General features: G+C 33.9%; 6 protein-coding genes across 9 annotated transcripts in view; 1 reads left to right on the top strand and 5 right to left on the bottom strand.

The window, feature by feature from the left end:
* Positions 1 to 18,293, bottom strand: part of LOC135842799 (uncharacterized) — an 18,600-nt gene extending 307 nt beyond the window's left edge. Inside the window, exon 1 of the mRNA XM_065360435.1 lies at positions 1 to 18,293. This exon is cut by the window's left edge and continues 307 nt beyond it. Within this exon, the coding sequence (XP_065216507.1) occupies positions 1 to 3,316 (3,316 nt within the window). The 5' untranslated portion in view covers positions 3,317 to 18,293.
* Positions 18,294 to 25,534: 7,241 nt separating this feature from the next.
* LOC135843469 (uncharacterized) lies at positions 25,535 to 82,125 on the bottom strand. Its single transcript, XM_065361379.1, has 2 exons — positions 81,265 to 82,125; positions 25,535 to 28,308 (listed from the first exon to the last, which is right to left on the bottom strand). The coding sequence occupies exon 2, from the start codon at positions 28,210 to 28,212 to the stop codon at positions 26,164 to 26,166; it is 2,049 nt and encodes a 682-aa protein (XP_065217451.1). The 5' UTR covers positions 28,213 to 28,308; positions 81,265 to 82,125; the 3' UTR covers positions 25,535 to 26,163.
* LOC135843472 (UNC93-like protein MFSD11) lies at positions 28,874 to 44,029 on the bottom strand. 2 transcript variants are annotated; one of them, XM_065361385.1, is made up of 10 exons: positions 43,018 to 44,029; positions 41,279 to 41,434; positions 37,186 to 37,396; positions 36,915 to 37,084; positions 36,582 to 36,758; positions 36,055 to 36,320; positions 34,166 to 34,291; positions 33,864 to 34,038; positions 33,495 to 33,630; positions 28,874 to 33,323 (listed from the first exon to the last, which is right to left on the bottom strand). In XM_065361385.1, exons 3-10 carry the CDS (start codon positions 37,285 to 37,287, stop codon positions 33,105 to 33,107), a joined length of 1,371 nt encoding a protein of 456 aa, XP_065217457.1. In that variant the 5' UTR covers positions 37,288 to 37,396; positions 41,279 to 41,434; positions 43,018 to 44,029; the 3' UTR covers positions 28,874 to 33,104. The 2 variants fall into 2 exon arrangements, with proteins under 2 accessions (XP_065217457.1, XP_065217458.1); XM_065361386.1 differs by lacking the exon at positions 41,279 to 41,434 and having other exon boundaries at positions 43,018 to 44,028.
* Positions 45,143 to 84,476, bottom strand: LOC135843470 (uncharacterized). Of its 3 annotated transcripts, none has more exons than XM_065361382.1 (2): positions 83,544 to 84,476; positions 45,143 to 47,197 (listed from the first exon to the last, which is right to left on the bottom strand). In XM_065361382.1, exon 2 carries the CDS (start codon positions 47,116 to 47,118, stop codon positions 45,769 to 45,771), a length of 1,350 nt encoding a protein of 449 aa, XP_065217454.1. In that variant the 5' UTR covers positions 47,119 to 47,197; positions 83,544 to 84,476; the 3' UTR covers positions 45,143 to 45,768. The 3 variants fall into 3 exon arrangements, with proteins under 3 accessions (XP_065217454.1, XP_065217452.1, XP_065217453.1); XM_065361380.1 differs by lacking the exon at positions 45,143 to 47,197 and adding an exon at positions 68,017 to 70,234 and having other exon boundaries at positions 83,544 to 84,141; XM_065361381.1 differs by lacking the exon at positions 45,143 to 47,197 and adding an exon at positions 73,848 to 76,187 and having other exon boundaries at positions 83,544 to 84,129.
* Positions 84,477 to 90,286: 5,810 nt separating this feature from the next.
* On the bottom strand, positions 90,287 to 98,303 carry LOC135843044 (uncharacterized). The gene is made up of 2 exons (XM_065360778.1): positions 97,808 to 98,303; positions 90,287 to 93,841 (listed from the first exon to the last, which is right to left on the bottom strand). The coding sequence occupies exon 2, from the start codon at positions 93,787 to 93,789 to the stop codon at positions 91,687 to 91,689; it is 2,103 nt and encodes a 700-aa protein (XP_065216850.1). The 5' UTR covers positions 93,790 to 93,841; positions 97,808 to 98,303; the 3' UTR covers positions 90,287 to 91,686.
* Positions 98,304 to 126,389: 28,086 nt separating this feature from the next.
* On the top strand, positions 126,390 to 128,918 carry LOC135843787 (uncharacterized). Its single transcript, XM_065361800.1, has 2 exons — positions 126,390 to 126,588; positions 127,778 to 128,918. Exon 2 carries the CDS (start codon positions 127,783 to 127,785, stop codon positions 128,488 to 128,490), a length of 708 nt encoding a protein of 235 aa, XP_065217872.1. The 5' UTR covers positions 126,390 to 126,588; positions 127,778 to 127,782; the 3' UTR covers positions 128,491 to 128,918.
* The last annotated feature ends 15,261 nt before the right edge of the window (positions 128,919 to 144,179 follow it).

Raw genomic sequence — 144,179 nt, 5'->3', positions numbered from 1 at the left:
TATTCTCTAAACAATTCTTAAAATCATCCAATGTCACATCATTTTCTACCACATTTTTTTTAACTCCCTTAATTTTTTTAACAATTTTTTGTATTTTTAATTCATCTTCAACACCATAACAATACGACTTAGCTTTAGTACCTAAAAACAGTAATACTAATTTACCCTTACATTCATCTTTGAACATACCAACCACTTTTTTATTGACTTGTGGTAAACCATAACGATTATTGATCGGATATTCACTTGTATCAAATCTTGCATCAATGTCGTCTTTTATATCAGTGTAAAAATCATTTGTGGTGATTTCATAAATTAATGAATCAGTATCCGTGTACAGGAGCTCAACACGGGTATCATACTTTGGTATGATATATTCATAATGGAAATCGTACATTAAATATTTGGCCAAGTCTAAAACACAAAATCCTATATAAATAGGCTTATCATATACCACCTTTACTTTGTTCATCTGCACAGCTACTAGGTTTTCATTAAAAATACTGCTACTATGAAAGTTTGGAAAGCTTATATAATGCTGTGCACCCCACTTCCTTCCACGATTCTCCCAGTGTGTTAACAACCTCACATCGACTCGTTTGTCAACATTCTCCATAGTTTTCCCAAAAACAGCATTGTTCATAAGTTTATAGAAATCTTTTTCAAATTCATTTGATGCTTGGGCACGCATTGATGTATTAAGGTCGATGTAAGTTTTTAACCAAGGTGATTGATTGAATTCCAAGATTCGATGGATTTTGACAAGTTTCAGACCATGTTTTAAACACTGCTTCAGGTTACGGTAATGAATAACATACTTCGATTTATTTTGAACATTTGCAATAAGCTTGGGATGTTTCGAAGTTTTGTTGGGGGGAATGATATTTTCAGGACAAAATGGATAGCCTTTGTGGGAATTGTGTAAATTTTCTGGATAAATCAGATCTACTTCAAGAATGTAACCTACACAAGAATCGTCTGATTTTGTAGATAAATTGAAGTACTCCACTTCATAACTTTTCAGCCACCTAAAATTATTGGTAGGTAATGGTTGAGACATTGCCCATCCATACAAATTGTTTGCATCTAAATACACAAGATAACTGGAGGGTTGGGAAGGATCGTAATTGGACATATATTTATTATTAGCGGATGCCATTCGTTTTGAGCATTGAGATAATCCCCCTCTAATACCTTGTTTTATGAAATAGAACATATCTACATCGCTAAATAATTGCAAAGAAATTTTTGTTTGCTTCAACATCGCATCCCAGCTAAGTCCAGGCGCTGTATAGTACTGTGCAGGATCTAAACCATAAGTTTTCAAACAAATATTTCGGAAATTTTCAAAAACATCAGTGAGTAACAGAACATCAGTTTTCAAATACAAATCTGAATATTCACCTAAATTTTTGCATTTAAATTCTTGCCAAACCTTTGCAGCCTGTTTATATTGCATTTCTGAAATATTAGAACCTACTAATTTTGAATAAAACTGATCATGTGATGGAAGAGAATCAAGAGCCAATTTATCCTCACAATCAACAAACTCATAAGGGAAGACACCTTTCTCCTTTAATAATTCAAATTTATATGGCTCGTTTGGGAAGCAAGTCCTGAGGGTTTCCAATTGATCTGATTGTAAATTTTTTGCAAGCTTATCTAAACTACATGCCATGAACCTGCAAGAGTCTATGAACCTAATTTTCAAGTTTTTTACATATGTCGTACCTGCACCGATCTCATCATCTTCATCATCATTGTGATCATATGCCTGCACGCTTTTTGAAAACGAAATATATTTTTCTTTCGTACAAGGTATTAGATCAACTTTTTCATCATTATAACCAATTTCAGGAATAAGAAAATGGGCATCATAGTTACTCAAATTATGTATCACAATTGGGATGAAACAAGGACGTTTGAGTTGTTGGTTGCAGACAGAGTGAGCAGGGCCTCGATAGCATCCTGTGTAGTGATCATGATCGTGAACTTTGACATCGTTAATAGAAAATGACATGTTACAAATATAGCAGCAAGAGGCGTTTTCAAAACTCTCCTTTTGTTCAGGTGTTAACGAATTCATCGGCTTACTAGTCAGCATATGGGGTCGTATCCATTCTACCTCCTTTTGAATTTCTTCCCAAAATTTTTTCACACAATCACTACCACGATATAAATTGAATTTATCTAAACTGGGATCGAATGAACATTTGATATAATAGCCAAAACTAAATGGTTGATGAATTGAAATTTTCTCAGTGAATGATTTTGATAGATCATTAAAGCACGAGGAAAACGGTTTCAAAAATGCTTCAAAATCTGTGTAAATAACAAACGGGACTCTTAACATTTTAGAAATATTTTTGAATTTGATAAAAGATCGTTCCCCAAATGGCATAAATGTTCTAACGTGATTACAATCATTTTTCTTGTGTTCCTCTAATTTTCTCCAGTCATAAAACCATAAAAGACATCCATCACAAAATTTTTTTTCATGACCTTCCTGATTGATTTGCCTTGATATCAGGCGGCTCATGCTTCTAATCAAGCAATAATGACTATTACCAGAATCATTTTTCAAGTATAGTAAATTAATGTGATGACTTTTTTCAACTTGTCGGTAATAAAGTGGACCACAAACCGATTCATTTTCAACACCATAAACATTTACACTTATTTCAGGATTTAGAGCTTCAAATTTGGGAATATCAGTCAATTTCATTGGGAAAGTTAAACCTTGGAAATTAACACCAGGAAATGTTGAATAATGTGTGTAGGAAGTCTGGCGATTAGGTTGAGGAATTTGTTGTAAATTTGAGAGAGCAGCAACAATACACCAGGCAAAACATGCATTATCCACATTCCTGATATTGAGAACAGCTTTTCTTTTCTCCAACCATTGAGGTAATGGCATGAAGGAGGAGGCATTTAGGGGGTTAAATTTGTTGAAGTTGATTTCCAAAAACTGTACGTTTTTTAGCATCCACCCTGATCCTTTACCTTGGAATTCTTCACTTTTTGAATCAATTACATTTTGAAAGTCTGAATATTGCTCACAAAAATTTGATGTTGAGGAATTGAAAATCACATTTTTTGTGTTGAAGGATTTGATGTCTTCAATGTCTGGATGTTTCACATACTTAGCAAAAAGTTCTAAATTATATTTAAAATTTTCATGTGTTTGAGAAATTTCAGAACAAATTTTTGAAACGTATGAGGTGACAGCATTCATAAATTCCCTTATCCCTTCAATAAAATCAGCAGTAGGTCTAATTCTAAACGAGCATATTCTTCTTTTAAAAGCACTTTGCATTTCACTTCCTTCGATGTTGTTGGTGTTGTCTTCATTCTATTCACAGGGGTAGTGGTTGAAGCTCCAAGGCCAATACTGGTATCAGAATTATTGCTGGTATCGTTTGATGTCATTGGTGTTGCCTTCATTGCATTCACAGGGGTAGTAGTTGCAGCTCCTAGCCCAATAGTACACATTCGTTCACTTTTATCTTTGTGGGCTAGTGATTTCAAATGCCCCAAATATTTCTCTTTTTCTACTTCAACCTTACATATTGGGCACATTATCTTTGTTGGAGTAGAATTTTTGTTTTGAACATCCACTTTGATTTTTTTTGCTGGAGGGGGGTTTGGGTCACCAGTGGCTACTGCTTGAGCAGAAAATTGCGGAACTTCGGAGGATGAGCTTGATGGGTTCCCATTGGTATTGATTGGATTGCTCACTACTGGTATTGATGTGATCCCTGCAGAAAAAGTTGATGATTGAGCTAAGGGTACTGCAGATTTGTCAATTTTATCACGTTTATGCCATACTGCATGACATTTCAGTGCAAAATGACTTGAAAATTTTCGTTGACAAATTTCACATTCAACCTCATAAAGGAAGATAGACTTTTCTGGATGATGTTCACACATATGTTGATTAAATAAATCACTCCGCGAAAATGTTGAGCCACACAGTTCACAACATCTAGCAACTACTTTAACATCACTATGGACTGTTTTATTGTGTCTGTTTAAATTACTTTTGTTCGCGAAATTTTTATTACACTTTTCACAATTAAAAACCATTTTACAGATTGGTGACAAAATTTAACACTCAAGGTTTGAAATACTTGTTGAAAAAAATAGCAGATTATTGAAAAAATTTATCACTCAAGGTTCGAATTACTTGTTGAAAAAAAAAATCAGCACTTAAGGTTTGAACTACTACACCAACGATCAACTGAAATCACAACTCAACTAAAGCAGATATTCCTTTGGCTCGTCAGTTTATATAGATGTGTGAATGCATAGGTAGGTGAACTAGATTAATGATTTTTCTGACAAATGAAGGTGGCAAATGACTATCCCAGGTAAGTATACTATAGTGGCGCCTATCAGTTGACAAATGAATTTTTTAATCTTTTCTGGTGCTAATTTTTTTAATGACTTTCTCTCATGTGATCAGGTGCGATCAAGCGAGGGGGGGGGGGTTGTATGAAAATTACAAGTTCGGCGAATGCTAGTCAACTCTACTCTAGACTAGGTAGTCCACTCTACTCTGGACTAGGCAGTTCAGAGTAGGCTGGTGTAGTCTTATGGACTATTCAACTATAGTCTGAGGCCATAGTCCAGATTAGCATTCGCCGAAATCGTAATTTTCATGGAAAAATCGAAGTTTTTCGGAAAATTCCATGGAAAAATGCCGATTTTCACGCGAATTTCACGTATGGACTATGGTCCATAGGGTAATGGACTACTGGTCCTAGGGGGTCTGGAGTATAGTCCAGTGGACTAAGGGACTAACTAGTCCCGTCGTGGTATTGGTATATTCCTACTACTCAGGACATGCACTCCTCCAAGATATTAAATTAAAGTTTCTAGAAATTAATAACGATGTTTAACCACAACAGCAATGGAAATCGATCAAGATCCAGAGGAGGTAATTGAAATAATAGGGGACGTATGTCTTTACTTTCCGACAACGCGAGAGAAAAACATCAATGGAATCTGGAAGCGTTTATTTGTAAAAGTCGATTTACAGGGGACCATCGTTTCCTACAAGTATATTCCAATTCCGGAAGCGATGGAGATAGAGAAAAGACTAAAGGAAATCGGGCTGTAATCCATACGATCACCTATGTTGATAAATTGTAAATAGTAAATATCCAATACTCTCGATTATAGACAATAAGTGATAATGAATGAAACATGGATAGCTGAGGTATAACGTAATCACTTATACTTTGGTTACCATGTAACTTCAAAGAGGGAGATTAGATGCACAGAATCTTATTTAAAGTTTGCCAAAAGTTGAATTCAAGTTCTGAAGAAATGAAAGTGAGTTTGAAAATTAAAGTTTTGGGTATAGGTACATATAATTGTAGAAATTTTGCATTTTTTTTTTTGTTCGGGAAAATGAGCCAAAAACTCAAACCTGCCATTGAAAAAACCCTTCCAAAAAATTGATCCCTGAAGAAAACTGCCAACAAGGAAAATATTATTCGAAAACCAAAAAAAATATATCTATAAGTTGGGCAATGGCTAATTGTTATAGTGTAGAAAAAGAACCACCAGCACGTTACTTCATTGCACAGTTGTTAAGGGCACAAAATGGAAAATTGACAGGAAATTTTCTCAGGCCAGCATTCACCAAGATGCACTTTGGTTTCGTCTACAAATATCCTCAAGTGTCAGACAAGTACAAAAGCACTTTTTTAGATAAATATTGGCCAGTTTACCTGATCCTGTGAAACATGTTTGAGAGCTTATGGATTCTAATATTCTTGCAAACCATCTACATATATTCTATTTGAGTACTTGATGAAGACTACGTATATTTATTTGCGATTTAAACATAAAAAATACAAATTTTAATTTTGTTTTCATTTGTTCACAATTACCCCCAAGTTTCAGGGTAATGGTGAAAACGCCTGAGGCAATAGTGAACACACTGGTATTTTTCACTCAATCAATATTATGTAATTTTTCCAACGCCATAGGATAGCAGAACTTATAACTGATCCGATGGTATATACCTGATAATAATTAGAAATATTATACTACGTTTTTTTTTAATTTTTAAATGCCCACTTTGAAAAATGTTGAAAAATGTTCACCATTACCCCGCTTGGCCTTACTTGTTCTCTTTTTGTATTTCCATTAAAAAATACTGTAAATTTAGCGCAAATGTGTCGTCAACTTCTTCCCTACCCCAAATACCACGAAAATAGGTTGCATTTTATCCAACATTTAGCAAATAGTTGAATATTTCAGTAAGCAGAATTTTCATTTTCCGTGCGATAACGATAACTAAATATTGATATTCGCAATAAAGAATAAGAACTTGGACAACTGAAAAAGAAATTAGCATAATACTGCGATAAAATGTTTTCTATATACCCTAATAAATGTTCTTTTAAACTAAAACGTTTAAAAAACAGAAAAATTTACAAATTCCAAATATTGTTAATAGTGAAAATAAGACCCAATGAAAAATGGAAGTGGCCAATAGACGTAAATGTAGAGGGAAAAGTACCACACTTGACGTTGATGTCAATGACAACGACAACGGTGGCATGGTCTGTGGCGAAAAGGATTAAGAAATAATCATCACGATTTCACTTGGATCTTAGCCTCCGAATTTTTGTAACTATTTGTAAATTACATATGTAAGCAAACTAATGTTTTCATGTTATTGTAGGTTAATATGTAAGTATTCTTATATAATAAATCATTCTAATAAATGGCCAAAGAAATTCATAATTGTTCAACTTCTTCAACAGCAGATAGAAAGAATATGTGTTTAAAGCAACGGGCATTTACGTACTTTGAAAACATTTTTGCAATTTCTGATACAAAACGCTGAGAAAGAATGTACTAGAATAAGTCGATCGAAGCACATAATCTGTAGTATACTTAAATGAAAATGAAATCAAAATTTTTGTAAGACTAGGAGGATTCCATACAATATCATCTTTTCTTGCAGCAATTGGATTTATTATGGCTGGAAGTGGCTTGAAAGAAGCGCTATGTGAAATTTTTGCTCTCAACTCTGTAGAAAAACTACTTACTGGACACTCTTACAGTAGAGCAGTAAGAGCGCATTTTCTCATGTATCAAGCTCTAGGAAGCATCATTATGAAAGAATTGAATGCCATTGAAAAAGAGCTTAAATAAGTATATGAACTTATTTTTACTAGTTCCTTAATTTTTACAGATTCGCTCACAATTGCAGAAAAGGAGACTTACGATATGTAAAATTTCATACAAAGTTTTGTGAGCAAATTGCAAAGATTAAAACTCAAGGAAAAACTGCCCAACTAAGGGCTCAATACTTCTCTGTGGCATCTTCGATGAAAACATTCATAATGGCTGAAAGATCTGGGAACTGAGCACACCACTTGGAATGTATGGCTTCAGTGGTCATTTCTTTTATGCTAAATCAGCACATTTGTATCTGTACAGATGCTTCAGAATTGGAACCAGAATTTACCAATTTCATGAAGAAATATTTCACAATTGGCCAGTCTTAAAAAATTTAGGGTGGGATACCAACAGATATGACAATAGAGCAAACCTTGATGAAAACCATGAAAACTGTTGGAGGGTTAACGCATGGTCGCGGTGTGAAAGATGATGTATTTGTCGCGGAAACCTGCTAAAAGGGAACACGAAGGACGATATTTCGAGAAATATATCTTCGGGGTTACCAGTTACGATGCCGACAAGCAAAGGTACACATTGGAATTCCTACATTACGAAAAATATTACATAAAGGTACCTTTGTCATTGTTGACGTGCCAGTACGTTCACACGCTGTTCAACAAAAACAAAAAATCGCCTCAACTGGCAGCGGTTGCAAAACTTGCGATACTTAATGATACATTTTTGAAAATTCGACAACTGTAAGTACTTGAATAATTATGAGTATTATATAAAATTTACTAAGTGTGTATTTTTAGGTTAATTTTATTATAAACAGTATGTTTTTGAAACCGATTTTTCGTAAGTATACTAAATGAAATATGTAACACTAAATTTATTTCTAATGAATTACGAAAATCGGCTGTTTAAATTTTCTTTCTTATCTGGCGTAATAAACTGTGAATCGTACAAACATTCAATTTTGCGATGAAACATTTACCAGCTATGACAGTTCCAGATTGTACATAGACGAATCCTGTTCATCTGGGTACATAGATACTGCAGGCGGATTTCGTATCTTATGCATTCTCTCCTAGAAACATGGTCGAAAATTTCGTGTGGTCAGTTTTGACCACATTGTAAAACTTTTTCGCGATATTTTGTACCTACGAGTACAATGGAAAATGAAAACGGTGCAACGTAAATTGTATCTAAGTAAGTATGTTTAATTTTTCATTTCAAACTTCACATATATCGATAGTAGATAGATATCTATTTGAACATGTATTTTAGTATCACATATGTATTTGATTTTATTAAATTTGATTTTCATGAAAAAATTTTCAAGTTGGAATTTGTTTCTAAAAAAAATTACCTATATAATAAAAACGATGAAAAAAATTGTTCACAATATTTCGAAAACGCCATCCAGAATTGAGCATCCATGCACCAGAAAAGTCCAGCTAAAGCTTGAACTTTGATAGGTACAGTTTACGCGTATGCTATGCCATATCGCTCTTACCTACTTATTTTAGTCGTAGGTACTACATAGGTAGTAAGTAATCGCAGTACTAAAAAGTCGCGCAATCGCAAGTTTGCGTTGTGTATTTTCATAATGTTCAAAATTTTATTCGATTTTTATAACTGTTAGTGTAATTATAATGCAACATTTGTATGCAGAGAGACACTGCGGATTCGAAACTTATCGAAAGTTGAGTCTTATTCCTATTTTTATTCAACATTAATTAATTTTTCAGCGAAAATGCTGAAAATGACCAATACCTTTTGTTGGGAAAACCTACAAAAAAATTTGTTGTCGTCTCAGAACTTGCGCTGTACTCAGAAAAAAGTGACAAGAGGAAAGTGCCTCATGTCATTCCTATCAACTGGATGGAATACGATGAAGAACATGATTTGAAATTTTGGTGGCCTCCCACAAAGGTTTGAGGAGGAATGACTATTTCTGATCTCGTGGAAAAGTGCGTTGACCCCGATAAAAGATAATCGTAAGCTAATGCCATCAAGCTGGGAAACAAAAAAATGCGCAACACATTCATGTAAGTAAACCTCATAGGTAAGGTGAATTTAAACATCGAATCAATAGAAACATATCAATGAAAGCTGCTGTACTTGTAAAGCAAATACTGCGCAAGTATACTGTAGCATTTCTGCTGAAGTCAATGGAGTGAGCTCTTACTATTATAATCTTTGGTAAGATTTAATATTTTCAAGCTTGTATTAGTTTCCTTCGCAAGGTCTAAAACTTGGAAGACATTTTGAGTAGAACTGACGTAATTCAAAGCTGGGGAAAATATTCGACCAAATGTCTTGAAGTACATCAGTCAAAACGTACTGCAGACATGGCCTGCTGTTACAAACAAAAATCAGGTTCCAGATTACCTCGCGATGCGCATTTGCATGAAAATGTGGATTTTTGTGTTCAAGATAACTGAATTATATCTGCAAACCATAAATTGGTATATGCAAATTCAAGGAAACTGTACCTATGTGACTAAGGAAAAAATTTGTTTGATCTCAATTTGGACCCCAAAAGGCCTGAAAATTGCTACCATAAGATAACCTTACAGTCCTGAGTTTTTAAAAAAATTTTTACTGATATTAAACGAAGACAATCGAACTCTGTGGTTCAAATCCGCCAAACACGAACAGTTTCATCACCTAGAAAAACGTTCGTTAAATTTACACCATGGAAAAGGGAATTGGAATTGCTTATACCTTCGGTAGCGGAAATGGAAAAATCCAATACGAAACTAAGTGATGCAGATTATTTCGCTCAATTGGTAAGATTTTATCATGTTTGTGTGAATATCAGTGCAGGAAAATCGTTTTCGCTCACATGCGATCAAGTTTAAAAGTGGGGAAGGGAAAGCCATGTTGTAGCTTACGCGATCTTTCCTTTTTTTTTTTATACACAGTATTTCTATTTTTCACGGTCTTTTTTTGAAAAAACCAAAAATTGACCAAAAATTTGTGGCTTTTACCATCTTTTTATTTTTTCTATACATTTTTTTCTTGATAACGTTCTTCTGCGTATATTTCTTTTCGATGAAGCCAAAAATTAACTGAATGTTGTGGCTTCTGCCATCTTTTATTGTTTTTACACTCAAATTTTTCAGTATTTATTTTTATGCTTTTGAAAAAGCCAAAAATTTACGAAGTGTTTGTGGATTTTGTCATTTTTACATTTTTTCCAAGAATCCAAAAACTGACCAAATGTTGTGGCTTCTACCATCTTTTCTTTTTCTATATTTTCATTATTTACATTTTTAAATTGTATTCAACTTACCTATACATCGATTTATTTATTTATTTATTTATTTTTATTGAAAAAGTCAAAAATTGACCAAATTTTTTCCCTTTTTCTTTCATTTTCATTTTTTACGATCTTTTAAAAAAGAAACAAAAATCGGCCGAAAATTTGTGACTTTTGCCATCTTTTCAATATTTTCATTTTTTACTTTTTTTCATTCAATTTACCTATTTACCTATTTATCGACTTATTCATTTATTTTTATTAAAAAGGCCAAAAATTGACCAACTGTTTTCTTTCTTTTTTTCATTTCCATTTTTCACGGTCTTTTAAAAAAGAAACAGAAATCGGCTAGAAATTTGTGACTTTTGCCATATTTTCATTTTTTCTACGCATTTTTTCTTTTTTTATATTTTTATTTTTTACATTTTTTCATTCTATTTACCTGTTTGTCGATTTATTCATTTATTTTTATTAAAAAGGCCAAAAATTAACCAAATGTTTTTGTTCTTTTTTTTCATTTCAATAATTCACGGTCTTTTGAAAAAGAAACAAAAATCGGGCAAAAATTTGTGATTTTTGCCATTTTTTCTAAGCGTTTTTACTTTAATGACGTTCTTCTACATTTCTTTTTTAAAAAGCCAAAAATTAACTGAATGATGTGGCTTCTGCCATCTTCTATTTTTTTTTATACTTTCATTTTTATTTTTTCCAAAAATTCAATAATTGACCAAATGTTGTGGCTTCTACCATCTTTTCTTTTTTTTTATATTTTCATTTTTTACATTTTTTTCATTCTATTTACCTATTTATCCATTTATTTATTTATTTATTTATTTTTATTTGAAAAAAAAATAAACAAACAAAAATTGACCAAATGTTGTGGCTTTTGCCATCTTTCTTTTTTTTTCATCTTCATTTTTTACGGTCTTAAAAAAATCGGCCAAAAATTTGTGGCTTTTGCCATCTTTTTATTTTTTTAAAACACTTTCTTCGTTATAACGTTCTTCTACATTTTCTTATTGAAAAAGCCAAAAACTGACTGAACGTTGTGGCTTTCGCCATCTTTTCTATTTTTTTTTTTTCAAATTACTCGAAAATGTGTATCCGTCAAAGATTGGAGCTGCTGTCATCCTTTTCTTATTCGTCTTTCTTGCATTTTATTATTTTCAACTCTTCCTCGTTTGTTCGTCTGATTAGTTGCTTATCAAAAGGAAAAATTAACATGAAGAAAGCCGGAAAAAATGGCAAAAGCCACTGTAGGGTATACAGTGACTTTTCCATTTTTTCCTGCTTTTTCATTTTCAATTTTTCCTTCTGAAAAAATCTGTTTCACTGCAACACCAAAAATTCATCTTTTTTCAAAATATTTTTTACGCCCAGTTTACTTTTTTTTTTCAACCCAGATAATGTCCCGCAAATATCAAAATAGAATTTCGGACGAAGCCGTCAATTTTATTTTCATTTTCTCTTTAGCTTAAAATATTGGCGGGATTAAAAAAATCAGGATTTTTAATATAATGTTTTCCATTGCATTTGTTTGATAAATTCAATTCCTAATTTTTTTTATATTTCTACTACCTAACATCATTTTTACTTTAAATTTTTCTTTCTGATTTAAGTATTAATATTTTTTTTATTTTCAAAATAAATAATAATACAACATTTTTTTTATAAATTTAATAAAAAATTGATTTAATTTATTTAATTAAATAAATTTACTTTAAAATTTTAATAAAACAATTAATTCTAATTAATTAAATTTAATCTTAAGTATTGGTAATGCGGCTAAATGCATTTCTTTTTTTTTCAAGAAAATAGTTATAACCGAAGTTGCAGTTTTTTTGCGAGGGGGAGGGGGAGATCATAATTTGCAAAGATGGCTGTTGTTTACAACCCGAGAAGGATAAACGTATTATTGTCTGGCAATTCTGCTCGTATTTTTTTCTTCTCAAGTTATGAACGTGAATTGATGCAGTGATGGTTTTTGTAGTGCTCGAAGCTCGTATTATTAAGTACATATAACGAATTCAGTCAAGATTACCTGAGTAACTTGAAACTTCATCGTATAATTGTGTTACAACTGTTTATATATCGAATATAATCATGTTGCTGTGATCAACATGTACCATCTGGTTCATCGATATCGTTTCTACGATGACTACGCTAATGTTTTTAAGCACTGATTATTGGTTAATACATATCTCCAATTTCAGTGTCCACAATGTTCTCAAAGGCGATTGCCTAAAACAAAGGTAACGCAACACAGACAATTTGTCATTATTCTCACTGTTGTGCAATCTTGAAATGCTGCCTACTATGTGAAAAGGCAGATTGATGACTACACAAGTAAAATGAGCGAAAACTCTTGACTGATGAATAAGGTATTCGTTTTAAATGCTTCGAGACCACAGAAACCCTGCTAATATTCTCTATTCAACTTTCAAAATACGAGTAGAAACATGAGAATTCACTGAGAAAAAAATGTAAGAAGTCTAGGAAATAATTGCGATTATTCATTTACGTCCTCGAGCGGATGTAATTGAGTAGGTAATTTTTTTTTTTTTTTTTGGTGTTTATTGAGCTGGAGAGAAAAATGAAAAAAAATTGTTGGCGAATCGAATCACGATTTCGATATTTTGAAGGGAAATGTAACAAATGTCAGAATAATATATACAATACATTTACCCTATTATATTAATTCCATACGAAGTAATTTATAATTCAAATTATTTTTCATGAAATTTATTCGACCATCTTACTCCAGTGCATTAAAACTGATCAGAAGCTTGGCCCCTTTATTCAAGACATATTATCCAGTGAAAAGACGAAAAGAATGAGGATGGTCACCTAATTTTTAACTTTGTAATAGAAAGAAATCGATCTATTCCTAGTGAAATGAGAGAAAAAAGAGAATGAATACACCTCATGATGACAAAAACATTAATATTCTCGATTTTTTTCGCAGAAGAGTAACAAAAAATACTTATACTTTCATTTTTGAAATGCTTGACTGGTACTGAGACCTACCTTGTTATTTCAAGGCACTACATAAAAGGGGTACGAAAATATGAAAAGATGGTAAAAGCCACAAACCCTTGTACACTAGTATATAAGCTTGTAGACTTAGTTATTTTGTTCAATAGTGATTTAAGCCTGATGATGAACACTTCGTGTTTGAAAAGCTTTGCACTAATAAATAGTAAAAACTGAGAAGCAAGAGTTATTTTTTCCTAATACGACAATTTGAGTAAATCTGATTGATTATTAATGATTCTTCTTCTTCTTTTTTTTAAAAAAGAATTATACTCGTACATATATCGATGTACATATTTTTAAAAAATGAAGTCGAAGACAACTTTGAAAACTTGGTCAATGTTGTTGAAATCAAGTGTCCCATCAGTGTTTCAGAAATGACTGCAAGAGAATCAAGTGTCCCATCAGTGTTTCAGAAATGACTGCAAGAGAAACTGTACTGAACCGAAAAACAAAATTTTTGCGAAAAAAATGGCACTGTCGATACCTTGGAGCTTTACTGTTACCAACTGCAGGGACAGATCCATGTTGGTGTGAAGAAGGGCATATTCTGTGTTCGGACTAAAAAAGGCCTTATTTATGAAATGATTGAGCGTGATGAGTATAATGCAGTCAACTGCACAAACATCGATTCCAAAACAAGAGTCAAGTAGGAGGGCCAAATACATTTTTCTGCTGTGAACTTGCGAAACTTGAGAAAAAAAAAACAGCGAATAATTTACCCTTTTTTTTGTCCGGGAAATTTTCATTAAATAATTGGTGAAACTTTCGTTCAACAGTTCGTGGTATACAATCGTGCTTTGATCGCTTACTGTCTTTTTAATATTTTGTTAATGTGAAAAATATTCGATAGCGTTATTGCAATTCGCGTCTTCGGTTCAAGAAAAGATGGTTTCTACGCAGGACATTTTCTACGCCTGAACCGGAACAGTATCTAAAGAAAAGTGATAAATTTTTTGATATTAATTAATTTACTAAATAGAATTCCAATTTTTTATTGTATTTTTACTAATATCATTTTTACTTTAAATTTTTCCATTTGATTCACTCAACAATTTCCTCATTTTTAATTTGAATATTATTTTTTTTTTTATAAACCTTATCTCTCGATGAAGAGGATCGGTTTATTCTTCCAAAGCGTAGAAGAATTTTTTGATCAAGTACCTATTTTATTTGTTAACTACATTTTATTATTGTTATTATCTACCTACTTCATTTGTTATGATTGTATATCGTTTACCTTTTTTGAATTCGCAGTCAACTCACTCAATGTGAACGTCGGGCCCCGGTCGTGACATTTAATAAAAAACAAGACGTGTCATCGTAGAAATTTCAACGACATCTAGCATAGGGAACTAGATAACTAGTTCACATCAAAAAGCCAAAACGTCAACAAACATCTACCGCCCTTCTTCACTCTTTTCAAACAATTGAAAAAATCCACGCCAATGGAGTTGATCGAAGAAACTGATGCCATTGCGCTAGGAAATAAAGACATCTGCATCAATGTGGCTCAAAAATAATTTTGTTCCGGTAAGGTGAATTTAAACATCGAATCAATAGAAACATATCAATGAAAAAGCTTGTAAAGCAAATACAGCGCAAGAATACTGTAGCATTTCTACTGAAGTCAATGAAGTGAACTCCTACTAAACAAGACGTGTCAATTGTCATCGTAGAAATTTCAACGACATCTTAACATAGGGAGCTAGATAACTAGTTCACATCAAAAAGCCAAAACGTCAACAAACATCTGGAATATTTTCCAAATACGACAAATTATTTTTTATCAGAAAGATACGGCAAGAGGAAATTGACCAACAAGAAGAAAGAATGGAGGTAGATGAGGACTAATCCTCCGAATCGAATGACATTGCCGTGTACTCTTTTGTATTGTTAAGCATACCTTGTATATTTTTTCTTATTTTTAGCAATGTAAAAGCATACACATCGACAAAGAGGACATTGATCTAGGTGCGAAAGACACATACATTAAATTAAGAAGACGTAAATAATCAAGCAAAATGAATTAACGTAATCTATTGTTTCATAAGACTATTTCGTCACGATGTATTTTTCATTCGAGCTGCAGAATATTAATGTGACTCCCAACGGCGATAAAATTTAGACGGTTCAGGTGTCTGAGGTGTCGAATACGCCAGCCGCGCAGATTCCGGAGAAAATCTACGTAAGAATACTCGAAATCTTCGCATTGGACTAACGTTTTGATGAGCCTTAAAATGGAAATTATCGGTAGGACGTATTTATTGAAGTAACATCAAAGTAAGTAAGAAGATTAAGGAACCACAATAAATTATAAAATAATAGGTGTCGACTTACGGCATACATTTTTACTCTTGGCAAAGATACGAGTATACAACACAAAGTAAGTTGTATACCTACTGAAATTACTGTCTCGTAAAGAACCTTACTGATTTCCTTTGAAACTGACAAAAGGAAAAAATATACAACGTTTAACTAATCCAAGTGATATCGGATATCCGATACGCTTCGTGTAGAGGAAGCTAAAAACCAAATTATTAAGGAGCTAATTAATTTACCGACCCCAAAAAGGCCGGAAAAATTAAAAAATAAATTTTCAGGCTTCAGATTTCTTACCGTTGGATGAATAAATATGACCTGACGACCCTACGGCGTCAGTCATTCGAAGAATACAACCAACAGAGGAGGCTATACGAAGAAAATTATGAGCTTGAAGAGCCGATGGATGGATGGAATTAGATTAATCGACGATCCCCTCATCCTATTTTTTTTACTATTATTTTATTATTATTAGATTCATTTATTTGCTACCTTTATTTCTGATTTCATGAATATAAATTTTTTTTTTGCAGGAATCAGCAAAACCATATCAACGTTGGTCTACAAATGACGCCCAAAACAACCATGGAAGGCACCATGTACGTACGAGTAAGTATTCCATTGTGGACCATCCACAACATCATTTTTTTAAAAAATTGATTACTTTTTTCAAAAAAAAATTGAAATTTGAAAACATTTTTGGAAAATTAATTTTAAGCTGTTTCTACACCAAAAAAAGCAACAAAGCAACCCTTAAACAGAAGAATGATCGTCAGACGTTAGAAAACATCACGTAAGTGTTTCGTTTCAGAACAATTTCATAAGTTTCACATCAGTACGGTATTTATTTCTATATACGAATGTCTGTATTTTCTTATAGGATTCTTCCCTAGGTAATTGATGCAGGAAACGGAGCAATATCTACTTGATATTTTTCAGTCACCCGATGTTTCTAGTTTTTCAAATATTCGCTTATATAATCCATCTTACCTCCTCCCCTCAAATGCTATTCCTCTAGTAAGTAAATTTATTTTTGTTTTGTTTTTATATAATTTTATAATTACGTTCTGTGTTTCTTCTTTTTTTATTAATATTAGGTATCAAGATTTAAAACCGATTTGTATGATTACCTCAATCCTGAGAGTTTTTATAATTGTAAGTTTACAATTTGTGCATGTAATTTATATAATTTTAAGTGATTAGGGCATGCAATTAATTTCTTTTAATAATAAAATCTTTCTATTTTTGGACCACCCCCCCCCCTACCAGGAGAGCGAGAATTTTTGACACGTATATGGGTACATTTCTCGGATTGAGATGAGTCTATGACAAACGTCAGCTCATGCTGTGAAAACCATAGGCCTTTCCTTATACACGAGGCTCCGAGGGCCATGTATGAGAGATACGGAAGCCTTCTAGTACAGATGATGTGTTTTCCGCAAAACAGGCTCAATTCATGTACTTGAAACATGGGTTTGAGTAGTAAGTACGGGAGTTTGGAAGAATTTTTGCCAAATTCATTCTTCCAAACTCCCGTAAAACATTCGATCTTTACTAAATTTGTGTCATTTGATCAGGCATCGAAATAGAATTTTGAAAATAAAAAAGGACTTTAAGGACCTTTTTTCACCAAAAAAATGACTAAAAAATGACCTTTAAATTACCGATTTCTAGACGTTTAGACCCAATATCAACCAACACAATTCATTTTATTTGCTATGAACTGATAAAATTTCAATCTAAAAATGTATGCGGCAAAAAACTTTGAAATTATTTTTCTATTTGAAATATTTTCATGAAACTAACAACTAATAGTAACATCCAGACCTTTTTTTGTATTTCTTTTCTGAGGGGGACGCTAAATTGAAGTTGCAAGTCCCTAATTTTCATCCCCCCTGTACATAATTTGAATTTTTGAAAAATAAAATCGAAGTACCCACACCAAATTATTTTCGAAACCCCTTCTTAATAATTTATTATTTGATCGAAACAAAGGCAAAATTACTGCTCGAGCGGAGAATGAGCAAAAAATTTGTTGAAAAAATTGGTCCAAAAAACGAAAAAACTACTATTTTGTAAGTACGAATGTTTTCATTTTACATTTTCACCTGAGCATAATAGGATCAAAAACTTTGAAAAGTTGGTGGTTCTGTTCAGAAAAAATGAAAAATTCGCATTTTTCAAACAGTTTGGGTATTACGAGTATTTTTGGAATTTTCCTACTCGATTTTTGAATTCTTAAAACAGTTGAAAGTAGCATTTTGAACAGCCCGAGCGAAGCGAGGGCATAAGCTTTAGAAAATTTGTAATTTGAAATGTAGAACAACATCAATTTTAATGAAAGGATTCGATTTTTCTGATCAACACTTTTCAAAATTGGTGGAATAACTTCAATTTTTCAGAGATTTTTTGGATTCTTTGAAAATTTTTGTTTTTCAAAGGAATTCCTATACTATTTTTTTGCTTTCTTTCTTGCCACTCATGTCAATTTCTCGCCTTTTTCTTGGTTTCTTGCTATTTTCTTGCCAGTAAACACTCACACTGAGGTAAAAACTTGAATGCTAAATTTTAGATTTAGAGCAATTTCCAAATTTTCATCATAATTCTGATCTCGGTTTCGCTTTTGAAAAAGTTACCAAAATCTATTAATTTTGTCATTTTTTAAAATTCGTTCATTTGTTTAATTGTTATGAAAATTTTTCGATATTTTCGAACTTTTCTTTGGGGGGGGGGACGCCGTCACCCTGCGTCCCCCCACAAAAAAGCCCTGGTAACATCAATTTCCATTAAAGTATAAAAATAGAAAAAAAAATGATGAAATATTAGGAATATTTTTTATGAAACTAACAACTAATAGTAACACCAATTTAAACAGGTTAGGCAACCAACTCACTCAGTCAGGCAGAGCAGCCCCATCAAACAATGCAAAACATCGCTATTCTACTGCATTTTTTTTCAACTTTTACAATTCTCTTTTTTATGTGTATAATTATAATTTTTTGTTTTTAAGACGAGGGAAAACCATGAAAATAAGGACCTAAAAAGGACTTCCTTGAAAAAAAGGACTTTTAAGGACCAAAATTGGGAAAAATGACAAAGTCATTATAAAAATGACCACTTGCGATGCCTGTTTGATAGACAATTTTATCGTCTTTCGAATGATGATAACATTTTTTCAATTCGGAAAAGTCTTCATTGCAAAAATTACGATTTTCCGAATTAAAACGTGGAATTTTCAGCACAACAAATGTGACTCAGACCATTAATTCTAGAAATCCACGGCTGTTTTTACCGCGGTTGTCCACACTGTTTTCGAGAACGCACATCCGAATATTCGAACTCATACGTGAGAATTAATATTAGATGACTTTACAGTACATGTGGAACCAGCCGAAAACTGCAATTTACCAGTCAAAATCAAAGCAGATACGTTCATTTCCCATGCGATATGGATACCGATTGCATTGAGAATGCTGCGGAAGATGAGACGCTGAGTGTAACGTGACAAGAAACTGTAAATAATTATACAATAATTCCAAGAAACCCAAGGGTATCACTATGGATACACGCTATCAAAATACTATGTCAAAAAAGCATTCTCTCAGATGTCTCAAAGAAAACCCTGTAATCATAGAGAAGTGGGAGTATCAAATTTATGCCGAATAATGTACCGCTGATGCTGATTTGAGAAGACATAAGACTGATGATAGCTTGGTTGTGTACATAGAAGATAATCGGGAAGCATTTTATGTTGGCTGTACCGAAAATTGCTACAGGTAATGTAACAAAACAAACATGTCTCAAATAATCATTTGAAAAAAAAATTACTTTCAATGTTTTGTTCTCTATATTTACAGATATTACAAGGTGAAACCTGATGAAAAAATCCGATGTATGTTTATACCCCTTTGTAAATAAATATGGAAAGTACCCTGTAAACCATCCTAAGATTCTCCTAGACAATGATATTCCTGTTAATCTTACAGGACTAACAGGGATTTCGAAGTGTCGTGTTTTACCGCCAAAGGATCTGTATTTACCTGTTTTACCAATCCGGACAAATAAGTTGGTTTTTGCCTTACATATGCCGAGTCTGTGCAGAAATGGAGAGCTGTATAGAATGTTGTCATCAAGATTCTGAACGTGAATTCGTAGGCACGTACACAATTCTCGAACTAAATAAAGCCTTAGAAAAAGGGTATTTATTGAGAGAGGTGTACGAAGTGTGGAGCTATGAAACCTTCCAATATGTAAAAGGCCTAGATAAAGGTTATTTCTCGGAATATAGGTATAGACCTTTTCATACTTTTGGCTAACATCGTGCAAAATTTCTAGGAAAATTAAAACATATAAATAGAAAACCAATAGATTTTTTTTTACCTTTGATTACAGTTCAAGTGCTTCCAATATACCAAACGTTACTCGACGGCAATTACTATATTATTGTAGCAATGAATTTTGGAGACACGAAAATGAAGCAGAAATCGTCAGGATATCCATAATTAACATAATTATTGGGAGAATTGGAATAATCCAGAAGTAAGTTGGCATTGGCTGGAGCCTATTCATAATTTCATCACAATGCATGAGGACGGACGGTGCATCAACAGAGCAGAAATATTATTTCACAACACCCAATTGAATATTTTTGGGATATAGCGAACTCAACAGAAAGCGTTCATGTATTCGGCTTGCTGCGTGCCGGGTACCTCAGGAGAAAGTAGTTGTTTCATAATTTTTTTCATATTGTAATAAAGTAAACTTATGTAAAAATTTTAATTTTCATCATCTTTTTCAATCAAATTTCATTCACGTTCGCATTCAATCGCGTACGTGTTCAAAAACATTCATAAAGTTGCTGCGATAATGGGTGTAAAAATACATACAGTCCTTCAACACGGATTCTTTTGCAAATGCAAAAAGAAATGATTGAATGTAATGATGTGAAGTTATCGATATACATCGATTTAACGTGATTTCGATGTGCATCGATGTAACGTTTCAATTATTGATGTAGGTACATCAGAATGAAAAAAATTGAGAAAAAAATGATGCTGCTAAGAATTAGTTATTTTGAAGTCAGAAACAATGATAAAAAATTAAAATTACGATTTTTCCGCCCCTTTTCGATTTTCAAAGTTTGTATTTTCCCCTCTAAATTTGTCATTTCATTTGTCACACTTTCAGTCACTTTGCAAGTTTTCATTTTTTTAAAGTTTGATTTTCGAAAACGAGATGGCTGCTAATACAATCAGTAGGTACGTAATACGTTTTCTACATGTGGAAATTTTGCAACGCCAAAACACTCGCGCCTCATAGGTGTTTGCTGAATAATATGGGATGACGTTGATAACCAATTATTCAAGATGTTACACATCAATTAAATTTTCCAACTTGTAATTTAAGATAAATCAGGGTGTCTAACAAAATCTGAAAACTAAAAAGAAGGACTTTTGAAGGACCTTGGAAGGACCTTTTGGAAGGACATTTTTAAAATTAAAAATGCACCTACTGACCCCCCCCCCCCCCCTCATTCATTTTTACAAAATTGCCAAAAAAAACTTCTAAAATTTATAATTTTTAAAAGAAACAAAAAAATTAAAAATACATATGTATTCAAAATAGACCTGATAAATTTTTTGTCTAATGACTACCAAATACAAAAAACAATATTTCGTACTTTTTTCCTATTTTTTTCATTTTTTTTTTTCATACGACATATTTTCAAGTTATACTTTGTCACGCCTCACGTACCCTCGCTTACTTTGTAGACAACAAAATTGAGTAAGGGAAACTACTTTGATGAACAATTTTAATAATATCAGGGATGGTACTCAAATTTTTCTCAAAAAATAACTTTAGTAACCAAAAAGTGATCAAAAAAGTGACTAAAAAAATTTTTAATGAAATATAAAGGAGTTGAGCAAAAAACTTTTCACACAAAACATTACATTTTATTTTCAGAGGCGTGACGAAACGATGCGTGGTGGGAGATGGAGAGGGGGTGAGACTGAGACATTCTTTCAATTTTTCTTGCTAGATTTTCCCAATTTTTTACTCCAGATGTGGTTCGAACCATTTTTTAAAAAGGGAAGTTGGAAACAAAAATGTCGAATAAAAAATTTATTTGAATTTTTCATTGATTGGATTATGTTGTTGGAATTTCTCAAGTTGATTTTTCCATTCTAGGAAATGTTTGAAAATTGTTGTGGCAGAATTGCAATCTGGCCGAGCGAAGCGAGGGTGAAATCTGTGAAAAATTGATAATTCAAAACGTAAAACATCATTTTTTATGCAAAAAGTTGATTTTCATAGCTTCAAAATTTACAAAGTTCAAAAGTTTTCAGAAAATATAGGTATTTAGCATAGGTAAAAATATGAATAAACGCCCGAGCGAAGCGAGGGCAAAAGCTTTAGAAAATTCACAATTCCTGAGTAGTAAAACAGCATTATTTTTAATTTGAGGAGTCATAGGTATTTTTCTACCCTTTAACTTCGGTCAGAGAAAAGAAACGAAAAATTATCTAGCCCGAGCGAAGCGAGGGCGAAAGCTGTGGAAAATTGATACAATATGAGACGTAAAAGAACACCATTCCCAATTTTTATTAAATGACAGAATTATTAGAAAATTCGGAAAAAAGAAGGACCTTCGGGCAAAAAGAAGGACTTTTGAAGGACTTTTTGAAAAAGAAGGACCAATAGGCAAAAAGAAGGACTTTTACTGACCTGGAAGGACCGGAAGGACCGTTAGACACCCTGTAAATATTACCTAAATAAGCTTGTAGTTCTATTTTTCTCATTGCTCATATGAATCGTCAATACAATATTAAAAATATATTTTATTGATTACTCATATAAGGAACTAAAAAAAATGAGGTGGCAGGTTCAAAATTCATGCAAGTTCCAATTCTTTACTTATTCATTAATAAAATTTACGATTTTCTGAATGTTTTCTTGCTTGAGATGATAGCATACGTTTTGCGTGAAAAATAATTAATTTTATTTCATTGTACACCGATTAGGTATAATATCGATGTAGCAACTTCGATATATAAGCTCACATCCATAACTTTGCACCACTAATTGGATCTGTCACTAATGGAACACAGTTCAGATTTTGTTGACAATTTTTCTTTCATTAGCCACTTCTACAGACACTGTACCTGTGCCCTCCGGGAAAGACATTGAACTGCAGGCAACGGGGAAAAGGGACGGTAGTAAAATCTTGTGTCATGCCAATTTCTCCCGCTGGGTGCTCTTGGCTGCGCCGTACGTCATTTTTCTATGATTCCTTTAATATTTTCGTGTGTAATGTAAAGTGATGTGAATTTGAAATTTGAACTTGTGAAGTTTTAAACTTGCGTCTCTCATCTATTTTTAGTTTCTTCAAAACAATATTATGATTCGGTTAATATTTTCTGGTGTAAAATAAAGTCAGTGATGTGAATTTTATTTATAAATTTCGTGATTGTTTCTCGCGTAAGTGAGAAACCAGTATTAGCGATGGTCCACTTCCCTGTGCTGGTCGCAGGAAGTGCTCTATTAAGAGCAGAAAAAATTGTTTCGTCTCTGGATGTAAAAATAAGTGAGTTTTTCAAATAATTATAATCAATATCAAATTGCAATACCATTTGCATTTACTTTCAACGTATTTATAAAAATCTTGATTACAGGCCCACCAAAGAAATATCTTTTCATTCAATTCCAAAAAATGAGATCATCAGAGCTCAGTGGATTAGAATTTTGGGAATTGAAAATACCCCATCAAAAGATTCGCGCATATGCAGTATACATCGCAATTTTGTTGGTAAGTAATTGTGATTATGCTTGTGAAAAAATACATTCATTCAACTTATGAAATTTCTAATATTTCTGGAATTACTTATTGTCTCTTTTGTACCGTTTAGCGGCCTGTGCAATTGATAAAAAGAAAATCAAGGACCTGAGACTGAGGATTATGTTTATGTACTACGAAATTCGAAACCACAGCTTGCTACTGCCAGAGAAGCGCTACGAAGTATTGAAAAGTAAATTTACAAACATATCATTTCCTCAAGTGATTAATTTATTCTGTCTGTACCAATTCGATCCTCAATTTATGTGATTAGAATAAATTAAAAGTTTGAAAATAAATAAGAAATCATTTTCTTGTCAATTGACAATTACTTTTAAAAAAATTCAAAATCAAATAATTGTTTTCAAATTACTCAATGTCAATTTCATTCAATTCACTAATTCACTCAATTGAATAAAAAAAATAAAAAATGTATTCAAGAATTCGACACCAGCGCGGCGCAGCCAAGAGCACCCAGCGGGAGAAATTGACATGACACACATAACTCAGTCAAAATGACGGCTAGTTCGATGTCTTCCCCCAGGTAGAGAGTCTATAGCCACTTCTGCTGAAAAAAGAGGCAAACTAAAGATCACTGTAGGCAATAAAGAAAATTTTGAATTTTTCGAAGATACAACTAATCTCGAATAAGTGTTGGGAATTCCATAGATTAATTGTGTTGAAGGAGCCCTGCTAACAAAAATTCTGATCAAAATAACATCGCTCAACTAGAGCTTATTTTCTCTCATACTATGCAACGGCATCGGCAGTCTTATTTATTCACTCGAGTAGTAGGGTATATGGGGAACTACTTGTTTTACCTTATTATTAATACAAAACAACCAAATTATTGAATGAAATGTCAAATTCCTTTGAGGTGTGGTTGAATATTTTTTTGGACAATTTGTGGTTGAATTATCAAGTTGATATTGAGTTATCTTTTTAAAAAAATGAGTTGCTTCAGTAAAATTCTCTTCAATTCCATTTTTGGAATTTGTTTTCCACATATCTAATACATATGTACTACTCACATGCGATAGTAAATTGTTTTTCGTATAAATTATATTTACCTACTACTCACACGCGATAGTAAGTTTTTATTTAAAATTCAGCCTCTTTCAAAGGATAGATTCGAACACATTAAAGACGTAGTGGCACTAGAAATGTGTCACATGGCCAAATGGCAATTAGGGAGGTTGAGAAAGTCGAAAAAATGCTCCTTTTATCCAGAATCTAATAATAAAATAATTCCAAATTTCCGGAGACATCATACTCGATAAGATTCCAGGCTTCACACCAATATCGATCTTATGAATCGTTTACTCAGTATCATCAGATCTCTTCATATCTCCAATACGAAAAACTGTTACTAAGAAGAAGAAGAAGAAACCTTTGTCTGAAGAAATTTTGAATTTGCTAGCCCAAAATGAAGCAATCCAGATTGATTCTGATGACCTAGATGTGAAGAAAAGTGACGAGGAGGAAACCTCAGAAGAATTCGATATAGAATACTCGAATCAGTAGATTAGGTGTAAATTAGCTATAAATTACATTTAGAATACCCACTACGTAAATTCTGATTTTTCAAATAGAAATAACAATTTCTCGATTTGTAAGACACTTGCATGAAATTAGGGTTCATTTTCGAAAAGTTTGAAATTTATTCTCCTCCCCTGGGTTACTTTTCGATTATTTCGTAAAAATAACCTCGAAAACGTGTTCAGGAGGTTCAAAAACATGCATTTTGATACCTCACACGATTTTTTGAAATTTTCCCCCTCCCCGCAGCCCAATTTTAAGTTTTGGGCAAAATGGACTCCACTACGCCAGGAATTTTGGCCAGCTAGATTTTTTTTCAGACCACCGTGTGGCAGTTTCAACTCCACATTGTCGGCTACTGAGAGTTCTTAATGAAGCATACGCAGTAATAAAGTATAAAGAATTGCATTAATTATATTTTTTCATCGTTCAATTACTTTGGTAAAAATTACAACAGTAGATTATGATTGGCATGCGCCAACAGCATGACCGAATGAAATAACATTTTTCAAAATCCACCACACAATAAATAGGTAATTAAATAAATAAACAAACGTACAGAATCAAATATCATTAGATACCTACTAATATTTCACGCGAAGTGACACCAATTAAGCAGGGTATAGAATCACAAATTTAAATACAACTGTGATCAGAAACACATAACATTATTCATTTTGATCAGAATCTCATACAGAGAAAAAACCACACTTTCATTTCATGAAAATTCTCAATACATAATTTGCAGCTTCACAGAACACAAACTTCTCATGACTTATTGGTTAACAACACATCCCATCGTGGATGATGAATGATGACGAACAGACCAATTTTTCACACACTCGAATAGAAATTTACACACTAACGGATCAGCCAAACTCGAGTATTTTTCCCATTAAATTTCAGCACAGCCATCATTCTCTCAAATCACACACCATGAAGCGAAAATTCACGACAAAAGGAACCAAGAGAGAACAAAAAAAAAATGAGGAAAGAAAAACAACTAGACTCGTATCATTCACAGACGGCACAAAGATACATACGGATTAGGCCATCCTTCGAAAAACCAATCTTCCAAGATGATATAAGCGTCATCGCTCTCAGCTTCGAATTCCTTTCTGATTTTACCAAACCCTTTGTATTCTTTCACCTTGGTCATTTTGAAATCGAACGCAGCTTGCGCAGATTTAAAATACCATCTAAGAAAATCGCTCAATTCGTAAAAATCACATTTACCTAACGTGCCTCTCATGGAATTCTCTCGATTCGCACCTCGACAACCGTACTGTAGCAGATACCTCTGCCATTGAACGCATCTGACCAGAGCATTCGAAAATATCACGTCGATTGGTATCGATTCGACGAAATCTCTCGTACGATATCCTTCCGGGTCATCGTTGAAACACCATTCTAGAAATTTCTGCCATTTTGGAATCTCGAAATTGTACAACTTGCCTTCGATCAGATTACCTCGACAGACGTTTAAAAAAGTCGACTTCAACGAGTCCAAATCGTTGTTGGACGTTACGAAACAACAGAGTAAATCCTTAACGGCGAGTAGATCGAAATTCTCGATTTTTTTATACAAAGCGGCGAGGTTTTCGGGTAACATGATCACTTGATTTTTGATTTCGTTGGCGAGATCTTCGTCTTGCACGAGCTGCTCGATAAAATCATCGAAATCGATAACCGAGGCGGTATTATGGCAACTGAAAATCAAATAAATTTCGTTGTTTTTCGACAGAAGCAGATCGCGTCTGAAATTCGCTACCAATTGCTTATCGCCTCCTGTGCAAAAATTCAAGAAAGCGTTTAATTCGGAATGATAACGTTTCCTGATCAACAGATCGTAGTATTTTTTAGCATTCGTCTCGCTGATGAAATCTAACAACAGGGTTTGCTTGAATCGGGCCACTTGTTCGCCATTTTTCAAACACACTCTCATCAACTCGTCCAAATGCGAAAGTCTCGAACCGACAATTAAATCGCGCCAACATCTCATCCATAATTCGTTCTTAAAGGTAAAATCTTTATTCGACAAGAACTCCAATAGGAAATCCAAGCTACGTCTCAAATCTTTAACGAAGTACTCGTTAACTCTGCATAATTTAGTCACGATTCTATCGGAATTGTCAGAATTTAGCAAAAACTCTTTTATTTTACGAGGAGCTCGAGTCCAAATATTCAAGACTAACGTATCGATGTAGTCGTCTTCGTAATACCGATTATTCATATGCGATCTGTATTCCAATAAGGTGCCGATTACTTCGAAAAATTGCAAGCTAGAAGCGCGATTTTCTATAAAAAGCCACGTTTGATAAGCGTACTCGGAGTTTCGAGCACATTGAGCGAAAGTGCACACTATTTTCAAACTTTTCTCCTGCATTATTCGATTCAAAGCTTCGACTTTCATTCTAGGTAGTAAAAAAATCAAACTATACGGATTTTCGCGAAACGATCTACGAGCGTATGTCAGCTGATTCTCCACACTAAGAGTATCCCAATACAAAGCTACATTTTTACACTCTCCATCTTTACAAGATACTTTATCGATATACCAATTATTAATCTGAAGAATGGTATCGCCGAAAGGACAAAACGAAACGAGCGATCTGCTCATGAAATCACGTTCGTACCAAACGTGAGGTATTCTACGTTTCTCCTCGACTGTCAACTTTTTGCATTTCAATAACCGTTTGGCCGTTTCGTTGTGATCTATCGTGCAATTAGATTTGAAGCGCACCTCGTGAATACATCTTAAAATAGCCTCGCGATGATCGCGATCGAAAAATACACGAGCTAAATTATAATACATCCATTCCTTCAAGTCGGTTCGAAGTGCTTCGATTTGAGCATCGATGATACGACCGATGATTCGAGGCACGTGTACGAACTCTTCGGCACAGATGGTCTGCGCTGAGAACCATTGAAAGCACGGAGAACTATTCGAGTACCCTTTATCGATTTTCTGACACCAGAACTCCATGGCTAATTTAGTAGCAGCCATATCCTGCAGTTTACCCGCAGATGTGATGAAGACTAGACCATCTTGCGAGGCGGCAGCCATCTTTGCAGCTGACTGACAGATTGTTCAACGGTGTTGATTTTCTTTCACGTAGTACGTAAGACTTTCATTGTTTCATTTACGAGCAGACTGCAATTCCTGAAATGGAAATTACTGCATTAATAAGGGACGTAACTAACTACTTGTATGTTCATATTACCATACGCCAGCAATAATTTTTGAAGATTAAGAATAGTGGTGGAAAGATAAGGGTAGAAATGATATCATATATTATGAGATGCTTCACTATTATTCGACATCTGCGTTGTGGGTACGAATTTTAGGCATAAAAGCACGTCGAGGTAATACACCGCTAACAAAAGAGAAGAAATATTTTCTCAAACTTTTGGGTGAGAAATAAATTATTCTACTACAGTCATTATATCTATTTCTGCGAGGCATTGGCAGCCTAGAGGATCAGAGGAAGAATGTCATTCAGAAAAAAATTATTCTGTTTTCAAGTCCATTCAATTTTTGGACGTATATTGCCATACCCCTTCAACACTCGACCACCTACTAACAGTGGCAGTGTTGTTAACTTCAATTTTCAAAAATCCCTCATTTTCGTCAATTTTGATCAGAAACACATCCCAGAATTAAAAAAAATCCCAGATTTTTTTCACGTGTTCAAGTTCTATAAATGGTTTAGTGAATGAAAAAATCGTTTCTTCAAGCTTTTTAATTTATTTTAAAATTAAATTAATTCACAAGAAATTCGATATTATTCATTTTTTGATTTTTTTTTTCATTTTATTCACCTAGGTGGCTAGGTATGTATGTACTATGCACATTGTTACTTTTTCTTTTTTTTTTAAATTTTCATCAGTCTAGTACGGCGTTGTTTCCCTTCCTCCGACCTGTTCACGTTCAGTTTCATTAGATTTACAAAATCTGTGAGTTCTTATCAAAAATTTCTCCATTAATTAAAAATGTAGGAAAAAATCCAAATTTCTGCCGAATCGCTAAAAATGAATTAAAATTGAAATGAAAAATCGTAAAATGTAAGTAAGTAATTTTTTACGGTTTTATTCCAGGCTTTTATCGGTAAAAGGATAATGCGCAACCATAAAATAGGTGTTGAATTCGATAAACAATCAATTTTAAGATTATTTTTTCATAGGGCATATCAATTAATGCGATATAGTTGCGCTGACAAGAATATAGTATGGCGAACCTTGGGCGATTTATTTTTACGTGAACCAATTGAGATTCAGCACATGAGAGAAGCTATGTTATTCTTATTACGACACCAAGAACTTAACCGACAAGGTTAATTTTCATGTTATTAGCGAAAAAGATTCACTACTACTGATATTTTTACGTCTACAAAAAACAAAATGTATATTTCCACAAATTGACGAAAAGAAAACTCATAATAAATTGATATTCTCCGAAAATGAAGCAAAAACGTGTTTTTTAGAATTTACTGAGGAAAATTTGGACCATTTTTCGAATTTGTACATTGGTACATATGTTTAGTGGTATAACACCCGAAGTTCATTTTGATTTACTTGTTAGAAGCAGTTCAAATATGTATCTGCCTTCAACGACGGTTCAATTACCATTGCACTATATTCTGTCCCATGAAAACCAACACGACCACAAAAAGAAAACCCAACATATTTAGGTATCTTTTGGTCACATTACAGTACAAGTCAAAATTCAAGGGACGGATCTCACATGACCACGAGTGAAACAGAAGTCATCTGGATTACTATACACGTACCAATAGTCTGCATAGCAGTAATGGCACCTAATACTAACCTGAACTAACATTTTTAAACGATTTGCCATTGTAAATTGTACACAAATTTATATACTCCTATCTACGTTACCACAGCGCAAGTTGGAAATTATTTTCGATTATATGCATGCTTGATTGAAAAGATGGACATTCCATTCTCTTTTCCAACAAAAAAAACTGTTTGATGCAGTAAACCAAACGAATGGCGTACGGTTGAACTCGATCGCAATGTATGAATATGAAACCACCTCAACTTAGTAATTGGTAAGTTTCCTTTTTTCAACCATCATCATTGAGTTGAATATGAATATCTATAGATTCACCAACTTCTCAAAAACTGCACCTGCCATTTTATAGGTTCATGATGCAGAATTGAAAAAGTATTTACATCTCTGTGTTCCATTAACTTGAGTATGAATTCTTCATTATTACAGTTACACTCGGAAAATATTGAATCAATTTTCAAATTCAAGAATTAAAAAAATGGCTTTACAAGTTGAAAAAAGTGTTAATGAGTGTTTTGAACAGTTTCCAGATTTTATAGGTTCAATTACTCACTTCGTAGAGTCGGGAATCAGTGAACGTAAATAATTTGAACAATGATCTGTACGTCAAGGTACAAAATGATGTAAGTGAATACGTTACTTTTGAAATGAAGTCTTTTCAAAATGGACTATAAGTTCGGAAATTTCAATATCTGAAAATGATGATAATGAAACGGAAAATGATTTGCTGAATACAAGTTTCAAAAAAAGATTAATTATCTCGAACATCGCATTAAATCAATCAAAGTCCTGCCGATCTTTAGCTCACGACATTGAAACTTGTGTATGTACTTATTTGATAAAAAATATCATTATTCATATTCAATTATTCAGTATTATTTTCAATTCCTCAAGTTACAAAAGAACTGAAGTCAGATTCAGAATCTATGTACATAACATACATTTTTTCAACTTACTTTAAAAAATTTATCAGACCTCTATGGAAACTATACTTAAATCATTATCTGCTTTGTCTCAAAATCGAAATGTCTGACCTGTCTGATGCCAAACATTATCACGGAAAGTAACCATTCGATCCTCTTTTCAAATACATTTCGAAACTTGATGCTTCAAAAACTGACAAAACTATGTTCGAAACTTTCCATCATAAACTTCAAGCCATACAACAACAAATTCAGGATCGGACTTCCAAAAGAGAATATACTTCAGTAAATTTTATAATTAAATTATTCTATAACGACTTTTTAGAAGGCGATAAAAATGACTATATTAAAACTGCCAAATGGTATATTTACGAATTAATTTACGAAAGAGTCAAAAATCAAGGTAGATAACAGAAAAATGCCCCTTTTGTTGCGAACCATACACAGAGATAAATAAATACTTCATCATATTTATAGGTATGTAACCTTTGAACTTATTTTCGATCTAAATTCACCATAAAGACAGTTATTAATGAACACTAAATTGACAATCAAGGGAAATAACCAAAGTAAATCATCACCTGTGATGATAAGTAATAGCAATTTGGCATTATTTCAACTTTTCACTTATTTGATGTTTTTCCAGGAAACCAAAAGATTCGTTGTCGGCTTGGTGTCGTGCGGTGCTGAGGGAATTGATACAAAACGAGCACAGCGCGAGGTCAGATAATTTCTCATAATTAGTTATTCATTTGACAGACAGGAAAGGCTTCAATCTGCGGTGATTTTCAAATTTTCATCTCAAGATTTCGATTTATTTCTTATCGTTTTCATTTTATACATATTTTTATTTTATTGTTATTTCAATTTTACAATGACGATGACGATTTCGAAGATTTTACTCAAAAGTACATTTTTTGATTTGAAAATAATAATTTTTTTTCATCCAATTTATCAATTTTCCTCTATTTTCTCTGTCAAATCTCTATTTTAAAAAAATGTTTCTAAATGAAATACATTTTATCCTTTAATAAACGGTATAAATCAAAAAAAAGCAATACCGAGATCAACCCAGAAATCAACCCACGTACAGTAAGTAAATCCTCATCTTATTCAACATTTCGTGAGAATTTTAGAAAACTTTCGTAATTCTCACACTTTAATCAAATTTTTGTTGTCATAGATAGACAGCTCCTCGAGGTTGGAAGGCGGTGAATAATGTTATGGAATGAAGGTCATGGTGTTCCAAGGTGGGCCCAATGCGCAGCTTTCATAGCAGTGATGGTAGCACTCTGCTTTCGCATAATTAAATGGTAGTTAACAACGAATAAATTATTGTTGATTCCTTTCCCTCCTTTTTGTTCACTTTCTTCTTTTTTAAATCCGTCCCTGGAATTATCCTCCCTCTACATACATTTTTTCGGTTAGTTTGAAGAAAATATAAATATCCTAGTACATACATATTAGAAACCGAAAATTACAAGATTGAAAATGAAATTCCTCCCAACTTTCAGCCCTGTCTTTATTATGATCGCTTTGGACATGATCAGGGCTACATGGTGTACAGAAGAAAGCTCTACCTCTCCCAGAGAGTTTTTTGCTGACAGTCGAGTCAGCATCATTTCCAGATGTCAAGCAGAGTTACATGTAGAATGTAAGGTAATTGCGTTCATATATGTATTATAGCCTATAGAAATTACATACTGTCACTTTGTCGTTTGGTCGTTTGTTTATGACGAAGTCGTGGTGGTTTGTTGAAGTTGATTGTTCATTTTTTTTTACGTTTGTTGGTTTTTGGTATTTTGTTTTTTGTTTTTTTTTCTCCTTTATTTTCTCAGTTCAATACGTGAAATAGAGCGCACTGAGAATTACTTTTCAGCCGCCTCTTGTATAAATGAAAAAATAATGACACAGGTACAAACAGCGACAGGTATGTACTCGTAAAAAAATATTAAAAAATTTCGAAAATATCCGAATATCAAACCGACGACTACAAATAGAGAGCGAGAATAAGAGAATTATCGATAATAAGGAAAGCTCATTTAACAAACAATAATGGTAGAGATAACACTCGACGAAGGACATACCGAAGCATTTTTTTAAACGTATGTATGTCGTAAACGTCGAATAAAATCAAACGTTTTTTACTGTACAATACAATACAATAAAATAAACTTGATAATATAGATATAGTTTGGTTGATTCGTCAGTCGGCTGGCGAAATTACTCGGTTTTGGGTGCCGTAGCCATAATCCTATTAACCGAAGGTCCGGCAGGAATCTGAATATCTAATTCTTCCGGTTCGAAATGAGGAGTACGCGCTTCTACTTCGACTGGGAAGAAAGTAACCGCAGCGAGTATATCCATCACAGATAAAATTATCAGTAAATAATGAAGCGCTATATGTCTGAAATAAAGAAACGCGACGGCGGATCCTAGCGACTGAAAATCATACAAACGATAAATTGATACACCGTTTGCGCATTCTTCAACAACAACACTATCACCACCACCGGCTAATCTACTCTACACGAATAACACGCTAAAGATTTCCCTTCCGTGAAAACGTAGAAAAAGTGAAGTTTGAAACGTATCCATCAGTACAGCACTCACTTGGACGAGTTTAAACAGAGCGAAAGCAGGAGGGCTGTTCTCGCGATACCTAGTAGCCACAATCGAGTAGATTTGGGTATTAAAACAACTATCCCCGAAACCGAGTAGAAAACTACACAACACTGCCAGCCAAGCGCTGCAAAAAAAAAAAACGAATGAGTAATAAAAATTTAAAAACACTAACAATGCAACTTGGAGATTTTTACGCCTTTTCTACCCAGCTCCGTAGATGAAATAAGACGAGCCCCTCCCCCCACACACTATTACCAAAGAAAGAGACCCATTGAAATTTTGAAGAAACAAAAAATCGGATCCGGTGTAAAGCGTTTACAAAATCTACTCGAGTGATTATGCAAAATATAGACATACATGGGCGGATCGAAATAAGATATGGCCGTCGTATCGTGAAATTGCGCATCCGTCGGCAAATTCAAGTAGATCAAAACGTAACCCACCAGAAGCACCACAGCTCCCAAAATCACGATCGGGTTTCTTCCAAATTGGAATGTAGTAATGTCCGCTGCAACTCCAAAACACACACCGGCTGCAAAATCGAAACAAGTTTGATTTTACGATAGAAAATAAATACTCTAAAATAGAGGCACCTGCTACCTACAGTACAAGTATATACACTTGACATACGTACAAATTTGAATAAAAAATTAACCCACCAATTATTTCGCCGACTGCGAACACAATACCAGATAAACCGATTAACGACTTGGGATATCTGGTCAGCTTTGTCGTGAAGCCGATACAAGCACTGTAAATAGAGGCAGCGAACGCTAAATGGGTTCCTGTTTTAATCGTACACGTACAAATGAAAGAAAAACATTTTTAAAAAGTTTGTTTTAAGCAGGGCTGAAAGATTATTTCATGTTTGTAAATTACGACGCTATTTTACAGAAGGGTCATTCCACGTCAATTAGACTAAGAAGTGGTGGGGGGTTCGGCGATTTTTTTGAAATTTTTTCTGTGGAAAGACCTTCCGAAGGGATGACCAATGACGCAAATCGCAGCCCTCAAGCCCATTTTTAAAGGCAGCCAGGGAGTGTCAAAGTTTTCAGTGATCCTAAAATATCATCCATTTCAGCAGTGGATTACTCAATAACCTTGATACCTACCAAAATGGAACTTTTTCTCATAATTAGGGGTTTTGAAAGGCTTTTTGATGATATCATAAAAATCAGTGTTGCTACTTTTTTTCGTAGAAAAAATTAGCTCAAAAAGTTTCGAAACGTAGTTTTCATATCGTTCCAACTCTCAACAATTCTGAAAAAATAATTATATAATGCACAACTTTTCATGTTGAACAACATATTAAAAAATTGGGATGGTAACATGTTGCAAAGTCGATTTAAAAAATTTCGAGTTTTCAAAAAAATGCTATTATTTTGATTTCAAACTTTAAAAAAAGTTTTGATAGGCGAAGTTCACCCATGTGACCCCTATTTTTACGTATCTGTCGAAAAAGTTGAAAAAACACTTCACTTGATGAAATGACTTCCTCACAAAAAAAATCAAAATTCGAAAAGATTCAAAAAATGAACAAATTTTTATTTTTTTGTTGTGAGTGTAATTTTTTGTGAGGAAGTCATTTCATCGAGTGAAAGGGTTTTTTCAACTTTTTCGACAGATACGTAAAAATAGGGGTCAAATGGGCAAACTTCACCTATCAAAACTTTTTTTCAGGTTTTAAATCAAAAAATAGCATTTTTTCGCAAACTTAAAATTTTTTAAATCGACTATGCGACATGTTACCGTCCCAATTTTGTAATATGTTGTTCAGCATGAAAAGTTGTCCGTAATATAATTTTTTTAGAATTTTTGAGAGTCGGAACGATATGAAAACTACGTTTTGAAACTTTTTGAGCTAATTTTTTGTGTCTACGAAAAAAAGTGGCAACACTGATTTTTATGATATCACCGAAAAGCCTTTCAAAACCCCTAAATACGAGAGAAAGTTCCATTTTGGTAGGTATCGCGGTTATTGAGTAATCCACTGCTGAAAATGGATGATATTTTAGGATCACTGAAAACTTTGACACCCCCTGGCTGCCTTTAAAAATGGGCTTGAGGGCGGCGATTTGCGTCAATGGTCATCCCTTCGGAAGGTCTTTCCACAGGAAAAATTTCAAAAAAATCGCCGAACCCCCCCTACCACCTCTTGGTCCAATTGACGTGGAATGACCCAGAAAACGAGCCTTTTTGATTTTTTTTTTGTTTCCAATTCTATAGATATTTTTCAATTATGGGTACAATTTTTCCAACCAAGAGTCACATTTATTACAGCTAGAGATGACATATTTATGGAATTTATATTTTGGACACTCCATGGAAAAACTATTATTTCTTCAAAATGAGGTAGTCCAGACTTACATATTTCGAAAAAATGCCAGTTTGAAAATTTAATTCATCAGCTTACAACTAATAAATTTCCGATTATTTACAAACTTTTGAAAATTTCTTTTATTTTGAACAGTTTTACTCTAGGGGCAATAATAGATACTACGTAGTGGATAGGTATACGTAATAGGTAGATTAAATTGATTTATTTTACCGGTGAACCAAAATGAGATGAACAATAACAGCATATCTTTCGTGCCGATTATGGCGAGACTACTAATAAATGCTTTGGAAGGAGCGTTGCTGGTGTCAGATATCTGTTGTCCGCGCATGTTAAGCGGTGGACGTAGAAGCATTAGTATAAAAACTCCTAGCAGGCAAACACCCGATAAAACGCTATAAATGTAAACTCTCGTGTCGGCAGGAATGAAATCTTGTTGTAGAAATGTGAAATAAACAAAAACATTACCACAAAACGTACTGAAACAAAGACAATCCACGCTTACGCCAATTAGACCTTACAACGCCTACATAATATGTGCAAAGGCACCACGCCGGTGGTGGCAAATAATATTGATGAAATTGTAGCTCCAGTTTCGGTTCCGAATCCATAATCCGACATTTTATTCAAACGCGGCCAAAACGAAAATGATTCGAAAACCTTGACGGATAGCTAATCTACTCGTAGCACATATAGACACATAAAACACATACGTACGAGTAGTCGAGTACATTACATACCTCGATTGGAAAAACACCCAAAATAAGGCCGCATTACGAGCAATGGTATACGCGTCCGAATTGAGCGTCAAGTAGGTTCCCTGAGCAGTCCAGATTGTGGCCGCTCCGATTCCCAATATGACCGAAGCCACGTATATCGCCCAACCGTTTGTAATAAAAAACGAAATCATGTAAAGTCTGCAGAAATACAGAACAAAAAAAAATCAAGAGCATCAGTGGTGCACCTGCTCTGTGAGATACCGAACAACCATCAACCAAGCTACCCATTGGCCATATTGGCTACTACACCGACACCGTACAAGAGAAAAAGAGAAAAAAAGGCGAATTGCTTACGCGTAGCCGATGGAACCGATTACCATGGAAATACGCGTGCCTAGTACGCTGATTATCGGAGGAACCAGTAGATTGAAGAAGGCCAATACGAAGTAAACGATGGCCAGAGAGTAAAAAGCATCTCCAATGTAATCAGGTGTTTCGTGTTTTATACTATTAATCAGCGTAATCTGAAGATATGTAAAATATGGGTAAGAATACACTACGTAATACGTATCTATACCTACGAGTACGTACTGTGTACTGTGTACTCACAATCAGACTCACTCACCAGAATGTTGCTCATCGTCTGAAATGAAAAAAACACGCAGAAAAATCCACCACCAAGCATAAGGACATTGTACACCCGTTTATCGAATTCGCCTTCGGGCATTTTGACGGGCGCGGCGGTGTATGTGCTTATGCTAACAACTTGTCACTCAATGCGGTCTAGTACATATAACGAATACGCGTTGCTGATTTCGACACCGAAAATCCATCAGCTGAATTTTGAAAAATGAATAATTAATTATCTAATTCGTACCACCACGTCTTTGAGAACGCATTTTTCAAAATATTCTAACGCTAAACCAACCTACGATATCCAATTTTAAAATATGTAAGGTAGGCCTAACTGTTCATTCTTTACATTCCCAGGGTGTCTACTGGATATGAAAAATCGAATTCGTTGCTAGCTAATATTTCCTTGTTTTTTCATGCAATTTTCCTTGCTTCAAATTTGAGATTAAAAAAACAGCCCCCCCCCCCTTGTGTGTACTCGTTTTGCAGGAAATTTCTTGACTTTTTTCAATCAGTTCAATCCTTTTTTTTTCTTTTTTTTTGAAAATGAAAAGATTTTTTTTCAATTGTCACATACAAAAAAACGACCAGAAATTCTTCTCGGTACACTAAAATCAAAAATTAATACTTTTTTAGTTTTTTTTTTTTGGTGATTTATTCAGCTTTTGATCTTTGGAAATTGAATCTAAGACGAGAAGAGAATATTTTTGGCTCGGGCGAAGCGAGGTCGCAAAATTTTTCATTCTGTCTATGCGAAATGAGGGCGAAGATTACAATTTGTAAAATGCAGTAAAATCATTTTAATAAGAAGTTTCAACGCTAAAATGTCGTGCTTTTTGATGTTTTTGAAAGAAATTCCCCGCCTCTTTTTTCATTCTTCACTTTTAACTGTTTAATTAAAGATTTGTCAAACAAAATAATTTAGGTTCGCGAGGGCGAAAGCCTTTGAAAATTTATATTTCAAAAAGTAGAACGCAACAATTTTCAATGAGGAAAAAGTACCAGAAAAAAAAATGGAAAATGCATTTTTCTACAAGTTCAAAACATATTGACAATTCAAGACGAACTTTTTTGAAAAATCCTTGCTACCTCGAGTGAAATCCTTTTGCTATTTCCTTGTTTTCCTTGTTTTCTTTACCAGTAGACACTCTGATTCCATAATATAATAATACATATTATGTTGATGGAAAATACATTATAATGAATCAAAGTGTGAAAAAAAAGAAAAATCGCTTTAGATGCTATGTTATAGCTCTGATTTTATCGTCAAGGTTTACATTATGCCCAATTTCTATTTCGTTCTGCCCTAAAAAAATTGGGTTTTTTCAATTTTAATGAAGTTTTTTCGTTTCTGTTTCAATATACATTAATTTGAAATGCCATTTCGCTCAAGAATTATAACGTTTCAATTTTTCATTAAAACCTGATTTCAACTTTTGAGTAAAGCGGTTTCTGATGAGACAAGACACATTTAGTGAAGCGTTTTCTCGCAGTAGCGATTGTCGATTGAAGAGCTAACAAAAACAAGTAAAAGTTACATCGTACACTCAATGGATTAAGCACGACTATGATTCCTGTCAGCGAATTGAAGGTGGGTTGTCTTCGATTTATTAAAAAGAATTATGCCAATTGCAAGGATTTTGATAATATTAAATTGCAGACTGCACAATCCTACGTACTTTCATATGTAGAATAAAATATCAAAAAGCAGGCAATTTCAATAATTGTGATACGCGAGTTATGAAAGTTTAAAATCCGTTACGGAACGCAGTAGGAACTTGACAGAGGGTCGCCGCGCTAGTGTCGCCTTGTTTCTGATTGGCTGATGAAAGGTCCCCGAATAAACATTGGAATGTATTGTTGTGAAAATTGAAGGAAAATTGTTGAAAATTGCTGATAACAACGGGACCTTTCGTTAGTTCCGGTGTTTTTTACTACAATTTCCTAGAGCGCGACAGTTGTCTTGTCAAATCCCTGTTACCGATCAGTAATCATTTATTTAATTTCATGCGTTAACGCTCAAGTTATCCTGAGAAACAAACGGTTGCAGATGTCGGTATGTAAGGTAAATGGTAACATCAAGTTTGTTATGGTTCTATTTCGTTTTAATTGTGATTCTTCAAGGATGTATCATTAAGCAAGCCATAAACCATTCGTACTTGAAGCTGGAGACTTTTTCAAAGATGCAGAAATTGCTACCAGTGAATGGTTATATTATTGGAGCATGTTTTAGAAACTTTGACACCATGCAAAACTGCCACTGTTGATCTTCAAAGTGAAATGCTATGTTATGTTATGCCATATGTGAACTTTTATATAATCTGGATGAGTGGATGACTTGTATTATTGTAATGAAGAGTAAATGTAGGTGTGATATGTAGTGAATTTTGATTATTTCGTTGGCTTAATTTCATTTGTTTTTTTTTCGTCAAATTTCATAATGAATATCCTAAGGCATTTCTTATGAAAACGTAATATTATTTACATATGTTTATGTACAGGGTGTTCCAGAATAACCTTTCACATTTGTTTTTCTTATTACTCTGAGAGAAAAATGTTTACAAAAATTCTTTTACAACCAAAATGAAGTAGAAACATGCCGTTTTTAGACCGTATATTTGAGTTTCCATTAAAAATTAAGTTTTAGAAATTTTTCCATCGAGATATTTTCCATCATTTTTGACACATTCAACCAAACATTTTTTCGAATTATTGAACACTTCTCTTCCAATCAGTCTCGACTCACGATTAATATTACCTAGAAGATGTTTTAGAGTCCTAGATTCATCCTGATACACTTTTGACTTGAGGTAACTCCATAAAAAAAATCATAGGCGGAAAAATCAGGGGATCGAGGTGGCCTTTAAATTTCTGTGTTCAACAAAATTATTCAATGACCAAAGTGCTCACGCGCTAAACATATTGTGATGGTCTCTGAATGATAGGTAGCTCCAACATGTTGAAACCAAGTAAGTAACTCTATATTATCGTCTGCCTTTCAGTTCAGGAACAACAAACTTGTTCAACATTTTGCCTTACCCCTCACCGTTACTGTTTCATTAAACACACATGGTCCCACTACACCAACTTTAGCCACGCCCAACCAAACAGTCAACTTGACGGAGTGTAGAGGTTTCTCGAGTAGTAACAACTGATTCTCTGTACACTTGAAGCGCACATTCTGTATATTCACTTCACTGTTTAGATAAAAATGAGCTTTGTTACTGATGAGTAAAGAGTAAAGGGGTCCAGGAGTCTTTATTTTTAAAAAAGACCTTCACAGTAAAAGTATACTGTACAGCCATCTACTTCTCCAGGGCAAAAAATAACTTTTGAAACATAATTCGGCATGCTTTGGCTACCTAGAACCGCCTTTACCATTCCCCTAGCTCCACTTGAACACAGATCAGTGGTTACCAAAATGTGAAAGGTTATTCTGGAACACCCTGTATTACAGGTTCAAAGATGCAAAAATAAGAAATGTTTCAATGTAGCAATTTATTTAAAACACTCGTTAATTTTATTTATTTCACAGAGTTCAGTTTGGCAAAAGAACTTAGGAATTTGAGAAATCGCCTCACACACATGATGGGAAAATTTTACCATGAAAATTCATTATTGGATCCCAGATACAAACAAATTTATTCTGCACCAGTATCTCAATACAAAAAGGAAGAATGTTTGAATATTATAATATTCAAATTTGAACTCAATTACTGTATATATGTAACAGCAGAAAACGAAGGTAATATCAGTACATACTGTTACCACTTGGCTTTCTCACTGATTAAAAGTGTCATTTTAATAAAAATCGATGAATTTGATTTCAAAAAAGGAGACACAAGCCCAAAATTCTCAGATGGTAGATGATCATACACCACAACATGATGCTGACTGAAATGGATTCATTTTGTATTTTTATAAATTCGTCATATCCTGAGCCATCTAAATCTGAGATTAAGCAAGATTTAGCATCCGAAATAAAAAATTAAAATTAAAAAATTGTTGCTAATTCGAAGGGGAAGTTCGAGACAGAGATGCTGAGAAGAAAAATGAATCGATACAATCAGCTTCAAAGAAGTTACCTGTTGGAACTGAAGTCTTGATAAAACGAAATTTCAAACGAAAGAAATGCGAGCCAAAATTCGAGTCAGTAACTGGACTAGTCCGAAATGAAAATGGTCCAGTAGTCCAAGTCGAATTAGCCTATGGTCGAATCCAAGAAAAGCATAAAAATCAAGCTGAAAAATACGAGCGATGAAACGTTATGATACTTGATTTGTTCTATAATTTTTTTTTCTATTCTATTGTTTATTCCTTATTTGGTGCAATCAGCTATTATTGTATTACAAATTGTATTTCAACTTGAAAAGATTATATCCGAGCCCTATCAGCCTAAAAGACGTGGAAAAGTTTCAGGAAGACAAAAAATACGATCCGTGCCAGTCACCGAAGCGAGTGTTGAGCGTTTTATTTAGTGCTCGGCACTACATTGTGAACGAATACCGTACTAGTTTGATTCAACTACAACAGTCTGTAATATTATTTATCACTACGTTGTAATGAATTTTAAATTTCATTTGATTTTTTACCTTGATAGTTGATACTCACGATGTTCTCGTTTTTAATATAAAAAATTAAAATGCTCAATTCTAAATTTCTTATGTTTTTTTACAGTGTTGCCAGGTCTTTTTTCGATCGGATGCTTTTTGAGATTCGAAAGATGCTGTTTGGGTGCCAAAGGAAATCGAAAAAAAATATGCTAGATTGGATGCTCAACAGGATTTTTCGTTTTTGAACCTTCATTTCAGGAGTCTCAGTAAAAATATGGCCGAAAGTTCAATTTCGATGGATGCTGAAATTGGATGCTTTTCAAGATGCTAAATTTTCCAGGTGATTTTTTGCCTTATAATTAACGAATAATCTTTGAAATTTCGAAAAATAAAAAAAATTATGCCAAACAAGATTCCAGATGCTAAATGCAAAATTTGCAAGCTAAATGGAAAAAATTATGCCAAATCTAACATCCATTATGCCAACTGATTAATTTTTATCAAGAACAAAAGACAGGAAGGAGAACGAAAGAACAAACCATTTGATTCATTTTGGAAACAAACAAAACCAGGAACGAGAACAAAATTTCATTGTTCTCGCAACACTGTTGAGATGTACGTACGTATTATATACATGATGGAGATGAAAATTTAAAAAACGCGTACGCCGTAACGTAACAATAACCGAAACCATAAAAGAACGTTCACGCTCAAAACGACTCATTAGTCATTTCTACAACAATCTTATCTCTCATATCAGTGAACAAAATGAAATGTAACCATTTCTATCTATTATTTATCTTTTAGTTTAGTATAAAAATAAAATAATGATATGGAAGGATAAAAATGTAGCTTCAAAAGATGATGGATTTTATCTCAACTGAAAAGACCATCTGAGGCCTTTCTGTTTATTACACAATTTTTCTAAGAACTTTGTTCGGTACTAATATTCCACTATCACACTTGTATAGATTTTTCTATAGTAACGTGAGAAGTGAAAAGTTGGAACTCAGAAAATTTTCGAATATCGATTGTATTAGGTACTACAATATCATTATCAGCTGTTGCCCGTACGCTAATTACTCGCGTTCAGAGTGCTACACGTATCATCAATCTGCTATGTAAGATATTCTAACTAACTCCGAGTATTATGTGGTACATTCTAAAGATTCGAGCACACGATAATGAACGGGTATTCCAGTTACATAGATTGGTGTACAAATAAAATACATACTACCATCTACATTACGAGTACAAAATCAAGTACTTACTCCTGCTCGAGTCAAATAAACAGCATACGTATCATATCTGGATCTGAACGAAGTCGAAGTATTTTCACATTACACGTACCGGATCCATTGCAAGGTTTCCAAAAACAATGTTATTTCAATTTACGCGTTTGTTTAGTTGAATACGACGATAATATGTACAAACGGTCACTATATTTCAGCGCGAACACTACACAATTACATACGAAATTGAAGGTAAATTTTACACACTTTGATATTTCTATACGCGTACATTTAAATCGAACATGGTCGTTAAGAAATTACCACGGTGAAGTAAAGTAAACTAACCGAACGGCGAGAACTCGAACGAGGTACGAAGCGGCGCGGTGAGTAAATATCCGATAACACGATCAGTGTAGCCACGACAACCGTCGCCGAAATTCATTACTTACTACTAAGCAATTTGATATTAAGCAATAATAATAAAATTGAAATTGAAATAAGAAATAATACCTCTTACTTTTGATTGGGCGATTTATGCTCGTCGGTTTTATTGAAATTTAGAATACGTCTTCGATAATTTGGTTCGTTGACTTGAAATATTTGAGATTTTGAATCATAAAATTTCATACTGAGATTGTGCAATATCCCAAAAAATGTCAAATTTTTGAAGCTCTTTTCTTCGAAGTGAGCGACTGATGAAGATTGTCTGGCGTTAGGTTTAAAAGATATCGCGAAGAGAAAAATGAGAACAGAAAGTTTTGAAGAGAGTAAAACCCACACTACCGCAAATTTTTTGGAAAATCCACTGCAGCAGAAAAAAATTCTTGTTCTTGAATGACTGCTACTTAAATTCGTAGGTTACCATAGGGTCTTTCCACCTCAACTCAAGCAACGTTTACGAGTCATGTCCCATCTCGAAAACTAAATATTTCGAAAAAGCATCAAATGGTACATCTATGGTAGCTCCCACTTACAGCGCCATTTTAAAATTTGAACTTTCAATTTATCAATACCTACGGGTATTTGAAAACGAAAATAAAAAATAAGGTGAAAATCAGCAGTCCCTGTATGATGAATTAAACGAAAAGAAAAAAATTAATGAACGAAACAAAACACAAATTGAAACTAAAAAAATAAAGAAGAATAAGAAAAATAAGAAGAATACCAGTAAAAAAAAAAAGCAAACAAACACAGGAAAATTCAAAGACGTCAAAACAAAAACCAAGAAAATAATTGAAGCTCAAAAAAAATTAAAAACTAAATTGAAATTATTCTAGATGTAAAAAAAAACTGAAATAGATTCAAAAACCAAAAAAGCAAGAAAAATTGCTCCAATAAAACCTAAAACAAATAATTGAAAATGAAAACATCAAACATATTAACAGAAACTAACAACAACAACAACAACAAAATATTTGAGAGTTGAAAACCATCAAAATGTAAAGGAACCAAAATTGAGCATGAGAAAACAAGGTGGAAAAACAAAACTTACAATTCTAAAAATTAAATCAATCTCGAAAAAACTGAATGGAAATTATAGAAATCAAAACAAATTGAAACTAAAACTAGGAAACAAAATGGTAAGAAAAGAAATTTTAGACACAAAAACATACTCAACACTTTAGAAACAAACTAAATCGATGAAAAAAAATAAAAAATGAAATGGAGAAAATTAAAATATTTGAAAATTGACATTAAAAATGAGAAAAATTAGCCCCCCCCCCCCCAAGGAAGACTGTTTTAAAGTGAAATAAAACAAATATGGTTGAAAAAGAATAGAAAATAAATTATGTCAAATAGATGAAAAAATGAAAAATGAGTAAAAAAAACAATAAAAAAGGAAAACAGATAAATTATGGGAATTAATCAAATACATTACAATAAACAATAAAATACCTATATAAAAAAGGAACGAAAAAGAATAAATGTTGAAAATTGATGAATAAAAAGAAGAAATTATGATAATATGTAGCAGTGAAAACAATTAGCAACGAAAATTGAAAGACATCAAAACAAGAAAAAAAATAAAATTGAATCAAAAACCAAAAACAAGAAAAAATCCAAAAATAAAACTGAAAACAAAAAATTGAAAATGAAAAATGAAAACAAGAAAAAAATGAAAATGATGCCTAAAGTGAAAACAAACAAAGAAAACTGAAAGACAATCATCTAAACAAAAAAAAATCTAAAATTGAATTAGAAACTGAAAACAAGGAAAAATGCAAAAATAAAACTGAAAACAAGGAAAAATGCAAAAATAAAACTGAAAACAAGGAAAAATGCAAAAATAAAACTGAAAACAAAAAAGACCTTAAAATTATCGAAAATCACAAAAAATGTCATCCTAATAACCCCCAAATGAAAAATGAAAATTCTATGAACAAAAACTTGAAACAAAAGGGAAAAATAAAAACATCATGAACATCTGTAGGTATAACATTTTCCATTGTGAGCTTGGCTGGAGCGCAAGGATCCCAGGGTTTTTAGGTTCAGGGATTTCTACTCGGATGAAGGGAATTTTCACTGGGGGAAATCATCGAGCGTTTTTTGACAATTTTGAATTTTCAGTGGAAATATTTTTAATTTTTTTCGGGTGGCGCGAGCCGAGGGTTAGGGCTGCGGAGCAGCAGCTCCCTAGTTTTCCTTTATTAATATTTTGAAACATGTATACATATGTTCCATAATCTCATTTTTTAATATCTACGCATCAATAACTTATTTTTTGTCCGAATAAAAGTGATCAACCAGGTAGAATACTTTTTAATATGAAACATCGCTTGGAAATAAAGTTCAGTAAAATTCTTGAAAACCGGGTTCGTTCTTCAAACGCCTTTCGAAATCATCGATAGAAGTCTGCTCTACCAAGCACACCTTCATTAATTCTTCGAATTGGGCCTGTGACACGCTGCTGATAAGTTTGGGCCAATTTTGGTTCCAAAAGTTTAACCGAATAGGAATTTCAGCACTCGACAGAACGGCCGCTAAAAAACTGATTCGTCCTATGAAATCTATTACAAGTGTAGACACAACAGAATTCAACAGGGTATCACTCACGTCTTTCAAATGAATTGATGCACTAGACCAAATACATGCGAGCAATTCATCTTTCTGGATGAATTCAAATGGCAATTGACAGTTCAAGTCGATTATGGTATTGATCATTCGAGAAAATTTATCTTTACCGATAAGATCTTTAATGAAAAGCCAGGCTTGAGTCGCGTACTCAGCTCGTGTAAACGTACGCGCCATATCGATCACAACTTTGCATAATAATTTATTCAGAATACGTCGTTGCAGATGCGCATCGAGAGAAGGAAGCAAATGAACGGTGCACACGGGATCGCTATAAGATGAGAATATGTCGTCAACCATTTTTAGCTGCACTACTGGATCTAGAAGTTTCATGAAATACTCCATAGCCAACCATAAGTTACACCCGTAACATCTTCCGATTATATCTTTGAGATAATCTATGCTTTTATGATCAGGCACTCCACGTTCAGGCGATTCAGTACAACTGGAGAATTTTGTGACGATATCTTTGTTGTGATCGATGCCTCCACGTTCTGGCACAAGCATTTCGGATAATTTATCCTGTTTCTTTCGAGCGATCCAATAAAACAACATGAAATCGTTATGGAAGTACATGTCGTCAATGTTAAGTTCAGGTTCATCGCAAACAATTGGCCACAAAGCATCAATTTGCTCTTCAAAGCAGAAGACGCAAGCTATTTTGAATCTGACTAGATCGCTCAAAGAAGAATCATTGAGGAAGTTCGCGATTGTGCCTCTAAAATGGATGGTTCCATTGCCTCCAAAAGCGACTAGATCTAAACGAGTGTAAATATCATTTATTTCCATATGATATAAAACCCTATTCGAGTTTTTCAGCCAATGAAGCAATTCTATGATGACCGGATCGAAACCTGATTCGATCATTCGTTTGATCGGAAATGGGACGTCGATGGTAACTTCAGAGAAGACCAGCATATCAAAGACATCGAAATACGGCCAGCGTGCACATTCTGAAGCAGTATTGCGAAATTTCTCAAACCACAAACACAACGCAACCTTCCTGGAGACGAGTTCTTGCAGCGACAAAGGCGATGCGAAAAACACCGGGACATCATTTCTTTCCATATTTGAACCTTGGTCAATCACTTCGAAGTATCCAACCTTTCAAACACGTTACCCAAGATACCAAAATGATGATGTGATCCTGAAATCGAAATCATCTTATTTACCAACCTTTGTATGTACTATGTAGATGCAAATTAATATGTAGTTCTACTACAGTATAGTTTATTACGGAGTAAAGCATAATGCAGAAAAAAGTTAGTACCTAGATCATAATATATCGTCATTCGTCATGCAACAAATGCTGCGGTGTCTTTGACAGAAGCAATTTATTGTAAGACTGACAAAAAGACGTTTTATTAGGCGAGCATTTATTTTTCAACGAGCTCAAGATCGATCAAAAAATCACGTGTATTTGAACGCGTCATATTGAAGTGTAATATTCAAAGTTTTGAGTTATTCTAGAGATGCAGGGTAACTCCTAAAAATTGTTTATAAAAAATGTAGAATTTTAATAGATATATTCTGTGTTGGAAAATTTTTTTGTTTCGTTTTCTTTTAGGACGCATTTCTGTCGCAGGAATTGCTGTTATACGCGCCCAATCTGTTACTGTTCCTAATACGTTTCCAAGTGTGTCAGGGATGCGCCTACGTTTGAAAATCATCTCAAGCAGTTTCTCAATAACTTATTGAATGACGATGAAACCAATACAAAGGATTCTACGATTACTTCGTTTCTCACTACACCAATAACGTGTAAAGTTGGGCTTTTTGCTTTAGAAAGCATCTCGGTTTGAATAAAAATATGCATTTAGAAAATCTTCATCGTAAAATAAAATATTTGTATTGTATTTGAATGATGTATGTTGTAAACGTTTGGAACAGGCAATTGATGTTTTTTTTGTTTTGATTCGAGATGTAATGATGTACGAGAGAATAATTAAAATTGCAAAAAAAAAAGTCTACGGATAAAACTCGCCGAATTCAACGAAGTCATGCTCGCAGTTTAACTATTCCTGATGTAGTCCAGGAAAAATAACATTCCATTGGGAAAAGTGAGGTAGAAAGCTGAATTTTGGTATACAGGTCTATTTTTTGGTGCTGAACACGAATCCGATGAGTCCCCGGTCGTCCCTGGTGAGCTTTCTCCCCTATTGTGGATCTAAGCCCCCCAAAACCAGTTTTTTGCAATTTTCTCCCCCGCATTGCATTTTAGCGAAAAATGAGGTTAGACACAAGAATCTACGTCAAATTTCCGATCTAGTGACATATCAACTTTTCTTCTACCCTCAAGGGGGTTGGAACCACAACCATTCAAAAAAGGGGGGTTCCCTGAAAAATACAAAACGTCTATAGGCGCCTAAGAGGGGTGAAATGGTCCCCGACAGCGTTCGAGTTGATATTAGCATGAAAAGTGGGTACCATAGAGAAACCTCCGCGCAAAAAATTTTAGATCCACACCCCCTCCCCTTTTTGCGGAACCCTCCTTTTTTGAAATTTCAGTATCACTTTCCTCAGCCCCATTTCAACCGATTTTGAAAATTTTTCTGGAGGTTATGTATATGCTTGATAGGTAACCCCACAAAAATTTTCAACCCCCTCCCCTCATATTTACCCCCCAAAATGGCGTTTTTTCATTTTTTTATGCCTATTAACAATCAAGATTGCGAAGTAAAATTTTGTAAACACGTTTTTTGGATGTATTTTTGGCCCCCAAACATCATATACTATATTAGAAATTTTTGCTTTGGTGCGCCGTGGTAAAAACTTGAAATAATGTATCGTAGGGGGGTGGGGGGTGAAATGGCAATTTTGAAAAAAAACAACTATCAATGAGTAGGGTATCGTTTTCATATGATTCGATACCGCTGAGCACGAATATGACCTCAGATTTTTTGCTACACTCACCTACCCCTCTCCAGAGCCCCTCAGCCCCCTCAATTTTCACGATTTTCGAAATATAGTTATTTTGATGATGTTGGTGTCGTTTTCATATGATTCGACACCGCTGAGCACGAATACGACCTCCGATTTTTTGATACACTCACCTACCCCTCTCCAGAGCCCCTCAGCCCCCTCAATTTTCACGATTTTCGAAATATACTTATTTTGATGATGTTGGTGTCGTTTTCATATGATTCGATACCGCTGAGCACGAATATGACCTCAGATTTTCTGCTACAATCACCTACCCCTCTCCAGAGTCCCTCAGCCCCCTCATTTTTCACGATTTTCGAAAGAAAATGACGATTACAACTATTCCAGCGTCGAAAGTTATACCACAGATGATGACATTAGTGATGATGACGATTAAGTGAATCACAAATTAACATTCTTTACTTTTTTTTATAAGTATTTCGTTACCATATTTTTTTCTTGTGATTTTTTATGTAAGTAGTCATTGAATTATAAAATACATACTCATACGTCGGTAATTCTCAGAAAAAGGGTCGATTTTGATATGCATAATTTTGAAAAACGAAAATCATTTTTTTGGAAAATTTCAAGTGGGAATCATTTGTATATGTGTCCCAGATCCCTTTTCTAGTGTTGGCCTCAATTCAATCCCCCCCACTGTGGACCCCGGCCCCCCTAAAACGGCGATAATTAGAATTCGACCCTCATCGATGTGTAATATGTCGATTGACATGTTTTCAAGATCGTAGAATTCGAATCTGGAGTTATTTTTTTTGTAGAGGTGGAGGGTGAGGCGTGGGGAGGGGGAAAATGTCAAATTTTGCTTATATTATCGTGTAATATGTCGATTCATGTTTTTCAGGCCGCAGAGTTCGAATCTGGACTTATTTTTTTGGTAGGGGTAGAGGTGAAGTGTGGGGAGGGAGAAAATGTAAAATTTTGCTTGTATTATCGTGTAATATGCCGACTAGTGCGATAAAAGTACAGCTGTCTGAAATTTGGCCAAGTCGAAGGACAAATGGGCGCTGGACAAGCCGAAGGACAATCTCAACGTTTTTTCGTTTCTAGCGTTACCTACTGGACATTATTCGATTTTTAACACGTAATGAATGTGTACTTATCATGTAGAATAACTTCCCTTTCTCAATTATCGTTTTTGGCGGGTTCATCAGGGTAAATAAAAAGGCAAGCCGAAGGACACCGATTTTGCGAAATATCATATTTTCAGAGACAAGTACGATCAGAACGAGCTATTGCGTAGGTTTTGAAAAAAACATTGCGGGGTAACATTTTTATGAGGACAGTGAACCAGTGCAGCCACTCGCCAGAAAAAAATGTTGGATTGGGAAGCTACCAAAAATAATTGAAAATTGCTCGAAAATTTGCGCAAAAAGTGTGTGACAGTTTTCAAATGTGAATTGTGAGCTTCCTATAGACTTATTGCAATTGCAATTTGCACAATAAGAGACCTTCATGTTCTATGATAATGAGAATGTGTCAATTTTTCCAAAAAAAAATGAAGTTCATGACACTTTATAACATTCATTTTCAAAAACATGATGTGTGACAGCCAAGTCGAAGGACATTTGGGGTATAAAATCAAATGTACACCAATGAAAGGAGGGTCTAAAAACCTCAATACCATGTGTGAAATGTGTGCGGGGTCATTCTTGAATGGACCATAAAAAAAAAAAAAAATCATGCTAAAACCGTTGAGAAATTTGCCATGTACACGAATTTTACCTTTTTCTGAGAATTACCCACATACTCAAGTTACAGTTATCATGAATAATTACTATGCCACATATGCTCCGCATACCTATACAGTCCAGTACACATACAGATTGTTACGTTTTCTGCGTGGAAAAAAATTGAAGGGTCCACCCCCCTCGAGGGGGAGCCATGTGCTGTAGCTCATTCTACGAGAAATTTTATGTACAATAACAATGAACTTACGTCATTTTCCCATAGCAATGAAACCAACATCACCAAAATAACTTTATTTCGAAAATCGTGAAAATTGAGGGGGCTGAGGGGCTCTGGAGAGGGGTAGGTGAGTGTATCAAAAAATCGGAGGTCGTATTCGTGCTCAGCGGTGTCGAATCATATGAAAACTACACCAACATCATCAAAATAACTATATTTCGAAAATCGTGAAAATTGAGGGGGCTGAGGGGCTTTGGAGAGGGGTAGGTGAGTGTAGCAAAAATCTGAGGTCATATTCGTGCTCAGCGGTATCGAATCATATGAAAACGATACCCTACTCATTGATAGTTGTTTTTTTTCAAAATTGCCATTTCACCCCCCACCCCCCTACGATACATTATTTCAAGTTTTTACCACGGCGCACCAAAGCAAAAATTTCTAATATAGTATATGATGTTTGGGGGCCAAAAATACATCCAAAAAACGTGTTTACAAAATTTTACTTCGCAATCTTGATTGTTAATAGGCATAAAAAAATGAAAAAACGCCATTTTGGGGGGTAAATATGAGGGGAGGGGGTTGAAAATTTTTGTGGGGTTACCTATCAAGCATATACATAACCTCCAGAAAAATTTTCAAAATCGGTTGAAATGGGGCTGAGGAAAGTGATACTGAAATTTCAAAAAAGGAGGGTTCCGCAAAAAGGGGAGGGGGCGTGGATCTAAAATTTTTTGCGCGGAGGTTTCTCTATGGTACCCACTTTTCATGCTAATATCAACTCGAACGCTGTCGGGGACCATTTCACCCCTCTTAGGCGCCTATAGACGTTTTGTATTTTTCAGGGAACCCCCCTTTTTTGAATGGTTGTGGTTCCAACCCCCTTGAGGGTAGAAGAAAAGTTGATATGTCACTAGATCGGAAATTTGACGTAGATTCTTGTGTCTAACCTCATTTTTCGCTAAAATGCAATGCGGGGGAGAAAATTGCAAAAAACTGGTTTTGGGGGGCTTAGATCCACAATAGGGGAGAAAGCTCACCAGGGACGACCGGGGACTCATCGGATTCGTGTTCAGCACCAAAAAATAGACCTGTATACCAAAATTCAGCTTTCTACCTCACTTTTCCCAATGACCCTTTTTTTTCATCTAATTTTCCTGGACTAATGATACGATTCAAAAATTGCATCCTGAAGAAAACTTGGAATCTGAAGATCGTTCCTGGAAGTTCTCAGCCACATAACCAACTCGACAATACATTATTGAAAAATTTAGTAACCGGCGTTCTTCTGATCTAAGCATTTTGCGATGCATTGAATGTCATGTGTGTGTTCAGGCTGTTCACACATTTAAATCCACTTGTTCAGACAGTGTGATTTACCTGAACTTGTGTAAGCATATTTAAAAAGTTAGACGTAGTATTCCAGCAGAAGATTTTGCAAGTACCGGATGTGTTGAAAATGCGGAAACCGCATATTTTGTGATGGAAGTTTATAAATTGTTTCAAAAAGATGAAATATGTACGAATGAAATTCATCATGATAAATCCACGAAGCTTGAAATATAGCATTAAGCTGCGTTGATGATGCAGATTTCAACGACGAATGCCGTAAATTTATTGAAAAAAAATTGGGTATCGTATTGGAAGCTCTGAAAGTCAAAGACAATGTCAGCCATCCACAAGGCGCTGCGGACCACCGAGGCACTTCAAAGATTACATTTCAAATTAATTAAATTACTATTTTATTCTATTATTCAATTAACTTTTCGATTAATTACGCAAGGAAAGAACTGTTATATCCCTAAACTTCTAGTTATATATGGCAACATTGCCTTTTGTACATATGTACCTACATATACATAATAATAATTAATATCGATGTGTTGTATATAGTTCTCAGAATGAATGAGTGTTCAAGAAGTGATAACCATGTTTTATTTCAAATTATACGACAACAAAAATTACATTCGCATTGCAGCTTTTGACAATGTTTTAAAAAAATTTCGTCCCTTAGTAAAATAAGAAGAAATTTGTACTGTACAAGGCGGAACCATAGTAGAAAATTCCTTCCATAACGAATTGGAGATCCATTTGAATTCGTCTTCCACCATAAAAAAATCAGAAACAATTATAGAAATCCCGCAGTACCAGATAATTTCAATAAAAGACGTTCCAGATACAAAAAATTCTACTGTGGACATTTTGGCAGTATGCATTGCTGTAAATAATGTAAGTTTAACTGAAAAGAGTAACAAATACCAGAAAATAACGATATGCGATACTCGTAGAAAAGCACGAATTGACTGCAAATTATGGAAACAAGATTTCTTATCCAAATTCAGTGCTGGAGAACATTAAAAATGTTTCACGTCGCCTGTAGGTACATGAAGTCACTTCTGAATTAAACATCATTGATAATATCGCGATTGATACTGAAGCAGATATTGCTCAGATAGGTACGTGGAAACACAAGAACTTGAAAACTTGACAAATACTTCCGAATTCGCTGCATTCGCTACAACAAATTCAATGTCCGTCTCGAACGACATGCTGAAAACAAATTTCTGAACGATTGCCAAGATGAATTAAATATACAATGTACTATACGAGTACAAATTAAAAAAGCGTGTTTAAGCGCTGAAATTGATATACTTAATGAATAAATTCAGTTTTTCTGATCTTAATATTTTCCAATAATTCAATACGTTTCTTGAAATTGTAACTCTGAGAAGAGAATAAAATTTAATTACTTAATATGTATCATGACATGACTCATATGAGTCCATTAATTTAGGTACAACTTTTCATCATCGTTCATCAAGTCCTGTTAATGATGTATGTACATAGATAAGACATAGGTAATCATAACCAATGAATTTCATGTACATTAATTTTTTTTGAATGAAAATAGTAATTTGGCGATCCCCGAGCACAGAATTATTATTTTAGTTTAAAAAATGATGCACTCAAAAAAATTAAAAAAAAAAAAAAATTTATGGTCAATTTTTTTTTGGCCTTTGGCGTACACGGATCCTTCTTTGTGTGTCGCGTCTTTCCTGTTTTGTTGAACTCCTCGACCTGCTATAATGTTACAGCCATATTGCAACAAAGTACAGTCAAATCGCAACTTTTTTCATCTACTTACTTTTCGAATATATCTTTTACGTTTTTAAAATTTGGCTTTTGTATTACACGCGTTCAAAATTAATGACAGTATTTATACATAGCTACATAGACTGCGTACAATGCCTTCTTGTATTTTTTGATTTTTAGTTTATTTGTGAAAATCAATTCCCATCCCAAAATAAAAAAGATAGGTGATTATATGTATATCTACCTTTATGACTCGCTGAATTGATTGAAAATATATTTTGTTTCGTATTTTTATTAGGTAAAATTTAATGGAATTTTAAATTAAGAAAATCTGCGTAAGGTTTCAAAACTGTTCAAAAAAGCTTTAAAATTGTTTCAAAACTGTTCAAAAAAGCTTGGAAATTGTTTCTAAACGATTTCGAAAAATTTTCAATCGACTAGAATGCCTTCCTTGTTAGAATGGAAATTCAAAAGAAATCCGAAATTAATTTTTATCAGTGTTTTTATAAAATTGCGTTCCTTGGTAAAATAAGAAGTTTGTACTGTACAAGGCTGAACCATAGTACATACAAAAATCCTTCCATAATGAATAGGAGATATACTTAAATTTGTCGTCCACCATCAAAAAATCCGAAGTAATTATAGAAATCCCACAGTTAGTACCAGATAATTTCAATAATATTCCCATGGGAATATTATCTCAATTTCGTTAGATGATGTGCTAACGAATGATGGGTCTCCACTTAATTTGGTTAATAGGTCTGTGTTTTCAGCGAATGAGATTTCAGTTATTGAGGTTAATACATCTTCGGATAAGTTTGACCAAGTGATGGAAAAATTGGCTGCTGTTCAGAAGGATGGTGATATGTACCATAAAAAGTGAGTTTTAATCAGAAATGTAAAATTCATTTTTGAAAGTATAAATTTTGTTCCTTGTATTTCCGTAGGAATCTTTTTAATAGTTTTTGCGCAAGCGAAAAAACTATATTATTATTATTTTTTAATTTTTCTGTATTCATCATGAGTCATTGCTTCATTATTTTAATTCAATATTTATATAGGTATTTTTACGCTTCGGTTATATTCATTTTTATTTATTATTTTCTTTTACAAACCTGTGTACTTGAAAAAATATTTGACTTTATGCATTTTTCGTCAATGGAAATTTTTTTACTTAATTTTATGTGGTAACTGTTTCAAACGTGGTATATCTTGCTGATTATCTGCGATGTTGATATGATTTGTCTGGTTTTCATGCATAATTTGCTTTTAATCATGGTGGTGAAAACTAAACTGCAAGCAGCTATGATAGCTTTATGACTTGATTAATTTTCATCTCTAACTGAAATAGTTATGGGTGAGAACACTCCAGAGATAAACAATTAATTCATTCATTCAGTCTTTGCAATAATCCTTATACTTGAAAAGTAAAAACTTCATTGTCACTGAATCTGTTTTTCCCCTTCCCCAATCAAAATTAAAATTTGTTTTCAATTTCGTTTGTACCACATTTACTTATAGTTGTGGACAAGCTAGAATAAATGAGGTGTGTTTAGCCTATACCTAGCTAGATATACAGAATGGCGCAACAGTCAGTATTCTGATTTAAGAGACCAAGTGCAGATTATTGTTTGAACTGATACGTGATTACTAATAATGTAAAATTTTTGCAGTCAAAATAAAACCAGGAGATGATTGGAATCTTCCAATTAAAGCCGAGGCAGAGGGTTTCATCCCTCACGTAGTTTGGATGCCAGTGGCGATTCAGATCTTACGGAGATTAAAACGTTGACGCGGAAAAGTATCACATATTCAACTTACGTTCTTGTATTTTTTATTTGTTTTGTTTGTTGTGTGTGTATATCGTGATATTTGTCTCCACTTTTCCTTATAATTACGCGTATACGCCAATGTTTACTTTCCAATTAATTCCATAATAAAAATCCGCTATAACTTTCCTGAATGGACTGACACAGTAGTGAGTCAACCTCTCAGACACGTAAAAATTCCTCTCTAGACTCCAAAACTTGAAAGTGTAGTTATAACACTACTGTACTCAGGGATAGACGACCCGGCTAGCGACGTAGTTATAACTTACCGAATTACAATTTGAGTGAAATAATTGTGTACATGCCAGTCACGCGGTTCAAATACGAAAAAGGCTGTTTCAAAAAATTTCAAAAGAATAAGCCCAAGAAAGCAGCTCCGATTCACCTCGATGAGGGCAATCTTAAAGTTGCCCCTAAAAAGCTGTGAAGACATGGAAAAATTTAAAGAAAAAGTTCTCGGGGATCCTTTATATAAGAAACAAGTGGTAAGCACTACCCTCAAGTAATTTAAAATATTGTTCATAATCATTGTGATGTCGCATTGCATCGAAGTAATTTTATAAATCCCACAGTAACAGATAATATTTCTATAAAGGACATTCCAGATTCAAAGCACATTAACGAAATCGAAGTAATAGTATACTAGGGAGATAATGTGATCTTCAACGAATTTTGAGGTTCATTTCCCGAGCGAAGCGAGGGAAGTAACTCAAAATGGTTGAAAATCACATTATCTCCCCAGTTCCATAAAATATTTTACGTTTTTTAGGGAGAGAATCGCTAATTTGTCCGCCGAGCGATTAGCGAGCGGGAGGTAATGTAGTAGATTATCTCCCTAGAAACGTAATAGTATATTACAATACAAGGAGCGAAAGTGAAGTATGTTTGGTCGAGTGCAATTTTACTCGCCGAGCCGAAGGCGAGGTGAGTTAAAGCACGAGACCAAACATTCTTCACGTCGCTTCTTGCATTGTAAGATATTTTTCATTATTCATGCTACGAAAATAAGTTTTACGCCCGTTTTTGGTTAAAGTGATGAACGTATGACTCCTTTTTTGCATAGTAAATATATCGAATTACTAAGCCTCCTAGAAAAAAACTGAAGACATTATGTCGATTGGAAATTTAATTCTCTACAATTTTCCTCGACTTCATTTTTCCGTAGAATGCTTTTTTCCGCCTCCAGAGCGCTTTAAAAGTTAAAAGATGTTCATTTTCGACCCGGGTAAACATGGAGCATTTTCGTAGCATGCACGGAGGGCGGAAAACTTATACTTTCGTAGCATGTATAATGAAAAATAATATTCCCAGTTACAGGACACAGCTATATGCCGGCGGATCGAGTATTCGGGCGAATTGAAACGGAGCTTTAAAAAATTCTACTGTGGACATCTTAGCAGTATGCATTGTAGTAAATATAATACTGATAGTGAAACTGAAACGGGTAACAAATACCAGAAAATAACGATATGTGATAAAACGGAAGGAATTTACTGCAAATTATGGAAACAAGATTTTTTATCCAAATTCAGTGCTGGAGAAATAATGCTCATTAAAAATTCTTCGCGTCGTCTATATGAAGGCACTTACGAATTGAACATCATTGATAACACTGACAAGGAGACTTGGCAATGTTCATGCCGACGACTAAAGAAAAGCTGATAGACGGAGTATGGAAAAGATTGATCGTGAAGACAGACATCAGAGGAACAATTACTAGCTACATCTTCTTCCGAAATTGTCGTTTTTTCACTACCTTCAGCTTCAATTTTCTCAGAAGTAGCCTTTCCAGTTTCATTTTTTACAGTTTTTTCAGGGCTGCTTACTTCAGATGCAATTTTTTTCACGTCATGACAATGTGCATAAGACTATATTTTTCTCTCTTTTGTTATTCCAATAGAAAATGGACGGATTCATGCATGGCCACGTTCAACAAAATGCTCACTTCACGGTACTAAACGTCGGTAGATTCACTACACGCACCAGACCCGACGCAACAAACCCAAAATATACAGAAAGAGAACGTCATTAGATTCATTTTTTTTAGAATTATCATCTCGTTCGTACTCTTATTTCTTTTCTTCTTAAGCTACCCATTTTGAATTAATTTTTGTTTTGTGTTTTGTCGTGTTATTATTATAACTAGCTACCACATGATAAATTCATATTTTTTCAGTATCAATTTCCTTTGTTAATTTTTTTTTTTCAATTTTAATATATTTTTTTTATTGCGTAAATTTTAATTGAAATGATGTGGAATGGAACTGAAACACACAGCCGCCATCCTGTCAAATCTCAGACCACATTTCTGTAAGTTACCTACTTATGTAAGCAGATATTAATCACGTGGAAGAATCTACGCGATTGGTACCTGGAAACGCAAGAACTTGAAAACATGACAAATATTTCTGAATTCACTGCATTCCCTACAACAGCAACCGATTTAAGGTCCCTTTCGCGAAATTATTCATCTTCTCCATAAGCATCTCCCAGTAAAATATCATGCTCAGAAATGTTGCGACATGCAGAAAACGAATTTCTGAACGTTTGCCAAGAGATGAATTGAATAATATACAAATTGAAAAAGCGCGTTTAAACGCAGAAATTGATATGCTTAAAAAAATGCAAAAAAATTAATACCTAGTTCAGTACATTTATATTGAAATGAAATTTTATATCTCATTTTTTTGTATCAATTATGTACAGAGTTTTCATTATTATTTTTATTTATAGTTATCTTAATTTTTGTTTCTCAATTATGGTTTAACACTCGTATTTTAAGTAGAACGTTCAAATAGAAAAAGCAACATTTTGAGAACAGAAATAGATTTATTTTGAAAAAAACTCTCAAGGACTAATTGAATTAAAATGTTTATTATTATTTTTACTTAGGTATAGTTGTGCGTTGTTAAAATTATAATTTTTTAAATCAAAAATTCAAAAATTATATAATTATTTTTTTAAAAAAACTTAATGCATAAATTGTTATATCCGCATTATGCCTAATCTGCCCCATAGTACTATTACCTCGAAATCACGAAGGCGCTCCTTTTTCACCAAAATAAACAACAAAGTTGCCGGTGATAAGAAGTGTTTTTCCAAATTCCAAGCTTTCTTTCAACAACTTGTAGCTTTTGATTGCGATTTTGCGTACGTTAATAAAATAAAAAGTGCTTTCAAAGTGTAAAAAAGCGTTTAAGGTCGTTAGCTGAGGATCTAGCTCCAATTTATTTCATCCCCGGTGTAAATTTTTCATCTTTAATCGTAGATATGTAAGTACAGTTTCACTACTCTATTATCCCAACTCAACTTATTTCCCTACACCAAAATATGTACGATGTATAATCAAATACTGCAATTTTGCAGGAATAATACTCATGCGTATCTCAACCCACCAACACTTACGTGCTCCGTAACGATATCAATTACGGGAGAAACGCAATTGATCACAATAAAGTTTTTTACCCCATTATATCTCAAATCAAAGAATTTAATTTTTTTAAATTATTTTTACCAAGACTACAACTCACTGAATTTTTTACTGTGTAATCTCTTACTGTTTAAACTCGTCTACTATTTGTCGAGAATTATATTTTAAGATGTTGTTCCTGTCCATCTATCCTTCTTCTATTTTTTAAGATTTTATACCTTTTTACAGAGAACTGTGATATGTAATTTCTATCCTTGTTATGATACCATGAAAATAAGTTTTATACTCGTAATTTTAAAAGCACATTTTACAACCACATATCCGAATATTATATTTGTGAAAAGAACAAACTCGACTCGAACACATATTTATTTATATTTACTTTTTTTTGGCATAAATACAGATAAAAAGGTAACACAATCAACTCGTCGAATATGGTAATTGGAAATTGAACACGCATGATAATAAAGGCATAAAACCACGAGAAATACCAGGCAGAACCTTCCAGGGCCGGCGGAAGTCCAGTTGCAAGCGTGCGCTTGCACCTAGCCAAGATTTTCGCCAGCGAAAATTTCAAAACATAACCCTGTTTTTTGTATGCTAATTTCAAAACAAATCAAAATCCCTCAAATTTAAAAATTAATACATATTTATTTCAGTTATACGAATACGAATACGAATACGAATACAATCTGAAACTTAGTTGTTGATATAATTTCAATTAATAAAAAAAAAATTGAATTTTCATTTCTGTCGCACAGATTGTGTAACCGACCGATCTGTCAAGTTTTGAACATTTGTCATCCTCATCTATCATAATTCGATGATCTATGGGCGTCGAACCTTATCAATCAAATCAATTAGCAGTTCTCATAACGACTCATCTACTCGTGAGACTGAATCATTTGAGTATTTTACATATTCATAGGGACATCGCAAACAATATAAATATTGATATCCTCATGGACGAATTCATCAGCCGAGCTCAAGAGAGAATGAATACTTTTTCTCGTTAATTTGATTTGATGTATTGTATTGTTACTTGTTAGGTACATATTTTTATCAGGTACCTACCTACTTAGTTTTATCCTTCTTCCGAATTCTTTTTATAAAATGATCGAATTAATTACTCAAGTATTACAAATTACAATTTGAATGTGAATTTGTTGTTATAGAAATAAAAAGTGTCATCTGAAATCTCAATTTGAAACAGTCATTACGCTTCTTCTGTTGTTATTTTTTTTCAATTTTATTTTTGTTAACGTTTCTATTGCTTTGGCACTGCCAGCTTTTATTCATTTATTTCTTTTCGTCTGTTGACTATTTTCATTTCATTTTTTTTTTTAATTTAATTTATTTTCTCAAAAGGTAAATCGTTTCTTTAATGATAATATCGCGTAATGTAAACAGTCAATTCTCTAGAAAAAGAAAAACTGATGTAAAATTAAAACGAACGCAACAAAATTGGAAAGTTAGCTGATTAAGTTTATTTTTAAGTCTTGTTTGCCTGACCACCCCTGATTTTCATTTTTACCATTCATTTCATTCTCGTCATCGCTGACATTTAGATCATCGAGCAGCGGCGTTCAAATTCTACAGAAACACTGGTGGTAAATACTTAACGTCAAACGTGCAATATTTTGTAGGCAGCTCCTGAATACCCATTTGAAAGGATGAATCAGTGGCCGTCTTGGTGTAGGCAGCATCTATCTAATGCTGGCGGGGGCTGCCAGGGCACATAAGAGGGGAGCGGGAAATTTAGTGAGTATATTCTTTTGTGACAATTTAGATCGTTAGATAGAAAATTTTTCCATTGCTGATAATTTTCAGGATAATTATCCGAGGCAGTGAAAATTTAAATTTTTTATCAATGGTATTTTCTTTGTTCAGCAATTACCCCCTGCATTTGTAGAGGAGGAGTGCTTTGACGTCGTTGCCATGGGGCCAGTCTCAAGAGAAGAAGAACCCGATGAGCCCCGGGAATAAACGGAACAAAAAAAAATACACAAACCAAAACAAAATTTGATTCATCAATCAAAGTTACTCAGTTTATTCCTTATACTTAATATTTACCATTTAATTTAAATTTTCACGTAGATACCAAAAACCAAGTAGTATTTTACTTGGTCGATGATTTTAATTTACTAGTTTTAAAAGGAGCTTTACGATAAACGTCGAAGTGTCGTTCAAAACGTTGCGATAGAATCGGTTCTTTGTTAACGTAACCTCTACGTAACTCGTACGATTTATTGAGCCTCGGTTTAGGTCCAGGCCGTATCAATTGTTTATTCATCTCAAAAGGTGGCGCACCGTACGATTCGATTCTCTTCAAGTTGAATTTCTTACGCATTACGTAAGTTTCGGTTTCGGTAAAAGGCAGCTTGGGCTGCTCTTTCATGTAATCCGGATAATCGCTCGGTATCGGTAACATTCTCGGCTTGGTATTTCTACGCCAAGCTTGTAGCAGAGCTGTCTCTTGTTCTCGACTTTCAGCATCCATGCTTTGATCAAATCGAGGTGTCACAGCTGGTGTTGTGGTTGTCGTAGATTTCGTCGTTGATGCATCTTTTTCGCTCGCCCAACCAGTTGCCGGTGCGAAACCGGAACCAGAATCCGATCCATCGCTATCCTCTCTTTGTCTTGGTTTTGGCGAATCAGCCGATTTGGTATCAGCCTCTGCGGTTAGTGTGTTTTGTAAACGAGACGGTTCACCTTTGCCTTCGACTTTGACTTCAGGTGAACGTTTTTTGCCGCTATTGCGACGAAAAATTTTCATCCAGTTCATTTTTTTTAGAGGCTCAGTTACGATTTTGATAGATACGTTATACTTTCGATCGTTTGCAGGTTTTGGTTGCTGCGTGAGATAAAGACACCCATTAAAATTACTTGGAAATTTAACCATTTCGCCCTATACGTTGTAAACGATTGTATATAAAAGAATTCGATGGTAATTTAAAATTGATTCAAATAGCTCTCGAGATTTACCACCAGTTACAAATTAGATTTTCGCAAAAATAGTCCCCGAGCTCGAGGTCATTTCAAAATATAAATCACTATGTAAAGTCGCATATTGGCTATTATTATTTTTACTTAATATCCGAAGCTCAATATTATGAAGCTTTCGATTGATGCGAATTAATTTGTGATATAACTCGAGTCTCGAGTTGTTTTGCAATTTCAAAGCCAGAAGTAGCTACTTGTATCTTTTCAAGAGCATTAAAATCCAATACCACTTTCGAAGTCCTATTGAGAGATTTGAAAATTTGCAAATCACTTATTTTGGGGTAAATTTGTGTTTTCGAAATACTTTTTTCTCAGATACTTCACATCAATTATGCAAAAACATCCAAATGTATCATTTTTGAAACAGCAGAAGTATTCTGGGATACAGTGGTAAGAATATTCTGTTCATTAATAATGACAATTTTTAAAAAAATCGAGAAAAGCCCAGGAATTTCATTTTATTTTTTGAAATTGGCAATAATGTCACAAAACTGTGGCACCATTGTATTTCAAAATATTTCTTCAGTTTCAAAAATGATACTTTTAGATGTTTAGGTACCAATAACTGCCAAATATTTGAGCAGAGAATGTTTTCAAACACCAACTTACCCGACAACTGATTTAAAAACTATCAAATTTAATCGAAAACGTATTTTTCGGTACCTATTTTTGAAAAAACGTCATGCTACCCATTAAAGCGGGTAAAAATTTCGCATAAAATCCAAATACTTTTTACGAATGTATGTGTGTGTTTTTTTAAAGACAAAAACTAGAAGAAAAAAAGTTTTATTGGGTTAAAATTTTGCAAGATACTGAAATATTTCGACGAATTATAAACTCCAAAATTGGGTGATTTGGGATTTTTGAAAAAAGTGTCACACGACCCCCAAAAATGTGCTAAAATTTCTCTAAAAATTCAATTATTTCAACGAAAATGTATTTTGAACACTTTCGACGAATTTTGAATTTTAAAATTGGGTCATGATTGATTTTTCGGATTCTGAAAAACTGTCATGTGACCTATCAATACTTTGAAAAAAATGTAATTAACAATGAATTTCAGTATTAGTATTATCAAATACCTAAGTAGGTAATTTCATTTTTTTCTTTTTTTTTCCAGATCTCATCCACTCAGGCAGTGATAATGATGACCTTTAAATATTGTTGTTTTTCAGTCATGATTAACTATTTTTTCATTTTTTTTTGTGTTTTTTTTCAAGTTGAAATACCTAAGTGTACGATTTTTTTCAAAACTAGGGGGCTCCGCCCCCTGGCCGCTTCGCGGCCCAACCCCCGACTCGTTCCTCGGGCTGCGCCCTCGGAACTTCGCTTGGGGGGCTCCGCCCCCCAAACCCCCCTCATGGCCCGTCAACCATTCCTATCTGCGTAATAAAAGAAAACTTCTGGAAAAAATTGATATTTCATATTTTTTGATACTTGAGCTTTAAAATCTTGTTTTCTATTGCACTGATAACTTTCTAACTTAACTCTATCTTGTTCAGAACTTAGCCTTGATCGTCTTCCATACCCCAAACAGGTATGTCCTTATTCAACATGTCGAGTAAATTTGTAGGTAGATATGTACTTATTTTAAATACTAAAAACAATTTTTTCCAAGAGTTTTACAAATTTTAGTTTTTATAACTTTTTTTCTATCGCATGGATAACTTTTTAAGCTACTCCATCTTGTAGAGAATTTTACGTAGATTATTTTCCTTACCTCAAACACCTATGTTCTCACTCAAAATTTCGTTTAAATTGTATTTTTTTTTAATAACACGTTTCTCAGACCCATTTCAACAGATTTTGAAAATTTTTCAGTACGTTATGTATATCTTTATTAGGTATCCCCACAAAAATTTTCAACCCCCTCCCCTCATTATTTAACCCTCAAGATGGCGTTTTTTTTTTCATTTTTTTATGCATATCAAGAATCAAGATTGCGAGGTACAGTTTTAGAAACGCGTTTTTTGGATGTAATTTTGACCCCCAAACGTCATGTACTTTTTTCGACATTTTTTCAATGGCGCGGCGTGCTGAAAAGTTGGAAAAATGTGTCTTAAGGGGGGGGGGGGTGTGAAATGGGAATTTTGGCAAATATAAATATCAATGAGTAGGGTGTCGTTTTCTTATGATTCGGTACCGCTGGGCACGAATATGACGTCAGATTTTGTTTTACACTCACACAGCCCCTCCGGAGCCCTAAGCCCCCCTCAATTTTTAATTTTTTTAAAAATAAACTTACTTTGATGATTTTAGTCTCGTTTTCTTATGATTCGATACCGCTGAGCACGAAAATGACGTCAGATTTTCTGCTACACTCACATAGCCCCTGGGAAGCCATCAGCCTTAGTGATGTTATGAGCATATGCTCACCGAGCAAATTCGCGAAATATGCGTGAAGAAAAAAGCATGTGACATATCAAAATACACGCCAGAGGTCGCTATTAATGAATAAACTGATAAAAACGCTATCAACTCAACTCACCTCCTCGAAGTCAGAAAATCGAATCATTTGAGCCGTTTTTAATTTTATTCCATAACAATTTCTCAGTAAAGACTGAAAAGTGATTAATTTCGGTTTCATTTGATTCCCAACGTTTAAAATATTTGAAAAAGTTGTCCTTCACTCCAGAAAGTTCTGCTGTTTTCCTCTTTTTTACATGACGTCCTGTTTGTTTGACACTTTGTAGTCTACTAACTTCTTCTATTTTTTTAATCATGAAACAAAATTTGAGACACTCCCTTCTGAAAAATATTGAAGTACCTATTTTTAAGAGGAAATGATTTGTTTTTTCACATTTTAAATAACAATTTTTGTACTTCCCATTTATTCTTTTTTTTCTTCTTATCATTTTTTTTTAAATATGAATTTCTAAAAATTTTCTGCCAAGTGATGATGAAATCAAAGTAAGTTTATTTTTCAAATATTAAAAATTGAGGGGGGCTTAGGGCTCCGGAGGGGCTGTGTGAGTGTAAAACAAAATCTGACGTCATATTCGTGCCCAGCGGTACCGAATCATAAGAAAACGACACCCTACTCATTGATATTTATATTTGCCAAAATTCCCATTTCACACCCCCCCCCCCCCTTAAGACACATTTTTCCAACTTTTCAGCACGCCGCGCCATTGAAAAAATGTCGAAAAAAGTACATGACGTTTGGGGGTCAAAATTACATCCAAAAAACGCGTTTCTAAAACTGTACCTCGCAATCTTGATTCTTGATATGCATAAAAAAATGAAAAAAAAAACGCCATCTTGAGGGTTAAATAATGAGGGGAGGGGGTTGAAAATTTTTGTGGGGAAACCTTATAAAGATATACATAACGTACTGAAAAATTTTCAAAATCTGTTGAAATGGGTCTGAGAAACGGTATTATTGAAGTTTCAGAAAAGTGGGGTTCCCCAAAAAGGGGAAGGGGTGTGGATCTGAAACTTTCCACGCGGAAGTTTCTCAATGGTACCTACCTTCCATGCTAATATCAACTCGAACGTTTTCGGGGACCATTTCACCCCTCTTAGGCGCCTATAGCCTATATGTATTTTTCAGAAAACCTCCCTCATTTAAATGGTTGCCATGTGACGGTAAAGAAGCGTAGTTTTTTTCTTTCAACAACTAAAGCAAAATCTATGTAAGATGAAATTAAATATATAGCATTGCGAAGTAAAGTTTCTGTACAAAGTAGGGTGGGTTTAAATGTTATCTGCGTGATAGAAGAAAACTTCTGGAAAAAATTGATATTTCATATTTTTTTGTACTTGAGCTTTAAAATCTTGTTTTCTATTGCACTTTCAAACATACCTAATTTTGTAGAGAATTTTACTTTCCTTACATTTTTTTTTCTTCCTTTATAAAAACAAAAAAAATCAGTGCATTACGTTGTGACGTCAGCTCTAACAGCCTAACATGCTTGAATGTAAGGCTCACCACTACAAACACAGTACTATGTTAGTACACGTCACCTTGCAATTCCACCACTCGAACATTTTCAGTGTATTTCAACTCTCACTACCACAAACATACATCATCTTGTAAACGTCTTGTAAACGCCTTACTAACACATCTCCGACTTCCGAGTCGTTCGCTCTCCTCCAGAAGTTGTTTTATTTGACGGGTTTTGATTTTTTAATATAGAGAGACATCAAAAAGTAAATTTGGGACTTTCCACCTCCCACCCCTCATCTCCCAACCTCTACTGCAAAACTAACTCCAGATTCGAACTCTACGACCTCGAAAACATATCAATCGACATATTACAGAATAATTAATGCAAAATTTGAAATTTTTCCCTCCCCACGGCTCACCCCCCACCTCTACCAAAAAACTAACTCCAGATTTGAACTCTGCGACCTCGAAAACATATTAAACGATATATTACACGATAATATAAGCAAAATTTAAAATTTTCTCGCTCCCCACGCCTCACCCCCACTCCTACAAAAAAATAAGTGCATATTCGAATTCTACGACCTCGAAAACATACTTATTGACATATTTCACATCGATGAGGGTTGAATCCTAATTATCGCCGTTTTTGGGGGGGTATGTGGCCCACTGTGTACTTCAAGAATTCGTAGCAACATACTATTGTTTTGCGAAAAAAACACGCGGAACTGTGTTCACTCGAAGTTCAAATTGAATTTTTCGAATATCAAACATTAAAAAGAAAAATTAGTCGTACGCACTTGAAACTTTGAAAATCAAAAATCAGGGAAATTTGTTTATGTAAAAAAGTCAGTAGAATCTGAAAACTACCTTAAACAACTGAAATTAAAACTCACTCTTTTTTATTTAGGGTCTAAAGATCTATTAAGCCCATGATTTTTTCAAAATCCGTAAATTTCGAGTTTTCCGAAGCAATTGGCTCCTTCAACTCACAAAAAAATCAACCAGTCATAATAACGATAATATACAGTTGAATTTAATAAAATCCTGAAAGTTTAAAATCTCAAAACTAAATCTAACCGATGCCTCAGGATGATTGAAGTCACATAACATTTTTTGAGCGTCGATGGATTCTTGCCCACGGTGGCACCGCAGAACGAATTCGTTATAACGCGGGAACTACGAAAATTCGCAACCATATCCCCCCCTCCCATCAAAAAATAGCAGGACGTACTTCGGCGATCTAGTGATATCCGCATCCTCCCTTCATCTATCCTTCTCTCCTGTACTTGAACCAGACCAGTTCTTTCAATATATGTATGTACTGCTTTCCCGCTCTCCTTGTCCCTCTACCTTCTTTCATCACCTACACTGTCCGTTCTCCTTTCTCCTGTTCCTTACTGCACAGTACTATGTTAATACACGTCACGTTGCAATTCCACCACTCGAACATTTTCGGTGAATTTCGGCTCTCACTACCACAAACATACAGCGTCTTGTAAACGTCTTGTAAACGCTTTTCTAACACATCTCCGACTTCCGAGTCGTTCGCTCTCGTCCAGAAGTTGTTTGACGGGTTTTGATTTTTTAATATAGAGAGAAAAAAATACCTAGGTATATGAATTTTTTTAAATTATTTTTTTCAATATTTTCATATTTTTTCGTCAAGAAGAATGGACAGAATAAAAAATATAATTCCCTTATTTTTGTAGGTGTACTTACAACTCAATTTATATACGAGTATATTGGTTTTTTTTTAGAGTACACAACTTATATATACTTTGTTCTTCAATTAGCTATGCGCAGTACATTTCCATCAATTTCATCTCCCCCCCCCCCATTCAATTATAAGTATTCACAAAAAAAATCACACAAACTCAAATGAAATTAATTCTATTCGGATATATCGCAGTACAATATTGTATGCACATTATCAAAAACTTCATTATAAATTAATTGTCACAGCTCAGCCTTATTCAGTTATTTTATCATAGAAAGTAATCATAACACATTTGCAGAGCAACTTATACATTATTTTCTTTTTAGTCTACATTGAAATAATATACTTTTTCGCGACTTTCGCAACCAAATCCTGGACTTGCGACTTTTTCGCGTCCCTCGCGATTTTTTCCTACTTGTCGATACCCTATCACTGCGTTCGCACGGTCGCTTTCTGAACATTGCAAATAATAACAAATAGAGATCGTCATTATCCGGGTTCGCGTCCGTTGACGACTGTTTAAATGCCACCACATCATCCTCACTCGCAAACTTCCATCTCAAAAAACTATTATTCATCAAATGAAGATTGTACAAAACCTCTCCATCACAATATCTCCTGATCAACGCGTAAGCTACTCGTCTCGCATCTAAGGATCTTTTGAATTTTACCACTTTTTCGGCACTGCCCAAACACCACATCATCAAATCTTGCCAATGCGACGCGTCAAATTTAGGAAACGAGCCGGAACTCAAACAATAATAACACGAATCTTGAAACTTTCTTTTAAATTCTTCGCTGGTCTGCAGGTCGGGAAAAGTTTCGTCAAGGAATACCAGGAGCTCATTCACACGTTGAAAAAACAGATTATTGTACTTGAAGAAGGGATCAAAGAAATACAAGCTCACAAGACGTTGCTTCAAAGCCATTTTCGCATCGTGGTCGATTGAAAAACCCCTCAAGAACTCGTCCAATCTATCTAATTCCATATTATCGAGTAAAGAAAAGCAGTATGTTCGAATTTCACGCAAACTAGTCGCGAATTCTCGTTTAAACTCGTTTCTCCGATCCACATCTTCTAAACATAATTCCAACAACTCGTTCATATCAGAATATCTGGTACGCTCGGAAAATTTCAACCAGTACTGCCTCCATAAAGAACTCCTTTGTTCCGAACTTGCCTCCGATAACACCATTTTCAACACGCTCACACTACAATTCGGCCGTATGTGAGTTCCTAAAATACGCATATTATAAGCTAAATAAGAAATTCCCAACTGTCTAAAAACGAATTTTTTCAATCGATCCGGAGCACTGTTCCAAATTTGTTTACACAACGATACCTCATGTTCGCATAAAACATGACCGTTCGATTCTCCAACTTCACATCTCAACATCCATCCAACCAAATTTAAAAAATGGTACTCCTGAAACATATTTTTAAAATGATTCCAAAAGGGAATGGCCAAATGCCGACATTTTTCAAACTCAATGAAACATTGCAAGATATTATAGCCCTCTTTTGCTACAACCGTCTGTAACTGAAAATCGTTCAATTTTGGGAGCAGGTATTTCAAAATTGGATTCCTATTTCTAATAACAAGTAAAACATACTCTGTTTGACATTCGAAACTCAAATATGGCCAGAAGTATTCGGTAGCGAATCTATTTAAGGGCTCGTTCTCCATCCATACCAAATCGTTTTCGTCGAAATAATTCTTCGAGATTCGTTGACTGAACTCTTGATCACGCATGCGATCGATCCAGTAACTTAACAACCATGAATCCGGAGGACCGCATGGAATCTCTTTATAGTCTACAACATTCCGTACTCGCTCCCAAAGACCTTCTATATGTTCTTGCAAACAATATGAACAAGCTAAGGTAAATTTCTCTTCGTCAGATACACGATTACTTCTCAGCAGATTCACGCAGGTTTTTGGGCAATCGATGCTATAACTAACATTCCAAACCAAGTCGTCGAAATATTTAGCCCAAGTATCGCGCTTTTTCATGAATTCGCGACGATTGACACGATCTTCGTTATTATACAACCAAGTCCATAATTCGTGTCCTATTAGCTGAATACTATTCGAAATCAAGTCTAGTATACGAGGCGGTATCGATGATAAGTTCTCAGCGCAGAATTTTTCCACTTTCTGATTACGAGTAGATTGGGTTGGGGTTCCTTCTAAAGAATCATTGATGATTTCGTTTCGCCAGAAGCTTAAAGCAAAGCGAGAAGATGCCAAAGTTTCCAGTTTAGGAACATCTGGCTGGAAAATTAGACAGCTGTTCCAATCAAGCTGATCGTTATCGTTCATGTCGAACGGTCAAAGACGATACAGCGGTGACTGCGTGAAACCTCGAACGATCTGAAATTAAAATCATCTCGTTAATATCGCTCGTCGAGATTCAAACCTCAAGATTTTGCAACGTTTCATCATCACCGAAGCGTTAAATGAAAGCTCAATTCAATAGAGTGAATATGTTATACGAATACGGGGATAATGAAGATGGATTTTATCGATTCCACAGATCTCATACTAGTCAGCTTACGTCATGTTTCAAACGGGTCGTGGGCCATCAGTTTCATCAGGTCGAGAACGTAATTGATGAAAACAAAAGAAACAGAAATCCCCCCCAAAAGGGACAGATTGATTCGTATAACTCATGAAATTCTGTGTGTGATGGTGAACAAAAATTTATACCAAATTTGAAAATTAAAACTTCTTTTATAAATGATGATTGACCGGGTTACAAATGGATTTCTCTATTCCTGAATCAGTGAATTGACTTCTTATAATCAGTTTTCGCACAAATGAACCACAAATGAGAAAAAAGCTCAAGTTACCCCAGAAACACTCGATTTTCTGATCAAATAATCCAATGCAATAAAAAAAAAATTGAAAGTCTTCAAAGATCCAAGCAGAGTTTTTAATTGCGATGAATCTACAATTCATTTCGCACTCATGAAATTAGATTTACCTCTTGCAGAGCTGTGGGACCGAAACGATCCCGAAACCGGAACCGATTAAATCCCGATTCAAATCCAATCCCAAAACTGAAACCGCTATTTCTCCTAATCCCGAAATCGATATCATTTTGAACCGAAATAATCCCGGAACCGAAACAAAACCGTTTCGGTTTCGGGTTTTCGACTCTCAATTTTTCCCCTGATTCGATTTTTGACTGCTGGCTGTTTGACTCAAGTTTAAAATACCAATAAAATCGATGTTCCCGGCTTTGGCGGGTTTCTTTTCAAGTTTTCAGCACTCAACCATCAACTCAACCTCAACTTCACCTTTTTCAATTTTAATTTTTACTTCCGCAATCCGCAAATTTCATATGGAATGAATGAATAAAATTAAAAACACTGAACAGTAAGTATGGATATACGATATAGACGCACTTTTATTTTCCAATTATATACCCTGTGCCTTGCCTTGCCTTTGCTTTGTGTGAAATGCTTTCAATGTTGCTTTTGTGTTTTGTTTTCCATGTTATTATATTCTAAAGAAAATAGAAATCTAGATTATAGGTCAAAGCCTCAAAGGTCCATGGCCAATCAGCCGTCAACCCTACTCTATCCACTGAGACCAACATGATGGACGATGCTATAAATGTCAGAGATTATGGCTGTTTCATCGTGTTTCTCATCACTATGTAAGTAAATCAACTAAACCCACTGATGCATGGGTGGCGTATTAAATAATTAATGCACATTATTTACGTATTCATTACTATGGTACAAAGCATCACATCGTCATAAAGAGGTTAATTTACAGTTGTTGGCGATCTTTTATGAGTATTCTCCAATCTCTAAATTTTTTAGGAATGATAGAAAAAGTCTGATAAGAACATACATTGCATGCGCATTCTGTCACTGTGTGTATTGGGGGTTTCCGGTTTTCAACGTCAAAATCGTAGTAGTTATTGTAATGTGTGTTCTCACTTTGAAAAGGAAAACCTTCCGTCATTACTGTAGGTACATGTATCTGCAATTCATTCTGCATGGATCTACTTTGTTTTGTACTGTAGTTTGAAGCACTGCTTTTAATTTCACTTTGCATATTAAATATTAAATAATAAATTAATTGAATGTTGTTATAATCTCTCATTGTATGCAATAGATGCCACGTTCTCAGAAAAAAGAAGTTGGAGAACATTTCCTACTCGATGCTGAAAATGATATGGTCTGCCAGTGTGAAATAGAAAAGAATGAAGCAATCATCGTTTTTAGTGGCGGATCTGATTCGGAAGATGAACCTAGACGCGAACATGTTATTCAAAAAACCAGCAGTTCCATTTGTGGAACAAGATTGAAGGTAAATATACAGACAGTCACTGCCGAATATATTTTGTTTTATTTTTAGTTTTGAAATTTCTGTTGGAAACCTCAAAACTGTAAATAAAAGTGAATATATGTATTTGGAAGTGACTGTAGATATTACACAAATGTGTACAGCCTACAGCTACAAAGTCGTGATTGTAATATTTCAACACTATTCGTGGTACAAATTCTTCATGTCAGAACGCCCCATTTTTAGATCCCTTGCATGATCAATCAGTCAATTTAGGCTTAGAATTGCTGTTCATTTTCATTTCTAATTTTTCTATTTTTTTTTTCAAAGTTCAAATGAAAATCCCGGAATCGAAACCGATTCAACCCGGAACCGAAACAATTTTTTCAATCCCGAAACGAATCCCGAAACCGAAATGAAAATTTGAAGATCGAATCCCGAAACGAATCCAATCCCCCAAACGAAAATATTTCAATCCCGAAACCGTTTCGGTCCCACTGCTCTGACCTCTTCAGCATAAGCAAGCACCCATCAGTACTGTAAAATTCTGTTTTGGGACATTATCGCATTTCCGCCCGAAACTTGACATGATTTGATCGAAGTTGATCAATTTTGATGAAAATCTTGATACAATTCGACAAAATTTCATCATCGCAGATCCAAGTTACATCGGCTCAGCATTGTTTGATAAATTTTGGTCTTATGTGATAACACAATTTCAATTGAACTAACCAATGTTCGATCAAATTGGATCAAATATGATGAAACTATGTTCATTAACCTTACCTAATTTGATAAACTTGGATCGAAGGTGATAAAACTACGTCTTCAGACCTCATCTAGTTCGATGAAATTAGATCAAATATGATACAACCGAACTTTTCAATTTTACCTAGATTGATCTAAATTCGATAAAACATGATGCAACTGTGTTTTTCAAGCTCAACTATTTTGATCAATGATCAAGTTAGATCAACTATGACATAACTTGATAATATTAATTATGGTTAATCTAGTAAGATCAAATTTGATGTACCGGCGTTTTTTAACCTAACTTACTTTGATCAAATCGGATAAAACATGGCATACTTGTATTTTTCACCCTTATTTTATTTGATCAATTTAGATGAAATGTGATGAAAGTGCATTTTTCAGTCTTATACCTAGTTTGATAAACTTAGATCAAATAATATACCTGTATTTTTCAATCTCACTCAGTTTGATCAAATCAACTGAAATATAATATGACTATTGTAATAATCTAGCAATGATAATGATTCAGAAAATTCGCAAATGTCTATGAAAAGAAGGGTAGAATCAGTCTTTAATACTACGGGATTGATTAATGTAACACTAACTGGAATTCCGCCCAAGGCTCAAGGGAGTGAAAAAATGACTATCAAAATGTGAATCATTAGATCAGCGAGGTAAAATAGTCATTATAAATTTCGTGCAATCCGTGCAGTGCAAAACAAAAGGATGGCAGATGGCCTCTGAAAAAGAGATCAACGCCAACTTTACACCCAGCGAATAGGTGAATTAAAACGCGAAAAGAATTGATTGAGAGAATTTTTTGTTGTTAGTTTTTTTGAATATGAATTTTTTTACAATTAGCTACACGATGTTTAGGTATAAATGAATCAATGTAGTTTGATCAAATTTGATAAATAACATGGCGATCTAATTTGATCAAAAAAATGTCTTTATTAAAATGGGTAAAATTATATCTAAATTTTGTACATTATGATACATAAATAACATCAATGAACAATCTATCCGGTTTAATTACTAACGAAGCGCCGCGATCGCCGGGTTTGTATGTAGTTTTTTTTTGTATGTATGTAAATTTCGAACGCGAATGTCAATTTTTTGTCGTTCATTCAAAGTAAGGAATAGCTCTATTCATCTGTTTTCACCACACATTACCATCGATAATTAAAAATTAAACCGATTCAATCTTCACGTCTTCGTTTCCTACCAAACAACAATCTATGAATTTCATCATCATTCGGGTTCGCCCGCGTAAAAACCTCTTTAAACGCAACCACTTCATCTTCACTCGCAAACTTCCACCTCAAAAAACCATCAAAAATCTTATGCATTTGTCTAGCTTCTCTTTTACTCTCGCATCTTTCGAGAAACACGTCGAAAATCTCATCTGCAATCAACGATTTCTTAAATTCTTCCACTTTTTCCGCACTGCCCAAGCACCATATCATGAAATCCTGCCACAGCAACGAGTCAAATGTTCGAAAACAACCCGAATTCAGACAATGCTGACAAGTGTGCTTGAATTCCTCCTTCCATTCCACTAGATCTTGCTCGTTTGACAAGCACGCGGAAGAGAGTGATTTAATCGTATCGAAATCTCCATCATAGAGATACTCTAATAAACGATCAAAATAAACGCGAGACATCATCATGTCTTTTTTAAAGCGCTCCCTAGTCTCTGGATTAGAGAAAGATTCATCTATGAAAGCCACAAACTCGTCTATATTCCTAAAATACACGTTGCTGCAGCCGGAATATGTTTCTAAGAAATAAGACCTCATGAGACGTTGTTTCAGGATCATTTTTGCATCGAGATCCGCAGAAAAAACCGCCAAAAATTCATCTAATTTTTTTAAATCCATCGCATCGAGTAAAGAAAAGCAATAGTCTTTGATATCATCGAATCTCGTCGAGAATAGTCGTTTAAACTCGTTCCTTTCATTCAAGTCCTCCAAGCATAATTCCAACAATTTGTTCATATCGGAATATTTCGCATGCATGGAAAACGTCAACCAACTTTTTCTCCAAATTTCAATTCTTTGCTGCGAACTCGCTTTCGATAATACCATATCCAACAATCTCAAATTACGATAAGACCGTACACTACACCTAGCACGCACATAGGTCAAACCATTAATGGCGAAACAATTCAAAACGTGATTTATCAAATGATCTGGAGCATTGGTCCAAATTTTTTCACACAATGATACCTCATCCTCGTTTAAAAGATGACAATACAAGCCTCCAACCTCAGATATCAACATCCATCTAACCAATTCGAGGAACTGATGTTCCTGGAATATTTTTTTGACACGGTTCCAAAATGGAATGACTAAGGGTTGGCATTCGACATTTTCGATGAAGAATTCTACAATATCTGGGCCCTTATCTCGTACAACTAACTCTAAATGAAATTCGTCTAGTTTGCGAAGACAGTGTTTCAAACTGATCGAATCTTTATCCGATAAAGCCGAGGAAATACAGCTGACCTGACCATTTGAACTCAAACATGGCCAAAAGTATTCGGTAGTCCATCGATTAAGAGGCATATGGAGTATCATATCGTCTTCGTCGAAAGTATCCGAAATATTTTGACAAAGAGCTTGATTTCTCATGCGATCGATCCAATAAAGCAATGGCCACGGATGAGCAGATCTGCTCAGACCATCCGGATCGAGAGATTGTTCCACACGCTGCCAAAGATCTTGGATATGATCTTCCATACAATACGAACAAGCTAGGGTGAACTTTTCTTCATCATATACGCGATCACTTCGGAGTAGATTTTCACATGTTTTCAGATAATCAATAGTGAACTCGACATTCCAAACCAATTCGTCGAAATATTTAGCCCAAGTATCGTCGTTTTTTATGAAAGCGTTACGATCCAGACTGTCGCAAGGATTACACATCCAATTCTTCAATTCTTTCCTAATGTGCCGAATACTTTCGGAAATCAAATCTTGTACGCAGGGTAGTGTCTTCGAGACATTCTCGGAGTAAAATTTCTCTATTATTTGGCTCGACGAAGGTATCTTACTGCTCAATGAATGATTGATGATTTCATTTCGCCAAACGACCAAAGCAAGGCGAAAAGATGCCAGTTTTTTCAACTCTGGAGCATTTGAAATAAAAATCAGAGTATTCATAGTCCAATCGAGCTGGTAATTATCGTTCATTTCGAGCTGTCGATGAGGTACCTTCAGACGGGCAGCATGAATTTTTTTTCCGACTGCTCGAAACCTCGAACGATCTGAAATTAAAACCACCTCGTTAATATCGCTTTGTGAGACTCAGATATGAGGATTTTTAGCAGCGATTTTATTACAAAAGCGTTACGCAAGTGAAGTTCAAATTAAAATTTTCAAAAATCGCTTCCCCGACGCTCAGGTTTTTTCCCACGGTGTTGTCGTGGGAAAATTTTGACTCGTGCCCTCGCACAAGAAACTTCTTTCATTTTCCCATTCAACTAAATTTTAATAACATACCTATACAAAATATCGTTCATGCCCGTTGGCCATACCAAATTTGTCCCTGACATGTATTTCGGTCTTTCTAAACGAAAACTATCGACATCAGCCTATTGCTGGAAAGATATAGCTGAAATTGCCATCAACGCTTCGCAGGAAAAAAATCGATTATTCCTATTATAGTTTGTACCGAAGATGGAGTATCATTCATCCCAGCATACACAACTGGGCAGAGTTCTTGGTTTCTAAGCGCACCTACAGTTCCTCGTACTACAAAATATCATCACTTCATAACTACTGAAGTGCTTTAATCGTTTATTCGTTTGAGCGTTTCAAAATGAGAAATAATAACAGAGCTGAACCCTACAATGTAGCCGGAGGCAGAAACAGAAAATGAGTTTTATATTTCAGTGTGAAACAGGAGTTACATAATTTTGAATTATATATTTGATGTTCGTTGTTAAGTATGTGCCTCGTGAGTGATTGTGAATTGTTGAAGAATATTTGACATTAAAACTGTAAAATGCAATATCAGCGTGGGGTGTATACCCACTGTACATTCTTTTAAACTATCAATAATGACTCAATACCCCAGGCTGGTCCTGTGGGCTCTCTTTGTAAGAGAAATAACTCTAAAAGCAAGCAATTTGGAACCTAAGGACAGCGTCATGGTTGATAAAGGATTTCAAACAGAGGCTGAATTAAAGAAAAAAGATATCGAGCAGTCAATTTTCCCCAGAAGAATGTGCGGAAACAAGGAATATTGCCCGCGCGCGAGTTCACATTGAAAGATTTATTGGCCGAATAAAGAGTTTTTAAATATTACGTGACAAAGTAGACACCGATTTAGTTCAAGATATCGAAGATATAATTACAGTGATTTGTGCATTGGTTAATTTATCAAGTTCTATCCTATATGATGAGCGTTTTTAACTTTTCATTATACAAAGGCTAGTTTAGTTTAAGAATGATGTTACAGATATTATAATATTGTAGTGATTCCTGCATTATCTAGTTTTGATCTGCTAAATAATGTTTGATGACAGTTTCCAATTTATTAATTTTGTACGTTTTCTATTCTTTTCTATTTTTTAATGTTGTTTGTTTCTGTCAAATAAAGCAAAAGATAACACTGAACTGTTACTCAACATTTATTCTACTTTTTTTACACTGAAATATGACGTAAGTATTGAAAAATCAATCAATAATTAAACTCTCATTTTGAAAAACGTTCTCACATACTTCGTTTATAAGTAAATCTATAAATTGATCATCTACCACACTGAGTAAGTCTACTGACATCGGAAACAGTGGTGCAGAAAGTAACATTCTTTGGAATTGTACTTCATCGTGAAATATAATAATTACAAACATCGGAGAATCCTTTCATTTTTAATGTTTTACAAGCAGCATTGTAATTTTCTGCGATCTGCTGATCGATTTTATCCAGAGCATCGCCAAATCAATTCAACTGATAACTGATCACAAACTTTGAAATTCAATACCTATCTCCGAAATTACTGCACGTAGAATTTTTCTGTTAACATTTCATGAAAGAGCGTGAAATATGCAATAATTCGAAATTTTTCTATATAATCCAATACATTGTCAGGTTGATGAATCATTTCGCCCATTCTTATAATATCGTTCGGCGTTGGTACGTTGTAAACTTAAGTTTGTTTAGCTATAATTACACGTTGTGAGTTTAGTTATAAGTTATCAGTATTTTTAGTACCAAAAGTTGCAACCTCATTAGAAATGAACAAATCTACCTAGATATTTTGACTTTTTGCCTAGCTTGCAAATTGAAGGGTCTACAAATGATTTTTCATTTCAAAAAATCGCGATGATAAAAACAGATGCGGAAATGAATAACTACCACGTTAAAAAATAATCAAATTTTGTTATGATCATTTTTTTCCTACTCTAAAATGTAGATTTTTCGAAGCTCAAAAATTGTAAATTTAATGAAATTTTCAGCAAATTGAAAATTGTTGAGTTTCAAAAACTTTCCAAATTTTAGAATAAGAAAAAAAAATGATCATAACAAAATTTGTTTATTTTTTGACGTAGTACCTACTACCTAATACCTGTTTATTTACGTATGTACTTATTTTTTTCATCGCGATTTTTTGAAATTGAAAATCACTTGTATCGCCTTCAATTTGCAGGTTAGGCAAAAAGTCTTGATAGGTACTTAATTTTGCTCATTTTTCAAAGTACTACCGACCTCCATGTTCGAAAATCGATTTCGGCTCTTGAACTTGAAAACGTATTTTGCTCCTGTAATTTTTAAGAACTGAAAAAATGATGCCAGAACTTAATTAAGAATAATTTACTAAATTAGTCGTAATATTTTTGCAGAAGTTGTTCCTCATTGTAATTTTGTAACTCAGCAATTTATAATTAATTGTAATTAGGTAATCATAATTATAAAGTTGCCGTTGGATTTTTTTCTTCAAAACTTGAAAATGCTTTACAAGGTACAACCTTATCGGTTTGGTGTAATGAAGCATAAATTCGTGAAATTCGTAGATATTTACATTTGAGGTGAAAAAATTTCAACCAAAACTTCAAATACGTTTTTCTCCCACCCATTCCTTCAAAGTTGAATTTCAACTTCAAAGTCAAATATCTCAACGAATTTGGACATAGAAGGCTTCACGAGGGCTCATATAACAGCTTTCAAGGATTACTCAAATTATCATCGAAAATAAAGAATTAAAATAATCTTTGAAAAATAAAATATGAAAAATTTAGTTGAAAGGGAAAATAAAACGTCTCCTCTGGTTAAGCGCATGGATCGAAATTTTCTCACGATAACGTCGTGGGAAAAACCTGAGCGTCGGGGGTAGCGGTCTTTGATTGTTAGAATTTGATTCAAAATTTTACTGCGGGAGCTCAACTGAAAATTGGGCTGTGATACTATTCATTAATTTCCTATGCCAAATTCAAAAGGAGAATTGGTTTATTTGTTTTTTTTTATTATTTCAATTAGTTTTGAAAAACTTAAACTTATTATTATTGATTTCCTGTGCTAAATTCCTAAGGAGAAAATAATATTTTTTGTTTCTATTTTTTTAAGTAACTGTTTGAAAACTGTGAATGTGCTATGTGAATTTTTCATTTTTTTGTTTTCATTTTTTTAATTTCATGCTCCTAGACTAATGTTAATTTTCCTTTGTATTCATTTTTAAACAATAAATTTGTGTGTTAATGCGCTATATGTATCTGATTTTTTTGTTTCTTTATTATGTGGTATTCGTAGAGGGATGAGGGAATATAATTTTTTGTTTCCATTTTTATTTCGTGGCGAATTCATTCACGAAAAAGTTAACCCTCGGTACTAAAATGCTGACCTTGAAAACTAGTGGATGAACAGAACATAATGATGCGTCAGGTACATAGTTCGATGTGAGCTCCTATCTATCAAGTATGATGACTCATTCGCACATTACCGTAGCGTACAATGTGATTGTATGAACATTATCAATGATACAGACTGTTCAGTAGTTCATTTTTTTCGCCGTTAGCTTACTTAATTATTATTATTAATAGCAATGTTGGATTTTGAATCGTAACATTAGCCGTTATGAAATGATGTGAATTATCTAAACATGAGGGTTCGTGTTTTGGACTTTGAGTAAATCTTTTATCTATGTACTCCGTAGGTAGCAGCATATCTGTTACTCCGAAAGCATTACTCTACAATATGATATTATGCTCCACGATATTGAATATCTTATTCGTTGAGAATTTTCAGCGTTATCTATCTGCCATCTGGTACTCATGAAGTAAGTATTATTAACTCCACATGCTTCACGATGTAATCAAAATTCTAGAGAATTAAATTTCCAATCGTTATAATGTCATTATTTTTTTTTTTTTTTTTTTTTTTTTTTTGAAAAATCTAAAACTTTTCGAAATGTGAAAATCAACTTTTTGGCCACTCTGTATTTCTCTGCTATTTTAATAATCTGTATATCAAACTTTTAAAAAATTTTAAACAAATGGATTAATTTACAATGTTTAAAGGTTTTATTATTTGATTTTGCAATATTTGATCTGACTTTCAAGAAATTCTAAAAAATTGCGACAAAATCCTTACATTGTATTGGACTCCTGAAAACTTGAAAAATAATAACCAACGTATTCATTTTAGTTTCGAGCTGGTGATATTGTAATGGTTACTGGGGCCACATGGCCAACTACCTAATTAGTAATCCAGGTGATGCCAAAGCTCTATGCAGCACATATTTTTTAAATTTAGTGGACTTGAGATACCATTCTGACTCTCATTAGAATTTTTCAAAAAATTATGCAAGGCAAGATTTTTTTTTCCAGGTAGCCTTATTTACCTCATTTCTAAACTCACACAACACAAAATCGGTGAGCTACATTATAGCTAGATGCAAATTTAGACAATGCTTTCGTGAGTCTGATATGCCTATTTCCGACTAGTGGCAGAAAGCGAGACTAACAATTCTCTCAAAAGTGATAAGGGAGTGTAGCCAGTTGGAAACTGAAACCTCATAAAATGTTACATGCTGCCGCCACTCGCTGGCTTCCCATAAGCACATATGTATACAAGTTGAAACCGTACGTACAATACGTTTCAGTTTCAAAATACGGAGAAAAATCTTATCAGCGTTCACTCGAACAATATTACTAGTACTATTTTTGGAACAGTGTGAATAGCTTCATCAGAGGAAGATGTAGTTCTTGCAGATGTTCTTTTGTTTGGGATACTATTATCTACATTTGTGTTCTAGCATGCAATACACACCAAAGCAAACAACATTAATTTCTACAGCAATACCAATACTAAAACTAATAAAAATGAATGGTAAAAAAACTCACCGATCGAGGAAAAGTCAGTTCTGGAATTTCGTCGAATAATTACAGGGACTGGTGTGACACAGGCTTACGCTCTAAATTCGAATCGAAACACTTCCAGTTTCATACAATACCGGCTGACCAGCTCGAAGACGCAATGATAACACGAACACGAACTACACGAAATTTACTGACCGGCAGTACCGGCACCGAAGGATGACGAATGACGAAATATTTACATCGCGCAATTTACTACTTATTAGCTTTAAATAACCGAATACGTTTTCACTTTACCACAAATAACCGGACTCGAATAACGCACAAAAAGATTCATCAAGTAATCTACAACGCACAAACAATAATTGTTCGAAATTTCATGATCCGACTCGACTTGCACAGCTTTGAGCTTACGAACATACGAACAAAATAAACACGATAAGCGATCACAATTCGTAATCGTAATGAAATGATGAAATGAATTATGCAAACACGAGGCGAGGCACTACTCCACTACAGCAACGAAGACAAGCCGGCCGAGCACTAATATCGGTAACGTTCGGCTAGACTCGTAACGATTCGGCTCACTGATGAAATATTTTTAGACTACAGTAGTTGCCAGGTTGCCACAATCCCAGAAAAGAAAACTTCCGAGTCTTCAATAATTCATAATCATCCATCCATCGTTCTTTCATCGCAAATTTTTTAATGAGGGAAGGGAGAGAAGTGATTAGTCACCGATCAGAAGGAATTTCAGCCGATCGTGGTCTAGAAATTGAAGGGACAGGGGTATACGGATCTTCAGAAATTCATTTCTGAACTAGAATTCTGACACAATTTTTGGAGACGAACCTGATAAAGGTTCTCTGACAAAATTGCCTATTTTTGAAACTAATGACGCTAAGGGCAAAAAGGGGCAATGATATTTTGAAAAAAAAAATAATTTTTTTGTAGCAAGTTTTTTCAGAATTTTAAAAAGTTGAACTTCTGTCAATTTCGAAGGTAGTTAGTAAATTCTAGTGTAACTTTTCAAGACGAGCAAAACATGTAGTTTTGAAAAATTACACAAAAATTTACCTTCAAAATCAAAATTGACAAAAGTTTGCCTTGTTGCCCGTAGCACCTTTAGTTTCAGAGATAAGCAATTTTGTAAGAGAACTCTTATATTGTTCGACTCAAAAAATTATGCCAGAATTCATGTTCAAAACATTGAATTTACCAAAATCCTACACCCCGGTACCTTTAGTTTCCGAATTAGGCTCATCGCAGAAAAACTAAATGTGACCTACCATCGCCTACCATAAAGAAACCCCCCAAATCGACCAAAACGTAAAATGTTCAGGAGAGCGTAAAAACTAAAACGTTGCGTAATCGTACTTTAAACGTATCAGTTTGATCAATTTTTTTGCGTTTTATGGAATTTTTATAATGTAATGTAGCATTTAAAGTAAAGAAAGAATGATCAAGATAAGTTCAAAGAAGAATGAATATGCTGCAATTTTACAGCATTTCGTAAATGTTCCAGTTGCAAACTGCTCTTTTCGTTCTATCGACAACCACGAGTACAGGGTGTCCAAAAAATAAGGAGTTTTACTTCTGATGTCGATTAGTTATGCAGTATTATTTCAAATGAAATGAATAATTTTCTATACATAATGAATCAATTGAACGATGTTGAAAGTAATCTTTTTCATTCAATCTTACCCCACTCATGTCAATTGTTACTCATTTCTCAGTTCCAAGAATAGGTAATTAGAAAATATTAGCTTAAAATTTGTTAGAACTGATTTTGAGTTAGTTTTAAAATTTCCACAACCAATACTTCGAAATACATTCAAACATCGGTTAAAAAATAAGGGATGCAATATAGTAAGTACCAACAGAGATACCGACAGTACGTGATGAACACTAATACTGAAATTTTTAGCACACTATAAATAGCATGATCATTCAACTCGAAAAGCTGGTAGATTTACATAACACTCATAACAGCCTAGTAAAAAAAATCGGCTGTGGAGCCAATTACTACTTCATTAATTAAAGAAAATCCCAGAATTTCGCAAATGAAAAAATCGAAACTTCAGTTTAGTTTAGAGTGATTTTCAAGGGCACTGACCTCACTTCACATGACTATTGGACCTCCCACCTTCAAAATAGATCTCAAACAGAAAGTAAAATTCCAAACATATTCTAGAAATACAATATGGGTAGGTACTAAAATGCGAGTATTATAGGTAGCAGAATTCATATTATTTGAAACTATTTAATAAGCTGTTAAAACACAGTAAAAACTAAATTACCCTTACCGGATGATGCGGGCGGCCATCTTGAGGTACGGTGTTTCTGAATAGTTATTCCTTCGATTACCGATCCGCGGCGAGATACCGAAAGGGATGATTATTTAAATTAAACCGAAAAATATACGATAGAACAGGCACACGAATGTAATTGCGACTAAATTACACGCGAAATAGCAGATTTTCGAAAGGTGATGCAATTACAACCTTGAGACTGCAAAACGCGACGACTTGATGCTACTCAAAACTAAACACACCAATTCAAGAACAAAGACTAACGACTTACTAACGACTAACCGTCGATCAGGCGAACACAGGAACACTACAACTACATATAAAGCGAAGCTGAACTAAACTAAAACTAAAACGCAATATCCCGACCGGCCGGGTTCGAACACAAAGGAAATACCATACCATCACGACCAAAGCGATAAGCGAGTGTAGTGGAGACAAGACAAGAGGCATACGCTGACTCACAAAAGATACGACTCGACTATACTATCGACAAGGACAAAGAAACTAGAAATAGAAAAATAAAAGAAAAAGTAGAAAGATACGACGAACTGGAAACGATGTATTTGAACCGGACCCCAAAAAGACAATAATTGCGCACTATAGCGTGCGCACAGCAGACTACTACATATGTGTGAGTGTGAAATTTAGCTGTGTATGTAAGATGATATTACAGGGTTTGAAACAAAGAAGCGGAGAAGGGCGAGAGAACTCTACCACCAAATTCGTTTCCATCAACAAAGAGAATTCTCGGAAAATTCCTGAACCTCAACTCAACACAAAGGAAGCGATACATACAGCATACAGCGTTGTCAGCTCGCCAACAACTCGATCAGGGAAAAACAGGTTTACCAGAGAAAAGAGATCCAAAATTGTCCTTTGATCATTCCACCTACAGGCTACATAGTACATACTAGCATACTACATAAGTACGTGTTTTTGCTTTAGGCGGGTACAATTCGGAATTCCACGCAAATTTACTTCTACCTACAAGAAGGATGGTTTCTTTTTCTGATCAAAAACAAAAATTCGTACTTACGACCTAGCAATAAGTACCTAATACAAATTATTGATGACGAATTTGACGACTGTTTCAACCTTTCAAGAGTCAAGACGTTTCGGTCTCGAGCTGGACGGAAGATTTTTCACTCCCTTTCCAACAACACGGAACTCAGAAGTGTTACGCTTTCCCAAAATTTTCAATAGGTACCTAATATTTCAAAGTCTTAGGTTCTTTGAGGCTCATCTCCAGGAAATATTTATTTACCCACCCAACAAATACAATACTGAAAAAAGTCATTCCAAAGTTCAGTAAACTAATTAAGAAATTTCATCAGAACGATGGTGTCTCTTCTCCCCGTTCCTTCTACAATTGAAGCGTGGTTTTCCAAAACGCATTAAGTCCCAAAAGTAAGTTCCGAGAAAAAGCATAAAACATACTCCCATTTCATTAGAGGGCTTATTTTGAGTATCCAACCAACCTAACATTGAAGTTTAGGTATAGCTTGATATGAACCAACACGCGGTGTTGAGTTGAATGTTGCACAAGAGATTCAACAAGTGTTGAAAAACATGGACTTAATGCGTTATTTTGGAAAACCACTAGACGTTTTATGTTGAAAAATGAGCATTCATTCAGGAAAATTATGAGGTAACAGTATAAGATAATTATAAAAATGAAAGTACCATCTTGTAGGAAAATCAATTTCCAACAAAATGGTTCCTACTAATTACTGTTTATTTTCAATCGCGAGTGCACAAATTGAAGAATTAAAAAAAAACACCACGCGAAAAGTACATTTTTCTGCCTTTTCTCTTTTCCAGCTTGCATATTACCATTCAATTCAAAACCTCTTATCAAAAATTATGTTTGTATTTCACTATTGTGATTTTTTGAAAGTTTTTGCCTTATATTTTCGAATTACGTTGATGATATTGATGTCGTTTTCTTGTGATTCGATACTGCTGAGCGCGAAATTCGTATGAAAAAGATTCCATGTTGTAAAAGCAGCTTAATTTTGAAAATGGTGGAAATTTAAGAGAGGGCTGAGTGAGTATCGAATCATAAGAAAACAACGAAAACGACACCAAATTCATCAAAGTACATAACTTTATTTCAAAAATGAATAGAAATTCAGGAGGGGGCTGAGGGCTCCGGAGGGGCAGTTTCAGTGTAGGAGAAAATTTGACGCCATATTCGTGCTCAATGGTATCGAATTATAAGACAACGACACCAACGTCATCAAAGTAACTTCATTCCCAAAATAGTGAAAATTGAGGTGAGGGCTGAGGGCTCCGGAGGGGCTGTGGGGGTGTAAAACAAAATCTAACGTCATATTCCTGCTCAGCGATATCGAATCATAAGAAAACGACACCCTACTCGTTAATAGTCATTTTCCCCAAAATTCCCATTTCACCCCCCCCCCCACACACATTTCCCAATTTTCTAACATGGCGCACCACCGCAAAAATTTCGAAAAAGGTATGGGGTCAAAAATACGTCCAAAAAAGTTGTTTCTAAAATGTACCTCGCAATCGTCATTGTTAAATACCATAAAATAAGTTAAAAAACTGAAAACGTCATTTTTGAGGGGTAAATATGGGGGAGGGGGTTGAAAATTTTTGTGGCGATACTTCCTAAGGATGCACATATACAACATACTATAAAATTTTAAAAATCAGTTCGTATGGGAACAAGCGATTCTACAAGCGTTAAAAAACATGGACTTAATGCGTTTTGGAAAATCAAGCGCATTTCAACAATTTCACAAAAAGCTGGAAAGAACATGGATAAAATAGGTATTTTAGGTAGGTATGCGTCTCAGATGATGTGTCCTGACATCACTAACCAAATGGCGCGAAAAAATCAATTTTGAAAAAAACGGACTTAATGCGTTTTGGAAAACCACGCTTCAATTCAATTTGGGAAGGTTTCAGGCCCGATGTAAAATCAAAAACCATCGAAAAAACGTGAAAATCGAAAATCCACATTTTCGAGGCTGCATAAGGATGAGAAAGGGTTAAAAAATCTAAACCTCCAAGAGACACAAATTCTACCCTCCATATGTAATTAATTACTACATGACGGATTTCAGCCGCCTAGATCAATGTGGTGGGTGAGCGGTGTGACAAGACAAGAAGACAACGTTTTCAGAGGTTAATAAAACACGAAAAATAGTTTTTACATAATCAACTCGCATTGCTCCAATCTAAGAGGCTGCTTTTTGCATAGGTACAGGGTTCCCAGTAATGTCGAGCATTCTTAGCGAGAATTTTCGTGACAAAATGTGCGATGGCAGCGCTGCGCCAAATCAAAACACATTGATCAATGCTGCCAACACCCACTTCATCGTGAAAAATGAAAATTTTCAGCAGCTACTCCGATTTTTATAACATCCGTGCTTCGACTGAAAAAGTCATGATTAATCTGAAAAAGGATGTTGAAAATAAGAACGTTGATTGGTTGAAGATTAAATGGTTACGGTTTATTCAAGACTCTCCGAAAATTTTGTATTTTTCAAGTACAAGTGAATTTTTGCAACTGAATGTTTCTCAGACACCTCGTAGAAAATGTAAATCTGGTGATTCTGAAGCTACTACTGATCGTTTTGTTCTGAAGAAAACAGCATACATACAAAATACAATGCACACTGCACAGCTGCCAATTTCAGTTGCCAAAAAAAAAAGGATGTAGAATGGATATGGTCAATGATAAGATAATCCCTCAGAAGTATTCGGCTTATTATGAAAAGCTACCGAGCAGCAAGCTGGTGAAAGATGAAGCGAACTGGGTAACGAACCGAAATGGTGAGTTTGAAGAACCAGATACTTAACGTTATTTAGCTCATTTTTTCTATTTTTTCAACTTGTAGATAATATTTTATCAATATTTTTTACATACAAATGTAAAATTTTGTTCGAAATGGTGTTTTAAGTAATAAATTTAATAAAATACTAAGCATTAATTTTTCATTTTTTCTCTACAGACTACATACGTAGAGTACGCATAATAGGACCTTTTCTTACTAAGAGTATTATAAGTACATGCATACTCCTTCATATTTTCTCAAATAAAAAATTGAATATTCGCTCTAGCATAATAATATGCATTTCTTCCAGAAATCCATACAAGAATGATCACAAAGTTGATAAAATTTATTAGGTACTGAAAGTGACTCGACTATAATTAATGTAAGATAGCTTTCTAAAAACTTCAAATGCGTTTTCCTCGAAAAAAACTTTTTTGTAATTACGACCTTTTCCAAATAAGGTAACGATTTTATGTACAATTGATTTCCTATCGAGTATCATTCGATACTTATTTTGACTTTTATGACCTTTTCAGCCCCCTCCCGCTCAAACTCTTTCAGTCCATCGCAAAATCAAGTCTAAATTCAGTAAATTCTAAATATCTACCTAAAGAATATAACGAATTTTTCTAATTTGCTTTCGAGAATTCCCTCTTTGATTCCAATGTACTTACGTACTACGTACAATAACAATAGGTTGGTTAAGACTCCTATACCTACGATTGGCGATTGCCATCAAAATCCAAGTTTACCTACTTCCAGGGTTCTACTGAGCAAGTGAAAATTTGCTAATCACTTCTTTTTGGATAACTTCGTGGTCTTCGTGTTTTACAAATTTTTTCTTCGCTATATGTCGCACTTATAATAGGTCTTCAAAAAGGGGAATTTTCAAACAAAATCGTGTTTTTTTTACTCTAGCGGTCTAACCTCAACACAAATCTGTGTTAAGAAAAGTGACCCAGTCCCAGATGGAAGTATTTGAGATTCTATGTCGATCTATAATAAGTATTGCCGATTTTGAAAAATTTGTTTTCCAAATATTTCGAATCACGTACAATATGTAGGGAGTAGGTAGAGGTACCTGCCAAAATTTTGTATATCATTTCTGAAAATAGGGGAATTTTTTAGAACACGTGGTGCCAATTTTTTGGTAAATTTTAGTAACTTTGAGAAATTGAAAAATTTCCATAAACTGTTGGTCATTTTTCTAAGTTTTTTAATGTTGGCAAAATTGACACAAAATTGACACCACTGCGTCCTAAAATTTTCCCCAGCTTCAGAAATGATATTTTTCGTTATTTTGGTGTGACTGATGTGAAATACAAATTGAGAAGAAAAAATGTTCAAAATACGAATTTATCCAAAAATAAGTTTTTTTCAAGTAGGTATAGCATAGATCGACGCAGAATCGCAAACACTTTCACTCGAAAATGAACTATTTTCACTTAAAACAGGCTGTGTAAGGGTAAGAGGAAAAAAACAGGACTTCAAAAATACCCCTTCTTCTAGGCTCACATTTCCCCTTCAAAAGCACCTCTGGAGCTAAATTTTATTATTTTCTTTGAGTATTTTTCAAATCAATATGAAGCTCTTCGCTGAATTTGCACAAAATACTCTGATTTTTTGGGTGTGGGGGGGGGGGGTATACACCCTAGTAACCCTACCTACAAATTTTTTGTAATGTATCTACACCGCGACCGTTAAGTATATCGCAAGATAGGTACATTGTTTTCCGGATAAAGATTGCCCAATTAGAGAACGTCTGCTCACAGTATTTTCATTAAAATGAAATTTTCATTTTATTACAATGCCCTTAAAAATGCTCTCTCTACATTTGTGCTTTTCTGATTCATCTTCTCTCCTCGCCTGCCATAATCGGATTTTTCAACAGAAAATATACAAATTCTGGTTATTTATTTCGGGTATTAAATTAAATCAGACTGCCATTTTGCCATTTTCAAATTCAGTAAACCGTAGACGTAAGTTGAAGAAATGAATTTTCAAAGAATTTTGGCTGAAAAATGCAAGACTTTGTTCAGCACTTTTATGATTTTCATTTTAGTACTACTTACATGCATACAGGACTCGTTCATTATCAGTAGATCATACAGTAGGTAGTCTACTTGTTGGACATTTTATTATTGAAATCACTTACCCGAATTTATTGACGATGAACTGGAAAAAAATTCAAACTGAAAAACCACAATTCAAAATGCAGAAGAGAACAATCGTAACCTAAAAACAAAAAATCCATAAAATATAGAATTTGATTAGATCGAATAATTTGAACCACTTTTCACATGATGAAATTTATGAGGAACTGATAAGTTGAAAATCAAAACGATTGTACAGTTTTGAATACCTACTTCTCGTTCATCATTATAAGAACTATAGAGAAGGAGAAACAATGAAAAATTGGTTTTGATGACTTTGTTGAGTTTGATAGGTTCTAAATTGTTAGCCATGCCATGCTACAAATATCTCAATTTTGATTTTTTTTTTCAACATTGCTCCCACCACTATTTTCTAGTTGCTCAGGTTGGGAAAAAGGGGATATTTTAGTTCATCAAAAAAATCAGAAATTTTATTACGTTTGATAAAAACGAAGTTAGGTACCTACCTGTGCAGAACATCCTTTTCACCATTCCTAAAAAAAAAAAATGTTGAAAAAAATCTCGATCCAGATTGAAAAATAGGAACAAAATACAAATAGGTATGTAAGTCCTAAATGACTTATGTTTTAAATCAAAAAACGTAGAATTTCCCGCAAGAAATCAATTGAATATTGAAAAGTATTTCGCAAACGATTTCAAGACAATGGATGATAAAGAATTATGGGTTTCCTTTTCAACACTCGACACAAAAAAAACCAAAAGCATACGAGTTGACCCCGTCTCAATATGAAATATTACAACAACAAAAAAGAAGAAATACAGAAAATTGCGTCTATATTTTTTGAGATCAACATAAAGTCATTACTTGTTTACATAGTTAGTGAGAATAAATAAAATTTCTTCTACTTAAAATAAAAATTATCACATCAAATATGAGAGAGAAATACATATTACTGTCTGGCATTTTGTTTCCAACATATGAGAACGTCAAAGTTTAAAATAGGTAATTAAATCAAAACATGTATAGGTAAACCAATTGAACTACGAGTAGAAAGTGATCAAAACAAAGACGTAAATAAATACTTATGCTACTAAAATAAATCAGTTGCTTGATAAATTAAAACAAAAAAATCTAAAAACGAACTGCGCGAATTCACATTATACCTAGATAGGTATTCACATAGATATGTAGGTACATAGTACATACTTACAACAAGTAATTATAAAATGGAAAAGTAGATAATCTAAAAAATGAACATAAATATTTTTAAATCTTATAAAATGAACACGTAGGTATAATTCACAAATGAGGGTACATATGATTAAAATTGCACCTCACAGTCTTATTCAGTACCTACATTTCTCCTCTGTCTATTCGAAAACACAAAAAAAAACTGAAAGAGCAAGAGACAGAAGTGTTAGGTACCTACTAAAAATTACTAATCACCTCCTTCAATTTTGGAGATGATACCATGACATCATCGAAAAATATGTACATTTACTGAGAACAATAATCCCATATTAAATAAAGGATTAATCAGGATTAACAAGAGAGGTATCCCAACAGCGAAAATTTTTCTGGACCAAACACCGCTAAAACGAAAGATCACGCAAAAAATACATCACAAGACAAAATTTCAGAAGCTAAAGACCATTTTTTGATTTTTGGTGAATTTTTGAAAATCACATCTGAGTTGAAAATTTTACAAAAAAAAACAAAATTTTGAAAAATTGACCAAGAAAGCTGAAATTTTGTATGTGCCCTTTATTCGATTCAGCATGTTTTAATTAGGATCAGAAATAGGGTACAAACAAAATTTCAGCTCTCTAAGTCAATTAGGTGAAATTTTGATTTTTTTGGTACATTTTTAGCCCAAATTCGATGTTTAAAAATTCACAAAAATTCGAAAAATGTACTTTGATCGCTGAAATTTTGGCTGTTGATGTGCTTGCACATGTTCTTTCGATTTAGATTTATCTAGTAACAAAAAGTTTTCAGACTGTTTAGATAGGTACCTATGTACCTGCCTTGTACATATGTAAGTTTTTTCAATAATTTTCAAAACTTTTGAAACTTCTGTACCTATGATGTCAAGAACAATGAACAAGCACGAGATGTTCAGTTACCCCATCGATTCCGAGTAAATTAGATAGGCAAAGGCAGAACATAGTTTTGATCTTTGGTACATGCTACCAACTTAACACAAAAGTCACAACTCAATAATAAAATGAATTCCTCGATTTCTTAAACGTCGTTTTAAATTTCTCTATTGCTTCATTATCGGAGTTGAAAAACCACTGGAGCAAACTATCAATAAAACACTCGCTTCCCTCAGCAAAAATTCTCGTCAATATTCTTATTTCGTCATATCTTCCGATCTTATTCAACTTAAACCTATTGATTTCCTCAACACAACCGAAATACCACAGTAAAAAATTATTCAGCAAATTATAAAAACTCATATCGTTATCGCACTTTGTAGCACTACAACAATGGGTAATACTTTGGAATTCGAAACATCTGGTCAATACGGTCTCAAAAACATCGTCTAAACGTATCGATCGTTTAAATTCTTTTACTTTTTGTTCGTTTCCGGCACACCAACCGATAAAATCTTGCCACTCGCGAGTTTCAAACTTGGTAAAATTATCGCTAGATAACGAACTACGACAGAGATCTAAGAACTGGCATTTCATCCATTTTAAATCAGGCTCTGTCGAAAGGAACAAACTAAATAGATTTTTCACCAGACGGAGATCTCCATTTAGAACAACGCTTTGGATGAATTCTACATTAGTGGGCAACACGACCATCTGTTTTTTAAAATTAGCAGCTAAATTATCATCTTGGAATGTTTCTCCGATAAACTTATCTAGTTGATGGAGATCTCGTAAAAGATGATAATTAATTTTGGAATTTTCGCCCAAAAAACAAGATTCTAAGATTTGTTTCTTAAAATGAGGTACTTGCTCTGGATGAGGCGAGCAGCAAAATCTCAAGAATTCGTTTAATTCGTCGAACAATCTCTCTTCGGCTAACTCCAAGCAGTATTTTTCGATATTGGAAAAGTTCATTAAAACTTGTTCCTTGAACATGACCACTTCCTCTGCATTCTTCAAACACAAGCCCATCAGTTGCTCCAATGAGTGAACATTCGTGCCATAAATTAAACTCAGCCAGTTATGCCTCCATATAAAATTTCGCTGCTCAAAACTGGCATCTGCCAAGATATTCAATAAGAAACGCTGATCTCGAGGTAACCTTTTCAAGCATCCTCGATACTCGAAAGGAGTACGTTCTTCGATCAGGCCACTTATCGCTGTTTCTTTCTGAACACCATTGGCTGTGCTCCATATACGAATACGTAACACAGTTTCCTCATTCGTGAGGTTGCCCGAGTACCTAATTCTGGAATTCAGAATACCTCGAATCATCTCGAAAAATTGACTTTGATTCATAACATGCCTGACTTGTAACCAAATCTGAAACGTGTAATCGTTCAGCTTCGGATTATTTATCATCCTCAGCATCATTACGCTGCCCATTTCAGCGACCACGTGTTCAAACTGCGCTTCAGTCAATTCGGCCAAGATGAAAGGGGTGAATTTACCATCGATATACCTAGCGATAATTTGTTTAGCTTGGAACGTTTGGTTGAGATCGTCTAAATAATTAAAAAAGTACCGGATAGCTGGCCAGTTGTCGACAGCCGGCCAATTCATGATGCTGGTATCCAAGAAATCAGGAATATTGTTAGGTATGACTGGAATCTTGTCGATCAATCGATATTCCCAATAATACAGTAACGAATGTTGAATAAAAATTATGTTGGGGCGACATATACCTTCTTTCAGCAGCTCTCGTAATTTCAGCACGTCCTCTTCGAAGCAATACGTACACGCCACCGAGTACTTCTCCAACTCCGTCAATCGACCACACTCCAACATATTTTCAGCAGTCCTTTCGTAGTCGATGATACCAGGTTGAAACCACGTAATACGATCGAAGAACTCGATCAGGAACTCGGCCGCCTTCATCGATCTGCTCTCGAAAATCCGATCACATTGATAATTAATCCAGGTTTCAATTTCTCTCTGCACCAGCTCAATATGACATCGAATCAATTCTCTGATACGTCTCGGAAGCGAAGGGATGTGCTTTCCAGGAAAAGCCATAAACAGCTGGCATACTTGACTAATACTCCCACTTGCCCATCGAACACTCACTTCATGCCGGCAAAAGTCAATGGCTGCGGTGATGGAAGCAAGTTCCGATAACGAAGGAGGATTTGTATGGAACTTTAGATGTCTTTCATTCATCGTGATGTTTTTTTATAGAGCTGCCTTGGAAGATGAGATCATCTACGTCGATCTGAAATACAGCAATATGAATGTTTACGTTAGTTTTGTTTATTTTAGAACACAAAATGAACCAAACCATTAAGTATAAAGCAAACGTATTTTGATGATCGTGTTTACAAACAACAGAGGAGAATCGTAATCATTTGAAAATTAGGTCGGATGGATACGTGCTGTCTGTCGATTAAGTAGGCATACCTAGGGATTCTTGCTATGGGAAAATTTCGTGTGGAATTTCTCAAAACACGTGCAGCGTCACTCCACATTGATGAGCAAAAAAAACCTAAATGGACTCAAACAGGAGAAAAGAAAAATGAATCTAAAATTGAAAAACATGAGAAGGAGGGGTTCCCTAATGAGATATTAATAAAAAGGAAACTCCCATTTTTCTTTCTCTTTCTTCATGCTTTGCTTTTGAGAGAGAGAGAGAAGAACGTAATGTGGATTCATTTAAACAAAAGATTTATAAATTTTAGCAACCAAATCATGAAATTCACGATTACGGAAATTTTTTTAATCTCCTAAATAACGATTTCTACCTCAATTTCACACGAAAAAAATTGAAAAAATATTATTAGGTAGTACCATGTGGTAAAGATTTGTAGATCATTTTTTAGACTCCTATTTTTAATACATAATTATAAACATTAATGTTTCAAGATCAAATTTTCAACAATGTCTACAAGAAAAAAAAACGTATTTTTTTCAATATCAGAGAAAGACGTCAAATTAAGATACTAATTTATTCTAAAATTAAAATTTCAACCGGAAAATAGCATTCGCGACAATTTATTGCACATGACTCTTCAATTAATCTTTTGCCCCCCCTCCCCCTCACGCTCAAACAAAAAGTTCGGCATGCCTACTTGATAGGTTTATTGGTTGAAAGTAAGAAAATAGTCCTCAAAAGTCAAAATGCTGAAAAAAATCGAAACATCCCATTCTAGAAATCACCATTAAAATTTAGAGGGAAAAATGCACTCACGAAATTGTTATTTGTTTTGTACTGTATACTTGAGCAGTTGAGCTGCGCTGCACTAAACCATATTATGGTTCACGAATTTTATTTTAAATTAACGTAATTTGGTCAGACGTAGCGAGTAAAATTAAACACGAACACTTGCATCATCAAATCAAAGTAAATTAACAAAATTAATAAGATTCGGGGATTCATGCGAAGTTATGAGGCAAATTAATAATACTTAGAAGAAAAACATAATTTTCAAGACATCCATAACTAACAATATTCTCGTGAATATATGAATCATAAATTATAATACCCAAAGGCCAAATACTCATAAGTTTTCAGATCAGATCATACAGCTTCCAAAAGTATGTAGTACCTTATCACGTCTTCAGGTTTCATTTAGCGAGTTCGCAGTATTCGAATGCCCTCATAACCAGTTTTAGGGATTCTACCTAACCCAATGAATAGCAACCAAATATTCCAAATAACTCGTTATCATAATTTACGAAAATTTTTCATAGAACTTTGTGCGTTTTAAAAACTATAATTTAGATCTGTTCAGATCTGGTTAGATCCAATCAAGTCTTTTCTGTTGAAAAAAAACTATAAGAAAAAATGAAAAAAAAACAACTCAAAATTCCAAAATAAGACAAGATTAAATGTAAAATGTCAAAGTTGAATTTAAAAAATGGAAAAATAACACGGCTCTTCAACTCACACACAAATTTTTGAACCGAACAAAGTTGATCGGCCAAAATTTCAGGTGCTAAAAGTGCATTTTTCGATTTTTGGTAAATTTTTGAAAATCAAATTTGGCCCAAAAATGAGACAATATCAAAATTTTATCAAAGTTACCTAAAAAGCTGAAATTCAGGATATGTACACTCCATTCTAGAACAGCAAAATCGATTGGAAATATGTAGTATCGAATCATTTTGAGCAGTTCTGGAGCCTCCAGTAGATTTTTAAAACTTGAAATTTCCACAAAAATTCATCAAATGAAATATTAGAAAGTCAAAATTCACTTTGCAGATTAATATCAACATTGGATGAGCCTCCAGCATTTTTTTGAACATTCCACCCCCCCCCCCCAATATCATGGTATTGTTTTTCCAAAGTAAATTTACAGCTTATGCTCGAAATTGGACTTATTGGTGACCCACTTGACCGATTACGTGCCATTTTTCCAAAATCGGTGTGCTCCAGTACGAAACTATTTTTTTGTCCAGCGATTTCGTACCTACACATAACTGAAAATTTTAAAAATTTGCTGTTTTCTCATCGTAAAAAACTTAAATTCAGTATATCTACTTATTTTCTATTTTCAACATTATACGAGTAGATTGCGAGGAGTTTCAGCAGTTTTGGAGCTTCCAGCGACTATCTGGAAATTCCAGTTTTCCAAAAAAAAAAAAAGTATTGTAATCTGTCCATATCAGATTTAGGTAGCACAAATACTCGAGCTTGGTGCTTATATTATTGAGCCTTTTGCCGATTACACGTAAATTTTTCGAATTCACATAAGTTACTATTCCTGCCAGTTGAGAATGGATTTTCAAAATTTTCGATCATGAAATCGCTGGATATTTTGAGAAAAAAGTTGTACATATAATGGGTCAAAATGGGTCACTATCAAGCAGCAATTCAGATTTCGAAGTACATATTTTTTGGAAAACTGTAATTTCCTAAAAATTTACCGAGGCTACACAACGACTTGAAATCATCTCCAGTCGACTCAGCATGTTGAAATTTATGTGCACATGTGAATTTCGACGTTCGCATTTCATTTGGTGGAAAGTTTCAAAAATCTGGAGGCTCCAGAACTACTCTAAGCGATTTGAAACTGTTTCCATTCAAAGTACATAGATCATATCTCAAATATCAACTCTCAAGATAAAGTTGGTAGAATTTAGTTTTCTCCTAATTTTTGGCCCACATATTTTCAAAAATTTACCAAATATCAAAAAATGCATTTTAGCACCTGAAATTTCAGTTCGTGGTAAGTACATATATTTTTCTATAAATACTCTTTCGATGTAGATTTATTCGACTCAAACATTATTTTACGAGTAACTCCCTCCTGAGTGTAATTCAACAACTGTCAATACTTTGAACTGGCAAGTAAACATTAATTGCATTAAAATTATATCATGATCGAAAAAAAAAATTATGATTTAATTTGGAATGCATCTCTCAATAAGTACACTTTTTCTGAAGAATTTAACTCAGAATGGTAAACCCATACTCAACTTGAGCCTCTACATCAAATCTTCACTTCCGAGGGAATAAAAAACGAAACCCAAACTTTTCCAGATACCTAACAAAAAATCCAAGTAACCTTGGTAACAAATTCCAAGATTGTTTATCGGATTTTTTTCGCGCGAATATCACAGTATTCGCTTCAATCGTCACGAACCGTGACGTAACTTTGAATAAAAATATCGATCTACGAATTTCACGGTATTCAGGAGGGTGAGGGCGGGAGAAGAACACCTGGAGTGACGCTTACTAATCACTAGTCAAGTCATAGGTGTACAGACATACGTGATTGATACGTTCATATTATAGTGTTTCATTCAGGTGAATACGACTTAGAAACACTACCTATGAAATGTGTTGAAATTTAAAAACTTGATTTCTTTTCCAAAATTTACGTCAAATTACACTTGAATAATTCAAGTCGTACCTCCAAATCTTACAGGAAATTTTGATCATCTAAGAGATCGAAATCAAGTCGTTTATGAAACACCTACATTTGTTCGCCTTGCCTTGTTCTCTGAGAAATAATTCCACTTCAAGATGTTGCAGCTTGCAGCTTCTTTGTCATGAGAACCCCACTTTGGTAATACTCGTACATAGAGCCAAAAATACAATATTGCAATAGGAAGGTTCCGAAACACGCACGATGATATTAATATAAAATTTTTCATACTACCTACACCTTATCAATCGATTAATACGTTATCTAAAATTATTAAGTAGCTAAATCAATAGATAATCAAAACGTCTTACCTTTTTCTAATCAAATTCCCAGCATTTAAAACGTATACATCCTGGTAATATATTCCCACGCTACATTTCCGTAGACACAACACAGCACACGTAGATGTATTTCAACTATTGTTCAGTATTACTAAAACAATTCACGCGTATCAAACTCGAGTTTTATCAAAAAAAAAAAAAAAAAAAAAAAACACAACAACTTCTCACGAAATGATCGAATCAATGCTTCGGATACAGTCGTATCAACACGAGCACACGCATCGCCAATGCAACGATAAACAAAACGCACTGTGTACTTGGCACATAATCTCACAATAATAATGAGTAATACAACAATCGCGGTCACAGCAATAAAAAGTATGTAGGTAAAGTACACTACTCTTACACACGATACACGTATACGAGGTAAGTACGAACCCACGACCGCGAATACAAAACATAAACAGTGCTACGTCACAATCAGGTTTAGTGCATCATGCCATTAGTGAACTAGTTCTCCTTCCTATCAGTACAACAGAGATTATCTTCTTTTTTTTCAAGAAAAATACCAAATGGTAATTTGTTATAAAAAACTAACAGTACTACTATTCACTATTTTGAAAAAGATATGAAATTTGATTGACCGAGTTTTCGAAATCCTTGAATGAATTATAGTACGAGTATTTTCGAATGCGTACACTCTGGTAGACTGACAACGAGCACCTAAATCTCCCACACAATACACATGCAACTTTGTTTGAACCGCTAGCAGTAGCAGCTATTTTGGTACACGAATGCGGGACACGCACTAATATAAAAACGCATGCCTAAGCCGGAAGCGAGAAGGTAATAAACTAAGCCCTAAGGGAAACATCCCTTAAATTGTTTCATCCGCCTCATGCGCCTGTGTGATAAAAGAATACACGCGAATACAATCTAACATGGACGATTTTTTTCTTTAAGGGGAAGAAAACAGATCTTCACCTTGAAAGAAAATGCACAAAAGCTGAAAATAAGAGTGCATAAGAAGTACGTACATAGTCGTATACATTGTATAACAGGAAATTTCTAACAAGAGAATGGAGGTATCCCAACTGTTAGAAAAAGTTGGGTGAATTTTTGAAAATTTTTGGACCAACAATGGGAAAAATTTTAAATTTCGCCCAAGTGACCTTGAAATTTGTTATTGAATTATTATGAATCCTATTTTTGAGCCTTCAAATCGATTGGAACGCTTCGAATTTTTTTGAGAAAGTCTGAAGCCTCCAGCATGATTTTTAAGAGTTGAAATAGACCCGTTCGCGTACGAGTGTTGTGTGAATATAGTGGGTGTAGTGGGTGTCTAAGCATTGTTTTTCTTATGCAAAAGTTGTCCCGGTGAACCCGGTTCACCGGCACAACAAAAGAAAAAAACCCTTCGACTACGAAATATTAGTTAAATTCACGCCGTACCCGTACGCTTATTAAAACCGAATATATCACCATGAACCGGCCTATTTTCTTAAAATTTTACTCAATGAAGTTGGAATACTGAAATTTACTTTATACCCCAATTTCAACATTTTTGACATACCGAGTCGACTGGAGATAATTTCAAGTCACTTGCAACTTTTTGGAAATTTCAGTTCTCGAAAAAAAAATTCCCTTTTAAAATCTGTCCTAATCAACTTCAACAAGTATAAAATGCGATTGGGGCTAGTTGATGATTTGTTTGACCGATGGACGTGCCATTTTTCCAAAATTGCTTTCTACTAGTTCGATAAGAACCGAATATTTTCCAGCATAATCCAGAATTGAACATTTGAAAAATTCACTGCATTCGTACTGCTTGACGAAAAAAGCTTAAATTCAGTTTACCTTCCATTGTCGACATTCTGGACCGACTGGAGATGGTTTTAGGCCGTTTTGGAGCTTCCGACACTTTTTTTTTGAAATTCCAGATTTACAAGAATTGTTATGAAGTTTGTTAAAATGAAGTAAGTACCTATTTAGTGGTCTACCCGAGCACCCGACCAATTACTCATCACTCAGGATTGTGATTTTAAATCTCGGAGTATCGCTGGTTCGATTTTAGTTATGGTATTTTAATAGCATTTTTACTGTGATCGGTGTTACGTGTGTGGGCAGTGCCGCATTAAGGGTGTTGTAGGCACTAACCCTTAATTCAAAAAATTTCGTGCCCCCCTCAAAAAAACAAACCACTCAGGTATCCACTACCTATTGGAAATTAAGTGGATGTGTACATTGTACAAACTCGTTGAAGAGATCAAGAATAAGCCATATGTGACGCGGCACGACAAAATCGACCTTCGAACTGAAAATAAGTTTTTGAGTTATGGGGGGTTAAAGTTTTCAGTCCAGTTCTGCTCGTTTAGCGGAAGCGCTTGCGTTCTAATCACGTTCTCCGGCTAAACTGAGCTAAACATAGTCTTGGATAACGTTTCTTGCCTGTTTTGTGTGAATATCACTGGGTAAAATGGTTATTTACATTGATACAGGGGGCTCAGTCATGATTGCGCTCATTTTTTCAATTTTTTTTTTATTTTTTCATTATTTTCAATTTTGAAATCGATCTGGAGGCGAAACAAAACGTTCTACGAGAAAAATACGTCAAGCAAAGTTGTAGAGAATTAAATTTCCAAAAACCTATAAGAGGTTTATTTTTCTCCAAAATGCATAGTTTTTCCGTTTTTCTCAAAAAACAGAAATTTTATGGTAATCATCATGAGGTTTTTGTTTTTTGAGAAAAACGGAAAAACTATGCATTTTGGAGAAAAATAAACCTCTTAAAGGTTTTTGGAAATTTAATTCTCTACAACTTTGCTCGATGTATTTTTCTCGTAGAACGCTTTGTTTCGCCTCCAGGTCGATTTAAAAGTTGAAATAATGAAACAATTTTTAAAAAATCAAAAAAATCAAAAAAATGAGCACACTTCTGACTGGATTACCATGTATATGGAGCTATGCAAATCATAGGGACTTCTGGGTGGTTTTAAATGATTTTTGAATGTCCGAGGACCAAAAATCCGTCAAAAAGTGAAAAATAATTTTTTCAGTCGGAAGGTCGATTTTGTTGTGCCGCGTCACATATACCTAAGGGAAAGTCGTCTTCAATTTTTTTTTTTAGAAAATTGAAAGGAGGATTGAATAAAAAGTTGTGAGGGACCTCATAAGACTGCAGAAGAAATTTTGGATCCCGACCTTGAATCATCACTTTTATACCGGGGGTTCAAAATTTTAAAATTTACATTGAAAATCCAAGTTTTTTGAAAAAAAAACAACTCAGAAGTAAGAAAGCAGTTTTTGACTTTTTTCACCTCTCTGAGTCGATGTAATCAAAAGTTATGCAAAATGACCAGAAATTGTGAAAATCTTCAAAAACGGCTTTCTTACTTCAATGTACATAATAATGAATGATCAATGAACACCAAAAAAAATTTCAAATCTATAGTAAATTATAAAATTTGAAATAAAGGTAGGAAAGTGATGATTAAAGTGAGGTATCCAAAATCCTTTCTACAGTATTTTGAGATCTCCACAACTTCTTATCGATTTTCCCCTTCAATTTCCCTCCAAAAAAAAATCAAAGACAATCCACCCTAATAACTTGATAAGCCAAAACTCGATTTCTAACTGTCTAAATAAATTTCCACATCTCTGGAGAAATTGAAAAATAAAAACTTCATAATTTTGTAGTTTGTACCTAACCAGACATAATTTTTTTTCGTTGCTTATTTGCTAATAATTTTGTTCCTTTTAGATACATTTTTACCAACTTTCGGTACCTGTTGAGTGTTACCGTATATTAAGATTTGGAAATAAAAATATTCTTCGCGTCTTCTTTTTTTATTTTGTTTAAAGAGAGAGCAATAAGAAAAAAAAAGCTTGTCAGCTTCCTAGGCCCTCTAAACCTTCGTGGGAATCGTGGGCCCTAATAGTTTCGGAACTATTGGGTAAATCGGCACTGTGTGTGCTGCTAACTTTGATTGATTACGTAGCATTTTTTTCAAAACTGAATTCTGTTGGACAAGAACCATTTCTACATTTTTCAAATTTCCGAATTGTGAAATAGGTAAAGATGGAGAAGAGCTGACAGAATCCAATATTGAAAAAAAGGTGCATAATCGATCAAGTAGGTTAGGTATTAACCAGCTTCAATCGCATTTATACAGGCTAAAAAATTGATTCGGATAGATTTTTTAGGGTGTGTTTTTTTTTCGAAAACAGAAATTTTCAAAAAAAAAGTTCTGGCGACTCAATAACGGCTCAAAACTATTTACAAACCAATTTGGCATACCAGAAATAGAGCAGAAACTCAATTTCAGATTTTTATCGTCAAAATGACGTGAGGACTTGCTGTGAATTTTTCAAATATTCACTCATGAAAATACATATTACTGGAGAAATATAGGTTCATATCAGCCACGGAACAGAGCATCTGATTTTGGAGAAAAATGGTGTGTAATAGTTCAAGTGAATCACCAATAAGCACCTAATGGTGTTTATAGGCCTACAGTATATGCTGAAGTTGATTCAAAAAGATCTGGCTACCCCAGAACTGCTGGAAACCACCTCTCATAGACTCAGTATGTTGAAATTAGGGCATGCAGTATATTTTAGCTTTCCAACTTAATTGGGTAAAATTTCGTGGAATTCGATTATGAAAAAACTGCTGGAGGCTCCACGACTACTCGAAATGTTTCGAAATGGGTTCCATTCGATTTGGAGAAGAAGGTAAGGCGTCGAAAAAAGCGTGCACATTTGATTTCAGCTTTCTAGGTCAATTTGGTGAAATTGTCATTTTTTGGCGTTTTAAAAAATTATTCATCAAAAATTGAAAAATGCATTCAAGTATCTCAGATTTTGAGCTGGTAGTGTGTTTTTCCATGCTTTTCAAATTTTGTTTTGTTTGGTTCGAAAATTTCGACAAATTCTTGTACTGAAAGAAAAAATTCTCCCTTCATTTCATCGATAAGTACAGGAGCGATTGAGTGAGTGAGGAATCTATTGAACCGAGATACATATGCTTCGGTAGATTCGATTGTTGTAGTAAGAAATTTCCTACTGATATGAACGTAGGTATAGATAATAATAATTCTAATTAAACGACTGCGATAACTTCGCAATTACTGCGCCACTTGAAAACCCGTTTCCTCTTCGTTTCCCAGTCCCTGAAATTTATCAAATTCGCCTGCAACCTGCAATTGGGCTTTTCTGCTGGAGGTGGGTTGCATATTTTCTGCCGAATTCTTATCACTCTGGTAAGCAAAACATTATCTATTTGTTGTTTTTAAATACATAAGTATACATGTATTCATTTTATGGAAATTATTACAATACAATTAATTTATCATTATCCTTTAGGTCAATGATTCCTTGAAAACCAACGAAAACCCCTTGAATCCATGGGTCATTGTAAGAAAGTTTTCAACTATTGTAAGCACACATTGCACTTATCTAGCTGGCTTAGGCGAAGCTTGTTCACACATAGGAGCCTTACTATACTTCCTACATTATGGAACAAAAGATGCAGAAAAAACAGTTAGGTACTTAGCATTAGTAATTTCAATTTCTGCATTAATCATTAAAAGAATTCATATTGATCAACAAATAAATGATTTCTTCTTTTGAATTTTAGATAACAGACAGTATAGCATATTGGATGCTGCCAGCCCAAAAACATGTACTCGTATCTCCGAAGAAGGTTAACAATATTAATAAAGAAATGATCAAAAAAAGTTCTATTGAACAAACCTTTTCCCAATCGTTTTGCAATAAGTATTTTCCAAAATCGTCGAATCTTTTCAATCATTTTGAATTCCAGTAAGTACCTATACCTACATTAATTCTTATTTCTCTACGTAAGTATATCATTATGTATTATGTATTAAAAGTGATTAATTTAATATTTTTAAGATAAATTAGTTTTGCCCGACTAATATTGGCAACCAACTAATCATAAAAACGTGAATTTCAGTCATCTTACATTAGTAGGTCAGCACTGAGTCGTTTGTTCTTTTATATCAGAACCAAAAAGCGTAAGAACATTGTGATTTTACAAATTTTTTCTCAGCTTACGTTCCGGTTCATTACCTACGAGTACTTTATTGTAAAGCTGGAATTGAAGACCCTGTCAATTTTCAGCCGAATGAGGCAGCAATGAAGACGTTTGGAAATCGAAAGGCATAATAACATCCGCCGAAGTCGAAATCTAAAAGTGAAAATGATAAAGAAAAAACAATAACGACAAATGTGATGATGACGATTGGGGGTATGCTGGTCCGCCATTTTCTTGCAAAAGCTAATTTTCTAAGTAATCAAAAACTATGACATTTTGTAAAAATTTTACAAGTGTCCTTTTTTGTAAAGAATGAAAAAATATGACCAATTGTGCAGAAATCTTGAAATTTCATGCATTAGAACCTAAAATTTCAAAAAAATGAAAAAAAATTTGAAAATTTTTTTGTTTTCTCATTTTTTTTAGATTTTTTAGATTCTACAGCATGAAATTTCAATATTTTAGCAAAACTGGTCATAATTTTTCATTCTCTATAAAAAAAGGACTCCTGTAAAATTTTTCTAAATGTCATAATAGTTTTCGACTTGTGAAAAATTCGATTTTGCAAGTAAATGGCGGACCACGGTCCGCCTATCACTGACTGGACAATCAGAAAATTTTTATAAAAATAATCCAAACGCTACAAAAAAATCGAAAATTTGTCCAATTGTCTTTGAGAGAATCGAAAGTGAGAGAATCATAACACATTCTGTTTTAGTGTTGGTATATTTTATGTTTATTGGTTTTTGCATTTTTTTAATTTTTTTCAGATTTTGCAAAAACCGTATACCCAGATCTCATTTGTGCAAAAATGAACGACTGTGTACGGAGGAGATTAAATAATAGTCGTTATTAACGCAGAGTTTCTATAATTTAAGAAAATAAGATGAAATAATTATTCAATCTTAAGATTGAGCAGGGGTTGAAACTGTTAAAAACCCCAAAACCAAAAATGAAGGAAAAACCAAATATAAATCTGTTTTGTGCAAAACTCAAAACCAAATATAGAAAATATTTGGTCAAAACAATTAACCAAAAAACCAAATATAAAATAAGAAACAGTTGTGAACCAAAACTCAAAACCAGAAATAATCCTTGCTGGTTATTGGTTTTTTCTGTTTTTTTTTTTTTTCATAATTTTTGGGGCGACAACAAAAATTATGAAAATCTATGTACAGTTGCGGAAATAATCTACACGGTATCCATTTCGCAGTGCAGTGTTGAAAGGCTATTTAGCCATCTCAGTTTTATCTACAATAGATATCGGTCTATCCTCGGAGAAAGTATCCTGAATGATATTTTACTTTTAAGATTTAATTACGATCGCCTAAACAAATCGTTTGATATTTGATTGTCTGTAAGTATATTCTTCTATTCGTATGTTGGATTTGTTTTTTTTAAACTAGGAATCTCGAAAATCTATATTCTTCTATTCGTATGTTGGATTTGTTTTTTTTTAACCAGGAATTTTGAAAATCTGGTATTTGGACTTTTTTCCATTTTCAAAAGCTATCCCTTGAAGATTCTAGCTGGCAAAATCCTGGTAAAAAAAAAATCTAATAAGGTATGTAAAGTACTTTATTGTGGACATTTTAAAGGCCAAACAATTTCTTTCCTTTTTGTTTATTATATGTTTTGGTGCCATAAGTATAAATGTTGAAGAAGGCTGTTTTTTTTTCATCAGCAATTTTTTTTAATGTTCCTTTCACGTCATTAAAGAAAATAAATCAGAATTTGATGTTGTTGTTTTATTTGCAGGTACCTATTGATAGTGATAATTGAAAAAAAAGAATTGGAATGGTTTTATTTTTATTTGCAGAATTGATCATCGAATCAATAAAAAAATGAAAAATTAAAGTTTTTTACTTTTTTACATAACTTTGAACATTTTTTTCGCCATTAAAATTGAAAATAATTATAAATCAGAATTTCATGTTGCTGTTTTGATTTGCAATTGCAGGTATTGATCGTGAAAATTGAAAAAAAAACTAAATAAATTTGGAATGGTTTTCTCTTTATTTGCAGAATTGATTGATCATCAAAATGAAAAAATCCAAGTTTTGTTTTTTAAAAAATTTTAATGTTTATTTCGTCAGCATTAAATTTGAAAAACATTAATACTAATGTCTAATACTAATACTAAACTTTCCAGAATTCAGCAGCATAATGCCTTGATTGGTAAAAAAAAAAAAAAAAAACTGAAAACTGAAACCAAAAACAAGTATGGAAAACTGAAAACCAAAAACCCAAAAAACCAATTATCAAAAGGTAAAAGCTGAAACCAAACCAAAAACCAAAAATCAATGTTCAATCAGTTTCAACCCCTGAGATTGAGTAATGGTCGTTGACTCGGAGTTTTTCTAATTTAAGAAAAGTCATACTTGTGTAGTGATGCACCACTTGAGATAAATATCTACTGTAGTGTGGCACTTCTAGTAAGTGACCTTTATTAATGATATAACACTACTAGTAATTCCATAATCACTAATAGGAAAATTGACGAAATCACTACTAGTAAATTTATCAACACTTTTTTTTAAAAATTTACTAGTGATCCTTTTTTACATGGGCAGCATACCCCCTGTTATAGTGCCCCAAACGACAAATATTACCACAATGAAAATGATGGTCTCTTCTTAATTTTTCGTTAATTAGGTACTCGCTTTTTATTTTAGTTCCACTGTTTGTTAAGTGTGTGTGAGCCATCAATTAACCTACGAATTGATAAAGTATCTACCTATACGTAGAAGTTGAATTATAGAATTTTTAAAAAATGTAAGAACATTTATTCGATAGGTATGTTCGATTTATTTAAAATTGTAAATAACTTTTCAACTTTTTTTGTTTCCAGTTGAAAGAAATAATTAATTACATTCGGTCGTCTCATGTTGCTTTATGACTTGCTGCAAACTAAACAGCAGCAGGCTCAGAATGGAAATTGTACCCCAAAACGATTAATAAGTTGGTGTGAAACGCGCTGGAATTCCGAATGATTAAAAGATATTTAGAGCTGAAAGACTTCGTTCTTATGGTCTTACACGATACCAACCAAATGGATTTGGCGATGAAGTCTGAAGATGACGAAATTCTGAACCAGATCATGAACATTTTGAAGCCATTTTATGATGTAACATTAGTCATGGAAACTGGATAACGGGCCACTAGTTCTCAAATCCTTCCTTCCATTTCTTAATTCTTACCTTTACGATCAAACAGAATCATTCAGGAAAAACTTTGAAACACACTATGAGTTAAAGAAGTTAACGGAAATTCTAAAAGAAAGTTCGTTCAATTTCAGCACTAAATTATAATTATTTCAATTTTTGTGATTGTTTCATCTCAACCAAATTATTATAACTACGTCTAGTCGCAGGAGTCTCACGTGTATACTGACGCCTGCTGAAAAAATTGAGTATGCTGGTCCGCCATTTTCTTGCGAAAGCAAATTTTTCATAACTCTAAAACTACGACACTAACTACAAAAATGTTACAAGAGTCCTTTTTTGCAAATAACAAAAAAATATGTGACCCGCTCTGACAAAACCGACCATTTCGACAAAATTTCAAAAAATGTTGCTTTCTCAAAAATCTGATCTTTCAACCCTTAAAACTCATTTTAAACATCATTATTTTGGACACTTTTTTTTGTCGAAACGGTCGGTTTTGTCAGAGCGGGTCACATATGGCAAATTTTGAAAAATTATTGAAATTTTATGTAATAGCAGAACCTGAGATATTGAAAAAATAAAAAAAGTAATGAAAAATATTTTGCTTTCACATTTTGTTAGATCTCTATCTCAGTTTCTACAGCATGAAATTGATCAATTTTTTGATTTTTTACAAAAAATAACTGTCGTAAAATTTTGTAGTAAACGTCATAGTTTTCGAGTTTTAAAAATATGCTTTCGCAAGAAAATGTCGGACCAGCATTACCCCCCCCCCTCCACATACCAAAAATCAAACATAGACCGCGAAGCGCAGATAAGACAAAATCGAAACTTTCTGATTTCGCTGAAATGTCACATATTTTTTAGCCCATAAATTGTTCACTCTTTCCAGCTATAACAGAGGGGTATGCTGGTCCGCCATTTTCTTGCGGAAGCGAAAAAATTTCTGAAAATGTCATAGTTTTCGGGTTTGTTTCGTAACCAAGAACCCATTTCCATTTCTTTTTGTGATAGATTTGATGAAACTCGGCAAAAATACAATGGTCCGAATATTTTGAACAAATGAAATGGAGTACAATAATTCCTATGATAACTTCATATTACCATTTTGAATTTTCAAAAGATGATCCCGGATTCGTGACTTGTAACCAGACTTTAGATGAAGAGAAGTCTAATTTTGAAATTGGAACAATCAAAGAAGACAATTCAATCAAGTTGGAAGAAGAAAGATCGAACGGTTTACCAGCTGAACGGAGACAGTAGGTATTTATAGGTACTCAAAAGTTCGTGAATTTTGCACCCCAGAAACGAAAGATATACCTAGTGTGCCCTGCTGTGGAACCAATATCTGTTGCAACTACATCAAATGTTGAACCAAAAAAAAAGAGGACGACCAAAGAAACGACCAGCTGAAAAACTTGAAATGGAATCCCGTATTGCAGAAGAAGAAATCGATGATCCTTTGCTGAAACCAAAACGAAATAGACCGAAGAAGACGACTAAGTTGCCACAAAAAGAAAAGAACCGTGGTCAACAGAAAAAATTGTGAAAAACTGTTTGTACACTCTTTGTAATGAAAGTTCCAAGATTTTTTATCATCTTTTTTTGTAATAATTGATAATTTGTCTAGCATGCCATAATTTTGTAATCATGAAATGTTTTTTTTTCTTTCTACCAACGTGTTTTATTCAAATTCCTAGCTAAACAACGTCAAATAGGTATGTATTTTTTTTTTTTTTCAAATTTTCTGTACAAAAAATGTGTTTTCCTCAACACGATTCAACAAATAGTCGACAGATGTTGACACAATATTTTTAAAATTTGATTGTCTATAATTATGAAGTATCATATCGAAATTTCAGCAAATTTAATGCAGTAGAAGTTAGTCCAGTAGATAAAGCGTTGAATAGGGGAACTCGAGCTGGCAAGCTGAATTTTGGTTTATAGGGGTATTTTGATGTGCTGAATACGAATCCGGTGCGTCCGGTCCTCTCCGGGCTGTGCGTTTTCCCCTACTGTGGATCTTAGCCCCCCAAAACCGGTTTTTCATCATTTTATCCCCCGCATTGCATGATAGCAAAAAATATGCGATAAAAAACGAATCTACGTCAAATTTCCGATCTAATGATATATCAACTGTCTTTCTACCCCTAAGGGGGGGTGGAGCTAGAACCATTCAAATGTGAGGGGTTTTCTAAATAACACAAAAAAGCTGTAGGCGCATAAGAGGGGTAAAATGACCGCCGAGAGCGTTCGGGTTGATACTAGCATGAAAGGTGGGTACCATTGTGAAACTTCCGCGTGGAAAGTTTCAGATCCACAGCCCCTCCCCTTTTTGAGGAACCCCCTCATTCAGAAATTACAATAACATTTTTCTCAGCCCCATATGAACCGATTTCAAAATTTTTTTTTGATGTTGTAGATATCCATAGGAGGTAACCCCACAAAAATTTTCAACCCCTTCCCTTCATATTTACCCCTCAAAATGGCGTTTTCAACTCATTGTATGCTTTTTAACAATGTTAAAAAATGAGGGGGCTAAGTGGTCTGGAGAGGGTAATGTGAGTGTAGCAAAAAATCTGACGTCATATTCGTGCTCAGCGATATCGAATCATAAGAAAACGACACCCTACTCATTTATACTTAGTTATTTTCCCCAAAATTCCCATTTTACCCCTAACCCTCCCTACGACATATTTTTACACCATTTTGAGGGGTAAATGTGAGGAGAGAGGGCTGAAAATTTTTGTGAGAGTACGTCCTATGGATATCTAAAACATCCTAAAAAGTTTTAAAAATCGGTTCATATGGGGTTGAGAAAAATGTTATTGAAATTTCAGAAAGGGGGGGTTCACCAAAAAGGGGAGGGGCTGTGGATCTGAAACTTTCCACGCGGAAGTTTCACAATGGTACCCACCTTTCATGCTGGTATCAACCCGAACGCTCTCGGCGGTCATTTTACCCCTCTTATGCGCCTACAGCTTTTTTGTGTTATTTAGAAAACCCCTCACATTTGAATGGTTCTAGCTCCACCCCCCTTAGGGGTAGAAAGACAGTTGATATATCATTAGATCGGAAATTTGACGTAGATTCGTTTTTTATCGCATATTTTTCGCTAACATGCAATGCGGGGGAGAAAATAACGAAAAACTGGTTTTGGGGGGCTAAGATCCACAATAGGGGAAAACGCACAGCCCGGAGAGGACCGGACGCACCGGATTCGTATTCAGCACATCAAAATACGCCTACAAACCAAAATTCAGCTTGCCAGCTCAAGTTCCCCTAGAGTCCGCTTTTTTTTGCTTTATCTACTGGACTAAGTCGAGAAAATAATTTTTTTCGAAATTTTGAAGGAATAACTTAAAACTTTGATTTTCTCGAAATTACTTTTTTGTAAGCAGAAACTTTAATTGTTCATAACCCAGCAGCAAAAAGGGCTAGACTCAATATCTTTTTTTCAAAAAAAAGCTGAAATTTTAAGCTTTCAAATGACGTCAAAAACCGAAAAAAAAATTCTGACTTGGGTCACCTTTTCACAGAGCGCATCACACATACGAGATAAATATGTACCATCCCATGATTATTTCATTGAGTAATCGTCTTTGTCTGATAACAAGAGTAGGTATTCATCGCCATAAGAACTTTACCGATAGTGAGTAGGTACCTACTTGATGGCAGTATTTAATGCTGAGTTCGCTTATTCTAACGTATTCGTTCGAGACATGGTTTTTTTTATCTTTTCGAGTCAGCGCCATATTTTTTTCTAACCAGCCTCGACGATACGCAATACAAAATGCTTAATTGAGTAAAAATTTAATTATCAATCAAGCCGTTAATATTTTTTAAGGCCTCGCACAGATAAGTAGGTACGAGCGTACTTAATTTTTTTTTACATTTTTTTATACTGGGCGTGTATACTTAATTGCCAGGATTTTTACGCCCGTTTTGAAAATAGTGCTTTTCAACACTGGTGAAATCATCAGTCATCATTAAAGATCTACGAACTCCCTAATTAAATCATCAGGCATCAACGCCCAAGTATATTTTTCGATTTTTCTTACATTTTTAAAAATCAAATTTAAAGTTAAAAAATGAGATGAAATGAAAATACTTCACTGAATTGACCTAGACAGCTATGGTATGAACCATAATTATCCCTGAAACCGAATCGATTGGAATTGTTTCGAACCGTTTGGAGCAGTTGAAGCCTACATAGACAAGAAGTGGGAGGAAAAGGACTGTAAAAATTTTTCGTTAAAATGATGAAAACCTGATTTTGATATTTTTTTTTTGGAGCTATTTTATCAATTCAAGAGAAGTAGGGTAAGTAAGCTACCTAAAATGAGATTTTTCGTAGGACCCATAGAAAGGATTATCGAATGAGTTAGGTAGTAGGTGAAGGCAAAATAGGCAACGGCATAAATATTCGAGGTATGAATCGGACATTATTGGTACCTACGTGCGTCTAAATACATATAGAATTTGCGAGTTTCAACTATGTACCTTCTTCATCATCCGAGTAGGACTAAGATAACAATATATCGTATGCATTGCATAGGTATATGTGACCGTTATCTGTATTCTTCAAAAAATTGAGCAAAGTACATAAAAGAAAAACGGTTCCAAGCAGGTACTAATTTACGTAAAAGATATCACTACAAACAATACCATGGTTACTGGTTAGGAAATATAAGTAAATCTTTACCTTCTCTGGCGACATAAAATCACTTTTTTCATTCCACTTGGTTGCATTCATGCAATAAAACGTTGTCAACAGCAATGCGTTTTTATTATCATTTGACACGACTGAATACGTCAACAAAAGCCTAGTTCTCGCTAATTAACCAAAGTCGTCGCTGGCGATACCAAGCCTACACAAAGGACCTGCGAACATGAACAAAAGAAACGAGTCCAGCATGAATATAAAGGATGTGCAAAGTCCACCCCGTCACGTAGATGAACCGGTTGCAAATTTTTATACCTGCGTAAGTGCGTAGGCCAATCACAACAAAGCAACCAAGAAATAATATACAATATATAAAGCGGTAGTATGCTATTTCGAGTTAATATCGTTTAACCTTTCGTGCTGTCAGGTACTTTAGCTTTTCGCGAGTTGTAATTTTACTTATACACAATTTTTAGAATTTTAGCAGTAGTTTACTTATTGACTTTTTACCGTGTTTCGGTTTGTGATCGAGAATTTCAAGTTCCAGTTCACGTCTCCAGCGTCTATATTCCCTTCATTTTTGTTTTACTGGTGAGTTTTTTTTTCACAATATTATTATTTTCGAGCCATTGGCTTGTGTGTTCATTTTTTCAAATTAATTGAAATACGTATTATATTGTGTGTATGTAGTAATTTGCCAACTAACTTGATCGAAAACAAATAATTTTATAGAAATTAATTCTCATGTATTGCGATTTTTTTATGGTTTATCTGAATTTAATGTAGGTACCTATCTTTGGCGTTTTCAGAATAATTTACAAAAATTATGCGTTCGTGACCGAAATTCACGGTGATTTTAATACTCCTATCTTACCAGGAGGTTAAAATTCGTTGATTCGACTTAAATTTCCGGTACTTACACCTCACAACTTCTGATTCGCCAATTTACCCAGTTATTTTTTTAAAATAAATTTTCTTCGACTTGCAAGATTTTAAAGTAGATTTTAAGAAATTTTTGAATCTCTTTTTTATCAATTCAATCAGGAATTCCAAAATATGATTATTAGTTGGTTTCTGATGAGTGATAAAACTAAAACAAATCGTGTGAAAAGTTCAATGGTAAAAAATTATTGAAAAATTTTCAGATGCTTTTACCAATGAAGAAAAATCATAAGTTTATAATTACGTACGACCGACTAAAAGCGATTTATAAAAAATAAAAATACTGTATTCGAATTGTTTTTAATTGATAAGTAATTAGGTATTTGATAATAAAGTAAGATTGATAAATATTAATTGACACGTTTCGATTTCATTTTCAGATAAAATGTCGTTTTCGGACGAAAAAATGACAGAAGAAACCCCAGCCGCAGAACTCATTTTGAAAGATGCAGCTGTCATCGGGATAGCCACCTCTTTATGGAACCATCGAATTCAACACCAGAAGCCGAAGAACGTGTACGACCTTTACGAGGAATTCTCTATGAAGGACATAGGCTTACCCAGCGATCTAATGATAGCACTCAATGAATGCCTTAAGTTTATGGCTGATGAGATTGGCAAATGGTTGAAGTTCCATACAACAAACGTGTTCATGGAGAAATTATACGGGTCCTACGATAACGCGATTCCATTTTTGAGAAATTTAGTTTGGCGAGGAGACGGTAAAATCGACTACGCCGAAACAGACAAGAGGTTGCGAGCGGATCCTATGTTATTAGAATCCGAGAAAAAGAAAATCGAGAAAGTGGATTTCTCCAAACCGATCGAGGAGAACGAGGAGTTATCGAATTCATTCGAAGATCCGTACTATGCAGACGAAATCGATGATTTTTGGTAATTATTAAAATATTTCTGTTGTATTTGTAATTTGTGACATGTGTGTGTGAATTTTTGTATCATATTTTTGTTCATTAGTATTAATTAAGTTGTTTTTCATGTTTGAATGAAATTACTTGTCCTGCATTTGTGTTTCCTTTATAATGTTTGTAATTTACTATGTCATCTGAAAAATATTTTTTCGATTAGCATAGAGTTTTTTTCGTGTTTAAATGTAATTATTTGTATATTTTGTGTTTTTCCCTTAATTTTAGTAATTAGCTATAAACTAATTAATTTAGGATTACATTTGTAAGCCTACTTGCGATGCCTGTTGTATTTCAAAAACTTGACAAATAACGTCAGTTTACCTAATATAATTTTTGATCAAAGAATTTTATTAATCCTGGAGTTATTTTTCATATTTTATACGATGGTGTTCTTATGAAGTAATGTAGACTATGAGGTATTGAGGGGTTGGGAGAGGCATTGGCAATATTATATTGAGTCTTGGAATTTTTGCATCTATAAGTAGGAATTCGGTAGGTATGAATATTTTTTTGAAACTTGTTTTGAGAGCACGAAAAAATGGTAGAAACTTACGAATTATCGAAAAAGAAGAAGCAGTAAAGAAATATAACTTGTTTAACACAAAGAAAAACAACTCAAGTACTGAGGTAAGTACTAAGTACCAATTAATTATTTTTTCAATTTATCACTTCGCGATCCTAATCCACTGTTTAAATTTTGATTTCAATTTCCACTGTTTAAATGACGTATGCAATAATTTTTCTACTCCCATTTCTAATTTGAATAAAAATAAATTGGAAAAATTTTTCGAAACCGAATTTTTGGATGAGATTAAATTTAATCGTAAGTCCATTATTTGTCTCATCACAAATTTCATAAAGTTGAAACAAAACAATTTCATAATTTTTTCTCTTTGAAAAATCCTTCAAAAAATATCTCATGACCTGAAAACTTCGTTAAAGTGAAATTAAAAAGTATCTACACCATGTTGTAAATTCAAAACGACGAATTTCTTGAATTTTGAACCTTTAGATCAAAAATTGGACATTCTTCATAATTATTTTTTCTGAATCGACTGTAAGGGCCATGAGCCATGACCATAGAAATTCGCTAAATTATCTTTGAAAAAGGACGAAAAGGTGTCCGATTTTTATGAGCGTTTTGAAGAAGTTCTGTCCTTTCTCGAATTTATAGAAAATCCACTTCTGACTGATAGGAAAATACTAAAGTTTGCTAAAGGCTTCAGATTGAATCAAAAATATGAGAAAATTTCAGATTATTTTTGAAGAGAAATAGACCTATTTTTTCACTCTCGGCTACCTACGGAAATTTTTCTACCCAATAGAAATGTGTGAGTACAAAAAAGATAATTGAAAGTATTCTCATGATATATCAAAAACGCATAAAAAATTAAAGGTACAAAAGATTACGATTATCGCTGACAACTACAAATTTTGAATTTTATAAAATTCAACACACCAGGCAATTCCATGAGAAAAATAATCTCTCGAAAACTAATGACACAAGCAGAAAACGACCGATGTATTTCTGTTCAAATAAATGATAAGTTTTCGTGAAGTGAACAAAATCAAATCAGTAGCAAGTAAACAAGAAAAAACACAAGCCACGGACTTGATAGTTGATAATATGTACCTAGGTAATCGTCATGAAAAAAGAATCAATGTAATTTTTTTCCATTGTTGGCAAAAATTCAATCTTTAAAAACTCACCAAAAATCGAAAAATTCAGTTCACCTCCTGAAATTTTGAGAGCTGAAATATTTCCGGACAATCTTACGATTTAATTTTGTAAGTTCAAAAATTTGTCTGGCAGTTGGGAATACTCGCACTATACCTCTCTCGTGATTAAATTCTTTTACAACTGATACTTCGACTATGTACTGTACGAGTCTAGAAAGCAAAACTTTTTACTATTTTTGGTAGAAAGCGAGATTTCTACAATTAGTAAAAAACAGGGCATTTCAACAAGATTTTTTTCACGTTTGGGAGCCTTACAAAAAGACCAACACAACTCGTGGGCATTGCAGGAGGTTTTTTCTTAAAAAAAGGATTACCATATTATTTAGAAAAATTCTGATGCAGAAATGGAAAATTTTTGGCGAAATTAGATTTTTGAACTTACTGAAAAATCTAAGCATAAGAAATTATTTTCCTATAAAATTCAAGAACTTCAAAAGATGGAAGAGGGAGATAGCGAAACTTAAAAATAAGAGCCAACCAAGCAGGTATACGTAACGTACCAGTAGGTATCTTACATCCGGATCAACGCAGATCCGCATTATATTTTTTTCTATTATGTCTGATCCTCGAAAATCACATCCGTCAATGTCAATACGTCGCGTAACTTGCGTCGTCGCGTCCTTACAATTAGTTGAGTTAGTCCTCAGACTCGTACTCAGAATTGTTATAGTCGACCATACGTAACATTGAAAAAATTCAAAATATCATTATTTTCTTTCATCTTATCTGTTTCACTTTCACACCTATTTTGAAAAATTGTGCAAAATTTACAATTCACGAACCTGCTCTCTAAATTTGAAACAGTTAAATTTCACTGCTTAGCAGTCACGACATTTTGCCTTCTTAAAAGCAGTAGATTTTTCACTGTTTTGCAGTAAAAAACTACTGCTTTTAAGAAGGCAAAATGTCGTGACTGCTAAGCAGTGAAATTTCACTGTTTCAAATTTAGAGAGTGGGAACACACATCTCAAGCAAAATTTTCCCTCCCTTACCACCGTCACGACGAAAATTATGCTGTCAAATTCTCATCTAATTCTCAATCTCAACAAAATAAACTTCAAAATTTCAATGTTCCCATGTATATACCTACCTCGAAAAAAGTCAAACTGCATTTTATTCATATGTAGTATAACCCCCCTCCCTCTTTTCCTACTAACGAAAAAATAGAAACATTTGTGTCTATAATAACGATAATTCTAATGCTAAAGAAAAGCCAAAGTACGTATGTATGGGAGAAAACCTGATACAAGATTGCTTATTTTTGAAGTGAAGATAAAGCAACCGCTCAGAGACAGTGGAAAAATCAAAACAGCAAAAGCGATGTACGAGCCTATTGCTAAAGTATACTGAATGAGAACAGAACTATAGCGTTAATTGGGTGCAATGTGAAAATAAAATGAAGCACCTCCAAAGAGAATATTTCAAACAACAAAAGCTACTCAAAAGTAGGTACTGGTTATGGCAATGATCCTGAAAATAAAATGAAGTTCTCAAGTACGTATGCAGTCCTTTATCGATTCTTTACTAGAACGAGCCATTTCTAGGCTAAACTCTTCTGAATTTGCGAAAAATAATTCACGCGTTTTACTGCTAATTAAATTAAAAAAACCTCTTCGTTTCACTCCTGGTTCCTCTCCTCGGTTTCGAGGAAGGGGTCTTGACATTGTGATGACGTAATTTTTAAAACATGCTGATTCGAAATCATTGCACGGAAAAAAAATTATGGATAATTTTTAATATTTCACACAGTAACCGGATCCCATTTAAAAATATTATGATTTTTACTATGAGAGTAATAAATTTTACCTAATTCTATAGGTAAAATGTATTTTTTGGCTGAGTAAAAATCACTATTATTTTTGAATGGGATCCGCTTACTATACTGAAATAGTAATTTTTATTAATTTTTTTTTTCGTGTGCGTAAAAAATTAGGAGAATTCAAAACTGGATTTTTAAAATGTTCAGTTTAAAATTAGTGCCAAATTTCACAGCTACCGCTTGAAGAGGTGAACTTAGTACGTTATGTAAGGGGAAGGCTTTAATACTCGCGAAATTTTTTTTACCACCTCCTGATATGGTTGCTATTTGTAAAAAAAATTTCCTGAAAATGTAAGCCATCTAACCTGAAATAAAGTCGTGCTCGTACGCCCGCCGCTTCGTTTTCAAAAAGTAAGAAAAATTCAAAAAATTAAATTTGCGTTCTTACGTATGTACTTTTTTCTATAGAATGGCAAAATTTAACAATTTGCCTCCCACACCCTTTTAAATCATGACAAAATGGACGAACTTGAATCGCCTCAAAAAATGATCGAGGAATAAAAATAATAAATTTTATTTAATCACGAAACCACGATTTAGTTTTGACTTCCTTCTCTTTCAACATGATGAAAAAGTGGAACTCGAGTTCCTTGAAAAAATAAGAATACTTCAAGAAATCGAAATATTTGTGCTTTTGCACCCCCTGTACCCTTCTGAGGCTCGATACAAAGGAACTGACATAGCTCGAAAAATGGGATAGTTTGGAAAATTCTTGTGCATGATTTGAAAAAGTTTGGATAAATAGATTCTTTAAACGGAGGGGGAGAGGGTTTCCCAGAACATGACATTTTTCACGACTTACAGGGAAATCGCAGAAAAAAATATTAAGAAAAATTGGAAATCATGGTGTTACATATGTGAGGGCGCATACAAAAAGGGACCATATGACCAAAAAAAAAAAAAGTTCCTGGAAATTGTTGTATGAACTCTATAAAGAGTTCCTACAACAATTTCAGGGAAATTTTTTTTTTGGTCATTTGGTCCCTTTTCGTATGCGCCCTCACATATTTCAACTCCATGCTTCGATAGGAGTTTCCTTCTGTGCCCAACAATAGTGTGTTTTTCAGAAGCTTGATTTTCATACTTCGAAACATTTTTCGATCCGATTTACACTCGACTCATCTCGTCTCAGCAACACCTACGTCCTACGTATAGAAATTCTATTTGACTCAGAAGATTTGTGGTCTTTGAGGTTTCTCTATTCACAAGAAAAAATACGCTAAAATGACTCGGTCTTTTTACCTCTTCTCAGAGCAGAGTACGTCTTTTAAATGCAAATAACATCATTTTAAAAATCTACAAAATGCGTATTCAATCCGAAACAGAAATATTGGGCAGACGTCTAAATTGAAGAAGTGAAGCGTATAGGTATAATTAAATATGTGTTTCTAGAACTGGAAATCATTCGGCGCCAAATTTTGTGCACGTAAATTGCGTATACGTATGACAATAAATAGAGTTTTCGAGGAAATAAATATCCACCAATATATTCAAACGCACTATTGCTAATTATTTCGGTCGACTGAATAAACAAAAGGAACAGGTACCAAGCTTTTGGGTACAGAAACAGACTCGCACGTTGTTGACGAGATGTCGCCTAAGTACCCGAGAACATACCCAACAAAAGTCTGCAAACAAAGGAAAAGATGGACTTGGCCCTGGACCAGTTCTGCGGAAGCGCATCATTAATATGTAAATCACGTCATGCCAAAGTTTACGAAAAGGATGCATCGCCAATGTCCAGTTAATACTGATTTTTACTTCGCGCTGGCAAGTTCTCCTGTTCTTCGCAAGTAGTAATCTCTCAATTTTCTGTTTTCGTGTTTCGATTTTTGACCAAGAGTTTGCGTTGAGATTTTTCATCGCGAGTTTGCGTTACGATTTTTGATCGAGAGTTCCAAGTTTTGTCGTACTGCAATTTTTATACCATTGGTGAGCTACTTTCCTATATAATTTGATTCAACTTGTACTTAATGTAATTTTTTGCATGTGATATTTAGATTTTTTCGTACAACTCATCCTATGCCACCATGATTTACTAGATTTCTCTATTACAAATTTGATATCTTGTGAAGTTTTGAACCAACGTTTTCGGAATTTTTTTCAATTCGATTCTCTTAATGAGATGAATTAGTCGAGCTGAGATTTAAAATGAATTAAGTAAGTAGGTATGGGCCACCTAGAATCAATTTTTGGGATTTTGGTATGTTTTTATTTCATCTTTTCGATCGAAAAATTCCCCCAATGAAGTCACGAATTTTTATATCTTCATTGAAAGAATGGTTTAAACCGAAATTTAAGTTTTGTTAATTATAATCCTTCATAATTTAGATTCTGAGAAATAGTTTTAGGACTATGAGTGATTGAAATTGACTGAAAATTTTATATTTTTTACCCAACACGTGATGCATTTTTAATGTGGACAACAAGAATTAAAATGATTAGATAGGTACTTACATAATTTACTCGATAATAATTAATTTTATAATCAACAACAACGTGGTCATTTTTTTCAAGGGAAATCTGATATTTTTGATAGGTAATGGCTATCTACTTTCAAGTTTTACAGTCAAATTTAACAACGATTTTAGTCTTCCCTCAATAAATTTTGAAATCAGTTTCTCAAATCACCATACCACCAAAAATGTTAGCAGTTCCAAAATATCTTCGAGATATCAGTTTTTCTCGTCATTTTCGAATTATGCAATTTTTGAAAAAAAATTGTGGGGGGAGGGCAAAAAATCTTGGTGAAAAATTCAAGAAAAGAGTGATAATTCAATCCAAAGTGCAACTATTAAAAGTTACCCCAGAAATTGAATTTGGCTGTCATATTTGTGGCACAAGAAATTCAGTTGGTTTTTTGTAGATACGAGTCCGAAATACACAAATCGGGCGTGCTTTGGATTCTTGCAGTTGCGCAATAGGAGAGGGATAAGCGAGACCTAAAAAACACTAATTTTCGAAATGGCTTACACACGAAATTTTTCACAGTTTTCAACGGAAATTATTTTAGAGCAAGGTTACATGTAGAATTTTTAGCTCAAAATTATTGGGATATACTTTTTGGATTTTTTGTAAAAGCGTCATGCGACCCATCAAAATAAGTTGAAATTCCACGAAAGATTCAAAAGATTGTATTAAACCTTTTTCTGAGCATTTTTGAAGAATTGTAGTAGACGATTTGGTTGATTATAAATTTCAATCTATTTTGATAGATCACACAATAACTTTTTCAAAAAAAACTCGAATATCATACCTCAATTATTTTCGACTCAAAATTTTTTAAAAAATTCTCAACATCATTTTCAATAAAATACCTATATACTTATTTTTAATTTCTCGCGAAATTTTAATCCATCTAAAGGTGCGGCTATACTGAACTTAACCGTAAACTTATTCCCTTAACTTAAGAATAAGACTGGTTTATACTGAATTTAATGTACGTCAACATAAAAGTTGCCATTGTTTAACTTCTAGGGTTAAGTTTAAGGTTATGGTTAAATTCAGTATAGCCGCACCTTAAATTCATGACAGGTCGCAAGGTCAGTTTCGAATAATTCTACAACAGATTCATTTATTAATTGGAGAGGGAGCGATGTTAAAATTCGACTACGCTCCATGATGCGAGCCATTTTTCACGAACTTTGGAGCAATGGGCGCGAAATGAACTCTTTCATAGCCATTTTTCAAATTTTTTTTATGCGCTTCCCCTTATTATGTAACTGCAGAAATCCAAAATATGCATTTCATGATATGTTCGACTCATAATGGGTATCTACCTATACGAAAAACCAACTTAATTTATTGTGCCGAAATAATGTCAGTCCAACTTTTTGCCACTTGAACAGAGCGAAATGAGTAGGAGAGCTGAAAATTTACTTTTCGACTGTATTTGAGGTGCTCATAATGAAAATTTATTTCCATTTTTAACGAATTCCAGCACAACCCTTTAGGTTTCGGTGATCAGGTTCTCAAATACTTACCACTAATGTGATTTAAAATTATTTAATGAGTTTTAATTATAAAAACACTTTATCGTATATTAAAGCAAACGTTTTCAATTTCTTTTCCAGATACAATGGCAACTATTTCGTTAACGACTTCACCATCCACTCTGGAGCATTCAGCCACGCTCAAAACTGCGATGTCCCTATGGGAGCAGAAAATCAGGCACGATAAACCAACAAACTTCCTTCAACTCTACAAACCATTCTCTTTGGATGAGGTTCCGCTGCCAAATGTTCTAAGGAAAAGGCTGCATACGTACACCAAATCAATTACAGACAAGATATGGGATTGGATGAGTTTCCACTCCAACCATATCTTCACAGAGGAATCGCTGTCCTACCCATTATTATACCTCGACCATCTGGTGTGGTACGACGATGGCACCATCGATTATTTCGCAACGGCCAAAAATTTACTCCGCAATTCAGCCTTGTCCGATTTGGAAAAATTCAACGTTGCCAGAGTCTACTTTTTCCTCGACTTCATGTCCGAAAGGTACCCGCATGTACCAAAGGATGAAATGAAGACGTGGTTCGCACCGTTCGAAAAATTTCACACCTTCAAGGAAATTGCTCGTCTAGTATCAGGGTACAATCTTCTTCGCATCCATAAAAGGATGGCCGAATTCCTGAATTGGTACTTCAGTGATACTGCCGCCATTATATTATTCATGTTTCCGTTGCTGGTGGAGGTCTATGGTGCCAGCGATGAAAATCTGGTAAGAACCCTTTTGCTAGGGTTAGGATATCGTGCTCCTCTAGAGGCCCGTGTGAATGCATAAATTGATTTGTTCATGTACAATATGTGTAAAATTTTTATTGTGTTGCTTAACTTTTAACTATTTATTTTCAATTTCTCGTGTTTGCGTAGTTACCTATTTATTGTTTCGTGTTTAGAATTTTTTTGTAATAATTATACATTATCAATTTATTTTTAAAATTTTATCGTTATTTATTATGTGTACTCGTATAATTTAAGTATATCTACTGTAGGTACACACATACATATGTATATGTATGTAGATGTTTGAATTTTTAATTTATTAAACTTCCTACGGATTTGTTTTGCTAAAATTTGTTTAGTTTTTGTGTTTATAATTTAATTGTAAATATTTCCGCTTTAGTGTTAAGATTCTGATTTTTTATTTAATTTATCGATACGTATTTTAGCAGTCGGCTTTAATAAGTTAAATTTAATACCTACCTAGTCTATTGAAACCAAAATCATTCAATATAAATTTTTGATGAATCACGAAATCTTGTGTTTATTTTTCAAAATTTATATACCGACAGGTAAAGTATCAATGAGGTGATTTTATAAAGTTGGTACAAGGAAAAAGGTTTGAGTCATCAATACTTATCGCCACATCAAAAATCAAAATCCATGGAATTGGACCACATGAAGAAACAAACAGTTGAGTAGTTATTGGTGGTAAAAAGTCAAGTACGATCTTATCAAATTATGTACTTTTTTAGCGTTTCCTAGTGTCAACATTATATTCAAAAAACTAGCTGGAATCACAAATCGGTAGTTCGAAAAACGTTGATACGCCACTTTCTAGTGCACACCTTCAGAAACATGTTGGAAAAAATTTTAAAACGTTGAAATTTCCTTCATTTATCTTGTAGTGAAATTATTGACTTATAAAACGACTCTTATTTCAATATTTTTTGTTCATTTACAGAAAAATGAACGAAATTTCAGGATTATATTTTGAGACCTTGGGGAAGTAAGTACATTAACCATGGTTGCAAACAAAGATGGAAAGGAGATAATCATCCGTTATGGGACATTTCTCTACACATGGGTCTTTGAAAATTGGATTTTGTTGAATAGGGAGCTGATATTTCTTTTTCGTGTATGATTCGGCGATTCGGCATTTCGGCCACCCCGTTTACTAGTCTTTTCTACTTGCAATGCCATCGACATACCTTGATCTTTTTTACCTATAATTGATTGAAATATGCCTAGCTGCGTCTAAATTTTCACTCTTTTTTTATTGCAGTAAAATGTAGGCTATAAAATGAGGTCAAAGTATGAAATTGAATCCAGTTGACATAATTTTAAAGAAATGCTGATTCGAAATAATTGCGTGAAAATTTGGAAAATTAAAAACTGGATTTCTATGTAAAATGTTCAGTTTAAAAATTTGCGCCAATTCTCAGAAGGGTCATTCCACGTCAATTAGACCAAGATGTGTTGGGTTCGGCGATTTTTTTGAAATTTTTCCTGTGGAAAGATTTTCCGAAGGGATGACCAATGGCGCAAATCGCAGCCCTCTAGCCCATTTTTAACGGCAGACAGGGGGGGGGGGTGTCAAAGTTTTCAGTGAACCTAAAATATCATCCATTTCAGCTGTGGATTAATCGGTGAAGCGATACCTAACAAAATGGAACTTTTTCCCATAGTCAGAGGTTTTGATAGGCTTTTTGGCGATATCATAAAAATCAGTGTTGTCACTTTTTTTCGTACGAATAATTAGCTTGAAAAGTTTCAAAAGGTAGTTTTCACATCGTCCCGACTCTCAAAAATCCTGAAAAAAAATATATTATGGACAACTTTTCATGCTGAACAACATATTAAAAAATTGAGATGGCACAATGTCGCAAAGTCGATTGAAAAAAATTAAAAGTTTTCGAAAAAATGCGATTATTATTGATTTAAAACATGAAAAAAAGTTTTGATTGGTGAAGTTGACTCATTTGATCTTTATTTTTACGTATCCGTTGAAAAAGTTTGAAACCCCCTTTCACTCGATGAAATGAACTCATCACAAAAAATCAAAATTAGGAAAAATTAAAATTTTCAATTACAAACATCAAAAAAAGCTTGAATTCATTCTGTTGTCTTATTTTGACCTCTTTCTGAAGTATTTCATCAAAAAGTTGATAAAAATCACACTCGTAGCAAAAAAATTAAAATTCGTTTATTTTTCGAATTTTTTCGAATTTTGATTTTTTTGTGATGAGTTTATTTTATTGAGTGAAAGGGGTTTTTCAACTTTTTCAACGGAAACGGATACGTAAAATTAGGGGTCAAATGGGTCAATTTCCCCACTCAAAACTTTTTTTCATGTTTTAAATCCAAAAATCGCATTTTTTTGCAAACTTTCAATTTTTTTAAATCGATTTTTCGACATAATGCCATCTCAATTTTTTAATATGTTGTTCAGCATGTAAAGTTGTCCATACTTGATATATTTTTTCAATATTTTTGAGAGTCTAAAACTACGTTTTGAAACTTTTTGAGCTAATTTTTCATACGAGAAAAAGTGGCAACACTGATTTTTATGATACCGCATCAAAATGCCTTTTAAAACCCTTATCAATTAGAAAAAAATCAATTTTGGTAGGTATCGCGATTATCGAGTAATCCACTGCTGAAATGGACGATATTTCAAGTTCACTGAAAAATTTGACACCCCCTTGCAGCCTTTTAAAAAAAGCTAGAGGGCTGCGATTTGCACCATTGGTTATCTCTTCAAAAGGTCTTTCCACAGAAAAAATTTCAAAAAAATCGCCCACCCCCTTACCACTTCTTAGTCGAATTGACGGGGAATGACTTGTTAATTAGGTAAGTTAAAACCCTCTCAACGTTTTACCCCTGACTTCTCTTTTCGGTTTGAGGTAAGGAGTCTTGACATTGTGTATAGCCTTGTCTGATTTTGAGAGATCAAAATGTGAAATTGTAATTTTAAAGAAATGCCAATTCGAAAATAATTGCGTGAAATTTTGGAAAATTAAAAACTGGATTTTTATGTAAAATGTCTAGTTTAAAAATTTGCGACAAATCTCACAACTATACCACGTGAAAAACGATAAAAACGTAGTACATTATGTATATAAGGGGAGGGCTTTAATATTTGTAAACATTTTTCGGTTGTTATTTGTGAGAAAAAATTTCCTGAAAATATTAGCCGTCTAACCTCAAATAAAATCGTGCTCGTAATTCCACTGCCTCGTTTTCAAAAAGTAAGAAAAATTCAAAAAATTAAATTTGCGTTCTTACGTACTTTCTGATTTTTAGATTTGGTCTATTTTCTTTAGAATAGCAAGATTTTCTTCCTTTAACATGATGACAAAATGGACGAACTTGAATCGCCTCAAAAAATGAGAAAATAAAAATAATGAAATTTTTACGTTTTTTAAAGCCTAATCCTTGGATTTTGTAATTTTAATCAGAAAACCACTAAGTATGCATTTAATTTTGACTTGCTCTTCTTTCTACATGATGATATAAAGCGGAACTCGAGTCCCTTAAAAAATAAGAACACCGCACTCTCTGTACCCTTCTGAGCCTCCATAAAAGAAACTGACATATCTCGTGGAGACTTTTTTTAAAAATTGGATCATTTAGAAAAATTCTGGCGCACGATTGGAAAAATTTTGGTTGTATAGATTTTCTTCAATGGTAGGGTGAGGGGAAGGGGAGGATGTGCTCAGAACACGAATTATTGGGAAATTGAGAAAAAAAATGTAAGAAAAATTGGAAATCATGAAGGTAGGTACATGGTTTTTTTTTTTCTTCGAGGATGCTAATTAAGAATTACAACACCCATTGCAACTCCGTGTTTCGATAGGAGTTTCTTCCTGAGTCCAACAAATAGGGCTTATCAGGAGCTCGATTTTCATCCTTCGAACACATTTTATGATCCAAATTTACACTCCACTCATTTCGTCTCAGCAACACTTACGTATATTGAAATTCATCTATATTTGACGCAGAAAATTTGTTTGTGATCTTTGGGTTTTTCAATTTACAAGAAAAAATACCCCGAACTGTTTATCTCTTCTGAGTACCTTCAAACACAAATAACGTCATTTTAAAAATCTACAAATGGCGTATTCAATCTCAAACAGAAATATTGGGCAGGCGTTTAAATTAAAGAAGTGAAGCGTAAATAAATAGAATGTGGATTTTTAGAACTCGAAATCATTCGGCGCCGGATTTAGTACACGTAAATTGCATATAGGTTTAGGTATACAATAAATCGTGTTTTCCAGGAAATACGATAAATATCCATCAACAACGTCGTCAGAACATTCTGCATATTCAAAAGCAGTATGGCTACCCTATTTCGGTCGACTCAATAAACAAAAGGAATAGGTACGAGTAGGTAGCAGGTACCAAGCCTTTGGGTTTGGGTACAGAAACAGACTCGCACGTTGTTGACGAGATGTCACCCAGGTACCTGCGAAGGTAGCAAGGTACGCAACAATAGTCTGCAAACAAAGGAAAGGGTGGACTTGGCCCTGGACCGGTTTAACGGAAACGCATCATCCACGTCATGAGAATGCTTACAATAAGGATACATCTCCAATATGCAGTCAATACTGACTTTTACTTCGTGCTGTCAAGTTCTCCTGCTCTTCGCAAGTACCTAGTTATTTTTCAAGTTTCTGTTTTTGCGTTACGATTTTTGATCGTGAGTTCCAAGTTGTGTCGATTTTCTCGAGTATTTTTTCTTCCACTTTTTTTACCATTGGTGAGTTATTTTCCGATATTATCATTTTATCCAACTTGTAATGTAGTATATTTTTGCATGTGATATTTGTATATTTTTTTGCTACCTGGTTATTTATCGTGATTCGTTTAATTTTTCGTGTTTTAAAAATTTACAATTTTTGCTGAAACTTTTTTCAACATTTTCACGTAATTCGTACATATTATTTTTGTAATTAGCGACCACTCTAATAATTCGTGATACCTAATTGGCCTAAAATTTTCAACAGCTTTCACAATATCTCACGATTTAAAAACAACAATTATGTTTTGAAAAATATTGAATTGGTTTTATGATATTTTATATTTTAGATGATCTACACAAAATTACGTTCAGAACATTTTAATCGTGTTTACGATAATTTCAATGTTTTTCACCCCATTATTATTTTTGGTTTTATGAACTCTGTTTGTTTTCAACATCTTCAGTGAAGTAGACTAAAGTAGAGTAGGGTACTTTTTTTCTCTAGTTTAGCTAAAAATTCCGAAATACAAAACAATTTTCTGTTTTGAAAAAAAATGCAGAGCAGTGGCAACTAGAAATGTAGAATAATTACATCAATTTGAAAAAATCTCGTCTTCATGCCAGCTATACCAATCGACTGTGGAGGTGAAAAATCGAGTTTAAGTGTTTCAAATGTCCAAGTTTTCTCGATTAGAGTAGAAATTGAATTGAACTTTCAAAATACCTATGATAGTTTTAATATCTTGTCAAGTTTTGAACCATCGTTTTCGGAATTTTTTCAATCCGATTTTCTTAATTAGATTAGTTAATCGAGCTGAAAGTTATAATGAAATTATTGACCATCCAGAATCAATTTTTGTGATCCAAAAATACTTTCATTTTCTCTTTTCGATCAAAAAATTCCGAAATTCAGGCTTTTTTAATGACAATTATGTATTATTCCGATTCTGAGAAATATTTTTACGAGTGATCCAAATGAGTAGGACAGCAGAGAATTTCATTGTTGCCCATTTTCCATGTGCCTACTCGAATTGAAAATTTACTAGCATTTTAACGAATTCCAGGATAATCCTTCAAGGTTTCTGTGATCAGGTTTCTAATTACACAGAAAAACTCAAATACCATTAATCTGATTTAAAATTATAAAACATGTTTCCACCGTAAACACAATTTGTATTAACACAAACGTTTTCAATTTCTTTTCCAGATACGATGGCAACTCCAACCATTCCGCTAACAGCTTCACCATCCACTCTGCAGCATTCAGCTACGCTCAAAACATCGATGGCTCTATGGGAGCACAAAATCAAGCATAATAAGTCAACAAACTTACTTCATCTAAGTAACCCATTACCTACGGATGAGGTTCCACTGCCGAATGTTTTGAGGAAGAGACTGGACGCGTACACCAAATCAATGAAAAATCAGATATGGGATTGGATGACTTTCCACTCCAAAAATGTTTTCCCAGAGAAATCGATGGCTTACCCATTATTATACCTGAAGCATCTGGTGTGGTACGACGATGGTGTCATCGACTATATTTCAACGGCGAAGAATTTACTCAGGAATCCAGCCTTGTCCGATTCGGAGAAATCCAACGTAGCCAAAGTCTACTTTTTCCTCGACTTCATGTCCGAAATGTATCCGCATCTACCAAAGGATGAACTGAAAACGTGGTTTTCACCGGCGGAAAAATTCAACGCCTTCAAGGAAATTTCTCGTCAAGTATCCGGGTACAATCTTCTCCGAATCCACAAAAGGATGGCCGAATTCATGACTTGGTATTTCAGCGATAATAGATCCGACATTATTTCGTTCACGTTTCCGAGGCTTCGGGAGGTCCAAGGTTCTAGCGATGAGATCTTGGTAAGGACGCTATTACTAGGGTTAGGATATGGTGTTCCTCTGCCTGTGTGAATATAAATTTTGTACAACTTTTAATTATATGTGTTTGAATTTGTTATTTAGTATTTTGTGTTTAGAATTAGGTCTATGTAAATATTGTCATGTGTACAGTGTGCATACTTTTTTGTAATAGGTATGTTATTAATTTTTTGTCAATATTTTCTCTTTATTCGTATGTATGATTTTTATTTTTTACTGTACATAGATAGTTTAATTTTTAATATTTGTTTTGCTAAACTGGGCTAATTTTTATGTTTAGAATTAAGTGTAAATATTTGCGTGTGTATTGTAACATCTTTATTTATTGTTAAGATATACTGATGTTTTACTTAATTTACCTATTAATACCCTGTGTATGTATTTTAGAAATCGACTTTGATAAGTTGAATTTAGCATTCTATTGAAAACAAACCATTCAATATACTATTTGTAATAACATCACAAAACCCTGTGTTTATTTTTCAAAATTTACTCGTATATAAAAGCAAAGTAAGTGTCAGTCAGGTAGTTTTATAAAGTTGGTATGTACCTACAAGGAATAAAAGTTTGAATCATCAATACCATCACATCAACAATCAAAATGCAATGAACAGAGAAGAAACAAGCAGGTGAGTAGACATTGGTGAAAAAAAGTTAAGTAAAATCTTATCAATTTATGTATTTTTTTGACGTTTTCAAACGTCGCCAATTCATCATTCATAATATTGCAAAAATTAGCTGAAATCACCAATCGGTGGTTTGGAAAAAAGTTAAAACTTACGTCACATTCTGGTCCAAGCCTTTAAAACATCAAGGAAAAAATTTTAAAATGTTGAAAATTTCATTCATTTATCTTGTAGTGAAATTATTGACTCTTCGCAAGACTTTTATTTCAATATTTCAATTGCAAAAAAAACGAAAGAAATTTCCGAATTATATTTTGAGACCTTTTGGCGAGTAAGCATTTTGATTATGGTGGCAAACAAAGATGAAAATGTTCAAAATTTACCATCTTCAATTCCACAAATAAGTAAGAAGCAAGAATTACAATTTTGTGCATACCTTATAATATCAATTTCTCGCCCCAATGGTTGATCGAAATATGCTTGGCTGAGTCTAAATTTTCACTTTTGTTTTCATTTTTTTGAACAATTTATTGCGGTAAAGTGTATAAACGAAAGAATATTTCTTCAATTTAAGCTTGAAAATTGCCGCCCTCTTTTATGATAAGATGGAGAAATCGGCAGTTTCTCTAATTTTGACGAAACTCACTCAACACGTTACTTTTGGTTTTAATGTAAAACTAAGTATTCCAAAATTTTTTTGAGTCGACACTCCCCCACACCTTAACTCCAACCACAACACCAACCCGAAAAAAGTGCCCATACGCGCTGAAAATTCAAAGTTTTAAAAAGTTAAAGAACTGAAAAAATTATTAAAAATTGAAAAAATTCTAAAAAACTAAAAACATTTAGAAACTTGAAAAAAAAATGAAAAATTATTTAAAAAGTATTTTAAACCGGCACTGAAAAAATATAGGCTATGTATTTTTTTTAATCCAAAAATTCCAAGAAATTGAGAAAATTTACAGCACAACATTCATTGAAAATTCAAAAAGTTGTATCATAAGCTCGAAAAGGTCTACGATCGAGCGATGCAATTTTTTAAATAGCTTTTTTGTCTACTTACCTACTTCTTTCGTAGAATCTGCACACCTTATTTAGAAATTCCGAGTTGAAAAATTTCAATAAATTTTTTTAAAAATGTAAAAATTCCAAAATATTGAAAAAAGTTTAAAACCCTGAATATTTTTTTTAAGCGCACTGCATAATAGACAACGTGCGTATGGTACCTAGCTACCTGTACCTACCTACCTACCTACCTACCTACCTACCTACCTACCAGAAAAGTGAACCTACTCGCACGTGCTGGAAGTAATGGAAAAATTTATTCTTTAGTGGATTCTTCGAGTAATAAAATTCACACAATTTCTGACATTTTCATAAGTAGGTATATTATTGGACATCTGATAGGTAACTTGGAAAAAAAATGAATAAATCTTCATTTGGAAAAATCACAATTAATTCTCAACATTAAGTCAGACTTTAAAAAACTAATAAATGTGATCAATTTCCAACGTAGGTAAGTTAATTTTACATATACTCGTACACGGAAAAAAAATTAATAAAAATTACTATTTCAGTATAGTAACCGGATCCCATTCAAAAATAATAGTGATTTTTACTCAGCCAAAAAATACATTTTACCTATAGAATTAGGTAAAATTTATTACTCTCATAGTAAAATTTACTAATCTCATAGTAAAAATCACAATATTTTTGAATGGGATCCGGTTAGGTACTGTTTGAAATAGTAAAAATTATCCATAATTTTTTTTTCGTGTAGAACATTTTTGGTCAAGACTTCTGTAAGCTTGAAACAACTTCCAATGAATTGACTTTATATGGGACTTTTAAAAACTGTAAAAAATGACTATTTTTTGAAATAGACTTTTAATTTACTTAGGTATCAAATCTGAATTTCAGATATGTACTTGAAAAAAAAAACAGTATAACAAACTATCAAAAATGACGTTCTGTCATTTTATCAGATTTTTCTTTTTATTCGAAATTCTAAACTTTCAGTTGACTTAAGCAGAAAACATATCCATGATTTGAAACTTTTCTTGGAAAGGAGACATACCTAATACCAATTTTTTTTGGGGGCGGGAAGAGGGGTCCATCCAAAATTTGCCGAATTTACGTGACGTCGATCTGCGTCACACTGACTTTTGGAAACAGAAAAAAAAAACAGTTGACTTTTTGACATTATGCCACATTTTCAAAAACTTGGAAAAAAATCAATCGACTTTTAGAAATGCTAACTTTTGAAAATTTGGCAAAAATTCTATTGTGGTCTTGGTATGCACTATGTCAGACATTTTAAAACTTGGAAAAAAATGTTGTGGACTTTCTGACATTATGCCAGACTTGATGAAATATATACTTATCAATGAAATTATACCTATCCTCCTCATTTTCAGCCTCCCAAAATCGATTGGTGGCGGCTTCACAATGATCTTTAGCCTTCAGCAAATTCTTGCCATTAAAAAATATATAATGGAACCAGCAAAAATCGGTTCTAGAAATTTGTGCTCAAAACGGTTGAAGGGGCCAAGAGATGGGTAATTACACAAGAGAATCGCTCAACACCGAACTCTCTAATTGGAATGAAATTTGTAAGTATAGATCGAACGGAAATATGTATTAATTTTTCGATTCTTGTCGAATTTTAAAAAATCCAAAATTTACCATATTTATTAAGTTCGTCAAACCAAATTTTACCATTTCCGGCCATTTTGAAGCATCCAGCGCAATTTTCAATTTCTCCAGAATTTTTGAATTTCTTAAAAATGCGCAAAAATTAATTTAGACACTTAAAACTCAACTTGTGACTTATTCTTAACTCTGTTCAACGGGGTTATCCTTTGAGTCGATTTCCAGGGAAATCGTCCATAGAAAATCTCGCTGGAGACTCCAGAATGTTTCGAAATAGAGCAATCCAGATACTTAGGAAGGGCGGGGGTTGGTTTTAGACAAATTACAGACATTCGTGCAAATTTCAAAAATTTACCAACAAACAGAAAATTTTCAATTTTTGAACATTTTTTTCTTATGCTGCAGCTGAAAAAATAAAACAAACTCCAGATGTACTCGTACGTCTGGAAATCGGCTCAAACGAGAATTTATTCATTGAACAAATCGACAGTATAAGCTATACATCTCAATTTTCAACAGTCTGGATTATTTCCGCGCCTTCTGGAGAAACTGGAAATTCCACTGGAGGGTTCAAAATGGCCGGAGATGGTGAAATTCCAATTCGGGGGAATTAAGTCAATAATAATGGTGTTGTTGTTGTTGTTGTTGTTTTTCTTTGATGAAAATCACTTTGAGCAGTTGAAATTTTGACTATGGAGATTCAAACTGTATTTTCCCCAAAAATCTGTGAGTGCCCGGTCCGAATGCTTTGATCTAATTTACACCACCAATCTCCTCTCAGCAACACCTACATATTGAAATTATATTAGACGCAGAACGTTGTGGTTTTTGGGGTTTCTCTATTTATAAGAAAAAATGCGCAAAAATGTCTCTACCTATCTTTTTACCTCTTCTGAGTAGGTAGGTACCTTTAAAAATACAAATAACTCCACCTTAAAAATCTACAAAGGGCCTATTCAATCTCCAACCGAAATATTTGCAGACGTTTAAATTAAAGAAGTGAAGCGTGGGTATAGATAATTAAATATGTGATTTCTAAAACTCGAAATCATTTGGCGCCAGATTTTGTGCACGTAAATTGCGTATAGGTATACAATAAATTGATTTTTCGAGGAAATAAATATCCGCCAACAGCTTCGTCAGAATATTCATATTCAAACGCAGTATGGCTAATTATTTTGGTTGACTGAATAAACAAAAGGAACAGGTATCATGCTTTTGGGTACGGAGACAGACTCGGATGTTGTTGACGAGATGTCGCCCTGCAAACAAAGGATAGGGCGAACTTGGTCCTGGACCGGTTTAACGGAACCGCAAACCGCATCATCATCATGTAAATCACGTCATGCAAGAGTTTACAAAAAGGATGCATCGCCGATGTTCAGTTAATATTGATTCTTACTTCGTCCTGGAAAGTACTCCTGCTCTTCGCTAGTAGTAATTTCTCAAGTTTCTGTTTTCTTGTTTCGATTTTTGATCGTGATTTCCAAGTTGTGTCGTTTAATTTCTCGAGTATTTTTCTTACATTTTTATACTATTGGTGAGTTATTTTACAATATTATCATTTTATCCAACTTGTAACGTATATATTTTTGCATGCGATGATATTTATCTATATCTATAGGTATTATTTTTAATTTTTGGAACAACGACGTGTTCGGATTTTTTTCAATTCAATTATCTTAATGAGATTACTTAGTCGATCTCAAGAGTAAAAATGAATTATTGGCCATTCAGAGTAAAATATTTTTGTGATTTTGGCATATTTCATTTAGGTACTTTTTTCGATCAAAAAATTCCCCCAACGAAGCCACGAGTAAAATACGTATCTCCATTGAAGAAATGGTTTAAACCTAAATTCGGGCTTTGTTAATTATAAGTAGGTACTTTATACTTACAACTAACGTTTGCAAGAAAATTTTGAGCTCGAGTCCTTTGAAATTTTTTTTGGGTTTTCCCCTATTATGCGACTGCAGGTATCCAAAATGTATATTCGTGATATTATTGACTCATAATAGGTATCTACGAAAAGCCAACTGAATTTTCTGTGCCACAAACATTTCAGTCAATTCTACACTTTTTGCTTAATTTTTGCCTAATTTATTCCCATTTTATTGAATGCCAGCACTGCTCTTCAGATTTCAGTGGTCAGGTTTCTGATTACACAAAAAAAAAACTAAAATACCATTAATCTGATTTAAAATTACAAAACGAGTTTTCATCGTAATAACGATTTGTATCAATTTCTTTTCCAGATACAATGGCAGCTATTTCTTCAACGGTTTCACCATCCACTCTGGAGCATTTAGCCACGCTCAAAACAGCGATGTGTCTATTGGACCACAAAATAATGCTCGAAAAGTCAACACCCATCCGTCATCTCAACAAACCATTCTCTTTGGATAAGATTCCACTGCCGAATGTTTTAATAAAAAGGCTAGAAACGTACACCAAATCAATGACAGACAAGATATGGGATTGGACGAGTTTCCACTACGTAGAGGAATTGCTGTTCCACCCATTATTTTACCTCGACCATCTAGTGTGGTACGACGATGGCATCATCGATTATTTCGCAACGGCCGAAAACTTACTCCGTAATTCAGCCTTGTCCGATTTGCAAAAATTCAACATTGCCAAAGTCTACTTTTGCATCGACTATATCACCGAAAAGTATGCGCATGTACCAAAGGATGAAATGAAGACGTGGTATACACCGTTGGATAATTTTTGCATCTTGAAGGAAATTGCTCATCTACGAGAATCGGGGTATAATCTAATCCGCGTCCACAAAAGGATGGCGGAATTCCTCAATTGGTATTTAAATGATTCTGCTGACATTACCTTCACACTTCCGATGCTGTTGGAGGTCGAAGATTCCGACGATGAGACCCTGGATAGAACGCCTTTGCTAGGATTAGGATATGGCGTTTCTCTGCCCATGTAAACATAAATTTTGTCCAACTTTTAATTATTTAAATTTTTTGTGTTTGAATTGTTGATTGTTGTTTTGTATGTAAATATTTTCGTGTGTACAGTGTGTATTGTCATGATTTTCTCATTATATTTATGTGTAGGTATAATTTTTAATTTTTACTGTATACAGATGGTTGAATTTTAAATTTTATTGAATGTCCTATGGTGTCATGTTTTGCTAAAATTTATTAGTTTTCATGTTTAGAATTAAGTGTAAATATTTCCATGTGTACCTACATTATTGCAACATGTTCATTTAGTGATTTAGTGTTAAGATTCTGATTTTTTATTCAATTTATTAATACGTACATCATATTTTAGCAATTGATTTTGAAATGTTAAATTTAGTAGTCTATTGAAACCAAAACCATTCAATATATTTTTGATAACATCACGAAACCCTGTGTTGTTTTTCAAAATTTTGTATATGTAGAGATAAGAGTATCAATCAGGTAGTTTTATTAAGTTGGTACAAAAAACAAAGTTTTGAATCAGCGGTATCATGACATACAAAAATCAAAATCCATGGAACGAAGAAGAAAAAATATTTCAGAATATGGTGTTGGTGGAAGTAAGTCAAGTAGGTAAGAACTTATCAATTTCATGTACATTTTTAATGTTCCCGAATACGTATCATCAGCCATCATCATACCTATTCAAAAAACTAGCTGGAATCACCAATCGGTAGTTTTGAAAAAAGTCAACATTTCACACTTTAGTCCAAACTTTCAGAACATTTGGGAAAAATTTTTAAAATGTTGACATTCATTCATCTTGTAAAAAAATTATCGACTCTTCACACGACTTTTATTTCAATATTTTTTGTTCAATTGCAAAAAAACGAAAGAATTTTCAGAACTATACGAGTATTTTGAAACCTTTGGGCTAGTGAGCACTTTGATCATGGTTGCAAACAAAGATGAAAATGTTGGAAATTTACTGTCTTCAATTCCACAAACAAGAAGCAAAAATTAAAATTTAGTGCATATAAGATCAATTTCTCTTCCCAACAATTGATTAAAATAATATGCCTGACTGAGTCTAAATTTTCACGTTTTTTTAAAAAAATAGCGGTAAAGTGTATGAAATGTAAGAATAATTTTTCAATTTACGCTTGGAAATGGCCGCATTTTTTTAGGATACGATGGTAAAATAAAAAAATATAAAAGTTTTGCTTTTTACCAAAAAATTACCAGCTTTGCTTCCTTTTTAAAAACTGTAAAAAGTTCTGGTTGCTTCAAAAGCAGACAGAAAGTCGTTTTTTCGAAAAAAAATTTTCGAATTAATTTTTTTCTAAAAATCATTAAGCATCAAAAAATCTTGCTTTTTTTCTCAAAAACCGCCAAAAAGTCTCACTTTTTCACTAACAAATTGAAAAAAATAACATTTTTGTTTCTCCAAAAATTCTCAAAAACTGTTACCTTTTGATGGAATTGTCAAATTTTGGCTTTTTGGGAAATATCCTCGTTTTTTGCCTTAAATTGTCAATAATTTTCAAAAAGCTCTTTCTCTTGCTAAAATTGTAATGGTCTCGATATTTTGCCAGAAATTGCGAGAATATTCACATAAATTACATTTCTGACTAACACTTTGGAAACTCCATACCATACGCACAGTGGAATTGAAAATTAGGTAGGTAACTAGGTATGTACTTATTGATAACTCAATTCTTTGTTGCCCTATGCGTTGCACATGATCTTACTCATATTCTAGATTTCGGGGAAGGATTCTTGACATTGTGTAGAGCCTTGTCTGATTTCGAAGGATCAAAATATGAAATTGGATCAAGTTGACGTAATTTTAAAGAAATGCTAATTCGAAATCATAGTGTGAAAGTTTGGAAAATTAAAAACTACATTTTTATGTAAAATGTTCAGTTTAAAAAGTTGTGCCAAATCTCAGAACTACCACTTAAAAAGGCGAGAAAAACTTACAAGGGAATCTCTTGAGGTGTCACACTTCGATTTGAACGGGACCGCGATTTTTGGAAAGAGCATAGTCTAAAACCCCCAAAACCAAATTTTCAGCTGCCCAAGTTCATTTTTCGATTTTTGGCGAATTTTTGAATAATCAAAATTGACTGTTTTTGGCGATTTATGCTTTTTTTTAAAAGTACGTACTTGATCAGTAAAAATGGTCAAAATGAGTCCCAAAACTAATATTAATTGCCCAAATCCAAATTTTACCATTTCCAGCTATTCTGGAGCCTCCAGCGCAATTTTTCAATTTCTCCAGAATCTTGAATTTGCTCCACTTCCAGAAGGCGTGAATGTGACACCTCAAGAGTGGTTTTTTGAAGTGTCACTCTCGCTCCAAAACGGCTGGAAATGGTAGAATTTGCGCTCCAGGGGTTAGTTCTTGAAGAAATACAGCGATTCGCACAAATTTCGAAGATTTCCTCACAAACGGTTACCTTTTGATTTTTTGGAATTCTCAATTTTGAAAAAAGCTGGTCAAAAACCACTCTTGAGGTGTCACTCCCGAAATCGGCTCAAATGTAGATAAACTCGTTAAACAGATCGAGTATAATACACAACTCGATTTTTAGCAGCCCAACTTCATATTCACGCCTTCTGGAGCAAATTCAAAATTCTGGAGAAATTGAAAAATCGCGCTGGAGGCTCCAGAATGGCTGGAAATTGTGAAAATTGGATTTGGGGAGTTAGTTTTGGACAAAATACAGCGATTCGCGTAAATTTCAAAAATTTCCACACAAACGGGAAACTTTTGATTTTTTGGATTTTTTAATTTTGAAAAAAGTTGGTCAAAAAACCACTCTTGAGGTGTCACTCCCAAAATCGGCTCAAATGTAGATAAACTCGTTAAACAGATCGAGTATAATACACAACTCGATTTTTAGCTGCCCACCTGCATATTCACGCCTTCTGGAGCAAATTCAAAATTCTGGAGAAATTGAAAAATCGCGCTGGAGGCTCCAGAATGGCTGGAAATGGTAAAATTTGGATTTGGGTAATTAATATTAGTTTTTGGACTTATTTTGACCATTCTTACTGATCAAGTACGTACTTTTAAAAAAAGCATAATAAATCGCCAAAAACAGTTAATTTTGAATTTTTAAAAATTCGCCAAAAATCGAAAAATGAACTTGGGCAGCTGAAAATTTGATTTTGGACTATGCTCTTTCCAAAAATCGCGGTCCCGTTCAAATCGGAGTGTGACACCTCAACAGGTTCCCTTGTTAGTACAATATGTTATGTAAGAAGAGGACTTTAGTATAGTTGTGAAAACCCATTTTCAATTTTTTTTCTACCACCAAGAGGTACTATAATGGTTGCTAATTGCGAAAAAAAAAACAAAAAAAAACAGAAAGTGTTAACCTTCTAACCTGAAATAAATTCATGCCCATAAGTCAACCTCCCAGTTTTCAAAAAATGAGAAATTTAAAAAAAAACTTGAATGCCACATGTTGAATTTCATTTCTAACGAATTACATACTTAAGTACATAGTTTTGCAATTTCAATGTGTTTTTTGATATTTATTGCGTCATCGACGAAAAGATAGAAGAAATATCCGAATCGAATGTTATCTCGTTCCAGCTCGCCATGTTGCGCACTCGCGTAGTTTTTACAAATCAGACATTGATGAAAACCTTTATTTTTTAAAAGGTACGAGTCAGATGATTCACACTGACGCTATACACCTTGCTATATTACGTCGAAAAGAGTGCATCGCTTTCTTGCTTGCAGTCGCGTAGGTATGTACTAGATTGAATTAAGTTCTCGAAATGTTGTCATCGATTTTTTTGTAAATTTTGAATTTAAACAACGCACGATTGGAAACAGTTTGGCTACGTTGATTTTTTCAACAGCGATCGGGGAGAGGGGGTTGATCAAAACACGACTTTGATCACGACTTGCTGGGAAATTGAAAATAAAATACTTATGTATATACGAGTAAGTAAGAAAAATTTGGAAATCATGGGGGTACATGGTTTGTTATACTTTCGAGGAAGTCAATTAAGAATTTCAACACCGTGTTTCGAGAAGCTTGATTTTCGTACTTCTAACTTAATATTATGCTTTGTGCTTTGATTCGATTTACCATTTATCCTCAACTCATCTCGTCTCAACGACACCTACGTATTAAACTTTTATTTGACGTAGAAGATTTGTGATCTATGAAGTCTTCTCTATTTACAAGAAAAAAAAGCAAAAACGCCACTCTTCTGGTATTGCATCTCTTCTGAATACCTTTATATACAAATAACATCATTTTAAAAATCTACAAAGGGCCTGTACAATCTGAAACAAATATTGGGAAAACATTCGGCGCCGGATCTTGTACACGTAAATTGCATATAGGTATACAACAACTCCTGTTTTCGGGGAAATAAATATCCACTAACAATGTCGTCAGAACATTCATATTCAAAGGCAGTATGGATATTTATTTCGGTCTACTCAATAAACAAAAGGAATAGGTAGGTAGCAGGTACCAAGTTTTCGGGTACAAAGACAGACTCAGACGTTGTTGACGAGATGTCGCCCAAGTATCCGGGAACATACGCAACAAAAGTCTGCAAACAAAGGATAGGGTGGACTTGGCCCTGGACCAGTTCCGCGAAACCGCATCATTAGCATGTAAATCACGTCATGCCAGAGTTTACAAACAGGATGCGTCGCCAATGTCCTGTTAATATTGATTCTTACTTTGTCCTGGCAAGTACTCCTGCTCTTCGCAAGTATACCTATAGTAATTTCTCAAGCTTCTGTTTTCGTATCTCGATTTTTGAACGCGAGTTCCAAGTTGTGTCGCAATTCTCAAATATTTTTTCTTCCATTTTTATACCATTGGTAAGTTATTTTCCAATGTCATCATTTTATCCAACTTGTATTGTAGTATATTTTTGCATGTGATATCTAGATTTTTTGATACCTGGTTGTTCATCATGATTACTTAGTTTTTTTGTGCTTTCAAAATTTTCAATTTTTGCTGAAACATTTTTCAACATACTTTTTACGTAATTTATACATACTATTAATTTCGGCATCAGTGACTACTTTCACAATTCATCATACCAAATTACTCAATAATTTTCAACAGAAGTTCAAAATGACTAAGCGATACTTTAATCGAGTTTACAATAATGTAAAATATGTAATTACATTTTGGAAACAGTTCGTCTTTAAGCCAGCTACCAATCCACTTTGGAAGTTGAAAATCGAGTTTTTGGCTTCCCCCAGAAAATTCGTAAAACTCATCCCATACCATTATTTAAGTAGGTATGGCCCTACATGATTTATTTTTTACAAATTTTATATCTTGCCAATTCAGAATACCCGAAAATCGTTCCACAATTTTCGACTCAATATTCTTTAAAAATGCTCAACATTATTTTTCAATAAAATATTTTATTTACACTTTTTGCCAGTTGAACAAGTTTGAATCAGTAGGACAGCTGAAAATTTAATTTTTATTAATTTATTCCCATTTTAACGAATGCCAGCACAGCCCTTTAGGTTTCAGTGGTCAGGTTTCTGATAACACAAAAAAAAAACTGAAATACCATTAATCTGATTTAAAATTATAAAACGATTTTTCATCGTAATAACAATTTGTATTAATTTCTTTTCCAGATACAATGGCAACTATTTTGCTAACGGCTTCACCATCCACTCTGCAGCATTCAGCTACGCTCAAAACAGCGATGTGTCTATTGAACCACATGATATACGAAAAGTCAATACTCTTCTATCGTCTCAAAGAATCATTACCTATGGATGAGGTTCCACTGCCGAATGTTTTAAGGGAAAATCTTCTCACGTATACCGAATCAATAGCAGACAAGATATGGTTCTGGATGAGTTTCCACTCCAACAATATCTTCACAAGCTTGTCGTTGTCCTATCCATTAAGATACCTAGACCATCTGGTGTGGTACGAGGACGGTATCATCGATTATTTCACAACGGCTGAAAATTTACTCCGGAATTCAACCTTATCGGATGTGGAAAAATTAAACATCGCCAAAGTGTACTTTTTCATCGACTACATCTCTGAAAGGTATTCGCATGTGCCAAAGGATGAAGTGAAGACCTGGTTCTCACCATTGGAAACATTTAACACTTTGAAGGAAATTGCTCGTCCAGTATCAGGGTACAATCTTCTTCTCCGTATCCATAAAAGGATGGCGGAATTCCTCAATTGGTATTTCTGCGATAATCGTGCCGCCATTATATCCTTCACGTCTCCGATGCTGTCGGAGGTCGAAGGTTCCATCGATGAGACATTGGTAAGGACGCTATTGCTAGGGTTTCTGCCTGAGTGAATATAAATTTTGCTCAACTTTAAATTACGTAATTCAATTTTTTGTGTTGGCGTTGTATCGTTTTGTGTGTAGAATTAAGTGCAATTGTAAATATTTTCGTTTGTACAGTGTGCATACTTTTTTGTGATATACGTTAGGCCTATTAAATTTACTGTCAAGATTTTCTCTTTATTAATAAGCATAATTTTAATTTTTTCATGTTTAGAATTGAGTGTAAATATTATCGTGTGTCTGTGTATATTATTGTAACATCTTCATTTAGTGTTAAGACTTTTCATTCAATTTATATTAATATCTACGTATTTTACAAATCGACTTTGAAATGTTGAATAAACCATTCAATATATTTTTGATAACATCACGAAACTCTGTTTTTATTTTTCAAAATTTATATCGAGGTAAAGTATCAATCGGGTAGTTTTATAAAGTTGGTACAATGAACGAAGTTTTGAACCATCAATATTATCGTCACATCAAAAATCAAAATCCATGGAACGAAGAAGAAGTGAACAGTTGAGTAAATATTGGTAGAAAAAAGTCGAGTAGGTAAGACCTCATCAATTTATGTACTTTTTAAGCATTTCCAAATGTAACCATCATATTCAAAAGACTATTAGCTGGAATCATGAATTGGTAGTTTTGAAAAAAGTTTATACGTCACACTTCAGTCCAAACCTTCAGAACATCTGGGAAAAAATTTTAAATTTTTGAAAATTTCATTCAATTACACTAGACACATTTGTGTTCGGGTTGAAAATAAGCTTAATCGATACTTTAGACCCTAAAACAAAAAACAGAGTGGGGTTTTTCAATTTGAGTTGTTTTTGTAGTCAGGAGAGATGATTAGAGTTACAAAAACGGCCATTTTCGCAACTTTGATTCTGCTGATCACAAAAACAACTCAAATTTAAAAAATTCACTCTGTTTTTTGTTTTAGGGTCTAAACTATCGATTTAGCCCATTTTCAACCCAAACACCAAAAAAAATTGATAAAAGTTGCCTAGTGTTGTTTATCTTGTAATGAAAATTATTCACTCTTCACACGACTTTTATTTCAATATTTTTTGTTCAAAACGAAAAAAAAGTCCAGAATTATATTTTGAGACCTTTTGGTGAGTAGGTAAGCACTTGGATCATGGTGGTTAAAAATATGGGAGTGTTCAAAATTTATAGTCGGAGAGCCCCCCCCCCCATGGTCGATCCTCTGGGACAACTTTATTCTTAAAGGGGGAGTCCTAAGGAACATTTCTAGCCCTTGTACACAAAAACTAGACAGCTGCGCCAAGCGCAGCTGTAACAGTGTGCGTAGCTTCTTTAGTTTGGAAAGCGCAACGCAATTTTGGAAAAGAAGCATAACAAAATTTCAAAAAAAGGCGCAACTTCGAAAAAAGCACAATGCGACTTCAAAATAATAAGCACAATGCGATTTAGAAAAAAATCACAACGCAAATTTCAAAAATAGAACAAGATTCCGAATAAAATCAAAATACAATTTTAAAAAAAAAGCATAACGCAACTTTTTAAAAAAAACGATTGGAATTTTGAAAGCAGAACGCAATCATGATTTAAAAAAAAATCACAATACGATTATGAAAAAAAAGCACATCACGATTTTCAAAAAAAGCACAAAGCAACTTTGGAAAAAAGCAATTGGGATTTTGAAAGCAGAACGCAATGATGATTTAAAAAAAAGCACAACGCGATTTTGAAAAAAGGCACAACGCGAATTTTAGTTTAAAAAAAGCACAACGCGATTTCGAAAAAAAAGCACAACACAATTTTGAAAAAAAAGCACAACGCAATTATTTTGAAAAAAAGCACAGTGCGAACTTTGAAAAAAGATCAACGCGAATTCTCAAAAAAGCACAAGGCCAACTTTGAAAAAAAGCACAATGCGACTTCGGAAAAAAAAGCACAACGCAAATGTTGAAAAAAAAACAGAACGTGAACTTCAAAAAAAAAGCACAACGCGATTTTGAACGCGATTTTGAAAAAAAAGCACCACGCAATTTTGGAAAAAAAGCACAACACAATTTCGGAAAAAAGCACAACGTGATTTTGAAAAAAAAGCGAACTTTGAAAAAAAGCACAACGCGATTTCAAAAAAAAGCACAATGCAATTTTGAAAAAAAACATGATTTTGAAAAAAAAGCACAACACAATTTTGGAAAAAAAGCACAACGTGAACTTCAAAAAAAAAAGCACAATGAGGACTTCGAAAAAAAGCACAACACGATTTTGAAAAAAAAGGCACAACGCGAATTTTAGTGAAAAAAAGCACAACGCGATTTTGAAAAAAAAGCACAATGCAAACTTTGAAAAAAAGCTCAACGTGAATTCTGAAAAAAGCACAAGGCCAACTTTGAAAAAAAAGCACAATGCGGATTTTGGAAAAAAAACACCGTGATTTCGAAAAAAAGCACAACGCTATTTCAGAAAAAAAAACACAATGCAAACGTCGAAAAAAAGCACAACGCAAACTTCAAAAAAAAAGCACAACGAGATTTTGAACGCGATTTTGAAAAAAAAACACCACGCAATTTTGCAAAAAAAAGTACAATACAATTTCAGAAAAAAAGCACAATGTGAACGTTGAAAAAAAACAACTCGAACGTTGGAAAAAAACACAATGCGATTTCAAAAAAAAAACAACGCGATTTTCATTTTAAAAAGCACAACGCGAACTTTGAAAAAAAGCACAAAGCAAATTTTGGAAAAAAAGCACAGCGCGATTTTGAAAAAAAACGCACAACGCAATTTTGAAAAAAAAGCACAACGCGATTTCAAAAAAAAGCACCACGCAATTTCAGAAAAAGAAGCACAACGCGATTTTTAAAAAAAAACACGACGAGAACTTCAAAAACAAAGAACACAACGCGAATTTTAGGAAAAAAAGCACAACGCGAATTTTAGAAAAAAAGCACAATGCGATTTTTAAAAAAAAAAAAACAACGCAAATTTTGGAAAAAAAGCATGTGATTTTTAAAAAAAAGCGCAACGCGAACTTTGAAAAAAAAGGCACAACAAAATTTTGAAAAAAAGCACCACACCATTTTGGAAAAAAAGCATAACGCGATTTTGGAAAAAAAGCATAACGCGATTTTGAAAAAAAAAGCACAACGAGATTTTAAAAAAAAGCACGACGCGAATTTTAGAAAAAAAGCACAACGCGATTTTT

The sequence above is a fragment of the Planococcus citri genome, chromosome 4 (assembly GCF_950023065.1).
Source record: "Planococcus citri chromosome 4, ihPlaCitr1.1, whole genome shotgun sequence".
In the NCBI taxonomy this organism is placed as follows: domain Eukaryota; kingdom Metazoa; phylum Arthropoda; class Insecta; order Hemiptera; family Pseudococcidae; genus Planococcus; species Planococcus citri.
This window is presented reverse-complemented; position numbering and strand designations above follow the sequence as displayed.

Bases quoted from the DNA above. Each gene is read 5' to 3' on its own strand.
- LOC135843787 (XM_065361800.1), top strand. From the start codon at position 127,783: ATGGCAACTCCAACCATTCCGCTAACAGCTTCACCATCCACTCTGCAG.
- LOC135843469 (XM_065361379.1), bottom strand. From the start codon at position 28,212: ATGGCTGCCGCCTCGCAAGATGGTCTAGTCTTCATCACATCTGCGGGT.
- LOC135843470 (XM_065361380.1), bottom strand. From the start codon at position 70,183: ATGAACGATAACGATCAGCTTGATTGGAACAGCTGTCTAATTTTCCAG.
- LOC135843044 (XM_065360778.1), bottom strand. From the start codon at position 93,789: ATGAATGAAAGACATCTAAAGTTCCATACAAATCCTCCTTCGTTATCG.
- LOC135843472 (XM_065361385.1), bottom strand. From the start codon at position 37,287: ATGCCCGAAGGCGAATTCGATAAACGGGTGTACAATGTCCTTATGCTT. The intron at 36,321-36,581 runs GTATGTAATGTA...TCTTTGTTTCAG, and splicing joins TGGGTGTTTTTCCAATCGAG to TACGTTTTGTGGTAATGTTT. The intron at 33,631-33,863 runs GTATGTCTATAT...TTTTTTTTGCAG, and splicing joins TCTTATTTCGATCCGCCCAT to CGCTTGGCTGGCAGTGTTGT.